The following is a 121,896-nucleotide window of genomic DNA, read 5'->3' as shown; positions in this document are numbered from 1 at the left end:
AGAAAACATATACTCTGTAGAGACTGAAAGTACTGGAAGTAGAAGACTGAGGGAAAACAGCAGTTCTCAAGCATGCGAACTGCTACAGCATAAGGAAAGGCATGATCTTTTTTTTTCTGGCATCATAGAAATAGGTAAATAATTTCAGCAAGAGTATTCAGGTTAGACTGAAAGTTCTTTTTCATGTTGAAGATAGTCAAGGGCTGGATTAGTTTTCCACAGGAGACTTTAACTGAAGGTTTTTAAGAAAAGTATAGACAGTATTTTGCCAGAAAATACACACGTGTTGTTAATTACCCCTTGAGAGGGAAATTCAATTATAGACTCCTCAAGGTCCTTTTCAACTCTATTCTTGTGTGACTTTTGGAATTACAAAAAATATCACATCAGCTTCATAAGAAATATTAACTTAAAAGTTTTCCTATAGGAGGTAAAAACTTCCGCTTTTGCAATCTTCCCCAGTCTTACGAAAGGTTTTGTCATTTCATGGAAGTTCATCAATTCATGAGACAGATACTTTCTTCCACTGTATTTGCCGCTACTTCACCATCTTTTCCACCTTTCAAATTCAGTACTGCTGGAAGCAACATTTCTTAACATTCAGATACTGGAAATGCTCTTCCCAATAGAGCACTAGGGAAGTGGTTTAATGACAGCAGCATCAGTGCTATTAAATATTCCAGAAATTTGTACAGCTTTTAAAGATAAGGGTAATGAAGAAGTGGGGAAGAAATGAAGGATGAGAAAAGGAGAAACTCATACTAACATAAAGAAACAGGGTGGAAAATGCTGAACAGCAACAGAGAAAGCTTATGAATGATGAAATAAAGTGAAATGGAAAGTGGTAAGAGAGCAGTTATTTAGGAGTGAAGGTCAGACTGAGAAAACGCAAGTCAGTGGGAAACAGAAAAAGAGCAAGTCCACATTTTGCCTGTAGCCTTTTTTCTATTTTTCCCTCCTTTTCTACTCAGAGAAAACCTGCTATTGACATCTGAAAAAGAATGGAGTGTTCTAAGCATTGTTCATCTGTTTTATTTGTAAATATTTTCAGTTATTTTGAGAAAAGGCCAAATGAAAGATTTACTAATTCAGCAATAAAAAGGAAGACACAAGTATGGATGAACAGCAACAAGAGTGTGTAAAGTGGGCCTCGGATGGTTTTTTTTTTCCCCTTGTAGACTTGCAACAGATAGAAAGTTTCATTGCCTGAATCAACTTACTATTTTTAGTGCTTAAATCCACTGGCTTTATGTGTAGCAAAAAAAAATGGAAACACACAATTCCTATTTTAAATGTGCTGCCCATTTGCAGTCTTTGGTAAATAAATCTAAGATAAGCTGAACTTCATAATACCTGTGGTTTGTTGGTTTATTCCCAGTTGTGGGTGGTCTTCTGCAGCTTTTTCATTATGAGTTGTCTCAGGCAGCGCCTTGTGTTCTTATCTTTAATGCAGCCTGTGGTCTTTGCATTGTCAAGACAACCTAAATTCTTGATGTGATGGGTAGAAAGACATTGTTTTGATCCAGTGGTTGAAGTGGTCCTCTGCAAGGCTCAGCATAGCCCTTGTCACAGGAGGACAAGCACATGATTTGTATAGTGGCAGCATCTTTGTGGCTCTTCCAGTCCCTGTTAGAGGTACACCACAGTATGCCTGTGCTCTGCAGAGCCCAGCTTCACAGGATACATAGCATGTAGGACATGGACTTTTGCAGGCTCTTCCCCCAAACCCCTCTTACAAATGGAATATCCTCTTCAGGAATGAATGAAGAGTCAAAGTTTGCCTCTAAGATTGCAGAAATAAAAGGAAAATTTAATCCCAGAAGTATGGGACCATAATATAAAATCACCAGTCAACAGTAACTTCTTTAAAAAAGAAAACAGCTCATCTCTAATCTAAGTGCTGCTTAAGCAACTATGGGACCATTACCTCAGGGGAGAAGGAAATCCAGGACCATGTAAGTCTATGTAAGATTTTTGTTTTGGTCTACAATCTGCTTCCAAATTAACAGGCAAACAATACAAAGTGTGCTTTTGTAAAGAAATACTGTTTAATAAACAAAGTAATTGTCTCTTAGTTGAAACAGACTTTGCTTTTGATGTGGCCAGCAAGTGTTCAGCCTCCCAAATGACATTGTGACAAATAGTTCCAGAACTAGTAGACAACAAAACTGACTACTGAAAACAGCAGCGTGGATTACCCAGGAAATTATGAAACATAAACTAGTTTGTTTGGCAGCTACCCATACAAGTAAGGCAAAAGTCCTTCAGGGTTCCTAAGCCGGCACAAGGCTTCTTATGTGTCATAAAGGGAAAGCAAAAATATATCAGGTAGATGATTCTTTCTCTTTATGGATTTTTTTTTTTGTTCATTTGTTTTGCTTTGTGTTTCCAAACACAGCTGTCCTTTCAGCCACGGATTTAGTTGGGTGGAAGGAGGAGGTCAGCTACTCTTTTTTCAGTCCTTACTGTTTTTTGGTTACTCTTCTGCAAAGCTCAGAGGCTAGTTAATTTTGAGGAAAGTAATTTAATTTCTTAGAATCAAATTTGTGTTTCTGCTTTTGTTTTACATATACTCCAAAACAAGAATGTATACAGCATGAAACATTAAAATATAATATTTTTCAAAGAAAAGTACCATAAGCGGTTGTATCCATAAAAATCTGCCTGCGTACATGGTAACAGTCACTTTCATATTAAGGTCCTGCTCATGCTAGTATTATTTTGAGTTTAATAAGCGTGTGGGATTTTGCCTTTAGCAATTAAGTCCTCTGCAGAAGCAGCTTAGCATCCTGAACCCTCTAGGGTAATTAATCGAAGAGGAACCTTCTCAGGGACTACACCAGTAGTAGGTCCAGGATTTGAAGTGAAAGCCCACTTAGTGCTGCCTTTTACAAAAAGGATTCTGTAACATACAGAGATTTGAGAATACTGTGGCCAGTATTTCTTATGCCTGCTGTTGTACTTTTTAATGTTTTTTGCAGGCTACTGAGAGCGATTTTTTCTTTCATCAATCATTGAACATCATTTAATGTTCAATACAGAAAATAATACCATACTAAGCTGAGAGAGATTTTTACCTCAACTATCTGGCTGGGCATTAAATGCCAACTTTTTTTTCTTGAGCCTTTGTAAAAAATGCTCCCATAAGGATGATTTATGATTGTTTTAACTTAGATAGCTTGTGAATTGAAAATAATAGATGCACAAAAGTGTCCTTTACAATTGTGTGTATCTAGAATAGCTGCAAAAATAAATTAAATTGATCCAGCTTTTTTGCGATAAAGGACAGATGGACTAAGTCCCCCTGTTGGGTTTATTTTAAGGACAAGGTGAATTGTATCTTCCTCAATCTCTAGTTCATGGTAAATGATACATAAAAGTGGCACTTGTCTAAAATTTACAGTTATTTATGTTAACTTTAAAAAATTACATTCTGAACTTGTGTTTAGGAAACTATTAATTTGATTTTGGCGTTGGATATTCTGGAAGAATATGTACAACAAATGCAGTTTCCCAGGTTTCCTCTGCAATGCATACAACAGATTTACTTTGGAACCATTATGTCACAGCACAGTCAAAAAATATATTTGAATAGAACAGTATAAAAATTGAGTTAACAGGCTGGATACCTTTGCTACTATAAACAAATTAACCTAAACTACACAGGTTATATCAAAGCAGCCAACGACATATCTGCAAAACGTAAAGCAGAAGGAGCAGAGCTTATCAGTTTACGATACAAATGAAGTGTCAGACTTGCACAGAATATCCATGAAGTAGATCTGATACTAGTTGGCCATGACAATGATTATAAAATAAAAAAGATTAATGGAACCTGCATTATGGAAAAAGTCTGATTTTAGAAGTTTCTCAAGAAAAAAAAAAGCTTTGGTTTATTCTTTCAGTATGATTTTCAAAGTGCTGACCTGGGAAATGCAGAACAATATTTATGTATAAATTGAGTGATCAGTGAGTACAGTCAGAACCTTTAGGTGGGTGTGATTTTCTTAATGATTAATTTAAAAAATAAATAGCTAATAAGAATTAGCTATTCAAATTTACTGAAAAACAGCAACTGCTTTCAATGGGCCAGGAAGCATCCCCATATTCCTTGATGTAAAGCTTTACCATGGCTGTAGTATCTGAGTGTGAATTTAGAGGGTTGGAAGCTGTAAGTGCTCTGTGTCCTATATTCTGTATAATTCTAGAAGCAATTAACTATACTGTGATTTTATTGCCACCATAGGATTTTCCTGCTTTTATAAATACAGATTAGATTTATTTTTAACAGGAATTTGTGAATTAGTTTGCCCTTACATCTTGAAATGAGATCCATGTTTCCTCCTGATACAACTCAACTGACTTCAGTAAACTTAGACCACAGAGGAATGTGGCCTATTTTTTTAATCGTTTCAGTTTAATTTTTAATGGAGGACTACTCTAGTGCATCCATGAGTTGATTACTATTAAAAGACATCACTTTATCAAATTTAGTTTTAAGCTCACTTTTGAAAATGGCATTTAGAAATCTTGTCACTTATCCAGTTGGATCCTAAAATATTAATGTATCTGCAGAATATAGGAAAGCTCATAGTAAAAAGCACTACCCCTGACATCCCTCTGTGTGTTACTTCCTGAATTCTTGAGAGAATTAGTTGGTAACAGTATATGAATTATGTGGCATATGAATTATATGAATGGTATATGGATTAATGTAGCACTTTTTAACGGTATATTTTACCATTTAATAATTTGTCCTTGACATAGCTACTCATTCAACAGTTAGAAGCAATAGCAGAGTGAAAGACTGCAGCGTTCAATAACATTCTGTTTTACTGATGCTGGGAATGTCTAATTTATTGAAAGATCAGCTTCCATAAGAACTTCCTTTATTATAGATATTTATTAGTAATACTACTATAGCACCCCAATTCCTAGACTTTCATACTTAAGTCCCTTATGTGGTTATTGCTGTTGAGCTGCATAGTGCCTTCCTACTGTGAATAAAACATTTCTGACAAAATACTAAATTTAAATAAACTATTTTCTCTCATATGCAGCACTGATACCATTTACTGTCAACCACAGCTACATTCCTATAAAGTATTAGCATGGCATCTGCTATTTCTTCTGCTCCTGAGGGGACTCTGGAGATCATGAGACATCTTTAATTAGATTGTTGGTATTCACAAGAGGTGCTAAAAACTAGCACACATTACAGTACAACCTTGAGGCTGTTAAAGTTAGGTTGACTGTGAAGTTGACTGCAATCCCTGATCTTAACTGTCTTTAAACTGCAGAAACATTTCTGTTGCTGACAGAGGTGAATTTGTTTTGAACATTTCACTGGGAGAATAGTTAAGAAAATTGCTTGGGAAATGCACGTGGGTGACGATGGTTCCAACAATGGATTTAAGTAACAAGCTACAGCCTGTTAATTTGATGTACACAGTTCTCAGCTGTTATCATGTATTCTCAAATTCTGGATAAATTCTTCTTAGTCTTCTTATAGGATTTAGTACAATCATTTGAATCCTTTTACCTTCCCCTTTGCAAAGGCAACATGAAACAAAAAAGGGTAATTTTGACTTTTCAAATCTCACAAATAAAATCCCAGATATCCTTTGCATCTGAGAAATGATACCCTGCATGAGAACAAACTCCCCTAATTCAGTCACCTGCAGAGTCATCTCTTGCAGTCCAGTCAAGCTTTCCTCCCAAGGACAACGATGGGTAGTATAATTCTTGTGGGAATGTCTCAGGTTTATCATCTTACAGGAGGTCTTGATCACTTCTGCTGTCCACTATTGTTATCTGCAAATCATTTATATTGGATATAGTATGAAGAAATGTTAGACTGGAATTCCCCCTGCTTAGATAACTTGAGAGATGTATTTTGTAGCCTTGTTGATATTGTTAAAATGCTCATAAGCGTGGATGTGGAGTGGGAGCTAGATGGCTTTAGAAGCGTTATTGTATTAATTAAGGCCAAAACAAATGGTGTTTTATGTGTCTATTCAGATTTATGGGACTGAAGGGACAATACACATTTTTCATGCGTGGTTTTTTTTTTCTCCTGAAAATTATAAAACAAATCCGGTTTTTGAAACAGATTTCTAAAATGAAGGAATATTTGTTGCAAATAATTGTATTGGGAATCTTATTATTCAGCATCTTTTAGATGTAGTTCTTTGTCCAGCTGATAAAGAAGTAGATGGTTGTACAAATACTGTGGTAGGAGCAGAAAGCAGTCTAGGAAATCACATAGCCAATGCAATACTAGAAGCTGCTTATGCTGATGTAGGACTAGATACTTCAGGTCATAATTTAAAATGTTTTCAGTAACTCAAAATGTTTTGAGTATGTTAATATTTAACCTTGGTTATGTGTCTTAATTATTTAGTTTGGAGTAGCCCTTCCAAAATATCTGAGGAAGAACAAATACAGAAGTCAGGGATTTGTAACACAAAAGAAAGCATTCAAAGAGAGTTATATTAGAGGAAAAGAAACCTCTGAAGAAATTAGGAATTTGAAATTAGCAGAAAATTGTAAAAGTTAATCTTAATGCTTTATATATCAATAGATATACTGAAAATATCAGCATGTTAACATGTGAACTATCACGTAAGCTAACTGCTTTAGGTTACGATTGAAGTTCAATAACATACACAGTAGTGCCTATATGAACACACAGTCTTATGAGAAGTAATTTTAAAATTGGTATATATAGGTTAGATGTATTGGTAATTCCCATTACTTAAAAAATCTACTTTTCTGTACACTCTCTGTCTCTCTGGGTTTTTTTTTTTCTCTTTTGAAGTATATGGTATCCAAGGCAGGAATCAAACATATTGTGTTTGTAGAGCAAATCTGGTAAGAGTGAAGGATGATGCTTAGTTAAAGTACAGCAGTACTGTAATGAGACAAAATAGCTTGGGTGAAATCCTAGTTGTAGTCTCAAAAGCAACATATTTTTGCAATTATTTCCACTCCTCAGTCAAATAAGAAGCAATCTGAGAACACATTTCACACATATAAACCCTTGATCTTACTAAATCTGCAGAGCAATTGGTTTTTCCAAATATGCTTTAAATCAAAATGCTACTGTATTATTTAAAAAACTAAAGCTCTACAAGTCTTTATATAAAATGTATTTTGGTGGTGTTGCCATCTCCTTTTCCCTGTTCTTCCTAGCTAATAATTACTCTCTCTATACTGTTTTTGGCATTGGTTTTGTTATTTTGTGTGTGTGTGTGTGATTTGGGCTTTTATTTTCTTTTAATCACTATTTTACCTGATGCCCAGATGGCTTTGGTTTTAAGTTGGCTTTATCATTATTTTATGATGCAAGGGATTACGACTGAGATTTGGCTTATCCATCTACCCATGTATGCAATATTTTTTAAAAAAAACAACACACCTCTAACTACAGAAGTCATTAAATCAACATGTTTGCTTAATTTTCTAAGACTGTTCACTGCACATAAAGATAAGTATGTGTATACATCTTTTCAGTATCGGCTCCTACATCATTGTTATTTGAACATCTTTTTAACACACATTCTGTCTTATTTAGCATAAGCTCAAACCACAGGTAACTTCAAATCTTTCAACAAGAAAATGTATTATTGAGCCAAATCTTTAGGGGAGAAAGATCCTACAAGAAAAGTCATTATTTTCTGTTATGATTTTGTATATACCCTTTGTTTAAACAGAGTATACCCAGCAGAGGATTTTACTATGGATGGTCTTTTTGCTGTCTTCCCTGTTGTAGATCCACAGCTAGTAGTCAGAATTACAGGGAGACCATTATTGGAAACTTTTTAAAAGGAGTTTTACAGAAACCCAGGTCTGGATGGAAAGTCTGTTCTGCCTGTGTATGAAAATATTAGTTGTCTTAGACTCTTAAAATGTTTCACAGAGTTTCACTTAATTCTGATAATGGCATCAGAAACCGTGTGTCATACTTGTACAAAGTATGATGATTACTTCTCTACAATAAACCTTTCTAATATTACTATATTATGCAAATGCAAAAACTGGGGAAAAAACTTAGATACCATTCATTTGTTGTGTCTTAACACAGATGATCAGTTCTGGACTGATGTCAAGAAAAGTAACAGCTGCTGCCTCAAATAGCATTGTAACTATAGGATATTTGGTGCAAGTATGATCTTATTAATCTTGTTATTTAAGACCAATGTCTTTTTTGCTCTGAGTCTGGCTCTTACTGCATTGTTCTGAATGGTTCATTAATTTGATTTATTCCTTTTTCTTATCCAGTATTTGTCTTCTAAACTTCCAGATTTCCTCAGGTAGCAGGAATAGAATTTGGAGTTCATCCAGATGCAGAACCAGGTCATAGAACTGTAGGAAACTCAGTAAAAATCAAGTACTGTACCTGAAGGAAAGCAAGGTCTACTAACTTGCCATTAAGAAATACTTGGCTAATATAAACTGTGATATGTTTATTGTTATTATTCATCCTTGTGAAGCTTTATTTCCATAAAGTACAATCTGATTGATTGCTGAATTATAACAGTATTCTGGATTATAATTTGATTCCCTTCCCTTTTTTCCGTGTCTAAAGACACTATGTGTCTTTAGTTTGATAAATATTCCTGCCATCCTGCAGAAGATTAAAAACACAGATCTCAAGCCTGTTTTTTAAACTCTCTTACTTGTCTTCTAGTAAAATTCACACATGCAAATACTATTTTTGCATATTCAAAATAAGTACAGCTATTTGTAGCCACAATCTCTCAGTCTTATTTGCATGCAAAATGTACATGTTCAATATGGAAGTTACGTAAGAAGGTAGCTCCAAGCAATTTCAACTCACTTTTCCAATGAATAAAAAATTCGTACTAAACCAAAAATTGAGTAGTTTTATTCCTAATCCTTTTGCATCCTTAGATTTCAAAGTAATTTTGAAATAGGCATTTAAATGTGTACATTTACAGAACTGTATATATGAGAATATGACTATTTATTTCTCTTAGAGACTTTTTTTACAGTCATGTTTTAATCATCCAGTTTACTGAGAATTTGAACAATGCAAATAAAGCTATAGAATAAACAAAATACAAAATATGGCATTAGTCTATGGGAACTTTACCAGAATGCAGATGAGAAAAGGCAGGAAAGATCTGTGACAGTTTCCAAGTACTCAACCCTGTAAGTCCACAGAGCTGGTACTTCATGAATATGGCGATACTTCCTCAGATACAAGCTGCTTCACAGATTATTCACAGTGGATCCTTTTGGGGCAATCACTCCTGCAGGCATGTAGAGATGGGTTTCTGAAAGGACATGAAAATGGAAGAGGTAGAAAAGATTCTTAAGGAGGTCAAACCTTGTTTTGAAATTCTAGTCCCCTTGTAGGGAAGTGGATTTAACATACAGAGGCTTTGGATTTAGCACATAAGGCTTTCGAGGGACAAAAGCCTTTCTGATAAAGTCCCCTCTTTACCCTCACAAAAAGTATGTGACAAAATTATTTTTGCAGGGCGTAGGTCTACTGATACATCCTGGTGCTGTCACCATCGATCTCCTCTTCTTTCGTAGCCTCTCTTAAACATCTCATAAACATCCATAAACATCTGGAGACAGCAAAGATATTGTTGCTAGATCTCCTCCAGGCACCAGTGGCAGAAGTTTTGTTGTACGGGGTTTTCCATGGTTACAGGAGTTGGAATGAGTTTACAATAACCTCAATACCAAAAAGAATGCTTTAAAAGCCGCTAAGACCATATTGTTATTGGAGGACCCCCTTCAGCTTTGATATACCTGACATTAAAGCAGGATATGTGGATTTTAACTCCTGATTTACTTGGGCAGGTCTGAAAAATCCCACCTAAGATTTTATTCTTTACAGCCATGAACACCTTCCGGGGTTTTCTATGTTCTTCTCAGTGATGCCTGAATAAAGCTGTTTCTTTCAGAGCACTGTTTACTTACCAGAAGGGACGGATGCTGATCTAAGGAATCCTTTAGATGAGAGCAATACTAACTTAAAGGTCTTCTCTGAAAGAGACTTTTGCCATCTATTCATAAACCTTACAGGCTGAAATACATTCTTCTTATTTGCATATCAATAAAGTATGCCCCTGTCCCAAGTTCAAAATGCAGAAGAAAAACCTAAAAAATGAAATTTACTTACAGGCAGATTAGGACAATGAGTAAAATCCTTTCAACAGTCCACAAAGCAGTTCTCCTTTAGTCAAAGACACACAAAACACTCAAGAAGTCAGGAACTATTCTTTGTCATCGACATTTTTGCATTTAAATGAACAGTTCAATCTTGCATCTTGTTCAATTTTTCCTACACCCATAAGACTATGAAGAAAATGCAGTATTTTATTTGTATCATAAGTGTCACCTTGCAAACTTGCAATGATGTCTCTCATTTAGAATATTTATTGCTTCATATCAGGTTTTTAAAACACTAAGGGACAGAGAAGTCACTGAGTACTAGGTGCAATACCAAATATGTTTTAATGGGAAGTCTACCTGACATTCTGGAGTAAGCAACTGTTACAAACACACTTTTGATCCTAAGAATGGTGTGAAAAGTGAAAGTAGTTGAAACCATTTTCATAGATCTAAATTACATAAGCTAGACCAAGGGCTCCTATGCTCCTATGAATGATACTGCAAAGCACAAAAAAGTCTGTCTCAAAGCATTCACATTAGCTAAGACCTTCAGTTTGTAATTTTGCTAAAGTTATTTATAACCCCATGACTATAAAGGTTTCAAAAATTCTATTGGGAATAGATGGCTTTGTTTTGAGAAAGGATGAAGGAAATCAGGCCAAAGCCACGGAACAAAACCTAGAAACACCATTAGCATTTCACAGTGGTGTGCTTGAGATAATGCAATGATGATCTAATTTCTGATGAAAGTAGATGTCTCAAAGTTCAGTGAGAAACAGAAGTTCCTCATTTTTGTCCTAAATCTTTTCTTTCACTATCCTCCCTCAAGTTCACCGGCTGTGCCTCTTTACCTCTGTACAGCTGTGTGAATTGCTTTACTCTTAATTTTTTTCTCTCTTTGAAAAGACAATGAAAAAATATAACCTTTTTTCTGTTGGAGCTACGCCTAGCACAAGCACATTTTGATTGATAATAAAAGTGGACTAAGTGGACCGCTCCTTATTGATTCTGCTGCAGCAGAGATGTTGGGTACAGGAAAGAGGCAGCCTGTCCACAGTTACTACAGCTCCCACATTACTTTAAATGGCTCATGAGAACAGGGCGCTGGGGCTCTCTCATGGGCTCCCTAATACGTGCATACAGGTCAAGCCAGGTTATTCTCCCTCTTTGAATCCCATACTGGCTCCCTCCTTATCACCACTTCAGATTTAAACTCTGTTTCCTCAGAAAGAAAACTAAAAATAAATTACTCTTTTTCAAGATTCTCCCTCTCTCCTCTCATTGTCATACTATTCCAACTCACTAAGGACTTTCTTCTGTTATAATAATTGATCATTATATTCACTTTGCACAATATGTGTGCTATTCTTCTGTCTGTGGATCAGGAGAAGTTTTTATTCTTTGATGCACTGCATGCTTGCATATACCTTGTGCATTACACTGGGCACATATGTAGCTCCCTAGTGCACTCACTGCATGGTGTGTTAATGGTATTTCTGAAGGAAGAGACAGGAGATGTAGGACTACTGTTAAGATCTTTTAAACTGTGGATTTGAGGGCCAAAGTCTTAAAACAGCACTGTGTGTAACTGGCATGTAAGAAATCTCTAGCAAAAAGCAGCAATAGTTAAGTTGAAACTTAACTTTTAGCTTCAACTCATCTGCATGAGATTAAAAGTATAGATCTAGTAATGAATAGTTCATCCTACAAAAACTTGCACGACTAGTAATTCCATGGGTCTTTGTCATAATGAAGTTTGGATTATTGATGAAAATTATAGGTTATAATAAAACACTGGGGTTTAAAGTGTTTATTAAATATACCAGAGTTACCATACAATCAGATTAATATTTAAGGCATCAGTAGTTAATATAATTATTATTCTATTTTTAATTTTATATGTATTACTTTATTATAATTTTTTTTTAATTTGCTACAAGCCTCTGAAGAAAGCGCAGTTAAAAAAAAAAAAATCAATAAATGCAGTGCCTGCTATAGAAGGAAGGATTTGACACGTTTTCCAGAAAATGAACACTCATGACAACTCGGAATGGCAAGACAGGAGGTTATGCACATGTTCCCTGTGGCTCTCAGTAAGGACTGCAGCAACTCTGAATGAATGTGATGAACAGAATCAAGGCTAATACAGTACATAAAAACTGCATCTCCTATAAACTGGTAATGGCAAACACAAATTTCTTAATGAATGCTCAACATAATTACATTGTTTTGCTTTTTTCTTTCCATTAAAGTTGAAAAGTTTAATTGTTATAATCATTTATTTGAAATAAATACTGAACACTTTTTACACTCGTGCATTATCTGGCAAGATAAACATATTTTCTTGTTTTTTGAAAAGGTTTTTCAACACTTGAGAAACAAATGTTCAGATATTTAGTAACTGGCTTCTGCTGGTGGCTTTACTAAACCATTTTTTTCTATTCTTGCTTAAATGTTATTGAAGAAAATATCAATAAGTCCACTACTAGAAAGTGATAGAATGTATAAATTTGTTTATAATATGAAATTAGAAATATATTTACGAATCTAAAAATAAATGAGAAATCTGCTGGTTTCCAATATAAAAATAACTAGTACAATCATAATAATGCTTTTTTAGGTTACAGTAATGATTGCAGAAGGATACTTAGACAACTGGTATACATTGACATAGAAAGGGAAAACATTCCAATAGGTCATAAAATGGTTTAGGTTGGACGGGACCTTTAAAGGTCATCTAGTCCAACCCCCTGCAGTGAGCAGGGACATCTTCAACTAGATCAGGTTGCTCAGAGCCCCATCCAGCCTGACATTGAATGTTTCCAGGGATGGGGCATCCACCACCTCTCTAGGAGACCTGTGCCAGTGTTTCACCACTGTCATCATCCTAAAAAACTTCTTCTCTATATCTAGTCTGAATCTATCTTCTTTCAGTTTAAAACCACTACTGTTTGTCCTATCGCTACAGGCCCTGCTAAAGAGTCCATCCCCATCTTTCTTATAAGCCCCCTTTAAGTACGAGAAGGCTGCAAGAAGGTCTCCCCACAGCCTTCTCTTCTCCAGGCTGAACAACCCCAACTCTCTCAGCCTGTCCTCACAGGAGAGGGGCTCCAGCCCTTGGATCATTTTTGTGGCCTCCTCTGGACCCGCTCCAACAGGTCCATGTCTTTCCTGTGCTGGGGACTCCAGAGATGGACGCAGCACTGCAGGTGGGGTCTCACCAGAGTGGAGTAGAGGGGCAGAACCACCTCCCTCGACCTGCTGGCCACGCTGCTTTTGATGCAGGTCTGGATACGGTTGGCCTTCTGGGCTGTGAGCGCACATTGTTGGTTCACGTCCAGCTTTATATCCACCAGCATCCCCAAGTCATTCTCTGCAGGGCTGCTCTCAATCCACTCATGACCCCAATATTTTTCCTTATGACTATTTAAGGGAAGTATCTCCAGAGTTTAATTAGATATTTACTTTGATATACTATGGTTTTAATACACTTAGTACTATAATTATACCTTCTCCCTATATATAGCAACATATAAAAAGACCTAATAAGCACACTCATAGATACTGTTACATTAATTAAATATTAAGAGGTTTTAAATAGACAATATTTTAAAGCTGCATTTAACTCAACTTCATTTTTACAGGACCTCAAAGAATGTACTGAAAGTAGCCTTATCAAGTTGTTGCTGCTTTTAGAACATTGAAATGTGTTTGGGTTTTTTGTTTTGTTTTGTTTTGTTTTTGTTTTTTTTTTCAGAGTACAAAACTCAGATGTTTTCTAGGAGCTGTATTCATGAAGGAACACAATTTAAAAGGGCTCAAGGTACCAACATGCTCAGATATTCAAGTTAGGCATTTACCAAGGGAACTAAAGTTCAGCATAGGATTTAGACAGAATTACCTCTATCTAGAAGAGAGAAGATTAGATGCAGGAGAATGGGATTCACAATTGTCATGTGGTGACTGTGTGAAACTGTCCCTAAAACGTGAAATGTGTATCCAAGACTAGCATTTGCCTCTTTTCCCCTTCTCCCATATACCTCTGACTAAAGTATGTAACTTAAAGACTAAATTTCTGTGAAATAGGAACTTAGAAACTCCATCTTCTGCACTTAATACTGCACTTAAAATCAGATGGAATCACAGAATTATTTAGGTTGAAAAAGACCATTAAGATCGAGTCCAACTACCGTAATACAGTACCTTTCACTTGACAGTACAGTGTTGCTGCCCCCTCATATGCCTGCAAAATCACCTACTGCTTATGGCATTTGCTGTGGACAAGGGAAGTTTTGGTTCTAGAAGGATATGTTTAAACCCTTTTCCTGGAAGCTCTCTGGCCACTAACCTGTAGAAAAAGATTACTGTTATCAGTGATAAGTATATGTATCATTATATGTAACAGATACTGCTATTCTAAGGGGAGTTAGGTGTCCAGGACCTTTTGTGAGTATAAGTCTAATTCATTCTACATTACAGTTTGTTCCTAGGAATATAGGAGAAATATTTGGAGAGCTGCAGCCACTCAATTTGAACTTTTTTAAGTCACCTAGAGCTTGTTCTGGCAGTGCATGGGCAATTTGCAGTATCATCTGACCATGCTCCCTGCCATCTGTATGATTTCCTAATGCCAAGCAGTACTGCATACAGCCAGCTATGCTGGCTCTAGTCCATGAGAGGATTCCTGCACTAAAAGGGGAGTAGCGCACAGCAATTTCAGGTGTAGTATGGGTGTTGCGGCAGTACAGAAAAAGGACTAGTGAGAGACTAGATTTGTCCATCATAGTAGGTTAAAAACAAGGGGCGGGTGAACAACTTTCATTGCTCAATCAGTACTTCATCCTTACCTGTTTGGAAGATTCTCTTTTCTAGGACTTCACATATTCTCCTTCAAGTCCTTGATTGGACATGCATTGTGACGCAGTTACTGTGCAGTGGTTGGACCCACTGTTTTACCTTTCAGGAAGAAACATAAATGAATCACAGTTGTTGTTGCATTTGAAGATTCTTTTAAAATATAATACAATTATGTTTGAGATAATTTGTTACCCCTGCTTTTGAAATCTACCCATTATTAATGTCTAAAAAGTGAGTCATTCCAGTATATTAGATTTTTTTATTCACCATATATCACAATTTTGCTGTTTTTCTAATATAATGCTGAATTTTGCATATATTGTTTTTCAAAGAGGAAGCTCAACAGTCTTTATGAGCATCCTTTTGTACAGAAAAAATTGTATGACTGCAGTGATCACATTGCTGATCACGGATGATGCTGACAATGGAAAGGTTTCTTGACTCTTGTGTTTGCACAATAAATACTGGATTGCTTTGCTTGTATTTGTTAAAAAGCTTAGATGTGAAATAAGCTCATCTTTCTTGTGAGTAAAAAAAAAAGAAAAATGTTTAATAACTCACACTGTGATTTATATTTTGTTGCCTGAAGCAACTTGTTATCTGTACTGCTTGAAGGTATAAAGATTTTCTCCTTTTCCTGCTGAGGGTACTTAGCTAAGCAGTAGTTTAGAGGCTAGTGGAAGTCTTCCAGAAATCTCCTTCTTACCAGCGGGGCACCAACAAATTCTGAAGAACTTTTAATGGTAAATTTCCTGTAAAGCAGTACATGCTAAATCAGCTTTCTTTTTAAAACTCAGTATAGACTTTAGTTCTACATGCACAAGTCGTGCATGTATAATTTGGCTATCCTTTGATTTAAATTATGATAACAATGATAATTTAGTTACTGTTGCCAAAAATATGTGTTCATCTGTTGGATTAACACTGTAATACTTGCATTTAGGTGTCATTTTCTGCTTGTAGAAGTGGCTTTCACTTGAGAAGCTCTAAGTGCTTTGCACATTGACTGCTGTTGCTACCAGACTCTGCACGGAAAATGGAAGTTCTGAAGAACTTGTTTTTAGAGGTTAAAAATAATGTGAATTTGACCTGTAAATCACTGTGAAAATAAGGCACTTTAGTAATAATAGATAAGGAGAGAGAAGGGTATCTCGACTTATGCTATTGTTATTGTTACACTATATTCCTGTCTAAAGCAGAATTAAAGAAAAATACCAGTACAGCTTGGTAATTTAATGCCATTATGTCACTTTTTTCTAGTTTAGAATTTAAGTAACATTCTAGAAGACAAATAAAAAATGAGTTTGGGAGCCTTAACTCCTAGGTGAGTATAATACAAAGCTATCAGACAATTTTGTACAAAATGCAATTGCTGTTCATGTAAAATTGCACTATATGCATTGGAAAAATCTGTGACCATACAGCTAATTATTAACTTCTATGTTCATTTAATTCACAAGCCTTTAAAAACACAAAAAGTGGGGTCCAGTTCATTAAGATAGAATCAGACAGGGCTATAAATTGCCTGTAAAATTTAATTTCTTGCAAACATTCTCTGCTTGATAAGATATAAAAAAATTAGCATATTCTTCCTCCCCTGAAGTCGAATTCAAATTATTTTAGAACTAGTTTAACTTCTGACAGCTGAAATGCATACATTAGCTAGCTAGAGCCATCTGCAAGGCAAACACATTCTTACCTCATATGTTTCTAATTGGAACATGTTGTCTTTCAGGCACCGTCAGCTGCCATGCTATGACTGGTAATGAATTCTGGAATGATGTACATCCCCAAGGATTTATAATCTGCATGGATTAAGGACAGGCTTTTGTGACTTTCAGTTATTTTTGCACTTTGATTGTAAGTCTACATATTTCTTGGGTAGCAACCTAATTATATGAAAAGTTAATACCCCCAAACCAGGGATTATTTTAGGGAGACTGGGATTACATAGGATTCTTTAGAGTATTATTTTTCACTTTTTGTTGAACAGGATGGTCATCTAGATTTTTATGTCAATATCTAATATCCTTTATTTTATGCAGGTAATACAGAGAAGCTACATGAGATTTCTCTTCTGCTCAGTCTGAATATAATTCTCCAGCTCAGAAACAGTGGAATACATTACGTGATTACCATTTTAATACTAATATTTTTTAATGACAAGAGTAAAAGGATTCTAAAGAATTTATTTTTAATGCTTGTATCAATATCAAATGACTTACCATGATCTTTTTACTGGCGGCATTTACTTTTTCTGCTTCATTCTCTTGTTTGAGGGTAAAAGATTACATGTGGAGTATATTTTAAGTGATTGCCTTATTACATTTTAATGCCTTGCTGGAAATGTCGAAATATTTCAAATGAATGTTGAAAATGTTTGATGGCAAATGTTTGATGGAAAATTAAATAATTATTAAGTTAAAATGGTATCTAGTGAAAAGTCAGAATATAATTACTGCAGTTTTCTCATCCTAAAACCAAACTGCAAATTTAAATAAGTCATCACTAATACAGTATCATAGTGATATGTATCACTTTCATAACATCAATTTAGAAATCATGGGAACGTGTCAAGGGCATGAAGCTGAAGAAGACTTTCCAAATTTTATAAAATATAATGGACATTAGAAAATGTGGCTGAGCAAAGGCAGCATTGCTGACGGGTGCCAGAGGAGTACCTGGTTACGATATGCTGTGGTACTGAGGTCTAGAAGATTTTTCAAACTCAAAATCTACTTAGTTAAGTAGACACAGGATACTGACTGCTACTATAATATTAAAGGAAGTGCTAACAGATATATTTGAAATTTCAAACAGACCTGCAGGGCATTTTTCAGTAGCAACATTTTTCATGTATCATGAGCAATCCTGAATGAAGGAGCATGCTTTTCTGCCCAAGGATTAATGTGTAGAGGCCTTATGCCTCTGAGAGCCCTTAGGAAACCAGGTCCAGGCAGGCTGAGCCAGGACCTTGAGGGCTTTCATCTTCACAGCCATCATGAGCAAATAGGTTCATAAGCCACTCTTCTGCTCCTTTTCTCATTTCCTACCAGCCTCGAACAAAGCTGAGGGAATAGTCAGCTGTTTTCTAGGCAGTGGTCAGCAAAAAACCTTTGTGCTGTTAACACTGACCTTTTTTTTTTTTCTAGGCCAGGCTGAAAGGCATCCAGTACCTGACACTGCTACCCAGAACTGCTACCCAGTACCTCCCTGGCAGCAGCTGCCTACCTGTACTTTGCTTATCTGCTACTTTACAACTTCATGGTTGGTTTCTTGCAATAACCAACCATGTTCTGGCTCCTAGAATCCTTTGTAGAGAACCTGTATAGGGGGACCCAGAAGTCTCTCTGAAAAGCTCTTTGGGTTTTGTTTGTATCTAATGCTACAAAGTGTTTTGTGCACTTCTTTGGCAGGGTATATATTTACCTTCTGTTTACGTTTGCCATGATTTTAATTAAAGGCTGTAAAGTAAATTAGGTCACAGATTCTTAGCAGGGTATAAGTTCAGAGTTTCAGGGGGTTATGCCATGCCCCAGCATGAAATGGAAGAGCAGCCCCAATGGGCAAAAAGCAATGAAAAATAATAGCACATCATCTTGTCTCCTTTGGCTAGAGTTCAGCAGTCACAGGTCAAGCAAAAGACCTTAAGAAAACTGGCAATATTCAAGAATGTTTTGTTGAAGAAGAAAAGGAGAATCAATGTCTGCCATCAGATGCCCTGCATAACTCCCAAGGACTTGCATGGGACACCTGTGCATTAAAGGACAAAACCTGACCCTAAAGTGCCAGTGGAGACTGCACCTCTGAATATGTAGAGAGTGCCCTGTGCTGCATTCAAAGGGCAAGGAAAGTAATTTTGTCTCCCATGCAAGTCTGTCCTGCTGAGACCCTTTCCTTGAAAAGAAAACCCTGAGCTTTTTGTTCTACAGTATCAGTCTGCTGACTTGCCCAGAAGCATTCCTCATATCAACTTTGTCAGCCTATTCATCACATTTTCGCCAATGTGTTTCAGAGGTGAAGTTTGTCCTGTAGGATCTGTCTGTAATAAGATAATTTTAGTAAAATCACAATATCGGATTACACATACCTTCAGTCTTCTTTTAGGAACATTTTTTTTTAAATAAAAAATCACTTTGTAAAAATATAATCAAGCAAAAAGTGAAACGTCCTAAATTAGAGATTACATTTTACGGTTAAACTTCCACAGCATAACACTGGAAAGTTCTTTCAAATAGGATTACATTTTAATGCCTTAATGGAAATGTAGAAATATGTCAACCGAAGAAAATGTTTGATGGAAAGTCAAATAGATTAAGTTATTTTTAACTTATTTTTAACTGTTATTTTATTAAGTCCATTTTGACAGGAAGTATTTTTCAGGATTACATCACAGCAACAAAGAAATCCTAACATGTCTTAGACACTGGAGGTTAGTTTACTTTCAGTCATAGAGTAACTGAATGCAAGTAAATATAAACTTTAAATTTGCTTGTGCCCCAAGAAATTCTGAAAACTCATTTCAGAAATTCCATCAGAATATCTTTTACAGTAACAATTTTGTCTGTAGGACAAAAATCCAGTTGCAGATATATATGAGAAACTAGATCTTAAAAATGATGGCTCCCATTGATTCTGCTGGGATCTGGATCACTGCTGAACTCCGTCATAAATAGGAGTATTTAAGGTTTATCAGGTTTTGGCTCCCAACATAAGAAATCCTAAAGAACCTATTTTGGAGAAATGTGATCTTCAGTTCTGCATCAGATCCCTTTAGAAGGAAGACCTCATGCTGGGAATGCCGAACTCAGGCACCCAAAATTAGGAGGTGCTTTTGGAAGTTTGAATTCAAACTTTTACCTGTAAAAAAAAAGGTTTTAAGACTTTAAAATTTAAATAATAATAATAATAAAAAGTTTAAATAATAAATTTTGAATATCTATTTCTGATGTTAAGATGACTCATACCAGAAAAATACAATGAGATTTAATGCGGTTCTTTCCTTGGTACTCTTCTGAACCTTACCATTAAAGAACTGCAACAACCACAGATTTCAATTAGTAGGAGGAAAGACAACCCCTTAAAGTTGTCTAGTCCTCAACCTGGTAAGTCTTGTGTGATGACTCTACAGAATCACTCATATGAGGGATGCTCCAGTCCCTGAACAATCTTAGTGGCCCTTTGCTGGACTTTCTCTAGTAGCTCTCTATGTCTGTTGTGCAGGGCAGCCCACAACTGGACATGGCACTCCAGGTGTGGCCTCACCAGCGCTGAGTAGAGAGGAAGGATCACCTCCCTTGACCTGCTGGCCACACTCTGCCTAATGCAGCCCAGGATACCATTAGCCTTCTTGACACAAAGGTGCATTGCTGGCTTATATTCAACTTGGTGTCCACCAGAACCCCCAGGTTCTTTTCTGCAGAGCTGCTTTCCAGCTGGGTGACACCCAGCATGTGCTGGGGTGTGAGACTGTTCCCAGGTGCAAGACTTTGCACTTCTCCTCGTTGAACTGCATGAGGTTCCTTCCAGCCCATTTCTCCAGCCTGTCGAGGTCCCAGTGGACAGCAGCACAACCCTCTGGTGTATTTGCCACTCCTCCCAGTTTTGTCCTCTGCAACTTGCTGAGGGTATGCTCTACCGCATTATTCGTATCATTACTGGAGTTTAACAGGACAGGACCCAGTTTCACTCCTGGGGTACACCACCAGTTACTTGCCTCCAGGTATACTTTGTGACACTGATCAAAATCCTCTGAGCTTGGCTGTTCAGCCAGTTTTAAATGCACCTGTCTGCTATTACTGTCTGTTTTAGCACTTTCTGCTAAATAAACAGTATCTCTACGGAGAGCTTGTTGTCTTGCTCCACATCTAGCCCAGAGCTATCTACAGCCTATCGCCTCCTTTTTCTCAGCATCTGCCTGGGTACAGGGCTGAACACCAGCAGAATGGTCTTGATGTCCTACCTTTGCCTTTTCCATCTGCCTGCAATTGCCCTTGTACAGACCTGGAATTCCCCAAAAGAGCCTGTGCATCCCACAGTAATGAAGTGGTCAGGATTGCCAAGGACAAGAGATGCTGAAAACACATCCACACACTATCAGGACAGTTACTTGTCACATGATAGCTACAATAGCTACTCTTCCTCCCAGAGGTTCATATTATCAGCATTACCTTTCTCTTAAAATGACAAAATAAACCTAAACTCTGCTTCTTCATCATCTTTTTCTATCTCAGTAGCAGTAATTGTGGTAATGCTGTTGACATACAGTAAATATTTCAGGTCTGTTTGTAGTGTACTGGTAAAGGCTTAACTTGATCTCAGCTTCTTGGGCAGGTACGCTGCTGGAAAAGAATCCGTTGTGCTTCACAGCAGCTACTCCCTGTGCAGCTATTGCTTGCAAATATGTTTTTTAATTGTGTGAGGGAAGCAAGATGACTGGATCTTTGGCAGGTAGGCAAGCTACAAATATACCCACTGCTAGGCAAGAAACTCATTCACTTCTGAGTGTGCACAAAGTCTGTTTGCCTGTCAAAGCCAAACTTAGCCTTGTCCAGGATTTCTGCTGCCTTCAACAGTTAATTGGTCTGGACACAGCACCAGCACATGAGATTATTCATTGCCAGAATGTGTTAAGATCCACACCTTGCCCCAAGGTGATTTCTGACAAAAGCTGACCATTTCCCGGAAAGTACTGAAACAAATAAAAGGCTGCTAATATGAAAAGAGTTAACTGCAGTAGTAAGAAGTTCAATAAACCCTAGCTGGACCCCAAGCAGACACAGAACAGACGGGATAACCAAGACATTGATTGAAATAAATATTAAAATTTAATTCTACCAAGCAAAATCTAGTGAAATGACTGCAAAAATATTACAAACAACTCAAATTTTATTGCAAACATTTTAATACTATTGTAGATAACAAAGACAAGCTTGCAGAGCAGGATCAGATTAACCAGACAATTGCTTACAAAGGACCTGGCTGCTCTTGCTCCCACAGATATCAACAGCATTTTACAGGCAGACTTCAAGGAAAACCATATTTAAGCCTTCAAATTGTTATTGTATTTTTACAAAAGTATGTCTCTCAAAAAAACAATAAAGGATGAAAAAGAAAATACCTCCACTCTATTCCTTTTAGGTGTTTTCCTATGGAGGGTATTTCTCACAGTTGCAACAGTCTTCATTATGTACATTTTCAATCTTTTAAAACTAATTATCCCCTGTCATTAGTAACAACAATACAACATAAAACAATATAGCCCAAGAAACAGTTTTTTGTTTAGGCCTCGAAGAAAGGCAGAGTTACACAGTTAGAAATGCCATACAAAATTGTCACTCCTACTTTTAGGAAAATGCAGCCACCCTCAGCCATCAATTCTCACTGGAAATACAAAAGGGGCCAATACTACCCAGGATTTTTTACTCTCCTTTGTTGCCTTTTTCAGAATAAAACCATGGTAACATGCTATTAAAAATGATGTAAGTAACTCTTATATAATTAGCTAGTACCTATTTTCTTATGTCTCAGTATATTTTGGAATATTTACTTAAGGATGTTGCCTCATCAGATATCCTGGTTAATTAGTTTTACACTACATTATTACTGGAATTTTAAACTAGGTCAGCTAAGTTAAAGTAAGTTTTCATTACGTCTTTTCATTTTAGTATTTTCTGAGATCAAAAGAGCAATTTTGGCTTAACAGGTGAATCAGTCCCTCTCTTTGCTGGGATAGGAGCAGTAAATTCCTAAGGTTAGAGAGACAAACAAAAATTGCAGTTAGAATCCCAGTCCTGGCATAGATGAGAAAGATGTTTGAAATTATTGATTATATTTGAGTACACAGACCTACACAATTCCATGTAGCAAAATATGAACCTATGACCCAAACCCTCTAGCTTTTAAAAGACCTGCTTGTACCAATATAAAGAGGGAAATTCACCAAGTGCTTTACTACAACCTTAAAGCTTTTAAAACTTTATGCCTAATACCACCAGTACTAGAACCAACTGCCTTCAGGTAGAGACAAGATAACTAGATATACTGTAATTAAAGAAAATGCATTTCTGTCACAACCATAACTATGTGGTGATGGTGAATTTCAATTGTTATATCTCCTTAAATTTGCATATATTTAAAAAAGATGGCAAATGTTTATTTAGTCCCATCAGTGTAGTTAGACCTGTAATTTTTAATTCTACACATATATTCTCAAAGAGTTTAGTTTATGCAGCCTGTAAGAAAACTAAATATTAGTAGCTGATTTACTGCTGTTTTTCAGATTAAGTGAAAATTTCTGGTCCTGATCACTTTGTAGCGTATAAGAGACTGACCATGCTGGCCCTGCTCTAGGAAAGAAACATAAGCACACGCTTAATAAAACCCCTGAATTCATTCCATTCCATCACATTTGGCAGATGGTACCTTCCACAACACATTTCTCCTTGTTCTCTGCTAGAACAGGGGAGTACACCACCTACTGAAAAACCACAGGTCTCCCACACAAATCCTGGTATCAGAGGAGCTACATACATATACTCACATGCTTTTCTAGATGAAACCACAGCATACTTTGCAGGTCATGCCTAAGAAATAAAAATTTCCTTGTACCTTCCTGAAAAGTAAACCCCTGAACTACCGTGTATCATCCTTCAACACCTGATTCTGCAATATCTTCTAATATCCTTTTAATAATTTAATGGATACTCTTTCACTTTCATTTGAAAATACTGTGTAAATCAGCAAGTATGGAATGATTGCTGAACTGGCTGCAGTTTGGTACTGTAACTCAGCAATCTTTATATAGAATAACTATAAAGTGCTTTAAAACTGTTTCACAGGAAAGGTGCAAATAAATAGTGTTCTTTCATGTGATCTCCCTGGAGACACATAGTCCTCGAAAGCCTACACTCGAGAGTATCATCAAATTGTTACAGCAATTTAATAATGACACTGACTTCTAACACTGGAGAATGCTTCTTTCTCCAATATTTACTGGGATTAGTGTCTCATGGCATCATAGCCAACAGGCCTGCTGCTTGCCCTCCATCAGCCGTCTTGCTGAATCCAAACACACTCATCTGGATGGGTAAAAAAGGTACAGTGCTAGTCTGCGAATCTGCACAAAAATAGTCCCTTTAATGTGCAGAACTTGGGGTTGTTAGTTGATTCATTCTGATTGCCATTTGCTGAAAAGATGAACTGTCAGCGCACTGTGCAGTACAATTTCTTTTTGGTTAATAGGCTCAAAATTTCAGGCATCAAGTATGGCACATCTCCACAGTTGAATGCTGACAGGTCTATCATCAAAATTTTCCAGGATTTGAATTATACCATTGAAATAGCTGAGATGAATGTCTAAATAATGCATGGTGCAGCACTGCCGTGCTTATAATCTCTTGTTCCCAAAAGATCTGACTATAAATGGGAAGCATCTTTATTGCTTTTATGTATGAGGAATTGAAGGACCAATGCGTGAGAAAAGTGGGTCACCACAGAGTTGATCTATGGATCATATTCTGTCATAGTACACAGAACTCCCCTCAGAACATGCAGTATTCTATATTTCTACATACTAATTATTTTATATGTTAGGGGTAAATCCTATTCCCACCAAAATCAAGGCAAAACTGCCAATGAATGAAGTACGATCTGGATTTCACATTATATTTGGAACCAAACTCAAGTACTTTGTCACATATAGCAGAAGTATCAAATAGCCTCACAGCATGCTTGATGAGGTCTATTACAATTCTGAATGATAAAAATGCAATATCAAACAAATGTTTTGCCTTCATCAAGTTTTTTTCTATTCATGTTATTGTGGTTCACATGACTGCCATTCTCCTTAACTGTGATTACTACAGACTAAAAAGGGAAAAAGAAATAACAAAGAAAGCAGAACACAATAAATCCTATTACCCAGTTGATTGAATAAATGTAGATTATCACCATGTCCATATCAAACCGCCATCCACGGCTGTCATCCTCAAAGTCCATGTAGTCCATCCTGTGAGCAGCATGTGGGAAATGCCTCCTTGTTACAGTATCTGAGCGTCTTTGAAAACCTGCTGAAAAACAGACTAGGTGATAAAAATCTTTATAAAAGCAACTGAGTAAAAAAAAAGTTAACCCGCGTTCTCCCAGGAAGGAATCCTGCTTGCTTTAATATTATGTCTTGGTATGATATGTATGTCTCTGAGGTTAAATTTTCCAATTACTGTTTGTATGCTGGTAACACCTTAAAAATATATAGGCAGATGCAAACACATCCTTTCAAGTGGAAATAACAATCCTGTGACTCCAAGAATGGCCTGAGTGTGGGGCCCTGCCAAAGGGTCCTTCTTCATTCCTTTCCTGACTTCTTTATGTAGTAAGTAGTATGGTAGCATAGCTCTTGTGTATGTCAAAATACGAGGTTAGAGAATTGTCTGTGCAGCTGTGTTAGACAACAGGTTGTGGCACAGGAAATAGGCTGGGACCTCACTGCAAAGGCTGAAGATCTGTCCCATTGTGATGAAGGACAAGGAGGGAATGCAGTCATACCGGTCTGGATTTTCGTTCTGTTTTCAGGTAACTCTCAATCTTTATGATGCATTCTTTGATTTTGGAAAACAGGTCTTTGCTGAGCTGCCCAGACTTTTCTCTTCCACAAGGACATAATGGCTTTTGGAGTCTCAAGGTGGGTAGGAAGAGTCCCCTTCAGTGTGCACCACAGTACACCAGTGTGCCTCAGCTTGCATTCCTCAGTTTTAATCTATACCCGTGCTGCTGTCTAGTCCGGCTTAATTAAACCTCCTTGAAGTTCCTTGGTCCTTTGGTTTTGACTAATATAAATAATTGTGTATAATTGGTGTTCCCCTGCCAGTAATTTTCATTTTAACATCCCCAGACTGTATTCAGGATAATTAAGAAATATATTTTTTAAAAGTTTCCTAAAGCAGAACTTTGCTGGAATTTCAATCCTTTTCAGTAGTGGATCCTTTTCAGTAGTTCCTCAGTCAATACTGTTTCTTTGTATTTTTTTCCCTGAATTAATATTGTGTCCAGAACTTTTATAGCACAATTGTTTCCACGCCTTCCAAAGAAAAGTATTTTCGCTCTTTGGTATCCTTTTTAAGGTAGTTCATCAGAGACCTTTTGATTTCAAGTAGCATAGGTAAAGTGGCCCTCCTATATGCATTTAATGATTGCTTTATTTAGGAATTTGACTACACTACAGAGACACAGAAATTCTTCCTTTGGAGAATCATTCATGGTTAGACATCATTATATCATTGCACTTTTTTTATTTTTTATTTTTAATGACAAGTTGGATCAAGTTGGTCAGACACTAAGTTTCTAGATCTGTATACATCAGAATCTCTCTAATATTATTTGTCTTATTTTGGAGACTATACATGAAATCTTCATGCTAGTCAAAAGAGTGATGGTGTTCTATAATGTTTTTCAGTGACTCCAAGTGGGCTAAGATTTGCCCCACAGCTAAATATGCTATAGTGACTCTAGAAAAAAAAAGGTAAAAAAACTCCAGGGATTTACTTTTAACGAGTTTTATATTATAATACCACAAAATTTTATGCAAATGCATGAGCTACACATCGGCTTAAAGATGCTGAAGGTCTGTTTAAGGTGTGGCACAGATGTCCTTGTGCTTTATATTATCCTATAGATTACGTTAATTTAAAAATATGTTAATTTAAACCAGTATCTTTGATTACTGAAAAATAACATTGGCAATTCAGTAAAAAAATTCTGAAAATTGTTAGTCGTCTTTAAATATCTTTCTGCCAAGTTGTAATTTACTTGAAAAATGCTCATTTAAAAAGTCTCAATTTCAAACCTGTACTTTTTCTTAATTTATTTTCTAACACTTTTTAAACATTATTTTCAAATAGAAACCTAGATTTCTGTTGTTACGTGCTACTTATTAAATTTAACTTGCAAATGACATTAACATTTTGTCACTAATGCTGTATCATTCACTTTGCCTTTCACTGATGAATTTTAGTGTATATTATCCTCTCTGGAGGGCCTTAGTCAAGATTGCTACCCATGCTTTCTTTTTGTTTATTTCTATACTTAATGTAACACAAAATGCTAGAGGCTGTTTTTAGATCAGTAGGGATAATCAGGGAACTATGCAAACATGTCGCCACATTAGTTTTGACTTGGTAGCCCTTGACTTCTACAAGATTTGGACAAATGCTATTCCTGGTATGTATGTCTGTGCAACTCACCTTAAGCAAACCTGCACTGGGTTTATCACAGATTAGACTTTGTAATGTAATCATTCGGCGTTCAAGAACAGCAATTTCAGTGTAGGAAACTGGCTATTCTCTAATTGCTCTTCCTATAGAAAGCCACAGAAAAAAATTTTGGTGCTGTATTAAAAGTAAATACACAACCAGGTACTGCTTACTATACACCATGTGTAATCCTTGTAGCTTCCCTCAGTGTGAGTAAAGCTATTGAATGTTCATCATCAGTTATGTGGAGCAGATTTCAGTTCTGTTGCTGAAACAGTCTCTTTTTTACCATCTGTAAATTGATTACGCTTCAGCTGAAAATGTCAATAGTACAACTGTTATGTAAACTGAATTCTAGGACTTAGCAGAGGCTAACAAAGAACGAGAACTGTTTATTTTCCCTGAAGTATATTACCAAGTAAACTTGCGTACAGTACTGAAACCAAGGATCAGATTTAGAAACCCTGTACGATCATGCACAAAGGTTACTGCAGACTCTACGATCCACACTGTGACTACTGTCTTTAATAAATTCTGACATGAAAAATACCTTCAGATGTCTGTCTCTCCAACTAGAGAGGAAATAAGCCATGTCTCTGTGTCTGAATCTAGCCATCTGCAGATAAAAACTTGAGAGCTGGAGAGTTCCTCAAAAACTGTAGAGCAACATGGATTAGGGGTTTGAATTATGAAACAGAAGAGCTGAGGGAGCTTCAAATCACTTCTAATGTATGTGATCCTTTCTCTAAAAAGAAACCCTATCTTATTTGATGAATACAGTCTGTAAATTATTCCTACACAGGCATGTATTTGTTAAAACACATATTTTACATAACTTTTTTGTGCATTGCTATGTTGCTATACTCTGAACAAGAACTTCCACTCAAATCACATGAATATGCATGCACAGTGCCAGTGGAGTCTGGCAGACTGTTAGTGGAAACCTGTTACTAGATAACAAAAACAACGTTGTGTGCAAGTCACACTTTTATACCCACCAAAGCGTGCAAATCAAAAGGATTTTCACCACAGCATCAATAGGCACATCTGTTGCATGTGTCCCTGCCAAAGTTTTTGCAACCTCCTGCTGAAGTACAAGCAATACTTAAAATAAGACTGCAAACAACTTAAAATATTCTCCCAGTTTTATAAATTTACTGACCTCATTTTGCTATGACTAAAGAATATAAAATACCAAGATGGAAAATTTTACTCTAAAAATGTGCTCAAATGAATAATATGCAAACTATAATAACTGTTTACATTGTAAGTGCTCATGTAAAATTAAATTACCTAAGAACAAGAGTCCTTAGGTAATCAGAGGTACCAAGGTCATTTTGATGCAATCACTTCTTTCTGATTAGGAGCTGCAGCAGATAGATAGAGCTACTGAGAGACTGTAAGGAAAAAGACAAGTACAGACTGACACCTTCCCATACGTGCCCTTGCAGCAACCAGCAGCTTAGGACCTCAGCGGTTTGGAAGCTGTGGTCAGAACAATGTGTTAAAACGGCATTGACAGGATTTTCTTTCCTTACATGTGTCTGTTCATACTTTTGAACCGGATCTCATATTGCCTCCACTTACTGCGCTTAATGTCCCTTGATGGAGTAGTCTTAGAGCAAACAAACTGATTTATTTTCAGGTTGAACTAAACCAGAAGATGAGCTCCAGGAGCTCTGATGTATTCCAGTAATATGCTTCAACCACTAATGGGCATTCAGCCCTTGGGACTGGAAGTAAGTTGCTCCTGTTCCCTAAAATGCAAATGTGGATATCTGGCCCTCAGCGCCAATTGTTTTACCTTATCTATTACGGCTGCTATAATTGCTAATGCAAGAATGCCTCTGAGAGACAGTGAACAATCTTTCCTAAAACATCCTTATGCCATTCATAATTTTACAAACCTCTTGTATCTGTCTCCTGTAATGTCCTTTCCAAACAAAAAACTTGTAAACTTCCTGTGTATGGAAAAGTTTCCATACTTCAGATCATCCTTTCCGCATTATGCTTCACCCTACTCTACCCTTTTTTAAGATGACATAATCTAAACTTATATGCAAAATTGGAGATGTGGGATCACCACAAATCTAGACAATTACAATGTTTTCCATTTTGTTACAATCCTAATAATTCTTGCTTACCTTTTGACTATGGCTATACATTGAATGTGTTCAGAAAACTAATCACAATATTACCCAGATCTCTTTTCTTAAGTGGCAATAGCTAATTTACAGCTCATCAAAGTAAATATTACGTATTATGGAGATTGCATAGCCTCTGTGGGCAACTGCTCCACCACTTGACTGTTGTCACAGTGAAAGTGTTTTTCTTACTTGCAGTCTGAACCTCCCATATCCATTATTGCTCATCCTCCTGCCATATACCACTGTGAACAGCTGGTCTGTCCTCTTGGTGGTCTTCTTATAGGTACAGTAAGGCTGCCCAGAGATCCTCCCCATAGCCTGCCCTTCTCCAGACTGAACAAGACAGTTCCCTCAGCCTTTCCTCACAGGTCAGGTGCTCCAGACCTCTGAGCATCCCGATGTCCCTCCGCTAAACCTGCTCCAATTTACTGCTGTCTTCCCTGCATTAGGGGCAGGGGAGCAAAATCGCAGTATTTTAGATGTGGTCTGCTGAGTAGCAGGGGATGGAAACTTCTCTCATCTACTGCTGTTCATACATGTACTGGTTTTAGCTGAGAAGGGTTTAATTCTCTTCACTGTGGTGCCTGTGGTGGTCAGGGACCTTTCCAGCTTCCCGCACTCTGCCGCATGGCGGGGGGCTGGGCGGGGCGGGGCCACGGTGGGGGCTGCTGACCCCGACTGGCCAATGGCAGGTTCATTCCCTACCATGTGACACCATGGCCAGTGTATTAAGGGGGGCAGTTGGCGGCTCAGGGAGGGGCAGCGTCGGGTCGGCGGGCGGTGAGCGGCTGCGTCACAGGCAGTTTGTTTTGGTGGTTCATTCCCTCCCTCCCCCCTCTCCCCCCAGGTTTTGCCCCGCTCATTGTTTTCCTTTCCATTGCATTTTTGTTATTGTTGTTTTAATTATTAAACTGTTCTTATCCCAACCCAAGAGCGTTACCTTTTTGATTCTCTCCCCCATCTGCTGGTGGGGGATCGAGTAAGTGGCTGTGTGGGGCTGAGTTGCCGGCTAAACCACAACAATACATCATGCTCCTGTTCATTAAGCGCCGGAATCTGTTGGCCTTCTTTGCTACCAGGGCACCGTGCCAGCTCAGGCACAGCTTGCTCTCCACCAGGACGCCCAGGTCCTTTCCAGAGAGCTTCTCCCCAGGCTGTCAGTGCCCAACCTGTCTCATTGCCAGGGGCTCTTCCTTCCCAGCTGCAGGAATCAGCATTTGTCCTTGCTGAATTTCACAAGGTTCTTTTCAGCACATTTCTCCAGCCTGTCTAGGTCTCTTTGAATGGCAGCCCTGCTGCTGAGTCTACCAGCCTTTCCTGCAATTAGTTGTCCTCTGCAGGCTGGTGAGAATGCATTCCATTGCCTCCTCAAGGTTGCTGATCAAGAGAACTGTTAGCCATCAAGTTCATACTTACTATCATCAGTGCCACTAATAAACTTTAACAGCTTTATTTGTATTGCTTTTCCAACTCACATATGAACATTCCGAACTGCACAGACTGCTGTGGGATTCCAGCAACAATCCAATGTAGTTTGCTAGATGATCTTTTACATCATATTTTCCATATTCTACTGTGGTGTACTTTTCTTCTTACATGCCCTGCTGAAAGGGACTTTATCTGCTGAAGCACCTGCTTTACTGTTTCAGCCCATTTCTCCAGCCTGTCTTGGTCTCTCTGAATAGCAGCCTTGCCACTGAGTCTATCAGCAGTTCCTCCAATTTGTAGTCATCTGCAGACCTGATGATAGCATGGAGAAATGGGCCAACATTTCCCACCATTCTGTACTTTTCTCAAGGATGCAGTGTTTTTATACTGCTGTCACAAACGAGGTATCATCCTAAGTTTCTTGCATAACCACCAGCCTTTTCCTATATGCACATCATGCAGCATCATATTGTGGTTATGCTAACGTAATAGCTACACTGCAAGATTTGCTAGTTAATATGAGCTGTGAGATCTGTATTTCCAACAAAGGAAAAAAGCATATATTACTAGAGAGGTTTATGAGAGTATGGCACTTACCCTGTGTGAATGCCTGCAAGCACGTCTCACTGACTCCAGATCTCATGTCTCAAGCCCTCCACCACACTCAAATGCCCAATGCATCCAGTTCCTTACCCAAACCAAGGCCACTCAAACCAATCACCAAACTTCCTAGATCCAGAGTTTTAGCTTTTCTCCTTCTCCTACATGAAGCGCTTGAACCTCCCTACTCTCCTGCCTCAGATATTTCAGCTCCACCCACCTATTGTGTCAGAAGTAAAAATCTCATTTTTTTCTAGACAGCCTTCAAATTCCAAATTCCTCTTGCCCCAGGATGCACACCAGAACCTCCTACCTTCCTCTCACTTTCTCTCTGCTCTCTTTGAATATTTCTCTGCTTTTGCCCTTCTGATATTACCTGTGGGCTGTCACTGGCTGCCAGCACCTTATATCCACGTGTGACTAAATTTACACAATGGCCTAATGCACTCCTTTTCCATCCCCAGAATCCACTCCTACTTTCTGCTACCAGTTGGACTTTAGAAAACCTGGGTGTAGATTGTACTTACGCTGGACATAAGCCTTATGTGAAACCATTGTTATATTCACTGCAACGTCTGTCTTTAGCTATAGGACTTTTGCAAGGCTTTTGGTTTAAATGTTGACATCTGCGACAGTCCCAAAGAGATAAATTGTGTGTAAGCAGTTATTTGCACATGTATAAAATGCAATTTATCAAACTTACTGTGCATATGATACAGAGTCCTTTGGTACGTGAACAAATAAGCAGCATGCAGGCAATTTAGCGGGGAATACACAGTAACTGCTTTTCAAGTTGTCAAAGAACATTGTCTGCAAAGGGTCTAGAAAAACAACTGATCATTGTGAAAATGTGAAAAAGCCATGTCCTGAAGCCTTTCATATGGGACACAAGATTTGGTTGCATAAGGGGCACTCCTTTTTATAAGACAGACTGGTTAGGAACCACTGTTCTCCACTGTTACAATTAGCTTTTTATTTTGTGACTTTCATAAGGCATTTGATGTAAGAACATCATGCTACAGACAAAACTATGCAGAAATCTCAAAATGTGGTAATGCCACTAACTGACATACATTTCATCTGTCGAAGCAAAAAGCTTATAAAAACTGCAGTCCTACAGAATCAACCACCAGGCAAATAATGCTGCTTGCTAATCAGTATCTGCATAAATATTGGGACTTTAATTAAGAAACACCTCTACTCTCTTAAAACATTATAAATCCTAAATGGATCCAGGAAGAGGTAATACACAAATGAACCAGAAATCACTTAGGAATTAAAAGGAAAAAAAAAAAAATTCATAGAAGTTCTTGTAGCAGTTACAGTTCTTAAAAATATTTATTTCATGCTGCTCTAACTTTCCATATTATTTCAAGATTATAAATATGATAATCTATGCCTTTTTTGTAGCTATTCTCTGACATTTTCTACAGAGTTATGTAACCAAAATAAGCCTGGGGTTTAAGGTGATATACTACCCATCAATACATAAAAGCCATACTTTAATTCAGCATTTCGTTGGACCATTTATTGTTAATCACTGCAGTTAACACCTCCTAGGCCTTCAGGACAGAGAGAAGGCAACTTTTCAATTAAAGTATTTTTCCTCTGTGAAATACTGTACATTTCGTTCATTCAAAATTACAAATATTTACACTTGACAAAGAGATCTGACAGTTTTACTCTGGATATGAAATGAAGACAAGTTTTTTTCCCATTCAAATACAGCTCATTGGATTTCAGTGAGGACTGTTTACAAATGAAGTTTTTTGCATGTTCCTACCATTAGTTCGCATTCTAAGACATAATAAATATAGTGCCTCTGCCATAGATTAACAGTGACACTCTGAATATTAAGTAAATAACCAAATAAAATGTGTGAAGGCAGTTACTTCCTGCTATTACAGACTAATAATTCAGCTTTTACTGATTAAAACACAAATCATAAAACTAGCTAGTATATCTTACCAAAGAATCAGGTTATTGGAGAAGAAAAGAGAAAGCTTTAAAAACAAATGACAAAACCCATAAAGCCACATTAAATGCATGCATACACATTTTACATTGAGTATTTTGCAAAATTTTTCTATCTTGGGCTGTTTATTTCCCTGGAAGTAAATGAATCAATAAGCAACAGGACTGTGGGAGGGCAGAATGAGCTTAGAAAACATACTCTGTCCAAATATTTGTGATTATTCTATAATTATCAATATTCACAATTGCAAGCTAATTGGCTAGTTTAAGTGCTGGGATGCATACTAAACCAGGAGTAATTAATCTAATGTTTCACAATGTAAAAGTCATTTGACTGTGCAAGCCATGAAGGAATTTTGATAGCCAGTCTGCAAGCAGATATTTTTAAGTAACCAAGTGAATTATTTGTTTGCCTTTTCTTTCTTCCCCTAAACCATAACACACTAAGTACAAAACACATAGGACATCTTGTAATAGCTTTTAAAAATGATTTGTAGCAAAACCTACTCTCCTACTTTAAAACCACTTTATTTCAAAATTCAATTAAGGCTGATGAAATAATATGCAGATGAAACAAAAATAATATACAGTAACTGAAATGTGTGTCCTTGTTTTTTTAGGGTGCAAACCAGCTCTGTGAATAAATGAAACATTGGCTTCTTTAGCTGCCCTCCCCTTCACAATACTGATTCTGACTGCAATCCTTATAGTCTTGAAGACTGATACCAAGAAACAAAGCTGCATGGTCTCCCTGTGAGATCACATCGTGGATGTCAATGCACAGTTTGCGTACATTGTAGACCACAAAAAGTCTTCCTTTAATTTTAAAGGTAAGTTTTCTACATTTATATTGATGACATACATATTATAGTTATGGTAATTTTCACACATTTGCCTTTAAGATGGGGATTTGTAATCACATTTGCATGTAGATAAACTGTATCTTAACAGTGAATTTAACTTGTGGACAACTTCTCTTCTTGCCATGACAGTGCAAAGACTGAAACAATGAAAACCAGGGAATCTCAAACAGCAACCTGAAGTATTTAACTTTCCATGATATGTGCACCAAAATCCATATGAAAAATTAAGTTTTAAAAGTATTTAGAATATTGTGACTCTATGAATGTTCGTATTAATTTATCTATTTTCCATTTCTCTTCCACTGCCTTTTCACTAAATCTCTTATTCATCATGGTCTCGAACACTGTTCATCATGAATACCCTCTTCTGCTGTTCCTATTTTTATCACTGAACATTTCTAAAAATCATGTTGCAAATTTATCTTTTCTTTACATTTGTCATGTCCCAAGCTGACCAAATACTCTATTTCAGCTGTCAGCAACTCTTGCTAAATTATCACCATAAGAGCTTTCACCATTTTTGTATCATATTACTGTAATGGCATCATCTTCCTCTACTTTCATTCTTCCGTACAACTCCTCCCTAACTACTAACATCACTTCAGGCTTCATTTGTTCAGACTGCTACCAAACAAAATATGTAGAGGCAAAAGCTACTGATACGTATAGGTAGGCTTAGTATAATAGCTCAAGATGACTGAATAAGAATAAAATTGCATTAAAAAGGATCTCATACCAATGCTTGTCTCTAGTGTAAATCTGCTTGGCATACTGCTCAATTCTCTTTAGATGCCTATTTCTTGACTTGTGTGATTGCTATATTAAAAAAATATTAATTTAATACTGTAGATAATTTAACAAAACCTTTGCAGAGTTATACACTGTGGTCCACAAGCTTTTCAGTGCTTAAGGCTTTAATATTTTAAGCCAATTTTAGTGGAACGCTGTAAGATAATAGTAACGCAAATACTGTCTTAAAAATAAATTAATGAATTGGCTCTATTTGTCTTAAGACAGGGTCAGTCTAACAGCAAAGGTCAGAGGGAATACACAAGATAGGCATGCCAGGGCCTCACCACACCCCTCTGTAAGACAAGGCTGTGTATATCTACATGAAGCATCTAGTTATTTGCAAATCTATCTGTCTGGCAACATGCCTCCCTTAATTCCTCCAGAGAAACTGGTGAATGACCTATCTTGGAACCATGCCATTATCTTCAAACAAATTCATATTCAGCTTTAGCTAATGTCAACTCCAAAAATTCCTACTTCCCATCTGAGCAAACAAAAGAAATATTAATCCCTCCAGAGAATGAAAAATACAAAGCACAAGGCCATTTGAGAAAGCTGGCATTTTTTCTGAACTGAAAGTTTTCTGATGCTGACAGTACTTAACCAATTTTTAGGAAGCTGACCAAGGTTTTAAGGGAACAGCTGTCTGAAAAGCCTTCATATCCTTGAAACATCCATCTTTATCTACTCAGCTAAGATATTCACCAAAAGTCACCTGACTTTACTCTGCTTTTTGCTCATCTCTTGCTTCTTTGAGAATGTATGCTTAATCTGCTCTGATATCATAAAAATATGATCACCTTTTCTTGCTTATTATTCTCACACATCACCTTGAGTGCTTTCATGCCTCTTTTTTCCTTCACCAAATTCAAATGTCAGCTTTTGTTTTCACTTTTAGGGGACTTCAGAAATCTGCCTTGCACAAAAAATATTGCCTCACTTTTTATAATTATGCTATGCAAGTACCATATTGCTCTGGAAATCTTAGCAGTTTTCTACCCAGTAAGTGCTCTAGGATCAAACTGAACTTGTGTTCACGTCCAAATTTTGGAACGGCATGGACCTATCTGTGTCACTGGCACAGAAGAATGAAACATGCATATTAGGTATGTTAGCTAGCAGAAACAATGTAGATGTCCTTCCTGCTTTATTAACTCATTGATAGCTATGAAGCCAACTGATACCTCTACAATCTATTCTCAGACAAAAATTCTTGCTTATTCTTATAGTAAATGGATTTCTATGAGGCATCAAATCAAAGGACTTAACACCAGGCAAACTAAACTTTCAAGGTAAGATTTGTTTACACCGGCAGAGTTGAGATTCTCTAGGGGCTGCTTCAGTACAAACTGCTCTCCTATGCAAGTGCATTTCAGTCCTAAGTGGATTGGGGGAGCGTGCTAGGGAAGGATGTCTGAAATAACCTTTACTAAACATGATCATAGCTAATTAGGAATTCATAGGTAATTAGGAATATAGCCAATTTTACTTGTCATTGCTCAGTGGCCACAATCTATCTTTTTTGCCATTCTGTTTGGTATAGCTGGCAAGGATCATTCCCCACATCCACTAAAATGCACAGAAAGATACTTGCTAATTCCTGCCAGTGATGAAGACAGAAGGCACCTTTGCTTCCACTGGTTCACAGAGACCCATCATAATGTGAACTAGTCTCAGCAGAATCTAACGCAAAACAGAAAAAATTAAGGCCAAGAGATATTTTATGCTCTACGCAGATTCTGTGATGAAAGACTACCACTTCATAAAGCTAGTAATTCAAAGTTTACCTAAGGTGGTTTAACTAGGATTATGTAAAGTTCTCAATTGTCTGTAGAAGGCAAATAAGAAGTATTTATGGAATCTTATTTGATAAATACCTAAAATCCTTTTATGATGCCTAAGTTAAAATTGTAACAGAAGACACTGTTGTCATCAAATTGTAGGATATCTCATAAGAACAGGCATCCTAAGGGTAGACTAAAGGTCTTCCTACCCTATCATTCTTTCTCTGACAAGGTCAAAGAATGAGGAATTCATGAATGGCAAGGAAAGAACAAAAGTAAAGGGCAAGCATATTGCAATATTTTCCTGGTATTCTATCTCAGCTCCCAGGGACCATCAGTTCAAGGATCTCCACAGGCAAATGTGGTATCTTTAATACACTTTACTCCACTTTTCTTCCAAGAATTTGCCATTATTTGAACCCATGCTCTAGGGTCATGATAATTTTATTTAATCTTCTCTAGTTCTTTTATTATGAGACAGTGAATAACAGCAGCTCATTCACTTCTGCTATGGCTCTGATGATTTTAATTACCTCTATCATCCTCCCTCTTCAATCATCTCTTGTTTTAGCTGAAGCATTCTAGTCTATTTACACATTCCTCATCAGGAAGTAATTTAAAACTGGCATTCTTATTTATCTTCTCTGTACTCTTTCAGTTTACTACCTCCTTTTGCAATGAAAGGAAAACAATGTAAACATTGCTGAATATAACTCAGTATCACAAGAGTCTTCTGCCACTGTTTGCACATGGCTTTCATTTTTATTATCCTGAATATTGCAGTATTGTAAGCAAAGGGTATCACCTCCACTTCTAGTAACAAATATGCGGGATAGTATGAACTGTACCATATACCCACCTAGGACCAGACTGCTAATGTCCCTGCAGTGAAAAAAATGAATCGTTTATTTCCATCCTTTGTTTGGCATCTTCTAACCAGCTATTAATGGATGAGAGGACTTTCCATCTTATCCTGAACGCAGCCATGTGTTTTCAAGCATCTTCAGAAACAAACCTTCTTAAAAGGCTTTTGGAATTTGTAAGCTGCAGGGTAAAAAGCACGATACATCTAACTCCCCTACAAGTTCAGTTGGATCCTTCTGGTACAGCTATGGGACCACGACTGCGTAAGAAGTCTAAAATGTTCAGTTTGTCTTACCAGCCAGTATGAACACTTGGTTCCCTAAGCAGAACTAAAGATGCCAATCTAACATCCATTCAGGAACATGTCAAGATATATGTGGGGAAAGGCTACAGTATGCTTTTTTTTTTTGCCATGGCCATTCTATCACAATCCTTGGTGTTGCATAATTATAGCAATTAATATTCCTGGTACAGCAGTCTTATAATATCACTGTTAAATGGAAATAAGCAATCTTCATGACACATATAGATAAGCTAGAATTTGATTCCCTTCAATGCACTGATGAACTAATAGAGATAACTGAGCTGCTGTAATTTCTGAGAGGTATATCACTCTCCTACACAGGGTAGCTCTGGATGCAGACTTCAGAACTGGGAAAAGGCCACAAAGCATCTTTTCTAATGGGACTGTGTCTCTGAAGAAGTCTCTAAAGAAGAGCCTACGCAAAACAGCTTAAAAGATAAGACAGGCTATTGATACTTACCTAATGCTTTGTACTAACACTGTTGGCAAAACAGCAGGAAGTGGCGGTGCTAATAGGGCTGGAGCTTAGGACATCTCTGTGGCACTGACTTTTGTACCTTAAAGTTCCCCTTCCTTTTTATTTTGTTTTTCTTTCAGATTCACTTCTGCTCAGTGAGGTGCAGAAGTGAAGGCTTAAAGGCTAGTTGGAGCACAGCTGCTCCATGGGACCCAAGTGGGACCTTGGAATCAAGAAATCAGGTTTGTGTTTCTTACCAGTGACCTGTTCGAGCTGAAAGGACTTGTGGGCAAGGAAAACGGGTGCAAATATTAGGGTCTAAGTGCTGACAAACCAGCAAAATGACAAAGTTGCCGTCAGTGCAGCTGACCTAAGAAACACTTAACCAGCAGTGCTTGGATTCTGTGTTTTCTGGCTTAGTGTACTATAGGCACAACAGATGCTCAAGGACAACGCTTCCCAGTAATGTGTCTCCTTGAGGCAGAAAATTCACTTACTGTGAAGGCTGTAGACTGTAAATGCATCTTGTGAGAAATGCATGTGTGCAGATCAGCTTTTTGTTATTCCACAAGCTATATTGAAGAATCTGATGGATCCTGGCTAAAAATGGAAAGCCTTCTGGTGAAGAAGCATTGCACCGTCCCACAACTGCAGTCTTGAGTAGTATGACAAAGGAACAAACAATTTAAAGCAAAGAAATACAAAAGTAAGGAAATTAACTGAAAGAAAAGAGTGCAATAAGGAAGGATGGAATAGCAGGACTTGGGAAAAATAGCTCAATATAAGGATTATTCTGAGAGACTTCTTACACTCTAGCATTACGCTTTTGTTATGGTTTAGCCGGCAGCTCAGCCCCACAGAGTCGCTCGCTCACTCCCCCACCAGCGGGATGGGGGAGAGAATCAGAAGGGTAAAGCTCGTGGGTTGAGATAAAACCAGTTTAATAATTAAAATAAAACAACAACAACAACAACGCAATGAAAGGAAAATAACGAGAGCGAGGCGGAACCCGGGGCGGGTGGGGGCGACGGGGAATGAACAACCCAAACCAACAGCACGTGTCACAGCCGCTCACCGCCCGCCGAACCAACGCCGCCAGTGCCTGACCCACAACCGCCCCGCCGCGCGCCAACTGCCCCGTTAATGTACTGGCCGTGGCGTCACATGGTATGGGGTGAACATCCCATTGGCCAGTTGGGGTCAGCTGACCTGGCCGTGGCCCCGCCCCTCCCGGCCTCCTGCCCACGTGGCAGAGCGTGGGAAGCTGGAAAGGTCCCTGACCACCACAGGCACTACAGTGAAGAGAATTAACCCCTTCTCAGCCAAAACCAGCACAAATTTATAGCTAAAATCAATGCTGCACCCTGTATTTTCAGAAACAGCTATCTTGTTTTCCTTCTCAGTAAATCACAGCATCAGAAACTTGAAAACCAGTACTGCTTTTTCCTTCTTTTTAAACAGAGAACTATGAAGATAAAATCTAGTTGAGGTAATTTTATTGCTGGAAACTTTCACAGCTGTTAACATTCTTCCTTTATTGCCTATCTAACTAAAATCATTATAACAAGAATCATGAATCAAGAAAGTAGATTTTCAAGTGTTGTACCCCAATTTTAAAAACAGGATACACAAATATATCAACAGGTATTATTAAAAGCTTTCACTTTCACAACATTTCTTTCAAAATATGTAGGAAATTGCATACCTTTTTCTCTACCGAATGATTACATAAAAGGGCATGGCAGATGTGACCTACTGGGGCAGTGGGAATTTCTACTGGTATTAGCAGGCATTGAAAACACTGTATCTTGCAATCCCTGACTGATACAGGGGTCAATAGCTTTTTATTAAGTCACTAAACAGATTAGATCAGTAAAGAACTAGCACTGATTTTATTGTATCCAACACGGAATTTTTTCTAGATTAAGCATTTAAAAAAAACCCATAAAAATAATTACTCTATTTCTAAATAGACTTTCCTACTTTCAATTTAATAATCATACTTTAAATAAATATGTTAGCGTAAAAACAGTTGAAGGGAATTTCCTGTTAGCCTAGGAATAATTATATCTTGAAAGTTACCAAGAGCTGTAACTCAAGAGGTTTCATAATACCCTTCTCTCATTCTGAACACCTAGCTATGTACTTATCTTCAGGCATGTCTACAATCTTTCTCTACGTGCAGACAGCCAGCACCCTTTTACAAGATTGCCACCACTATCTTGACTACTCTATCCTGTATGTCTGGTCTCGTCAATGTATTTCCATCTCATTTATTTATGCAAAAGCTACTGAAAGTGCCCTCTTCAGTCCAGTACCCTAACTGTCTCAGTCTGTTTTTTTAATTCTGTGCTTGACTACAACAAAGTCACTGTCAAATTAAGTGTCGTATTTTCAATTTAAATGATACTTAACACTTCTTTTAGTCCACATTTCTGGTATCAAATTACTTTTGGAGACTTACCCTTAATTTGTGAACCTCTGTGACTGTACAGTGTTTATAGAATGCAACTCCAATGTAATGGCATGCAAAGGCTACACTTATGATGTTATTAAACTATAAATATATTATAACAGGATCCAGTTGAGCATATTTCCTATTTAGCTATCCTATTCAGACCACACCATTTATTTATTTTTAAATCTATTTAAGGAAACCATTATTTGAGATGTTATTTCTATTGTGCAATTACATTTTTTAAAAGTTCCAATACTCAAAACAATAACTAAATGTAATATCTTTGTTTATCTCACATAAAACAGAACATTTTAGAGGAATATTTAAAATTAGCTTCTTAACTTTCACATCTACTAAAAATCTGAATGGCAAAAAGAAAATCTGCTTTCAATCTTGAATAGCATTTCTATTTTATCATTAATCTATCCTTGACCAAATACAGTATACCATATACAGAGCAATGCCATATGCAATGTTTATTAAAAAAATGGGAATTCTGTTAATAATTTTAATTAAAAAAAAATACAGTGCAGAATAAGGACAAAGTGCTCTGGAGCATTATTCATCAGCTTGAAAGCACAAAAGTGCTCCAGTTCTGAGGTTTCTTACTTTTTGTATAAAATCTCAAAAGTTATGGATGTTTGGGGTTTTTTTCAGTTAGAAGATAATTTTACATTCCTTGTGGAAATTCTCATATGAAAGAAGACTCACATATTGATTACAAAATCTGTTTGGCTCAGTGAATCAGTTCAGGGCAAAAGGTAAGGAAAAAGATAAGATGCTTGATTTTATCTAGCAGTCCTGCAATGTTCAGAAAGTCTAAACTAGTTCAAACTAATAAATCTTCTATGTAATCCAAGATTCTCAACAGCCATCCTTCTCTCCCTGCATCCCAATCTAATTAGGTCTAGGTCTAGCATCTCTGATGAGCAGTTTACTGTTCAAAGTTTACCATCTTTTATGTGAGAAGTATTACAATAATAATGTGGAAGAGGTTTGGTCATATGGACAACTGGAATCATACGAAGTTTGGAAAGAGATGCTAGATTCCCTGTGACCACTGAGCCTGCTGGATATGAACTAGACAAAAGCGCATATGCATTTCTAACAGGGCTACAGAATTTCTTCTTTGACAATGCAGTATTGTCTTATAAAGAGGCAGTTATTCTCTCATGCAAACCCGCAATTTTTTTTTCACTTTCTAAGCACTGTAATCATATACCTTTTCACTCCAGTCACTCTACTCATGTAGCCAGCCTGTTCTTCTTCCCATTCTTTGTATTTTGCCTTCTGGAACTCTAACATCTTATTAGGCTGTTACCTTCCTAATCAAACACAACTTAATCTAAGTAGCCTTTTTTTCCCCCACCACTCTCAATGATATTATGGTTTGCATCTGGGAGGGCATCTAATATGGTGTCAGAATTCTTTTGCTGCCAGTATGCTCAGTCTTCTATGCCTGTAAAGTCCCTGGGAGCCTCCTGAGGCAGGGAACATAAGCAAATTTAAGAAAATCAAATACAGAACTTTAGGAGCTGCCAAGCACAGTTTAGATGTAAGCCCAAAAAAGCAGCCTAGGAAGAAAATATTATACACTTGCATTTTGAGCTGACACAAACCCTGAAGTAGCTTTTATTTAAATCAAAAGTCAGAAGACAGAGACGTGGCAGCAACACTTGCATTTAGTAAGGCAAAGACAAAGTTTCACACAGCTATGTGGTTCAGGTTTCCTAATAACTAGATCTAATCATGTTCCTATTTGGTGTGGGACTTTTAGGCTATCATTTGGAGACACACAGATCCAGCATTCTGAATTACCTTTCTGGAATGACATGTCCATTTTCAAGTAGCACAATACTGAACCTGTACGACCTCTCCAGAGCTTCCTTTTATTTTTAATTATTTATGTTTTGTACAAAGGTCAGCATGGTAGCTTTTCATATTTATAAAAGACATAATTCATATGGCACTATGGGACAAATATGAACTATGTCATATACATAATGTATTACAATAAACCAATAAGCTCAGTATCAAATCTACACTACATTATCTGCTGTTAAAGAAATACTCATCATTGTTTCTCCTGCCAACAGCTTCCCCTCTGCACAATACCAAAGATGATCTACCAGTCCTCAAACTTCTCAAGTTTGCTCATTTTTGATAGCTAGGAGTGTTTCTTGTTATTTTCAGTATCAAATCATGACCTTGTGTGACACAGTTTTGTAAGTGGAGGATCAGTATTTATCAAATTTGACCTGTAGAAAGGCCTGGGTAGAATCACAAAAGCAATATGCCCTGTTTTATTTTTTCCACATATTTTTAGAAGCAATCTATATTGTTCTTATAAACAGGAAAAACATATCTGCTGGCAAGACTCAGCACTACAGAAAATAACTATGTAAGTAAATGTATATGAGGCCTGGTGAAAAAAGGCCATTAGACTGAAAACACGGAAACATGGGTAAACAGTGAATTCCACATTTCAGTAGTCCAACTTAAATGTTTTTCAGTTAACAACCAGTTAATAATGATGAGAATGTTTAAGTGTTAAAGAAGGAACAAGACTAAGCTTTCTTCATATAATATGCAGAAAACAAAGCTAAACCATCCAGAGCCTTTACTCTATTTTGTATGTCTAAAACAAGCCATACAGAATAGTATATATGATATTATTCCAACTTTTTTCTATTACTTCTTTCATAAAAGACTGATTCTGATTATTTTTTGGGACGTCTTTATTGATCACACTCAGAACTCGTCACTTTCCCCCAGAGTAATTTTCTTTATTCCACTATGCAGACACAAATTTTTCTGAACAGGAAACTACATGCAATTATCCCGATAATGTGCACAAAATTAAAGATTTAAGAATACATAAGAAGTACACACACAAATTGTCTTTTTACAATTTCCAGTTTATCTTTAGATTCAGAGTACTGTGTGTGGGTCAATCAGGATAATTTAACTCATCTCTACTTTAATAATAATCCATCTCTGATTTCCAATGGCATATCTTAGCTAGAGACTTATTTCAAATATTATAGCCACAACTGACTGAATTTTAGGCAAAATTTTAAAAACTTACCTTCAAAAACTCTGAAAGCTTTCTTGCAGCTTGGTAGAGGCCATTTTGCAGAATTTGATTTTTGAAAATTTTCTTTTAACTTCAAATATTCCGTAGGGAAAAAAGATTTGGTAGAGTTGTTCAGTTCTACAATAATTAATGGGAAAGAATGTGTACATCAGTGCTGCAAATATAGCAATAATGTACTGTGTTTCTACTATGAAATAAAAATGCCTTATCTACTGTGTAATCCTTTTTCTGATTATAACATCTCTTAAATTGTTTTAAAATCACATAAACCCAAGCAAAAATAAGTCAATCATGCTGTTTTGATTCTGTTGCTCAGAAAAAAAGCACTTAGGAAAGATGATGTCAAATTCTAGCACAATGAAGTACATAATAAATCAGGCTACTTAATTTACAAAACTATCATAACCTCTAAGAATGAAAATGATGTCTATCAAGCTGACTGTGGTATTAATTCTCAGTTCATATTGTTTTTTGTTTAACACCATCACTCAGTAACAGTCAGTACTATAAGGAAAGGTGAAAAGTCTGAAAAATTTTTTTTTTTAATCTTTTAAATGTTGTGGATTAAAAGGAATTACAAACACATTTGTAGAATGATTAATGACACATTGCAAGAGTTAACAATTTATTAATCTCAAGAAATCATCAGCTCCTTTGAATATAATTTGCGGAAATATCTACCTGGACTGCAACTCAAAACTGTCAAAACTAACCTCTCCATAGCAATACAACACTGGAAAGAATTTTAAAATAACATGTTTTCCTACAAGAGGAAAGAAGGGATCTGCTGATAACAGGCAGAGTTGCCAAGATAGTAGTTAACAGGGAAAACTTCAAAACCCCTTTGGCTCCAGATAAATAGTTGCAGTAGCTTCTTCTATGTAAGAGGAAAGCATTAGCAGATTTGAAGCAGAAAAAAAATGCTGGTCTTATTCTAAAAATTATTCTGTATTTCACCATGTCAGAATACAGGTGGAAAGAGGCCACCAAAGACTTGCAGAGTACAGAAATCTCCAAATCTTTCTATATCATTATGTGAGAACAGTGCTACTGCAGCCATAAAACTCTGTCAGTGAAGGAAAAGAGGTAAAGAGGTAATTTTCTCTCCTAAATGTAAAAGGAACAAGTTGTATATTTTTAATTTTTATATAAGAGCTTTATATGCTACTGAATATTTGGATTAAGTACTATTCGGATTCAGAGAAATAGCCTCTGATGTGCTTGCCTCTCACAGCATGAACAGAGAATATTCTAGTTTCCTTCTACAGGCCATAAAAATCGACTCAGTTATTTCAACTTTGTTGTCCAAATTTAAACACCGAAACCTCTGGTGAGGCACCTAATCCCTGTTTTTCAGAAAAGGCAGTGGTTGCAACTCTTACTGGCTTTTAGACAGTTTCTTTGTTAGGCTTTTAATGCAAAATCCTTTCAGGCTGACCAGGCCACCTGTCTTTCTGCATGTATGTGACCCTTTCCCTGCCATTTGCCTGGACTTCCCATGCACAACCACTACACTGAAACTGCGTTTCTCCAAAGTGGTGGATTTACTGTACGTGAGTGCCAGATCTGCCCTTCTTGGAAACAGTTAACACCAATGAAAGTTTGTATAAATGGAAGCCAGTCCCTGGCTCGCTCTTTCCCCTGATAGGAGAGGCATTTAGACGACAGTTACTTAAACTGGGTTGGTGCAATCAGATCAAAAACTGTTGTCTGCGGTGTACCCTGGGCACCTTATCATCTGACCAGATGTGTGTTTATCCTCATGGAAGAAGGGCTTTTAAGAAAGATGGGAATGCATGGCGGACATCATCAGAGCAACCTGTCTGGACTGGAACTCACTCTCAAGGGAACCAGTGGAAAAGGCTCCTTTGATGAAGGCAACAGGCCAGAGGAAGTATCCTCGCGGGTCACATCCAGCTTTGTAGCTCTGGCTTAAGCACTCTTTTTCTTCATAAATGGTGAATAATTGACCTGTTAGCTTTCATCTTTTTTTGACATTGCACACATCCTTCTGTTGAAGTTATGTTGTTTGCAAAACTGTACACTCTAAGAAGTGAACTTCTGAATATATCCTTAAATATTTTCTTTTTGAGATATTCTTGTAAAATAAAATCCAGTTATACAAAAGGAAAGCTGCAGAAAGTAACCAGAATAAATCAGTGAGTGAAATAAGACATCCCAGCTGTAGCATTGGAGAAATATGTAAAGAATGCTGGCAACTTTGCTTTGCTGGCTGCACACACCTCTAAAAGCAGTGACTTTAGCATAACTTTTAAAAGGCCTAATAAATCTCCTGAGCAAGAAAAATATTTGCTACCCTTTATATTGGTCTGGCACCATCCATCTTCCTTAATGTGTTGATTTTACCAATTTCTCTATGGATACAATATTATCATCAGTATTTCTTGGTTGATTTAAATGCTGCTCAATATGTTATGCACTGGGAAATTACAAAATATTTTTCTTAATATATGCATAGTAATACAAAGTAAATTTAGTGTATCTACTTTCAAATATATTGCTAAGTCAAGCATATATTGCTATATACTGAATAGCAATATACAAATAGGTGCTGTAAGGCCATCTGGATTTCTCTTATCTGAAGCTGTTAATACTAAACACATCTCATATACTGTTATGGCTCTCTATTTACAGTAGAGTCTGTACTTATATATTTATGACACTGTATTTACACTTCAACCACACAAATCCTTTTCCTAAAAAAACCTACATACCTTTTTAATATTTTCACAGAATGGGTTACGTTGGAAGGAGTGTCTTGAGATCAACTAGTCCAACCCACTCTGCTCAAGCATGCTCAGGTACAGCAGGTTGCCCAGGAGTGCATCTGGTTTTGAGTGACTCAACAGATGCAGACGCCACAGCCTCTCTGGGCAACCTCGTTGACCATCCTCACAGGAAAAAAGTGTTTTCTTATGTTCAGATGGAATTTCATGTGTTTCAACTCATGCCCACTGCCTCCTGCCCTGTTAGTGGGCACTACTGAGAAGAGTCTGGCTCACTCTTCTTCATTGCCTCCCATCAGGTATTTTTACACATTGTATATTAAGTACTCAAAGGTTACTAATAGTCCTGGTAATATTTCACTTAAATGACAGTACTTTAAATGTGTTGAAAATTTTTGCAAATACATTTTAGCAAGCATCTCTCTTTGTGCTCCCCCAGCAGTATGTTACTGCCCCAAATCTGTTAAATAGCTTTTTAAAATTTAAAGAGTCCTAAAACAAATGAAAGTAATTCTCTACTGCTGAAACACACTTCATCTGTGCATCAAATCCAAATGGGCATGAAACATTAAGTAAATAAAATGAGAACAGCTTGAAACCTCTATACACCAGCCAGGCAGGGTGCTGAGAGTGCTCAAGCTGCATCTTTCCATCAATTTTCCCTGCTGCAGTGCTGACACACTCAGTCCCTGTCCCTGTCCACCATCAGCTCCCCAGTGAACCATGCTGGGGCAATTAGTTTGTCTGAAAAATGTCTCCTGCCCACCCAAATGAGTTCTTATTTAGCCCAGTCAGATCCTCGAACTGGTCTCCCTTCAAATTATACAAAGTTGTGCCTGTGCAGGGGAAGAGCCTGTGCACAACCAGAAACAGAAGCTGGGGACCTCTGCTGATCAATGTGAAATCATACTGTAACGTGCAACTCCCAACCTGTCATCAACACAGCACTCTCCCAGTTTAAAGAGGATCACTGCAAGATCTCTGCAGCATGCAAAAATAAACAAACAGTCCTGCATGGCTGAGTCATTTCCATCACTTTGTGACCTGTCTATGCACAGTTTTAAGTGCTGTAAAGGGCCAAGCTCCATATATCATCGTTCAATTTTATCCGTGGTGCATGAATTTACCTTTTTAAGCTCCAGGCATAAAAGACTAACTCATGCTGTTCCAGGCATCCTGTCTACAGCATTACTTTACCTCTTCTGTCCCTGTACCCATTCTGACATCAAACACACCCTACCCACCATGTATTCCTACTGCTAAAAGTCAAGAACACTAGAGATGAAGGTTTAAGAGGCCCGGAAGGGAGAATTCAAAAACAAAATTAGTTAGGAGGATTTGATAGTTCTGCCAACCTTTATTTTTGCTTGTAGCTAAACTGAAGTAATAAAACCAATAAAAGAACATTTTTTTTTGTGTGTGTCATTAAGTTAGTAATTTTAAAAATGCATTTCTGGTAGGATGTTTTGAGAAAATGTTTATAATGTTTGGAGTTTGTTATTTCTTAGCAAAAGGCAACCAAAGAAATGTAAAATACCAGAACCTCAATTCAAAAATCAAAATGTTTTAAAATACGCATCTAGAATAGTTTCTTCCCACCGAAGAAAGCCTGCATAGAATAGTCCTAGGAAGAGTTAAATGCAAAGAAAACCTCAGAGTGGATTAACATCACCAAATTTTGCTCTGCATGCATTTTGGATGTGGCCCATTGCATATTATTTTTTTTTCTTTCTTCTTTTTATTACTATATTTGGCTAACAGGTTTTTACTATACTTTTAACTACATATTTGTTGAGGCCAGAAATACAGGAAGAAAAGTTACAAATATTTTTCTGTATTGTAAAAACTTTCAGTTTTATACCTGTTTGGAAAAAGACTCTGGCAATTGTAGTGCGACACAGTGGACATGGAGTGCTGGCTGGATTGTCTTTGGCAAGCATCCTTAAGCAAGGTTCACAAAAGATGTGGTGGCATGGATAGCACATGTAAGGATTGAAATAAATGTCCAGGCACACTGCACAGAGATAGCTTTCTTTATCTCTTCTGAGTTCATGCTCATCGTCTGTATGCAGGTTATCATTTGCAGTCTGCAAGAAAAGAAAAAGAAAACATCTTTTCATGGCTCAGCTTATAACTGTTTTGGATAAAGCAGGCGGCAGGAAGGACTTCAAATAATGCTTAAGAAGCTGGTATAGACTGGTGATATTCTTAATTTTTAATACAGGTTGCTTTTAATGAGATGATGAAAGATACTGGTAAGACAGGAATGTCACAACAAGCGCTCTCTGGGAAAACAGAACAAAAATCATACAAGACAGTAAAAGAAGCAAATAAAAAAACCCAAAAGGCTAAGTAAAACTGTACTATGATCAAATTTCTTCTTTTAAAACAAATGTTAAAAATTTATTTCTAACTTTATTACCAAAATACCTGGTTACTTTGCCAAGAAAGGCAAAACAAAACAAAAACCTCTAAAAATAACCTGTGGATTGTTCTGACATTGAAAGGTAATTTGTGAAGGGCATGTTTCAGGAAGAATAATGACTCACAGTTTGACACAAGCCACAGCTTCATTGCTACAATGCAGAATCTAAATCGTAGAGTAGGAAGTCTAGGAATCCCTAACACATCCCTACCCCTTTGGTAACTGCTTGTTTTTGCCAGCATGTATGTTCTGAATTTCCTTGCATTGATATCTTTGTAGGGGCCCATAGCTGGACTTCCCAAATGGTGTACACGCCATATGAGTGTAACAACTTGTGTACATTGCTAGGTTCCTGCTTTGCTCTTGTAAGATGACTAAACCTTTCCACGTAATCCATGTATACTAATGGAATCCAGGGTTTTTGGCTTAAAAAAAAAAATCTTTTTTTTTCATCTGTATGGGAGCCACACAAGAGACACTGACTTTGCTCTAGCTCCTTTATCCATCCTCTCTGTTTCACAGCTAATGGAACCCAACATAGCCTAATATCCAAGAGATGAACCAGGAAAAAAACAGTTCAGAGGAAGGTGTCAGACACTGCTGAATATCAACTCTTTTCTCACGGCTCTTGTTCCAAACTCCCTATCCTTGCCTAATGATCTCAGTTTAAGTGTCTTAATTTGCAGCTGCTCTGTAGTATCAGTAACTTCTTGCAACCTCCGCTACCTATACTTAATACTCTCGTGTCCCTTGCTCAACCACTGCTCTGTACCTACCTCTTTCCTAATCCTGCAACGCTAGTCCTACTAGTCCTTCCAGACACCTATTATTGACATTAAGCACACCTGTTGATGCATTTCTACCCAATAAATACTAGTCTGTGCCAGAGCAGCTGCTTGACTGGCATCTAAATTGCATACCTGCTACCTGTGTATTACACAGGCCACTTTTGACAATCATAGGCCATGGCAGACAACCACTGCCTGATACTGATGCACCAAATATTAATGACAATTGTTATTTTGTGCCTAGTGTAGAGATGGGATTCTCTAGACCTGTTTCAGAGATGATTACATGTATGGCTTACTGGTTTGGATTTCTGTTATGTCTCATTACAGACAGTCCTCTTCTGCCTAGGATACTGAACACTGCAAATAATGAATAAGCCCTAACAGTATGGGTACTGTGGAGTGCATTTAAAAATAAAGAGCAGAAGTATTTAGCCAGAATTTATCAGTTCTAGATAAGCACTTGTCCTGCCAGTCCAGCTGAGCCTTCACATTGCACTTTCCAGAGTACCAGGTGCCAAGAGTGCTTATAAATTCTGGCCTGCTGTGACATAAATGCATGGAGACTGTTTGGGTTTACCACTGTGTCCAAACATAAGCTCTTGTGCAACCCTAAGCATCAATAACTGTGTGGCTCTTGTAGCACTTACCTCAGCATTTATTACTCCAGCTTGATTTTCTCCATGCCAGACTTGAGATGGGCCCAGAAAACTTCAATGTGTACTGAAATTTACTGCAGAGGCAAGTAGGTTGTACTGACAAGTAGCCGTTGCAGGTCTGTCTGTGACTAGTTTCTAGCTTCTCTAGCATCTGTAGAAGCTAGTCCCAGACAGTAACAACTGGGACTAATACTTCTACCTCCATGCTGTAGGAAAGTGTTAGAGCAGCACTTCGTTACAACTAATCAATAACGCTGTTTAACCCAGATTTTTACAGCACAGACAACAACACCAGAACAGAATGGCAAAAGGTAATTGAGAATTGATTACAGCTAGGTAACTCTAGAAGGAAGGATGCTTCATAACACCATTTCTTTGTCAAAAAGTGGAAAATAATTTGGCACAGAAAGTGAGGAAAGTAGTCTGAGCTTAATACATGACAGAGATGACTTCAGCAAAAATTATGAAACACTAATATATTGTGACAATAACAACCCCCTCCAACCCAGCCATGTGGACTTGGCAGTGCTAGGTTAATGGTTGGACTCAATGATCTGAAAGGTCTTTTCCAACCTAAATGATTCTATGTAAGGACAAAATCATAATTAAAACCTCGCACAAAATGAAATTATTGGACAGGGGGCGTTTGCTGAGTGGTTTTGATGAGCACTGATTGGAAAGGAAATACACAATGTGTATAGAGGAACTGCCTGTCTCATTGGCTGTAGGTTAAACACCTTGCATGAGCCAGTTAAGTAAATGAGGGAACTAGAGGTAAAATGGCTGAGGACTCAAGGGTAGTGGTTGCTTCTGAGGTAGGTTTGTAATCATGGTAAGATGCACAGACAGGAGAATCTCAGACCCAACTGCAAAAAAAAGCTCTGGCTCTAGTTGAGAGTAATTTTAGTGGATCAGAGGAAGAGCTGTCTTTTCTACAGCTTTGCATCCCTTCTTAAAAGACCTATCTAGGCACACAGCATCATTTAGTGCTGCAAAGCTAAAATTAGGTGAACTTCATTACGCAAGTAGCTACTGTATAATAATTTAAACAGGCATGATTTTCCATTTGCAATTAAGCATTGCCTGTATATTCCAACTAGAGCCAGAGCTTTGGTGTTTGAAAGCTTTACAAGCATAAACCTGAATGTTGTTCTTGCAGGATTATAGTACATACAAAATTAAGGAAGGCCATGTAGACATCAAGGACAGTGATGGGAGTAAAAGATTTCTAAATACTAACAGGAAAACCTTGAAAGCTAAACTATTACCTCTAAGAAATAAAAGAAAGGTAAGAGCCTTCAAAAATTTCCATCTTCCCAGCCACACGGGAACTGCTAATACTTACCATCGCCTGATGGTAACCCCTGATATACCACTAGGTGGACGGAAGAAGGATTCTAACAAAAAATAAAAAAAAAAAGGGAGAGGAACAGCAGTTTGGCTGGACTCCATGACAGTGTTTGATTCAGTCCTACATTCAGAAAGAACACATGCATCAATGAATAACATGATATTTAATGTAAGATTTACCTGTAATCATGTCAAAGACCTAGAACTAATGGATATAGACACTAACAGGAAAAGTTTCTATATGTATGCTACCAGTAAAAGGAGATTCAGAGTAAAATATAGGAATATGACCAGAACAGCGACAAAACTAAATAAAGAACATGTAACATTTGCTCCAAAATGCCAAACTATGAAAAAAACCTTGTGAGACCTTTCATTTTAAACCAACCAATTTAGAATGCTTTGTAAGCTCAAAAGTGTCCACAGTTAAATGGAATGATGACCAAGAAAAACATCAGTTCTATCTTCACATGATTGTCTTGCAAAGATAACTGCCTGAAATAAAACTTGGAACAAATGCATAAAACTGTATTTCATATAAATATTAATCCCGCAAAGATTAATGAACAAAGGTGGAATATTTTAAAAGGCCTTGAAGTTAAGTAAACATTAGAGGAAGTTTTCCATATATTTCACTTTTTAAACAGAAGAATGAAAGCCTAAAGATACCTGTGGATGCTTTGTCAATGCAAACACAACTCCACATTAATTAGTAGCTGACTTACTATTAGTGCATAACAATTGTGCCAATAAATTGCCCTGAAATGACAGCAGCAGAAGATTTATGTTTTACAGGGCTACATTCTTCTACTAAACAAGAGTTAAAATAGAAGAATGCCATAGAATCTCTTTCCCCATCTAAATTAAATTAGTGTGAAAGCACGGTCAGGGATAAGCTATTCCGCATGGACATGCCATTTTCAGGGGAGTGCTTTGCAGCATTGTGGTACTAAGAATGAGGAATAATCTGTATAGTCTGGGATGGACTATGCTAAGTAGCACAGTGCTGTGCAGTAGGGGGGACTAGAGAAACACCTAGCACTGTGAGATGCTGGCCTGAGTAGTAATGTGCACTGTGAAATGGCTGGGCAGCAAAAGACAGTGCAGACAATTGTGTAAGAGTGATGGGGAGCCCTGTGAACCGGAGACTTGGGAAACAAGACAGATGCATTATTAGTGTGTAGCCCACCAAATCCATTCAAAAGTTCTCTTCAAATAAGAAAGGTTTTTCACCCTTGCCATAAAACTGTGGAGATCCTATTCCAGACTGCACTTGTAACAGTGACCACATGCTCCAATGGACAATGATAAACTTTTTCAATAATTCCTTACTAAAGATATCGACATATGTGGTGATCATAATATATATTCTGTTAAATGTTACGTAAACTGGTTAGGACAGGAAAAAAATTCTTTCTGTAATTATATGCTTAATGTAAAGGTGGATGAAACTAGTCTCTCTGCAGTGGCAACTGCTTCACTGTTCTCTTACATGAACAGTAACTTAAACAGTACCTCAAAGGCGAACAGTGGTGTAGGAGGCTCAAGAAGCCACATTTCACAAACCAGGAGGAAGACCTAATTTGCTGCACATTTGCATATCTCACATTTTGAAAGAGCACAGTATGCGTACTTTCCTTTGTTCTCTTGGAAACTGCCTCTCAGTAATCTGCTCCACGCTATTCATAAACTGTACATAAATAAATCTACAACGATTTGTAGCTCTAAAATAGACTTTAAGCCTTCATTTATACTCTATAAACAGAATCATACACTCCAGGTCTCAAAAAGTTTGAAAGAATGAATGTAGATCCTGTTTAGTACAGATATGGATCAAAAAGAAATAAATACTTCTCGGTTGCTGCTGGGAAAAAAAATCAGTGGGTTTAGCCTTATTTCCAACAGAAATGCAGCTTATGGGAGTGCAATGTCTATCCATCTGTCAGGTTGTCCCACAACAGGTTTTGACCCACTAGTCAGTTGTAACCAAATCTGACACAATTGTGACCTCAGGTATACTGGCTTCCTGAAAATTTCATAAAAATTGACAGCTAGATTGAGTAGGGAGACTGAAATGAGTGCCATCCCTATGGGAAAGCCTGCATGTGCTTTGTTGCTTTGAATAGAATTTATCTAGCCTAATTTCTGCAGACTGAACTGGTGACTTTTTATGGAGTTTCAAAAGCAAACTCAAAAAACAAATTGAAGTCCAATTTTAAAATGTGGAAAAAACCCTACCAAAAATATTTACTAGCTAAACTACTGTAAGTTCTTCCACATCAGGCCACAAGGTCCACCAGGGTTTGTATGCCTTTCAGCACTCTGTTTTGGCTGACTGGTATAATGAGTGCAAAAGGGCGTCTTTTCAGGTGACTGGCAAATAAGCTTGAAACTTATAAATCAAAATAGGGCAGAGATGCCAATGCTCATGGCTTAAATATCTGTACAAATCAATAATTCAGTCTGAACTCCCTGCACTCTAAATTTCTCCCCATACAACATTCCAGAAAAATCCAAAGGTAAGCCAAAAACTTTGAAACACAGCAAAACAGCACAAGCAGACCTCTGGAGCTACCTACTGCCACGTCCTCCATTCAGACCATCTCTGCTGCATTTGGGTTGGTTAAATTGCTCAAGGGGAAACAACTAAAGAACATTTTCTTCATTCTTCTAGAGCACTTCTGTTTAAAGCTAACAGTGTATATTTTTTTTTATTCTATATCATTTAGAAGTAGCTTTAGGCAGTGGAGTTGTTCGTCGTGTGTGATTAAGCACTTTGCAGACCAAGGCAACTACTAATAGAACACCTATGCTTTTTGTTTATGGGGCTCTAAAGAGACAACAATAAATGGATAAAATAAAAAATGAAAGTGAAAATCAGAATCTTCTCAACAGATATTTGCATTCTAACCTCTAGTTAGCCTCTTCCATGTTCCAGAGAAAATAAATTACCTATCTTTCTGCTTCTTAGAGAAGATCCTTAACACTGTAATTCCTTTTCCATCTCTATTTGAATTATCAAAAGTTGTTCTGAGGTCATGCTTATTCATAAGGGCTACTGCTTTTCAGAGTTGTTTTCAAGTCTTTGTTTTCAGACTTTTTGACCCCCCAAACTTTGATTTTTCCACAGTCTAGCAGTTTGCCTAATCAAATTTGCTTTATTTGATTTGTTTAATCAAATATATGTATACATACTAACTTCTCTCAATCTCAAAATGTTTTTGTCTTTAGGTAACGATGGCTACAACAGTACTACAGTCTTTTCTTAATCCTGAATGATCTTATAGCAAACAACAAAGGCAAGTTAAATTTCTTAGCTAGTTAAAGGTTACTGAATTATTATGTATAGGCCATATTTGAGAAAATTAAGTATCAGATTTTTGATGTTTACTGTATTCAAACATTATACATGCTACAACCAGAGCCATGTCAATAACTCTATGAATTTATCAGACTCCTGCCTAAGCTAATTATCCATGCTACTGTTTTAGAATCTGAGCACTTCCAATTCAGATTGAGTGCAACTCATCACATCTTGTCTGGTTAGCTGAATTTATTTTCTCTAATATGCATTAAAATTTCTTGTACTTGCCAACTGTGACTTTCTACTATTGCCAATCTACTCAGCTATGATAAACTCGTGGACTTGACTAGGTGACTGCCTTTGCACACATCACTGGTGAGTCATTAGAAAGCCCAAGTCTGTTAGCCACAAATTAAAATGCATGGGGAAGAATTGGACAGCATACAGAAAAGATACTAGAGATTAAAACAGTGAGCCAATAGCCTGCAAATGAGATGCTCATAGAGAGCAAATGATGCTTGTTACTTATGAAAACCCTAATGTGTGAGCTGGCACTGCTACTGTTCTCTTTTGTTCAGGTGCAATAAGAAGCAGTTCCAAAGAAGGTGCTAACAAGGTTCCGTGTAGTGAACAAATCTTTCAGAATTGCTCTGAGTTCACTACTCCTCTCAAGAGTTAAAAGATGTGTTCTGCACCCTGAAACAGAAATAAGTCTTCTCATATGCTGGCCTGAAAAAGTTACCTTGAAGATATTGTTGAAGCATAATGAAGGAGATAGGAAAGGAGACAATTTTTGTGGTGCCAGATGGAAACCCTTGGAAAGAATGGGAGCTAGGAGCTGCGCAACTGATATGCATGGACACAGAACCTTGCTTCAGTGCTTGCAAACACTGTCTGGAACAGCTGTACTAGAAACTATTCCTTTTGACTAGTAAGCTAGAAGTCAAGGGTTCACAGCGAAGGAATTTTGCATTTCATTTAACCTGTGTGATGTTGCCCCTTTGATGAGGCCATTGACATCCTCAATAGAGCAGAGGCCTCACCAATGGAAGACGTAGGGAAATGAAAATCCTACCAATTCTATGGAGCCTTGTAAGGCCAAAAAATTATTCAGGTACTGAATACCAGGACACCTTGATAACAACAGGGTAAATGTGGATATGGAAAACCATTGGTAGAATATAGCTTGCACTTGCCCCAAAGGAATTTCTTCTCTTGCTCCCTAAATAGATTGCTTTTAAAGGCTATCCTGAAGTTCTGTACAGGTTGTTACTTAGACCTCTTCTAGAATAATATACACAAGTTTGAACATCTACAATTTAAAACTGACATTGAAAACCAGAGAGGAGACAACAAAAATATAAAAAAGCCTAAAATACACTCTACAATAGAAGGCAAAGGAATTCAGTCAGCTTGATTTTTTTAAAATCTACCATAAAAAGGAATAATAATATGCCACATCTTATGTGCAATTAGCACTTCAAAGTAAAAATAAGCCACAAATCTGAAGTAAGAATAACAATTTAAATGGATTATCAATATTATAAACTCCCCACCACTTACAGGCTACATATGCAGACTACTTTTTTCCAGAATAGCTAATCTCATGGCCTATGAGTTAGAAGAGTAGGTGTAAGACACTGAGTGCAAAGCCTATGGGAGTCTATTTATCAGTGTATAACTATTACAGCCCAGCTGCAGACAGAGGTTAACTAGAGACCATACTAGTACTGAAATGGCTGGATTAATTCAGCACTCTATGCAACATAAAGACCACCCTCGTACATGGGTACTTCACTGGAGTCTAAGTAGTTTCAGCCTGTATTTTTCTTCTCTGGAGAAGCAGTTACATTCAAAAAATATCAAGGGAATCTGACAATATCTGACTTTCATAGACCTAAAACTATTATAAAAAACAATAAAAAGAATGACTTAGAATTAATTTAAAGTTTAACAAGGTATATTTATTTAATCTGATTGTTCAAGGAACCATGTCCTTTTTAAACACCTCATTAGTTACTGAAATAATTAAAGAACATTATTTAGCACATATTTTAAACTTATGGTTAGAGATTCGTCAAGAGTTACAGAACTGAAATAACCTCAGTAGACTGCTAATGACAAACATTACTTCATATTAGTTAAATGCATTGTTAATTTGACTTCTTTTAGGTAAAAGGACAATTTGAGGGCATAACTAGAGTACCTTAAGAAAAATAAATGTAAAAAGTGCCTTGAGGCATGGCAAGTTAACCAATTTATCTTAGTGAAATACTTTTACTTCAGCAGAACTTTAATCTTATTTATATCACGAGATAAAGGCTTACTTTGTGGAAGAAGTGAAAAACAAACTTAGAAAAACAGATAAAGGAGAAGAAAATTATCTAATATCTTTTCTTTTTATTCCTGTATACACTTCACAGAACTAGAATAATGACTAATTTATTATGTTACTGATTCATACTGTTTTAATCAGGTTGAAACAGGCCACACAGAACTGAATATCCCTTTTGCTAGATGTACATGAGTATTATGCACATACCCCCTTTCTTTCTAAGCATCTTATATATTTCAGTTTCTTGTTATGACGGATTTGAAATTATTTAAGCTATTTTTATTATGCAATTTGGTTAATCTCTGCAGTTCCTTCCATGGAGTAATTGAGCCTTTAAGCTTTTGGAAGATACATCTAAGCTGGCAGCTCTAGATATTATTACTCTTGGAAATTTCTCCTAGGAGAATCATATTTATTGTTTAAGGAACATCTGTAAACACAGCTTTTATGAAGATCTCTTGAAGATCTTCGTAACTCCTACGTGACTGTCTTATCATAAAGTATTATTCCTACTAAAATAATTTAATTATGAAGATGAATTCAGAGACAGGCCACTGGAATAAGTATTACTCAAAGTACTTGAACCACAATAATCTTAATATTTAAATATTTATACTCACCCCTAAATTAGTATATAAGAAATAAGAGTGATGTTACAAGCCTATCATCATTTTTATTTTGACTTTGATTTTAATAAAACACACACATTATTTATCCAGGCATTTAAGAGAATGATGTGAGCATTACAGCAAAGTTGGAAAATGAAGCTTCACGTCAAAAATAAATATGTAGAATAGAGCATCTAGGCACAGCTATTAGTGTCACTACACCTAACAATAAATCAAATATTAATAATAATTGATCTTTATTGTAACTAGTATTTCAAACAAACAGGAGAAAAGTTCATTTGCAGAGGCCTGAAAAAACTTCTGTGAATCCTCTAGAGTCCCAGTGCAATGCCTAAATAACAGATAACGGGTTGTGTTGGCCCTTCTGGTGTGAATTCCATGCAGATACAACATTTTCTTTTTTTACAACTTCCTTTTTTTACAGATGTTGTACCGAAAAAAAAGGAGACCATTGTTCCTCATTTTGGTATTACAGATCTCCCTTGCATTTTGGAAACTGAAATGATGTGAAGCTGGCAGTAATGTGTGTGCTAAACATACTGCTGAGGTTTACAGACATATTTGGACTGGAAGGTTAAATTTTAGCCCTGAAGAAGTAAACAGGCTGCAAGCACGAAGATTTCCTTCTCTTAGTTAGATCAAAGGAGTTGCTATCTACATCTGAAGAGTCCTCCTCTCAAGTACAACTGCTCTCTAGTACTACCTAGCAGTTGTTCTGGTGCATGGTAAAATGATAGTCCTGTCAATTCACATTCATAAAGAGCTAGAGAATCAATAAAATATTTCTATTGAAATATTAATGTTATACCTATAAAAAGAGCATATCTCTTAATTTTACCAAATTGATTTGCAGCACTGAAATAACAGACAATTGTATGCATTTATTTTTCCACTCTATTTCTAGGCTTCTCATGAATGTATGTACAATTACTCTGTTAGGGAAAATACTCATAACAAAACATCTGTAAAATAATGTCTGGAACAGTGCTACTAAATTTTGGCAGCTTTGCATAAATATAGTAAATCAAACAATGCATCTGAAATTCTGCTTGTCATTCAGCATAAATCTAAAGCAAATTACAGTAATGCATGACACAAGCTGAGTTAACAGCATACAAAAGGCCCTTTTGTGCTTAACACCTACTCTTATCATTAACATGTCTTCCCCAGCACAATAAAGCAGAAAGTACAATAGATGACATGGGAAGAGTGCTGGTCAGCAATGGAGTTCCACTTCTGAACAGCATTTACAAACTCTTTCTAACTCAACGTATCCCCACTTCTGGAACACAGCTTTATAAATAACAGCATCAATCTACAGATTTTAAATTTCCTACTGAAGCCTTGCTGTTCCTGGCATTTGCCAGCTCCAAGTTACAGTTCTCTCTGCTTGTACAGTCTGCAGCATCTGCATTGACTGGTCTGCTAACAGTTATCAAAAGATCAACACAATGATTTACACAGAGTTTCTGGCTGCTAAATATGGTTATAGAAGACTTACTCCTGTTTTAGACAGAACAATGGGTTTGCTGAACCTAACTCTCATCACAGGCTTTTTCAAAAATGTCTTTAAATAAAATTTACACAACTTCATTAACAGTATTACGTTAGCATGAGCTTCCTTTCAGTCCTTAATTGTGGTGGCTACATGATCACTCAAATTTTATTAATACAATCATAACACAGATTTTCAACTCAGGCTGGGGCAAAAGTGAGAAAGTTCTTGCCTTTTATTCATCAGATAGACGAGAATTTAGGTAAGAACCATCACAACTATGACGCAAAAGAGGTATTTAACCCAGATAAATTAACTGTGCCTCTACCTGTATTCACCTGGCTGCACATTATGGTATGCCCAACCCTGACCCTTCAGCTGGGCACCTGCTGAAAGTGACATCCTCCAGTCTGGGCTGGATGCCCACAGTGTCCTTTTCATCTGGCTACGACGTGCCAAAATCTAGATACAAACAGGACACCCTAGATTTACAAATCTGCAAGTACCTCTGGTTCCACAGTCAAGGCATGGTTTGTGACATATTACAGTAAAAGAAGGATTCACCTAGTGAGATTAATTGCTTTAAAATAGATCACCCTAAAATTAGGAAGCAAAAACTATATTTAGACAATTAAATGATTGGCCCAGTTTTCAAAAGTTTCTTTACATGGATGGAGCAACTGGGTGATCATCTTGCTCAGCTCAATCAGGCCACCTACTTAAAGCCTCATGGCCGAGTTTCTTAAACTCAATTTAATTGATTATGTAAATAGACTCCACTTCTAAAGAGTGTTTAAAGTACAATATTCACTTACACTGAAGGAAAATAACAACAAGGAAAGGGTTCCAAAGAAGAACGTATCTGAGAAGCTTAAGGGAAAGGTAATCAGATTTCATCACTGTTGCTTGACTTTTTATACCTAGTAAGATCACTACTGAATAGTCCTAACTTCTTCAGAAATGAATTTTTGAATTCACTTCTTATGCAGTTCCAGGATGACTTGAAAAAATCATATACTATTTTTCCTTAAAATGCAAGCAAACAAATCACTTAAATACATAAATATATGTTTTTATTTAAAAAAAAATCCTGAAAATGATGGTAGAATTTTTGCTACTACAAATTTGCAAGAAATCCAAATTTGTTTGATTTCCTACAGAACTCGTACTGCCATTCTGGAGATCTTCTCTAAGTTGCAAATGACACTTTGAAAAGAAAAAATGGTTTAAGGTTAAGATGCTAGGAGTCATCAACAACAACAAGAAGCAAGATCTTTTTCTCGTTTTTGTTACATAGTTATTTTGACTCAATAAAACTTGCAGTTTGTAGTCCATCTGTAGTAGATATTGTAATGCAAAATTAAAACAATAAACCACCAAAATACAAAAGTGTTTCAGATGTCTTCATGTAGCAATAGAAAAAAAAAAGTCCCTGACATGAATTTTCTGTGTTGTGTAAGCAGCATATTGCATCCTACTTCACTTTCCCTAGAAGTTATTTATGAAGATGGTACGGCCATTTTAAATTTTAGGGTGGCAACACTTCTTGTGAGCCTTCCTACAAAAGCCTTGAGGGGTCTGAATAACGACCTCTGATGATTTCAATCTTTTCCCTCTGCTATAGTTTAACACAGCAGACTTTCCTTCTAGTGAATTCTTTTATGAAGCTTCTCAGAAACTGCATATGAAAATCTACCCCTCAAAAAGAATCAGTTTGAAGCTTTTCTTGGGAATGACAGGATGCTGAAATAGAAAAATTGAGCTGAACATCTGCTATTTCACATTTCTCTGCCTGAATTAAAAAAGTAGGATGCAACTATTAATGTTACTATTAGTCACCAACAGAAAGATTTAAGAATTACTGTGCTAAAGTCTATAACTGACTATAAATAGGATTAGTAGCAAAAAGAAAGCAATCTCAAAGCAATTGGTAACTGTGTGAGAGAGAGCATATTGATAAGGGTAGACCATCTACCCTTGACCATCACTTCTAAACATAATTTCCTTTGCAATAACTTTTTTAAAAGATAAACCTTATAAAGGGTCTAGATGGCCTACAGATTGAAGCTTTCTGAATTTTAAGCAGCAGAATGATGACAGGATCTTTTTGCAAGCTCTGCCAGCTGTCCTCTTCTCTTGTACAGAAATCTCTTCACCTGTTAGCAGTGAGTTAGCCACAGTATGCGGCTGACATCAAGTTGTTATACACAGTTTCATCTACACTACATAAGCTACTCTGCCAATTATTATGCCATAAGTTTCTGTTTAAACAACACATTGCTACAAGACTAGACTTTTGGATTAAAAAAGAAATCAAAAGAACAGCTAAAATTCTAGAAGATTTTATTTTCTACTTGAATTGGTGTTAGCAAAGGAAACAAGTACTTGAATACATTTGCACAGGAATTTAATCAAAATTTTCTCTTGTCTGTGTGTAAAGGGAATATAGACCTGTGGATGACATAGAAGTGGCAGAAAAAGTTTTGCAACGAATGACCTGGATGAGAAAATAATAAAACTTGTTTTCTGCTCAATATTTCAGGGTACTCTGATACAGGTGATATTTAGGAGGTAGAATTAGACTTCTCCTTGCTTAGAACATCTTGGGCAACAGTCTTCCAGAGGAAGCCTCCCTGTCAGTTACTAAGCTGTGATCCATTGCCTGTAACATAACAGTTTCACTCTCAACAAGATCCACTGTTACAACCGAACATAATTTGACTTCTGTGACTCAAAGGGCATGGGACAAGGGACCTGCCTCAAGACAGGCTCCCACATCTATCTTTTCAGAGGGGATGTGAGATACAAAGACAAGTCAGGGGAAGGGCCACCATGGAGCACTGCTGTTGCAATGCAAAAAAAGATGGTTTTGGTGGGAGGGTTCACCTGAATTGGTCTTCTTGCTCTAACAAAATGAATCCACATTCATTAGCTGTGTAGGGTGGTGGAAACAAATGGTTCTTTATTTTTGAGAAAATGTATTGTGCTTGTTTTGGTTGGGATAGAGATAGTTTTCTTCACAGTAACTAGTATGGGGCTATGTTTTGGATTTGTGCTGAAAACAGTGTTGATAATACAGGGATGGTTTAGTTACTGCTGAGCAGGGCTTACACAGAGTCAAGGCCTTTTCTGCTCCTCACCCCACCCCACCAGAGAGGAGACTGGGAGTGCACAAAAAACTGGGAGGGGACACAGCCAGGACAGCTGACCCCAGCTGAACAATAGGATATTCCCTACCATATGATGTCATGCTCAGCATAAAAAGCTGGGGGAAGGAGAATGAAGGGGGGAACATTTGAAGTGATGGTGTTTGTCTTTCCAAGTAATGGTTACACTTTCCTGGAGATGGCTGAACACCTGCCTGCCAATGGGATGTAGTGAAGGAATTCCTTCTTTTGCTTTGCTTGTGCACATGGCTTTTGCTTTACCTATTAAACTGTCTTTATCTCAGCCCTGAGTTTTTTCACTTCTACTCTTCCAATTCTCTCCCCCATCCTACCTGGGGGGAGTGAGCAAGCGGCTGCGTGGGGCTTAGTTGCTGGCTGGTGTTAAACCACAACATGAGCCTAGCAACAAGTTATGATTCTGCTGCCTCGGGTATTCTTTCATTCAGGTGTATTTTGTGTCTTTCTTGTAACATTTACATTCATACTGCACACTAACCTGGAATTTATCTTTCCATTATTAGCAAAATATAAGCAAGCAATATATTTCATTAATGAAGGGCTCTTTGTGTTCTCATTTTCACCTGTAAATTATTCTTTTGATAAAATGTCTTTGTAGGAAGAAAATTTGCTTCAAACCTTGTGAAGTGATTACACTGTAACAGAAACTTTGTTACAGTGTTTAAATCACATCATGTCCAGAAACTGAAGCAACTCCAACACATTCTGTTACAACTGAAGAATTCCAATTTCTTGGTAATTTTATGTGGCAAATACATTTCGTCTATGTTCATCTCCAAACAGAGCTCCAACTATGTTTCATCCTTCCCATTTGCTTGCACGCACAAATAATTAAAATCATAAAGCTTTCTAACAAAATGAACAAAAATACTTTGGTAAATGATGATGAGTGATAAAAGATCACCTATGAAAAGGTTAGAAAAACATCCATGGACAAATTCAGTCCTAAAATAGTGACAATCTCTATAGCTAATTGCCATAGAAATCTTCATCAGCTTTTGCTGAAGCTATCATTCAGATTGGTTAGATCAGTCTTCTAAAAGGTCCTTTACCACGGGTGTTCAGGGCATCCCATTTCACTTACTGATCTCCCTAAGAGTTACAGAAAATGATGGTCAACTAGAACATACAAGGAACACCATTTTCCAATTAAGAATAAAGAAAGCAACAAATTGTCAAGCACAGCTGTAGTCGTGGATATCTGAAACTGCTAAAAAAAGAATAAGAAGGAAATGCTCAAACACAATTCTAGCACTCCAAGAAAATACAGCTGATACAAAATAATAATAAATGGAATTTGAAACAATGTTCATACTTCTGGCACATTGAACACATAGAGACAGAGGATTAAAGCAAATAATTTTTATATTCAATTAACCAGTTAGACAGTATCTGGAGAATTCACTAGTCAAACAGAACCAGCAGCCAAATAAAGACTAATTTAAAAGAAAAAAGTATACTTGGAAAAATGGGATAAGCTTTGGTTTTTCTATATACTGAATTTACTGGGAGTATACTGCTTCAAACTGTACTTTTTAGGGTCAATCAAAAAAATCAGATGTAAGACAACCTCTAACAGGAAGAACCCACTTCAAAGCGATGTTGCATATGAACATTCTCACTGTTAAGAAGCAGAGACAATGTCCACTGGGATTCTTTACTAATTCCAAAACCTTGATGGGCCCTGTCTTTCAAGACCCAAGAGGATATGAAGGACATAAGTTAACAGGACAGAACTAATTTCTTTTATTGAAAAACTGAAATACCATATCGGATGAGACTACAGGAAATAAAGCAATTTAACTCCACCAAACAGCAAGTATAAATTTATAAAATGCACAAGATCTTCTGTAATTATAACAAGGCATTTTAAAGCCATAGTACTTTTGGCACTTTGGTAAACAATAGGGTGAAACCGATGTCCCATTACAGTCACCTGGACAGGTCTAGGATTTTGTTCTGCTGCACTAGGTAAGATGACTAGGAAGGCTAGAAGAAGTTTATTACAGCTCTATAGCATGCATTAATTTAGAATTAAATTAATTACACACACACAAAAAATAAGTGTACAGGTTGTAGCTACTAATTTGGGGATATAAATGGAGGCACAGAGTAAGCCTTCGCAGTTATTTATCTTTCAACAAAAGTAATATTACCATAAAATATTATTTGTGATCCTTAGATGCAGGCAAGATTCTTGCTTGAAGGGTTAAAATTTTTCAAAAAGTAGTCCAGAAAAAAGCCCCTTAAACATAATCATCTTCTCATACCTAAGATAGATCTCAAAGCTTCTTAATTTATCTTAGCACTGGTATAGCTTATCTAAAAAGCTTAACTGCTCATGCAGCAAAACACCATATACATTCATTAGAAGTCTCAAGACACCTGGATTTACAGAAGTTAATATATTGCCCCATACTTAAATATATGACAAAATGAATACCCAGATCTGACTATAGTAGCCAACACACAAACCAATTCATCATTAGTAGATAAGGGACCTCAAAAATTTCACTGCTGACAGCCTGAAAGTCTTTGCAAGACTGACACTAAGAAGGTATAAAAGAGTTTGGAAATTTGTAGAGATAAAAACAAAACTGCAGCACACAGCTTAAAATGTTTTCCTGTGAAGAACAGTCAAAATATACACAAGGGAAAAAGGAACATCAGAAAGGGTTATTTCCAACTCATAGCTCTAAATGATGCAAAATGATTTGCGAATTATTTTTGTGGCAAATCACTGTGTTCTAGTTTGATATCAGAATATATACCCCCTTTTCAAAAAATTCAATAGATTTCTAAATCTGTCCACTACTATCAACATGTTAGTTAAACATTATTTTATTTTTAATTATTTATGCTGACAGTAAGAAAGGACACTACTCCCTACTTTGCATCTAGTAAAACAGTAGGGGGAAAAAAGGATAAACTATCAAAATAATCTTACTAGACTTCAGCAGAGGATGCATCTCACACAAGAGTAACCTGCATAATTCAGGACTCTCAAGTGAGGCCTTGGGAACTTTCCAATGTTAGCTACTAATTTTAATTTCCTTAATATGGGCAGCATCCTATGTCCTAGTTTAGCAGATTGGAAAAAATCTTTTCTAATGAGGAAGCATAACAGGCAAAGACAAAGATCCAATACAGTGAGGCATGCAAAGCGAACCAATGCCATTTAGTTTGATTGTGCTGGGTAGGTTGCCTCCTTAATGTAAGTCTGAAACTCACAAACTGTCATCATTTTTAGATGTATTATTTATGTCAGTTCTTCAAGCAAAACCAGGTCATATTTGGAGCAACAAAGCTCACTTCTGTATTGTTCAAAGACCTGCCTAGCTTTAAAAAAAAGAAAACCACACACACAAAAAAACTTGTTAGGCTACATACTTTTCATTTTACAGCTTTCACAGTGCATTCAGTGGGAGGCTAGGACTTTATTTAGGGTCTAAAGGACACAAGCTAAAGCCGTCAAGCAGAAGATTCAACATAAAGCCTTTGTGAAGGGTACAACCAGCAATAATAATTAGAGTGCACATGACAAACTCAAATCCTCTAGCACCCAACATTTTGTTCTAAAAAGAAGTTCTTAGCCCTCACTCTGCAGATAAACCTTCAAAAGTAATAAAATTTAACTGGTGGAGACAACCTGAAAGAAAAACTCAGTGATGCGAATTCTGCCCTTCTTAAGCCTGAGTGCAGTCTTAGCTCTGAAGTCCATCACTGTCAACTTCAGTCACTTAACTACAGATCATTTTGTGGATACATGGGGTATGAAATGGCAATGAAAGACTCAGCTGGGAACTGGAGATGCTGCTGGGAAAATGCAGAGAAAAGCATGAAGGTGTGTCAAAAAACAACCACCAATGCGAGAAAACAGAGAACTTCTTCATAGTATTCCACACACGACTGTGCTTTGTATTTGTGGCCAAAACAGTGCTGATACACACTAGTGTTTTGGCTGTTGTTGAACAGTGTTTGCACAGAGTCAATGTTTCTTCCCTCCCTGCCACTGCAAGTAGGCTGGAGTGGGCTTGAGGTTGGGAGTGGATATAGCCAAGCCGGCTGGCCCATACCACAGTAAGTCACACTTGTTAATAAATCCTCAGGGAGATGAGGAGGAAGGCGGGAATTTTGTGGTTATGACATTTCTCTGTGCACGCACCCATTACGTGTGCTGGTGCCCTGCTCCCCAGGAAGCAGCTGGACATCTGCATGCTGATAGGAAGGAATGAATAAATTCCTTTTTCCTTTGCTTGCACACACAGCTTTTACTTTCCCTATTAAACTGTCACTACCTCAATCCATGAGTCTGCTCACCTTCCTTCCATTTCCCCTCCGCCCTGCAGGAGAGAGGAGTGAGCGAGAGGCTGGGTGGGTGTTTGGCTGCTGGCTGGGATCAGTCCACCACAGCACTGAAGGTACTGAGCAGGTATTTCTAAATAAGTGTTTAATTATTCTTCCAAAGACTGTATCTTGTCAGGAGTAAAGATGCATACAGATCACAAAATAATCTTGTTTAAGAAAGAAAGCGGGGGCGGGGGGGGGGATGTGTGTCAAACAAAACCCAAGTCACCTGTTGCATAATTGTGGAGGATAATTACACAATTAAAGAATATAAGAAAGCATTATAAATTTTGCCTTGTGTACTAAAGCAAATTATGTACACAAGTTTTTAATAGTTCTTCAGCCTGTAATTGCAGTGCCATCACAGTGCTCCTTTCTGTATGTAAACCTTGAGTTTCAGCAGCTATTTTTTAAATGCTAGAAGAGATTGCTTCCTATTAAGCACTTTAAAATATTATTTAAACAGATCTTGTAAGAAGTACAAACCAATACTAAAATGTAATAAAATCCAGTTAGATCTTACTCCTATAATTTTTATATGAAACGTCATCATAAGCCCCCCCCAATGCTGTTCTTAATTCAGTATCTCGTAAGCATAACCATCCACCTTTAAAAACAACAAGAAATTGTGAAAACCATTCTTTTGGATCATATTTGCATGGCTCCACCAGAAAACTACAGAGTTAAACTGTACTTTCACATTCATGGAAAGGCAGACTGAAATGACATACTATACACTACAAATGTCATTTTCCTAAGTTAGAAAGCAGCATGTGTTAGCTCCCGAGTATAAAGAATGCTTTATTATTTCCAAGTATTTCTAAAGTAATATTCAGAGTAGTTTAAACTATACATCAACCAAGTATTAGTTTGCTAAACAAAAATGAAGTCCATATAACATCTCAGTTTATACAATCTGCGCTCCCATTTCAAACTGTACAAGCTTACTAGATAAGACATTATATAATCAATATAAAATGCCAGCATAAAGATGCCAAGAATGACACATCTTTCTTTATACACCTTCAGGTTTTGCATCCCAAATATTACCCCTATGCTCAGGCCCTACTCTTAGACATGCAATATCTACTCATAGTTTCATGCTGTAAAAATCACCATGCTGGTACGCTGTAGCATATATAGCCACTTTGACCTGACAAAGGAGACATCCCAGACCTGATTACATCTTCAGACTGCAAGGCACCATCTGGGGTTCTGACCCTGAGCCAAGTGATTTGCAGGACGGACACAACTCGTATGCTCTGGGGGGAGTGAGCTCTAAACAGAGTCACAGGACCAGGGCCACCAGGCTTCAGGTCACAGGATGACTCCTTGGTCCTCTTTCAGCAATCACAAATGTACCCCATATGTCTAACTGTCTGATCTAGATCTATTGGTACTAGTGCAGGGTGGAAGTTCAATCTGCAGTTGCTACAGTGTCTCAGAATTACACAAAATAGGACCAAAGGACTCTCCAGATCACTGAGCTCAGTATTCTAAAATTGTGAGACAGGAGGTCCACAGCCACAGATGCTAAACCCCATGCCAACATTCTGAAACAAGTATTAGATTTACACTGAAAGGCAGAAGCAAAAAAAAACAACCTAGCAAACTAAGAGGAAGGGAATCAATGACAGATAATATCAGTAAGGAAACTATGAACTTGTCCAGAGGTCTGTACTACATACCTGCTTTCATCAGTTCAACCTGTGTGGAAAATTTCTTCCTGACATGAAATCTAGTCAGTAGGTTACTCCTCAGAGTGCAAAGATGACCCATCAACCCAGAATCTGAGATATTAATGCCAAAACACTCTGTCTACCTTATCTCTAGTGGTGATAGATTTCCAATGCTTGGTGACTTTCTAGGTGAATAAGCACAGTAAAAACAAAAACTCAAATCCAGTGGTACAGAAAAACAAATGTTTCCTACCTCTGCCATGGTAGAAAAGATACTTTGAAAAGAAAGGACCGCAGACATTGCCTTTGACAAAAGGATTCTTTAGACTATGAAGTTCCTCTTATTTTTCACAAAAAGAACATTTAGTTTTCTGCATTTACAAGCAAAGCACATAATCTGACAATCTGAATGATACACTTTTCTACGTCTGTATTTCAAAAGGACAATCTTCCAGAAATTTAAAAGGTACACACGTCAACTTGAAACAGACGCTGGTGTCTCATTTTTTGCCGTACATTCATTTACAGAACAGATACCACCACTTAGCTCTTCACTTGTATCAAATGAGATTAGAGGCCAAGATCCTTTATAATGGAAATGGAACTTTATAATGGAAAAAAACCCTCAACTATTGATTTCACAAAACATGTAGCTGTACACGTAATTGCCACATTACAATCTAATACAGTTCCTTGTAAAAGAGCTAGAATTCTTTTCAGAATCCAAAGGCTAACATGATTCTTAAACCAACTATAATCTAACTTATTTCAGTTAAAAATTGGAACAATTTTTACAAGGCATCAAGATATTCTGGTCAAAAATCTGGGAAAATTCTCCAGAGAGCACAATAATTACCTCTACTCTTCCAGGTTTGAGCGCACTGGTTTTAACCTCAGTTTTCAGTATGGCAAGGCAAATGTATGTTACCAAGGGAAAGTGTGTTTCTAGACAGATACTGTAAAGTGTGAATCCATTTCACCCACCTTGCCAAAGGTTATTTGCCTACTACTTAAAGCTTCAGAGAAAACTACTTATTCCAAAGCAATATGCAACAGCCAGCCAGCAAACAGCTTCTCTCTTAAAACTTGAAATCTATTACCTGAACTAGACCCTCTTAAGTACTTCTGATTTTTATAAAAGATTGTCTTCACAGAACTGTACTTTTGTCAAGTATGTATTTTTGGTTTCAGAATATGCTTTGGTTTTGAGCATACTAATTTATGCATACTCAACATTAAATATTCATTAATATCTTTATAATGCAGATAACAGCTCTGTGAAAGCATATATCATCTTTTATAACATAATAAATTAAAAACTATATTACCTGCCAAATGAAACTAAATTAATAATTCAGGCTGCTTCATAATACCACAATCAATGCAGCAGCTTTTAACCCAACAGAGAAAAATACTTCGTAAGATTATGATCTTTCAAATCAGAGATGATCTGTGGTTTGCACCAGGCATATATTTACATATATACACACATATTTATATATAAAAGAAAATTCTTGGAATTGGGTAAGATGGTAATGTACGAAAACAAGAATGCCCCAAATGCCCTGCAAATCAAAGATCGAATTGCTTCTTGAAATTTAACCTTTTGTAACACTGTAACACTGCAAATACATTGTGCAAAATCGCTAGCCATTGTCTGGTGCCATTCTGACACAGACTAATCTTGCATTCTGCATGGGCAACTACCTGTTTCTGGGACATCTGTTTCTGTTGTGATTAACTGCCATCAGTGAAAAGACAACCGGCTCTTTATACAGTCATTTATATCTAGCAGGTCTCATAGCACAGATTGAGAATCACATGAAAGCTGATCTTAAGCTTTCAGCACCAGTCAGATAAACGAGCAGTCTAGCCACTTTCATACAGTGTGAAGAAATAGATTTAGTGCATCAGAGACACTTCTGTGTAATGTTAGCTCAAACACTTCTGCATGATGAACGCAGAAATAGGAATGCATGGTGAAGACACCTGAGTGACCCTTCCTGGATTCAGGCTGATTCATACAGAAGCTCTCAGGTGATCTTGCATCATGCTCTTTCTTGACAGTGCAAACCATGTAATCAACTTGTATGTAGACCTCAGTGCATTCACACTAATCATCCTGTGACGCTGGATTGTACAGCAAACAAACTTAGAGGCAACTGCAGAATTCAGCTTGCTCCCCAGGACAGGCTATCAGACATGAGTTCAGCACTAACCAGGACAGATCCAGAATGATTGTATGTGCAACAATCAAACTGCCATTTCAGCACAGCTGGAGAATCCATTTTACTTGGGTTTTTCATCATTACCATCCCTTGAAATACCCCAGGATTTCTAGTGCTCCAGATGACGTACCTATGCTGTGCTCAGTGTTCTCAAAGAAAAACCACTACCTGGAAAACATGACATGCTTAGTTTTGCATCAGATCAAATTTATGTTTGAATTAGCATACCTAATCTATCTTATCTCACAGCCCCTGGTCTGTCGGTGTTTGTAGCCTCACCACAGCATGTCTTTTTTCTCCCACAAGTCTCTAAATTTTCTCCCACTGTAACCTCCCTGAACTGTGTAATGGTTAGTCTCCATAGCACCTATTTCAGCCACTGTGAGTAAAGAACACACTATTTATTTCTGATTTTGTTAACTAATTTCCGTTGGTCATGTGCTGCTTCATACGCAAGGTGTTGTTGAGTGTTTAGTTTTATTTCCCCAATTTTTTTTATTTCAGCTGATCTTCACCCTTCTAGTTGGCTGTTCTCTTCCACTGAATCATTACGGAAAGTAAACTGCATGGCCAGGGGATTACTGCCCAGGGCAGGGATTATTGAGTTTACCTACACTGAAGTGCATCTAACACTTCTGAAGTTCTCTGAAACCAAGAAAGATGCTAGGATACTCTACCTCCTAAAGCTTTCATTGAAAATGCTACAAATCACTTCTACCGAAAAGCTACACGCTAAACAAAATGTTGCTTACAAATCAAATGGTTTAGTATGAATTTAGCATTATTTAGAACAAATGGTATAGCAGTTTTTATGGGGACCTCTTACAGTTCTTTTGCTCTTAGGCACCATCACTGTGTGTTTAGTGTGACTACACACTGCACACTGGTACATGTCTACATTTAACATAATTTCTGTCCTTCCAGAATGCCATGTCCTTTCTTCCAATTTGTGACTAGCATAAGCAAGCTTATGTACCTCAAGAAGTAATATAATTTGTGGGCTACAAATCATCTGTGATGATGGATTGTTTAGATATAGAGCAGTCTTTTCCAAAACAACACTATCAGAGAATAGAATATGAAATAATTTTTATAGGCTTTGGAAGGAATCTCTAATGCAGTATGATGAAACTAAGCTAAACTGAGCCCTCCTCATGGAGAGAATGAATCAAGCACAAGAATTAGCCTTAATATACTGGCAAACCTTTTACTTTCAATCTAGTAATTGTTGGTATCCACATATTTGGCATCATTATAATTTGGCATTATTGCTAGAGCAATATTCTATGGCAACTCTGCAGCGTTGAAATAAGTTTGCTCTTTTGCTAATTTGTCAGTGTCCTTACTGCAGTGGACCATGTTTCAGAAATCTTTTATTCCTGAGGAAAAAAAACAACAGCAGGAAAAACACTCTCATTGCTTTATAGAATACAAGAGTACAGAATGTTACTATGTAATATAATTGTTATTAATGAGGCAGTGCAATGGCTAAAGCTATGCTACTATTCCCAGAACACATTCTCTTTTTCAGAGCATATTCTTAATTTTCAGAAATTCTGACACGGCATTACAAATTTTCTACAGAGATAAAATTAAAATGCCATTCACTGACGCTCTCTAAAGCATGGCTGGACATTTTTTGTGCTATCAAATTATAAAAATATAACAACTTCTGTAATTTCAGGTTCATTTTAAAAATACATGTACAGAGTAATTAATTGTAACTATGTTTATGATGTACTGCCACATGCACTCAGGCCACATTTGGCACAAAAATAAGGAGCCAAACACGAGAGTGAAAATCTGTCTTTCCTAGAATCAACTGAGGACTAAGTTCAACGTCAGGGAACATCTTCAGATTTTGGTTATCCAATGCTATCAGCACACAGGTCACCCAGGCAGAATTACTATGTAGGATGCTCCTGTTCATTGTTCTCACATTACTGGGTGCAGATTAAAATGCACTCCACAAAATTATATGTTAGTTTCTTAGGAAACACTGGAATCACCAGATACATAGTTTGCATTGTACTTTTGTTATTTGTTACCATGCCCATTTTTTAACTAAAGAATATGCTTAGCGCCTTGTGGAAAGAGGGTCATACATAACTAGATAGGCAGTCTGGTCTTAGTGCCTAAGAAGTTGTCTGTAAAATGATCAATGTCAATTGCTTTTCATTACAGAAATGGAACAGACACTTGGAATGGGGGTCTCAGATCTGCCCATTCACAATTAAACTAATAAATATTTGTATTAGTATAATTTAGAAATCACCCCCCAAAATGGTACTGCATAGTTACTGAAGCTGATCTTAACCCAATAAGAATCAATACATGCTTTTTTACATGGTACTGGTCCTCCCCTATCCCAGCACCCCCAAATATTTTATGATTTCATATATTACATAGAAAAACATTTACTTTAGAGTTCTTAATTTTTTTAATAATGTTTTAGATTCTGCTAGTGAAAAATTAGTCCTTCTCAAAAAAACCCCCCTAAACCCAGCAATTTCTATAGCAGTATAAAAATGCTATAGAGCCAAAATACAAACTCTCTGACCATACTGCAAAGCAATATATCAGTGAACATGCTAGTCAGACTAATTCATGATTTAAGTATGGATTATTAAATGCATTAAATATGTAAGGCTACAAAAGCTTCAGCAAAGATATGGAATTCCATCTTAAAAATTTATGAAGAGAAAAGATGGATCTGTTTTTATATTCACGTTATAGAGTCAGGGTATCAATACACTGTGATTATGCCCTAGCTGTCAACTTAATTCCATTCACAGCAAATAAGTTCTGGATAATGTCTCATACATTTCCACTGAGCATAATTACATTGTTATAGCCACCGAAAGAAACATCCATCAAGTGAAGATGATTTGCTGATAGGAAACAGTATGACTGCAAATGACCAAAATGAACACCAGCACATTGTCTAGCAGGACTGTTAAAATATGAAACAAATTAATAGTTAGCAAAAATAGTAAGTATAAAGCCATGCTTTCATGTTATAGCTCAGCTGGCCTATCACCACTATACTCCAGCTATACTCCAACTATACCCTTACCCTGGGTGCAACAATGTACTGAACCCAGCATGAGATTATGTGGCAGAAAAATCAATAAAGAACTCTTCAGTTTTTGCCTTTTTCTCCCTCTGAATCAGGGCACTGTGGAGTCAGGTGAGATAAGAGAAGTAGACAGTTGAGGCCAGAATTGTATGGGGATTCCTTTTCATCCACTGTAACATGAAACCACTGCCTATGTTGCCTACTCTGTCATTTACACTAAAAAGATGGCTAGTTACTGGCATATTTTGCCACTGCCGTGTGGTTGTGACTATGCTGGTATTTTGAACAAAGAACTGTGCAAACTGCGTAGAAAGTAATTCATAAAACTATGTTGCAATAGCATACCACTGACATGGTAAGTCATATACCTTCTTTGCTGCTCATGCTTGGCAAATGCAAAACACAATTCCTGAAAAGTTTTGGATCAGTCACAAATCCACTGTGCCAGTCCACCATTCTGACAGGCTGGCATTCTTGAGACAGCCTAAGCAAAGTTGCTAGTAGGAACCCTGCAGAAGAGCAGAAGATTCAGGATAGTACAAGTATCATACCTTTTGCTCCGTCTTGTGCCAAAAATCGAGCTTGGTTGGTATGGTTGTCAAACGGAGCATCCTGTAATGTAGAAGGTACCTTGAACTCCTAGTGACCTTCCAGAAGAATGTCCCACAGGAGATGCATCTTACACCAACAGGCTTTAAATCAGGAAAGGTGAACTATTGGCATTGATAAGAAGTTTGCACTTGATAAAAAAATTTCTGTTGAAACAAAACTTTGACAAAGCAACAGGACTCCTGATACTAAACACAAAAATTGCATAAACACAAAAAAGTTTAGCATTATTGCTCTACACTAAACTAGGGGGGGTACCTTAGAGAAATTCCTAGGATCATAGGAAAATACAGAGGATGTTCTTGGATAAACCATGGAAATGGCTGCAATTTGCTTTTTACTACTATGCCTTAACTTATGTCTTTCTTAAAAGTAGAAACAGAGCCAAGTGAATGAAACATGCTCTCCATTCTGTGTGTTCCACATCCCCCCACAAGTTCCTGGCCTCCTTCTACATCAAAATATAAGTACAAGTTGACAGGCACCACTCTTTGTCTCTATTTTCTACTTCTTACATTTCACTTGTGTGTATGTAAAAAGACATAGCCTCTGAAGAGCCTGCTCCTCTTCACCCCACTCCTCTTCTTTATAATCCAGCTTCATATAAAAAGCACAGTCGAAGCAGGGAAGGTACATGGCATTTGCACTCCAACTCCACTATCTTTTGTTCTTCTGACACCTCCAGCTACAGTCCTATCCAACACAGCAGGAGCAGAACAAGACATCTGAAGAAAAAAACCTGTATTTCCTCTACTTTCTTAGGCTCAGCAGTCTCACTCTTGGGCTCAGGATCCAGTTTGTCAATGAACTTCCAGCTAGCTCTGTCTGTGCTAGGTCTCCTCCCTCTCCACACACAGAGGACCCGATACGAACTAGTATCTGGGGCACAAAGCAGTGCAGAAGGTGACATGTGATTGACATTTGGGCCACAGTTTAGTAGTTGAGGGGTCTTGCTGCAGAGGTTTCAACACCTATGGCACTAAAATGTACCATTTTAGTACACATTCTGTACATCATCTATATGGCTAGGAAAATACCAACAAACATTTTTTTACAGTATCCATTTTAAGGTGTAAGAATTGCTTTCTTCCACTGTCCTCAAAATCCCACTTTCTGCCCACTTTTCATGAAGAATTACCTGAACAATTGAACTCTACCTGCAATAAATGATGATAAAAAGCATACTGTATGCAAAAATACAGTCAGTCTGTTCCCACAAAACATGTACACCGATATTTGAAAAATGACACAAGACTGACGGAAGACAAGTAGGAGAAAAACCTTTTCTTAAAGCACAAATAAGAAATTGAAGGTAAGATGATGAGAAAATGCATGAGACTTCAGAAAAGCAACTGAAGTGGTCCAAAGCCTTTTGATACGATACCATGCATAGCGCATGGAAGGGCAAAAAGAGACAAACTGCTGCCAAGAGCACACGGAAAAGACTAGGTAGAGTAACTTAGGACAGACAAACAGGTCCTCTGAATCTTATCTAATCATACCACTGGATTTATAGAGATTCAAAATGCTGAAAAAAAGCTGTGTTAGATGCAAGAGAAAAATGCATTTTTGTAGCTGAAGGTGATGAAACAGTGGTACAAAGTGAAACACAGAATTCATGTAACACGTTCCTAGATTCAGTAAGATGTTCCACTGCTATTGCCCAAGACAGATTTTACAGAAGTTCCATCTAGACAACATTTAGAGAACAACTGGGAGCCCATGGGAGCACTCTGGCTGAGCAACCACCTCCTACTGCGGCTCTCCGTTAAGAAGTGAGATTATATTTTACTATATATATTTTTTTATATATTATATATATAAAATTATAAAATATATATATATATATATATAAAATATATATATAAAAAAGTATATATATTACTATATATATATATTTACTATATATTTTACTAATAGTGGATCAAATTAATCCCAGGAGATCCTTATCACATTCTGTCCCCATTGTGGTGGGTCATATGTTGTACTTTTCATCATATGTCTCTAAAATTCAGTACTGCTCACATATTTGTATAAAAACAGTTTTAGTGCACTAGTCAATGCTATATTTATACTTAAGCTAAAGGGAATTGGGATACCTTTATAACAAAAGAAATCCAAAAGACAGACATCCACACAGTGGTTAACCCATTCTAAATGGTATATATTCCATAGATTAAGAGATTTCAGTCCAGAGAGATTAATCTAGTAGTAATTCTAATGCATTACTTATATCCTCCTAAACCAGCTTACTTTTAGAAACCAGATTGGTCTGTTGTGTTGTGCTGCCAAGGCAAACAACAACATATTGTCACAGCAACTACAAAAATGGTGTTCTGCTTTTCAGTTTAGTAGTTCCTTGTAGAAGAGATCTGATCATCCAGAAGAAATCTGTTTCTGTTCAGCATTTTTACTAATGCATAAAACCAAAATGTGGTTTGCTAGTATACCAAAATCAGAATTCCTCTTTACGGTAACATAAACAACATTCTCATTTCAGTCTGCATTTTGGACCCACCTCAGAAGCAGTACTACTTAACAGTACAAGCTGTGTCATTATGCAGCCAAGGGGAACTACCAGGTCAGCCTGTATCTAATCTTCAGTCTCTTTGAATATCTTTTCATACAACCTTGCCTGTTTTGTAGGAAGTGAGATTTAGCATTGAACTCACTGGACACCTGGAAAAAATGCAAATAATAAAAACCATATACACTTGTCCATATGTAATGTTACATTTTTCTCTTTGCTATTCTAGAATCCTACTTTTCCAAGGTAGTCAGTAAAACTAGTTCCCTAAACCACAGAAAATCTGCCAACTCTGCTGCTAACAGGGAAGAATATACCTAATAGTATCTGCTTCTGTAAGGTGCAAGATTAAGTCTGTGTGATCTTAACAGGTATAGTTAGTTAAGTATATTTGCTCTGCATCAGACTTGAGGAATGTAAGCAAATCAGTCTTTCTGAAGAACAGCAGGACCTATCTAGGATATGTTGATTATGGATGTGCCAGTGCTGGCAGGTCTGCTACCATGGGTTTTGATTTCTACAGATTTTTGGTTTAAGAATGGTATTTTTTCCTTTTGCAAAATTCATATATTGCATTTCCCACATTACAGCACTTAAGAGTCTCCTATGCTTACCTACCTTCCTAGAAGTTTCTAAATATGAGCAGTTATCTGATGATAAAACCTACCACACCATAAACTGTGGCTGAAATTAACCAAGAGGGTAAAAACTATTGGGAAAACACACAAAAAGGAAAAATATAAGTTTGTTTTCATATGAATGACTGGCACCCAGTTTTTACCTTTTTCCAGAATCTCAGGTGCAACGTTTCATTCTAAGCATATACACCTTTTTTAATTAAAAAAAAAAAACAAACCAACAAAAAACTCAAAAATAAAACCCCCCACACAAAAAACCACAAACAAACAAACAAACAAACCAACCCAAACCATCTGCTATATCCAACTGGAAAACATTCAGAATACTCCCAAATCATCTACTCTTTCCAACTCAGGGAGCCCACTGAATATAACACTCCACATTGCATGGTTTCTTTCAGTATTTAATGTTTTTTCTTTCTTAACCATGTCTGCAGTCAAGCCCTTTTTCATGTTTTAATGAATGTTCTTTGCTGTGTTTCTTTTTTCTATGATGTATTTTCTTAACCTGTAGATTGCTTGGCATGAAAACCTTTATGACAACAAGAACAGTGAAGTAAAGCATATAGTTGGAGTTCTGTTTTTCCAGTAAAGTGTATTTCAGAGTTGCACAGTAATTCTAGCTCTCCTCTTCCTGAGACATATGAATTTTAATCTGCAAATGGAAGCCGAGATATTCTGAATTAAATCTACGTGGATCCTCAAATTTTACTTTTTAAAAAAGTCCATGGAATAGTTTTTAATTAGCCCAATTTTTTTTTGTCAGACACGTCTTCATTTTCATACAGCTTTTATCAAAATATGAATTAAGATTTTTCCATTTATGGAAAAATTAGAATCATTTTTCTACACCAGCTGCTTCCTCTCAGTCTGCCTTAGCTAAGACCACATTTTAGTTCTAAACCTGCTAGCTAATTATTAGCAATTTGCTTCAGAATCTGTATTAGCACTGCACTTCAGCAAAAAGTCTAAATCACAATCAACATGGCTTTTAAAAGCTATTGAACAAAATATAACTGAAATAGATGATGCCATTAAAAGTTGAGAGAAGCATCAAATGACTTATTTCTCTAAGTGTTCATAATGTCAAATATTTATTTTATTCTACGCATTTTTACAAATCATGCAAAATTGGTTAGTAGAAGTAGTGCAAGATCTCACTCTGTACATAGAAGAAAATGAGCTAGCCAGAATGTGAAAATAAGATCTCTTAAAATTTTTCAACTTTTTGAGCTACAAAAGATTAAGATTTGATTAACCTTTTGTCAAACAGTTGGATTTCTTTTATAATGACTATGGGGAGGAAGCGTTACTTAATGAAGACGAAAATGTTTCTTTCCGACTGATGGCATTTTCAAAAATGTGAGATCATTACTGAATCAGAAAGTTTCATTTCTTCATGTTCACTATGTCCAAACGTTTTCTTGTTCATACTCCAGTCTTCAGAAACAACACATCAGATCTCCTAATGCTCAAATGGAAGGTGAAATAATTTTAACTAGAAACTTGACTGCAAATTACTAATGATGGGAACTGACAGATTTCTAGCATCTTCACAAAAAGCAGAAATATTCTTGAAAAAAATTAAAAAGAAAAAAATCCCACACATTCTACCCCCCATAATTCTAAACCGTATTAAACATGATGCATGTTTTTAGCTAAGACATCACTAAAGGAAACCTTTCTCTTCTGATGTGTAATCATTTTAATTTAGGTGTTGATATAAAGCATTAGGGAAGCAGATGATAGCAGAAAAAGCACTGTACCAAATAAAATTTTGGCAATAGCTAGCTTTAAAAAATATACGTTGTCATAGCTTTACAGCCATAAGGGTGTTAGATCATAACACAGGGAACTTTTGTTTTATTTAACTTACTGGTATAAGCTTGTACTTTGGATGCGAAAAAGATGTTCATATACCCAAAAGACTGCCAGCTTCTTCAGCTGTAACAATAGATGCTATCTCTCCTTACCTTTAATTCTGAAATCCAGCTACCACACATCTGTTCAGTATTTTGCAGTACTATACATAAGAATTCATTTCACTATTTTGCCACTTAATTTTTGCATTTCCTACTAGAATCACTGATTGCTTATCAACCTCAGAAAAGACTAAATTTGTAGGAAATGTATTCGGTTCTATTCTCTTTGTGTGACATCTTTTTGGTGCGTACAGTGACTTCTAGTTCTGAGTGACTGCCTGTAATTTTACCTCAAATAGCTGAAGAAATGTAAAAAAACCCTCTTCTTTTCAGATAGCATTATTTTCTCCCAAATACAGCCATGAGAAAAATAAAATGCTCAGAAGTTGGACACCATAAAATTTAAAGGGTGGTCATGGATGAGAAACAATCAGAGATACACTGACCACTACAAAGCATGAAGAAATAATTCTTTTTAAAAAATGTGGGGAGCTTTAATTCTCCCAGATGATAGGAACTTCTTTTTTCCTGAAAAAAACCTAATTTTTTAATTTGAAGACCCAACCCCTGCATTCTACTTAAATCTCTGTGTAGGCAGCATTTATTTTACCTCTGTTTACATGTAATCAGAGAATTTTATACCATGAAAACCAATCAGAAATATAAAACTAACTCAAATTCATAATCACTGGGTCAGTAACAATTTGTAGAAGTAAAGGACTACAGGCCTGGGGCACAAAATTCTATGAAATTTATAACAATACATTCTTTTCTTATGTAAAGTCTCATCTTAAATTCTCTCCTCAGTGGGTATTTGATGTGGCCCTTCTGGTAACACACAGTAAATCTCATAATTATAAAAGTCCTCTTGTATTCTTGTGACACCATTGTTGAACTTTGATTTTTATCTGCCACAAGTCATCTTATATAACTGCAATCTAGCCTGCTCTTCACTCTATCTGTGTAATAAGAATCCATGCTGAAACTATGGGATGCACCTAACTGCACACCATTGCAACCTACCTCCATGAATGGGTCATGCCTTTCTTAGCTCAGGGACAGCAAGTCTCATAAATTTTTACGATCTAAGTTGCCTGTGGGCTTCTAGAAAAAACTAAAATAATAGTGTCTAATACTTACAGTTTATACAAGAAAAAAAGCATACAGTATTTCTATAGTTCTAGGATGTTCATCAATATTTTCTTGGAATACCAATCCATATAATCTTGGAACAGCAGCAATGAGCTGTATGTTATTTATTTTAAAAAACCCACTTTTTTGGCAGTCAATAATAAAATACATAACTTACTTCATTGGACTTAGTATCTGTCCTGTGTTGCTTTTGTCCAGCAAGATGCAATGTCTGTGAGGATGGATCAGGATCTTATCTGTGGCATGGGACATCACACCAGCTGTTGATTCTTAGGGTTGTAGCACTACCAGTACAGCATTACTATTCAGGTACAAGTGTCTGCATTTGAAAACTTCATGTGTCTCTCTTCATAAAAACTACACATTAGCAAGGATGCTGGAAAAGCACAAAAAGTCAGTGAAAACTGTTGCCTCTTCTTAGCATACTAACCGCCAAAGGTGGCCTGACACATGAAGTAGCAGAAGATGCCCTTCTTTTGGAAGATGGGCACTTAATTCAGAACAGCTCATGGACTTCTGCTATGCTGAGATTATTCTATAGTATCTGTACATTCTGAGAGTTTCTTATATATAAGCAGCTTATTCATATATATTTCACTTAAATGAAGGAATATATTCACAGCACAACCAGCTATTTTTGACCTTCAATTAAGCTGTATTATGACAGTGTAGCTACACTATATTGTAGTCTATATATTCTAGCTTCAAGATGATCATAAAAGATTCAGAGTATATACAGATACACTGAGACAATCCTGATACATTGTATTTATCCAGTAGCTCCCTGAGTAATTTTGCCTCCTTTCCAACACATAAGTGAAGTGTTAAGTAGTTTACGATACGATCCATGACAGAAGGCAAGCAGAGCTTCTTCCTGACAAATCCCTGGCAAATTTGCAAGGCTTTTATCCCACTGGTTATTATTTACACCAAATTGTGTAGAAGAGGTCAGTTCAGACAACACCCTCAAAAGCTGTAATCACAAGTATCAGCATGAAAAGACTGCAGCTAGAAGGAATTAAACTCTAAAGGGTTGGGGTTTAAAGGCTTGCAACAGGAGCTGCAGATGCACCTCAGAAACCAGCAGCTTTCACATATTATTTCCCTCAGCTACAACTTCCACGGAAGCCACAACTGCAATTTAGCAAAGGTTAAGTCGTGCATTTGGGCATGAATTCATCATTCTTAATACCTTCTTGTCAATCCAGTTTATAATCAGTGACAGAATTCATCTCATAATTACAAAAGTCACGTGTAGTAACAATAGTTACAACCAAAGCAAAAGCAAAAATAGACACGCTTTGGCTCAGAAGATCCTCATGCCTGAAATTTCTCCCCTCCTTGTATCAGCTAGTTAAAAAAAGATACTGCTTCTTGTAATCACATAGCCCTGCAATGCAGTATTGCCACTGCTACGAACAGCCACAAGCTTTGTACTGAACTTGCAAGGCCTCAGGGCTGAGGATGGCCACGCTTGCTCTGCCTGAACTTCCCTTGCCCTGACTATCACTTGGTTTTACTTGGTTTAGCAAGCAAATTGCTGCTGTAACAGCAATTTCTCTAACTGTCCACATACCTGTAGCTATTTTCTTTTACTTCTGTCATCTTTGTATGGTACAACCACTGAAAGCAGCTATTCCATGTAGAAAGAGATATGTAGCATAAGAAATACACGCCTGCTAAAGATAGCAGAGGCCTTGAGAAACAGAGACCCAGGATGCAAGATGGAGCAGTACCAGGCATGGGATCACATGAGATGGGGCACTGGGTTGGCATTGGAGACCACAACAGCTATAAGCAACTTCCCAGGGGTCTGTTAAAGAAATGCAAACTTGGACCTAGACAGAATTGGTTTTAAGGGTAACAAACAGAACAAAGAAACTGTACCTTACATACATAAAAGACACCACATAAGATAATTTGGATGTAGCACGAAGCTGCAGAGCAGTGAACAAAGAACAAAGGTATAAAAGTGTGTTACCAAACATGCAAGAATGACATCAAGTGGATTCTGGAGTAAAGAAAAGGAAACCATCAACATGCACATCATATTGGTCCCAGTGAAGGACCTCAGATACTGACAAGCGACAATAACAACCCACCACCACCAGATCCCAAGGTCTGCTGCCAGCCTGCAGACCCTGAGGTGCAGTGCCATGAGCAGAACCACAGGAACCAGGGAGGAACAATAATAGTAATAACTCTCTTAATATTTCAGTTAATATTTCAGTTATATGAAGAATAAATTCTTGGCTCTATATACACAACACGTGTTTCTTCTTTGCCCATATACAAGATGTGAGTGTAACACCCTGCAGCCTTGCTGCTCAATGGCTCTTAAACCATTAATGCTATAGCACCATCAGTGTAATATTACTATTTCAGAAAGAGTAAACCATAAATGTATCAGGCCAGGGACTCTGAACTCTGCAACTGCATGTTAACACAGAAGCACCTAATCTTCTTATCTCAGTTTATTGTGCTTTAAATATGATTTCAACCAGCTGAGAACTTCAAAATTGCTATGTTATTTTGAGAACTTACCCAGAGCAGGAGTGGTTCTGAACACAGAAATTAGAGTTTTCACCTCTCCCAAGTTGGAAAGGTTTATATAAATAGTTGCTCTTCATTTCTCTTACAGTCACTTGAGGAAGTGAATGAGAAAGCTGGTGTGGATACAGTATGAGCTGCACAGTCAAAATGCTCTCCCACTACTACATCCCTCAATCTTAATTGTGGGGATTCACAGCGAGTCAGTCACTGCAACTGAATATTACTTCATATTAAATCCACTACCTTTTGGTACAGATCTCAGGGTATGGGATTAGGACTGCCCTCTTTTCCCCTGTGACTCCTCTTTCCTTACTTTAAGCAACTTCGGCAGGGCCTCGTATTTCCCTAACAAAAGTCACAGTTGAGACCTTGTAGTTACTGCTTGCCTCCTCCAGCTGTGATTTCATTTCCGCCCTTCTCTTCCTACTTTACTTTGGTACCAACACTAAATTATGCTTTTAGCCCTCCAACAGCCACTTGAGGAATCCATTAGCAGTCTGAGGATAATTCAAGTTATGAGTATGGTCAAAGAAAGGGTGACTGAAATCCAAGTACATAAATGAAAAGACACCTGAAGGATTTACAGTTTAAATATAAACAACGCAGTGCAAGGAAAAGAATTCTAAACCAACATACACACGCAAAACACGCAAGCATAGATTAAGTGAACTAGTCACAGGTTAAACCTTTGAAGCCTAGCACCTTCACTACAAGACTGTCAGTTGCTAGAGAACATCAGTATGGACTTGAAAACTCAAGGCTGCAGGGCACGATAAACAATGCAGTATCTCACCCACCTGTTTATCCTGAATTCAGATTAACACTGGGAGCATGAAAGCAAACTCACTTCATAGAAACTGACCACTAGTCACCTTTGTAAGACAAAACTTTAATGTTTTAAAAAAGATAAAAAAGAACTAGTGACATGTCAAGTTATAAAATGAAGCAAAAAGGCCTGTAGTATTTTTTCCGATGGATCAGGATCATTTCCAAGAGGATACTGCAGTTTTGAAGCCAGCTACATAGTCCTCCTCTATGTAAAATGATTGTGAAGAGAAATTAAATAAAACTGGAGGAGCCACAGATGGGTTTTATGTCTGAGACCTTCCAGAAAATTATTACAAGCTTCAGACATTAGCAAACAATGAAAACATATAGCAATATACACACAAAAAGGAATTTATAACAGAAATACTTCATCATCTTAGCTAAAGCAACAATAAGGAGAACCATTATTAATATTGGCAATTCCTAGACTTAAGTAGTTGTTATCATACCCTAACAATATACCAGAAACCTAAAAATCCCCCAACGACACAAAGGTGTGCATGCACACAGGCAAAATGCAAGTATCCCCCTCACAGGCATTAAGAGTTTTCCCCTGTACAGCAGACAGAGGAAGCTTGGGTCCCTCTGCTGTTAGCAGGCTAGCTCAGTCCCACACCTACAGCGCAGAGCTTGCACCAGTGCAGGCCTCTGAGGGCAAGGGGGCAGGTCAGGAGCTCACAGAGTTGCTCCTATTTACAATCCAAAGTGTATATACTTCAACTTAATAACAGAGTGCATTCTGCCACAACAGTGTTTACGAGCGCATTTTGGCTTACTGCAAGACAGAAAAAAAGTTTGACAGATAAAGTTATCATGTTACAAAATGAACTTTTTGTTCATTTTGAGAAGCAGCCTATGCATTTACAAAGAAACTCCAAAGTCTGAACAGGTCTGTTCTCTTGGACTGCTCTCCAGAAAAGCCTTAATTAAAGATAAAAATGAGATGCACAGTACCTTTAACAGACAGAGCTTAGAAGAGATTCACCTTACATCAGGGTTCTGCTGCACTGAAGTACTTCTTAAAAGACCACTTAAATGAAATCCTTCCCACTGTCCTTTATCAAAACTCTTTCACTCCATCCTCTCAGAGGTTTATGGTTTTTTTCTATTTGTGAAGTTTTACTATCTGATTGCTTAAGCATACGCGGTAAGGATGCTGGAAATCATGGTTAAAAAGTACCACAGATCAGCTTCCTATTTTAAGTACTGCTGTAACAAAATGCACATTTTTACAAGGAGGGGTGTCAGAACGTTGAATAAAAAGGGCGGCAAGTGGAACCTGCAACAAAAGGGAGTATGCCTAGTCTGGCACACAAGAGGGGGGCAGCCATGAAAAGGAGCAGAGGAGCATCCCCTTTTGCAACTTACCAGACTGTACAGAGGACGCGCTTTTCTAGATCCACATTTTCCTGGGAAGACACCACAGTGATCAGAAACACAGCTGCACTAGTGACACGTGCTGCTTAATGCAAAGTCTAAGAATCAAGCCCATTTAAACATTCCATGCCACAATCACAGACTTTCACCAAGGTTAAAGAAATCAATGCAAAACCAAAATATCCTCCCCTCAAAACTACTATTCAAAACCAGATTATTTATTTTACTTATTTTTTAATTTTTTGTACTTTGTAAACTGTATGCTTACTGATTAGGCATACAGACTTAACAACTGTATATCACTAGCTATATGAAACTTAAAAATAATGTAGGAATTGGTTAAGCATGGCTTAACAAGAAAAAGATCTGAAAGTATACTTTTTTCCTTAGATATCACAACTTTAGAAAATTTGTACAATATTTATTCTTGAAAGTATCATCTAACAAAGATTAAAGTGATTGGGGAGACTGCAGATGACATGACTGTGCAAATGCTCATACATACTGTACTCTTGCATCATCATTTCATTTAACAGAAACAGCAAGACCTATAATTTTTAAAGCCATTTTAGGGACTCAGACACCTAAGAATCTTTAGACTTATTAGAAAACAAGTAGTCAATATTAAGACATTGGGATCTTGGAAAAGTTTTCGGTTTCAGAGAAGCGTTTCACAAAATAAGAACAAGTTATCAAAATGCCAATTTAAATCTTTCTTGCAAATCAAAAAACACCTTCCTGAAGAAGAAAGAATATATGCACACCATACTGAAAAGTCTCTTAATATGTCCCAGACCCATCACATGTTCAAGCTGGTTCTTACACTTAACTGAGACAGAGAGCCAGCCTCTATGTATCTCTCTCTCAATTCTGAATTAACTGCTCTGCTTAGATTCTGTACTGCATTCTAAAGGCTCTGTTGACTGTTTGTAGGAAAGACCTCAAAGTCACTTGGTGCCTGAGTGCAGTGGAACCGTATAAGGACAGCAGAATGTTAAGGGTGAATGTCATTTAAGTACAAATGACTAATGAAAGATCCATACATGAACTATTGTCCTATATATCCTGTTGCATTAAATGCAAACCAATGAAAACAATTTAATATCTAACCTAAGCATAGTCCCTTCAAATAAGCTTAGTATTTCTCAGTAAGGCATAAATATTAAATTAGACTTGACTTCTATAAAATATAAAGCAATCACATCAAAAAAAAGATCCGTGAAATAAGGTTTGCATGACCTTTACATGTCACTATTCTTCATCTATGGAATATTCTATGATTATCACGATTACATACCTACCCAAAGCAGGAATGATTTCTTGAGTAGATACTACTTCTCTGATTAGAGTTAGTATGTTTGCTCTTGCGTGCCACACAGTATTTTGTAGCAGGAATTTTATGATGGGAGATTTTCTTTTAAAGGCATACATATCATTAGTCTTTCTAGTGAACTTCAGAGTAAACAAAATCTGTGTTATTCATTTCAGCATATATTCCTGGTCCTTCTCCCCTCACCACCACCACTCCCCCGCCCGAAACTGCATGACCATCTATGGTCTTTAATTCTCTTCTGCTTTAGATGGTTTGAAGAAAGAAACCATGGTTCTATAATTCATCAGAAAATGTAACACTTTTGTCAGATTTGTAGGCAAAATATTTATGTACTAAAGACTAATATTTTAAATAGCAACACTCAGATCTTTGGTCAAAGGAAAAATATTTGTGTTACAATAAACAATACATGCAAACATCTTTTAAAACATGGATTTTTCTTAAAGTTAACTCAAAATGCCATTACTTAAAAGCTAGGGGATCCTGAAACTCTAGGGCTTCTTATTTAGAAGATTTGAACATTTAGTTTTCATTTAATCACACTGATTGAATTTTACTGCATTTTTTCCACTTCAAATTTATTATGACATCACAAAGCAATAAGAAGGCCAACAGAAACTAGTTAGATATACCCACCAAGGTTGATTTTACACAGAAAAAACCTGAGTGGGCTGAATTAGAAAAACTACCTGTAGGAAGAGGTCATAAATCCTTGTTTGCAGGATACCTGGAAACCTAGACGGTACCTCAATAAACCAGTATTAAGAGACAGCATAAAAAAAAAGAGTCAGAATTATTTATAAAAGCAAGCCAAACTTTACCAAATAAAGGGGCATAATTGATTTTAAACACCTACTTGCTTCTGTAGCCACCGTTCTAGCCTTCTTTGTTTTCTCCTCAGGCTTTTCAACTTGTTTCTTTCCCTCTTGTTCAGCTTTTGGTTGAAGGAAATACTCGTAGGCTGCACAAGACCAACAGGTGTGATGTACTGTTCCTCTTCTACAGCACTTGTAGGTGAAGAAAGGTTCATCACGAAGGGTGACTCATTAGCAATGGCACTCCCAGAAGATTGTCCAGTAGCTTCAAAATCACACTCACTTTCTGCTTCTCTATGTAGTAATGTGGTAAAGGAAGTAACTCGAAACCTTTTTTGTAGTTTGTCAGCACTGGAACTATATAGGTCCTGGTAAGAACTACCACCTTTCATATTGGATCCTAATTGCAAGCCACTTCGTGTGTAAACAGGTGGATTTTCATTTTGACCATGGTAAATTTTTCCTGTACTGCAAGTTTCATATAACATGGGTGACAAAACAAGTCTCTCTCTGATATTTAAATCCAAACTATGTGATCTTTTGTGAAAAGGTTTTACAGTGCATGCATCATTCAAAGGATCGGAAGCAGAATTATTTCTTTTTTGATTTAATGCCTTGAAAGGAAGTTTTTTACTTTTCATCTCAAATCTTGGAGCTCTTACTTCTAGACAAAGTGCTTCTGTTAATGTCCCAGTACCATTATTATTTCTGGCCATGTACGAAAGCCCTTGATTTTTCATTTCCAAAGTTGCGGTTACCACTTCATGGCAGGTATCCTTGCTGAAACCAGACTGAATTTTGAGGAGAGGTAAGTGTTTTCCTGACGATTTTGCCAATTTAACACAGAACGCTGGCTGGTATTCAGTCTGACTTTTGCAGAAATGTATATTTACTAACTGTCCACAGGAACATTTTGTGTTGCAAACAAAGTTAAAGCCTCCTAAGCAGGCATCACAGAACGGACAGTGCAGTTTTCCAATTGTCCACTGTGCCTATTGACAAGGAAAGAAAAAAAAACCCAACACATACATAGTAAACAAATTCTTAAGAAATCATTACTAGAGTTACTCTTCCCTTTAATAAAAGGGTTTACTTTTTGTTTCAGACACAAGAGAGACTTCACAGCAGAAAAAAAATCCACCATAAACAATGTTCTGGTTAAAACTCTGCTTTCTGCAGTGGTAACTCATTCTAAGAAATCTAGAACACACATTTCAAAATGTAGATGCTTTGAAATATATTTAAAATTTATCCATAGATAGAATAATGCTGCAATACTCATGAAAACATTAGATCCTTTAAAGCAGTGAAATCAATTTGCCATGTTACTCTGGAATTGGCAAGCACAGTTTCTCAGCTGAGCCTTCTGAGTGCTGATACATTTCTTGCATACTAAGTACACCGGAGGGGGATTTCTTACAAAGAAAATATAGGTTTTTGCTTTGGTTACCCCACAAAAGCTTGAAATGGTACTTGTATTTTAGTGCATGTAGTATTACAACATAAGTTGTGTGCAGATACCTTGACAAATCCTTAATACTCTATCTATAAGGAGACAGTTATTTTCATTATTTGTAATTCTATTAATTTAATTTCAATCCTAAATGCACTTTCTTGAAAGAAAATACGTATCAAAGATTTAAACACTCCTACACATTTGCACAACTATTAGTATCTTTAGGAAATACATTACTCTGTCAGCAGAAAAATTGTTGAGGATTGAAGTTATGCAAGTATTTGTAGGATCAAAGCCTAGATGAGAAACAACATCATCAACTCCAGTCACACATTACTCACAAGTGTGCCTAAAGTGAGGTTGAGCCATGAATACAGAAGCAGCCCGACATTTCCAGTTAAAGCATTGCTTTCAGTTGCAAATGTCTTTCAAGGAAGTTTGGGAAGATGATTCCGTGACTGATGTTTGTCTGATTGAAAGCTTCAGAAAGTTTCAGTAAAACCAATTTTGCATTTTCAGGAAAAAAAAACCCAAACCCAAACCAAAACAACAACAAAAAACCAAACCAACAAACAAACAAAAAAAAAGAAAAAAAAAACTTGTGCAGAAAAAAGATTATTTTTCACATGCAATGCTACAAAAAGTTCTGGAAACACTTTGAGAAACTTACTCCTGCCTTGTGGGTTAAAACCTCAAAATTTCACAGTGTCAGCGATGGGCCTTTCATCGTACCTATAAGAATCTGTTTAAATATGGACATGTTTTTAACTTAAGAGAAAAAAAAAATCTCAGTTTACATATGCCCAAAGGCTTTCAAATCCCTGAAAAAGCCACGAATGTGCACAGTATCCCTCTCAGTTTACAAGGCTGACCAATGTGTGCATATGCCATTCCCAAAGAAGAATTAAGCTGGTTCAGGGATTTACTATAACTCTCCCATGCTCTATTTCCCAGATGCAATGGGGTAGGCGCTAAAATTCAGGGAAAAAGCACTTTCTAGCGCTTTTAGCCTTTAGTGAGTCTTTCTGGCACTCAGGCTCTGTGGAATAGTAACCTGGATCTCCAAATGGAGAGGATGAGTGATTCATGAAGATTAGCAAAGAAGGCTAGGAGCCTGGCAAAAAGGGAATGCAAGAGACTGTAGGGAAGAAAAAGGACAACTCTGTGTCCTTTATGCACAGAGACTGAGAGATGAGGTGCCGTACGAGAGAGTCCAGGACTGATTTAGCATGAGTTTGGCAATGGCCTGTGGAACCATTGACTCAGTAAGAGAAGTAACAGCCTACTAGTGGAGGAGGTGGTAGGGGGAAAATCAGCAAGATCTGAAAAGGAGCTGAGGGTACACAGCTTAATGATGGACTGCATAAAGAGGAAAAATTAGGAAGGGTCAGCCAAAGAAGCCAAAACAAGTGATGAGTGATGAGGAAAAGAAAATGCAGGTCAATAAAGGTCACTAGCAGCACTAGCAGGATATTTATTGAAGATTATCTATACACTAATGTATTCATGAAACTCAATGAGATTGGTTAAGAACAGGGACAGATGGCAAAAAAGAACTGGCTGGGAAGCAGTGGGTTTTTACAGCCTGCAAATAGACTTTGCACTTATGTAAAACGATTTAGCCTTTGATTCAGGAGTCATACAGGAGAAAATAACACATGATCACAAAATTATTCAGAGCTCAGGAGGATCTGGGGATAAGTCAGAATTGTTTAAAAAACCCACACATTTATCTGTAAACCCACAGGATCTTTCCAGAGAAGTCAGAATTGAATGAGGCAAGAGTTCCCAGGATATTAAAGGTAAAATATTGAAGGTGTTCAAAGAAAATTGCATTCTCTGCCTCTGCCACCAGAGGAGCATTGCTCCTCTGTAATCTTCAGCAAGTATTTTAAGCCTTTTCTGAGCAGTCTATGGGTTTTGTATTTTCCAAGTCTCCAACCTGACCACCTAGGCTTTCAAATGCAGAAGGCTGGCCATTTACAGCTAAAGGTGAAAAGAATAATATTAGTATCAATACTGAATCAAATTTTACTGAAACATGCAAAGTACTGTAAAAACTGCATCCTTATGATCAGGCATTCAAGATTAGGCAATTCTGTAAAGTGGGGAAATCACCCATAATTTTCACACACGCCCCCAAGATCAACGTTTCTGAAACAGATACACTATTCTGTCAATTTACTATTGAAGTAAAAGAGATAATTAATTTTTAAAAGAGCTTAATTAATGTTTAACAAAATAAAACATAGAGCAAAACGATGAAGGAAGATGAAACAAATTGCCTTAACTTTGAATGCTTGGTTTTACAGCCGTAACGATTTTTTTCTTTGTGTATCATTTACGGGGTGGATCTGCTTAGATCAGAAGTTACTTGCAATATACTAAAATTTAAGACACTGAAGTCTAAGCAGAAAGGAATGTAGATACCATTTGCTTCTCAAAATCAAAGACTTACCAGAGAAAAACTGTAGGGCAAAAGAAAAGGACTGTTTCTGCTTACCATATCTATGCAACAATGTTAACATCTAGACCTAAAATAACCAACAGAAAACACTCACCTGAAGTAATCAGTACAATAGAAAAGTTATGAGATGCCTTTTAATTTTAAATGGGCAGTTAAAACTCAAAAGCAGTGACACTGGCTTGTCATTAGACCTTGGAATTTGCAGGAGGGTAACTACTTTCCATTCGTATGACATAATAGCACATTAGATATGAAAGACAAAACATCATATTACAACAGCTGACCTCTTAACAAACCCTCAGCCCAGTTTTATGGAGAAACATGCTTCTTACTGTCACAGCCAACATATGTGTTAGTACTGCAAGATACAACAATCAAGACAAACCAAAACCCAAAGCGTAGATAGTTAATATAATTTTAAGCATTGATGAAATACGCAGGGGTACCTATGCATTCATAAGTAAATGAGCAAGAACAGAATTTATCACTTGTAGGTTTTGTGCATACATAAAAAAGAACATTTAAGAGGGAAAAAGCCTCTATAATGATAGAAGTTACTGAGAAAAATTCCCTTGGTTAGAAGGTCTTTGTAATATACATGGACCTTGGCAGAAGAGTGCCCTTGAAATTTTTTCCCCTTATTTCACTTTTTGAATGATAAAGATGCAAGCAAAAAAAGATTTACCTTTTCAATGACACATTTCACCCACTCTGGAATGGCTTCTAAGTTCACATGCCATACATTGCAAGAATCCTGAGCAGCAGCCGGAGACTGTGATGTCTGTTAAAAAAAATTATTGTATTGATATCCAACATTCATTTAAGTTTTTGGTCTGAATATAACCAGACATCAGCTGCCCAAATTCAGTAAATATTTTATTAACAAATGATAAAACTCAAAGATGTTGATGCATTCTTTAAGCTATCAATAATTCTCTATGTCTGAATCTGAGGACATGGGATAGACTCCACTGTGGGGATGGAGGCGTTCGGAACTGGTTTGGTTTTGTTTACAAGAACAGAAAGTTTGCAATTGCTGATATTGCAAGTATATTCAGAAATTTATTTCAGAAGTACTATCAGATGGCACAATCTTCCAGTATAGACACATAAATTTAAGTTCCAGTTTATATGAAGACTGCACAGTCAGTACTGCACAACTATACCACAAACAGTTTTAAATTCACTTTCTAATGCTTGTTAGAATAACTAGCAGAGAAACCAGGGACTCTTAGCAACTTTGAGTTTTTACTGCAATGACGTGACCAACTGAAGAGAAAACAAAATCTGAAAAACTGTAGCATTTCACTAACTGATACTAAAATAAAAACAATTACCTAACTACCTTTTAGCACAGAAGTGATACAAGTATAATTAAATCTTTTAATATGGTTTAGAATGTCAATAAAGTTACAAAGATGGTTAAAAATATAAGGAAAATCAGTTGTTAAAATTTATTAATATGGAAAATCACTGACTCCTATGTCATGAAACTCATGGGAATAAAAGTTTCATTATGCTGGAAATTGAAAGTGGAGCTACACACAGAAGATGGAAGCTTTTAGAAATTCTCCAAGTAATGACAGCAGACAGATAGATCGATTCGCCATGTCTATGCTACTGCCTTCCTCCTATCTGTGCAGAGTACCTGTAGTTCAGCTTGGATGAAACTCTGATTTAAAGTCTTTACACTGCAGTCGTAACTTCAACATTTGGTTTTAAGATTCATTCTAAGGTTTTCCTCTTTTACTCATATTTCAGCTCTGTCTTTGACTGAAGGTCTAAAATTCATCAGGTAAAGCCAACATACTGAAAACATTACTCTTCTCATCATAGCAAAATCTTTGTCTCCCAATGTCTCAGGAAGTAGCATTAAATCACTTTTTTTTTAAAATCTGCTATCTACATAATTAGAGAAGGAGCTACTTCAGTCTTATGCACAATGATGGTGGATCTTCACTAGCAATTAAAAGCTCCACCATGGGGCACGGACAAAGATACCTCCTTTTCACTACATTTTTTCCGTGAAAGGAGTTGAAATTTCCTCACCCCCTGCAAAAAACACCTCAAACCATGCACAAAATAAAAGATCCTGAAGTATAAAACATGAAAAATATTCCAGAATCTCAAGCTCTGTAAGTGGAGTGATTAAAATTGGGTTTATTAGTAATACTAATTATATCAAGATCTTAAAAAAATAACAACTTTGTTTCTTCCTCTATGCTTCTCCAGTATTCATCCAAAAAGAATGTTGTTGCATTTCTAGTGATTAATAAAAAAGATCAACACCTTCTATTTGCTTTTTCCTTTTGATTCAAGATCATAAGATGAAAGCACAGTCTTCTCGGCATATTTGGAAAGACTCGAACTCTATGATTACTAACTGCCATTATAAAGCAGCAGGAAATACTCTGACATTGTTTTATTCCGTTAATAAAGATGATGTAAATTACTAAGTGGTATTTTAGCCTGGCAGGCATCCCCCCCTCAGGGCAGGCTAATCTTCTGAACTATTTTTGTGCAGAGACTACTTCCCACTTTTTCAAAACGAAGAGCAAAAGTTTCTGATGTAGGAATACTTGACAAACAGTTAACTACTGCAGTGGAAATTATTATCAGTATCTAAAACACACCTTGGAAACAGAGAGTCCTCTGTTAAGAGATATTAAAACATAAAATGAACACATTAAAACTGTCAAAAACAGAACCCTTTTTTATATGAAAAATGTTACACTATATACTCTATACAAGCTAGTAGACAAATTTATCATAAATTCCAGCCTTCACATTGCAGAACATAAAAGTGATTACTGCCTACTCGGCTTCACTAGGTATTATGGCTTACATTATTCTCAGTGGAATTGTCCATATTTTAGTACTTATCTCCACAGGATATTAATTACTAAGACAGGGCAAGTCTAATACTTCTCCTTTATTTAAAACCAACGACACTGGAAAAAGTTACAAACCCCCTCCAGATGCTTTACTTACTTCGGATGTTTCCTTTCCATTACTTTTTGCAAGGCAAACAGAATTTGCTATATATTTTCTACATCTCCAGCAACGTAGAACATCAGCATCCTCGCTACTCATTTCAACTTGTGATTCTTCAGCTCTGTATGTCTATCTGTAAAGTCCACAAAACATACAATACATTTACTTGTTGAAACCACATAAGTTTACTCTTGTGACCCAGAAGTCTATCAGTAGTCTCTTCACTATAGAGGAGACTAATACTTTATTTACAACATCCTCTGATCTAACATAGCATGCCACCTAGACATTTTAAATAGCGAAGTGAAACGGTTGGCTTTATTTCCAGGTTGCACAAAGAACTAGAAAGCAACAACAACAACAAAACAAATTAAAAAATTAAATGAACTTCCATAATATTTAGACAAAAGACAAGAGAGTTACAGTTTTCCCAAAATAATTCAGTCCACAGAAGTCACAGCTATCCTACACATTAAATACAAACACACAAATATTTGTAATGCCACATAACAAAAATGAATGCTGACATAAAACCACACAAGACAATGACTGCCTTCTCCATGTGGCCTGGAGACTTGCTCCCTTAAATTATTTTGTGTGGGACGATCAGTACTCCTGGTGCAACAGAGCTCTTCACAGACCTGAACTGACCTCCTTGTAAAACAGAGACCTAAATTAAGACAACCAGAGGGACAAGATAAATATTTTTCTCTCTTCATGTCTTGCTGTGTTCTGATGTCTCTCTGGTCTTCTCTAATCTGTTTCCAAAGCCTCCCCTTTTCCTCATGCTTTCTCCAAAGGTCCTCCAACTCTTCATTCTACCTGCTTCTATTTTTACTCCCTTGTGCCAGCTACACTAAAAAAATAGGAAAACCTTTTACATCTACACACTCAACTCAAGCACTACGTAGGGTTCTGCCTACTCCCAGTGATGAAGTTCACAGTGCTTACTTACAGGAATGCTGGGGCATAAAACTTAAACCAGTATTAAAAGAGCCTCTGTTCTTCCACAGCCCAAATACCTGCTTTTGCACTTATTTCAACAATTTAATTTTTATTTAGTTTCTTCTAATTAAAGAAACTCTGAGGTCCTCAGTATAGGCTGTCCAAAGAGCAGTGTGGCTTATTGAGCCAGACTTTTGCATTTTCCCCATTTTCCCCAGTTCTACCTTTTCTTGATTTCTGAATTAATCAGAGACTATAAAACACACATACAGAGGTTATTATTATTTTTCAATTATATTTGAGGTCTTCCTACAGCAGATTTCCTACTTCTTCTACATATGTAGAGAGTCCGAAATACAGTTTGAAAAGGAAGAAAAGAAACAATGTGTGCATACATTAGACTCCTAGCCCAACTGTACATGCAGTTTTTAATAACCATGCTAAGGTTAAAGAGTGAAATTAAGACAAACATTAAATATTTTCTTGCAATGTCACAATAAGTTAAAATTAATTTTTATTAAGAGTCCATTAACGTATTTTAACGTAAGTTAAGATTGCCAAGCAAAAGATCATGGAAAAAACACTTAAAGAAAAAGGCAGAATTTACACTGGGAACTTGTTCATGACAGAAATGTGGTTTTTTAAATGCCTTAAGCAGAATCTCAAGTTTTTATTAACCTCGCTATGTCAGTACTGCTACTTTCTGTACGAGACACATTTCAAAAGTGGAAGGTATAAAAATACTGGGTCTCTCTATGAATTCCTTTTTTTTTTTTTTTTTTTAAGTAAATTCAGGCTCTGAAAGATTTTTGCAAGCAGTGTGTATCACTTTGCTGCGATAAATGCAGCATTGGACTCCACAGGATACTGAAAGAGTGATTACCAGTTATGAAATTGTTTGTATCACTCAAGCACCTTAAAGCTGTTCTAATTAATTTATTCTTCACAATTTCATAACACACTTCTAGAATAAATTTAGCTTACAACAGCTCAGTCAGAACCCCGAATCCAAGACCAACCAGGAAGGACTGAAAGACTTTTTGTATAAGGCTAGCTCAGATGTGCTTTTCAGGTACAGCCACATCCCCATCTACTAAAATACATTCTTGGAATGTGCTACAGTTATTCATATACATCTTGCACACATTATATGCTGCATCTGTTTATTCAAATGGTATATATTTAAGTCTCTGTATACATTCTGTTTCCCTTATGCTAATTGTTATAGAAAAAAGCTATTTTGCCTTCTGTTGAACAGCTGCTTCATTTGAGGCTGACGATGCTTACTAGAGCAGGGCGTAAAACAACTGGTGATAGACCTAAAGGATGGATAGATAAATGCATTTGCTATATTTAAAAGACAAGATTCAAGTCATGCAAACAAACGCTAAGGATCACTGTCATTTGAAGTGATGTAAATGCTCCCCGCACCTGAACAATAACTGTTCTATCATCTATGTATCTAAAGTACTGCTTTACTGCAAAATAAACTCTTTTTTTCTTTATTTATACACTTTAAAAGTTTCTTCTTACCTCTGCATATAACTTTCATTTAAAAATACATTTTTCTAAGATAAATTATTACACATATATAATATATATACACATATATATTATATATTAAATATATAAATAACCCACACAGGTTGCATTTTGTGTAACCAAGATTGCTGATAGTGAACTACATGGAAAAAACCACCTCAAAGAGCAAATACTTTTTTAGACTATATTACAGCAGTCTGAAGTGTTTTTTCTGGCCTAGCAGAATTAAAAAGCAAAATTACTGTAGGCCTATTAACATTCCATATGTATATGCCTTTTGCATTTCTTACAGAGGACAGAAGAAATGCTACAAATGCACACTAACACACTGCAGAGGCTTCTACATCTATCATGCTAGAAAACAGCATATGAGACATTTCTGATTTGTCACAGAAACATTCATTTTTATTTTGATTTGCACATAACTTCAATTGGAACTCAAATAAAAGCATACAGGATTTTGAAGTCTTTTAATAGTTAAATGCAGTTTAACAATAGTGTTCTGGATATATTTTAATACATTTTTTCTTGTCTTGTTTTGCATCTAAATCTATTAAAGGCATCTTGTTCCCACCTTGCTTTGTCTTTCAGCAAAAAATGCCAACATAAAGATAAAATATTACAATTTGTCACTCAGAAACTAGAAAGTGTCACACTCAGTGGGCCTTTTCAGCTTGGCACTGGGCCATGTTTGTTGTGGTTGAACTGCTTTCAGATCAGTTGCTTTCTGTGAGCTCATGTTTGCCTCCACAATAGCATGTAGACATATCTGAGCAATCAAAAGCCTATGGTCTTCCATAGTTCTTGTTTTATGTCCTTCAAATGTTTTTCTGTGATTCAGTCCCAGAAAAGCCAGGAGTAGAGGGTCCTAAGACTTCCTTCCCAAGTCAGAGTCTCAGCTCCCTTTCTTGAAAATCATTTTTCTAACCTTCTCCCACAGACCTTTAACTGAGATTTCACAGCCTTCCCAAACTATTTAGTTACCTTGTTATCTTCTATTATTTTAACTTTTCCCCTAACATCTAACCTAATTGATTTTTTTTCCCAATTTTCCTTATTTGCTGTGAATACAGAGAACAAACTGTCCCCTTTTCTTCCATGCAAGAACATTTTACAATTTAAACACTTATTATCTATTAGCTCCCCTTCAAACTTGTCTTTGGGCTAAATAAATCCAGTTCTTTCCTTCTCTCCTCACAGACCATGCTTTCTTGGTCTCCAGCTGTCACTGCTATTTTGTGAACTCTTTCAAATGGGTCAGCTGTCTTTGCATCACAGTGTTCAAATCTGGATGCAGAACCCAAAATGAAGTTTTACGAGCACTGAGTAGACTAGACTGATTATGTACATGTTCAAGGGAAAATAAGAATGGAGAATGCCTTGCTAGGGTGGAAACTAACACAAAATTCACTAGGTCCACTTCAAAATGTTGTTTCTTACATTTAGAAGGGCAGGAAACACTGGAAGATAAAATAACAACTCCCCAGCAGCAAACAATTTTTAACTAATTTGAGCATGAGATCCTTAAGATTTTCATATTGTATTTTTTCCCCCCCTCCCACTCCATCTGGAAAACCTTTGAGGAACACCACAGAAAGCTAGTGAACTATTCACAAAGAAAACAACAAAAAAAAGAGATGAAGGATCAAGCAGCAGACATAGCAGCCAAAGAAATGGTACAGAGCTGGTCAGCTTCCTGTTTATTCATCACTCCTTGAAGGGAACACTTTCCCTTCCGGCATCCTCTCACTAGGAGGAAGTCCGCTTTTGTATTTCTATCTAAGTTTCTTACACAATCCGAACCGTATAATGTATTAAGCTCTGGCCATTGCTTCTTCAAAAAGATTGCTAGAAAACATGAAGTAAAACCCCAAGAAAAAATTCTAAAATGTTCAAAGTGATTTCTGCTGAAAACCTGGTCTAGAATTTCTTTTGAACTAGCTTGCCCCTCATCCCCAAATTCATAAAAATAAGAAAACGGCTAAAAGGACAAGTGGTTCTCAATGTCTTTTTGTTCAAAAGTCACCTGTGATCCCTTCAGAACACTGCAGCCATGCAGACTGCAATAATAATTTGGTTGCAGCAAGAAATTAGGGCACAGAAACTTGAGCACTAGTTACTGGGAGTCTTGAAAAAATATTAGATGAGCGGCAGCTTTGAGGGAGGATGACAGAGGGAAGCTACATGAGCTGTCCTAGCCAACAAGTGCCCAGACCAGAAGTTCCTGCTCCTAGAAAGTGAGGAACTGACACTTTGCTGGACAGAGAAACAATCATGGCAGTCATTCAGGTACACATAAAAACTTGCTTCTAGCTTCTGATCTCCGAAGTATTTCTGCTTAGAGAGACACTTTTAAAAGCATACTTAACCAGTGTTTCTTAGATGGGAACTTAGATGGGAAGACAGAAAAGTTTAAAGAACCGCCTCCAGGTCACCAGAGAAGCAAAGCAGCAAGATGCATGAAGAGCTGTGCCACCTGCTCCTGTGCCAGCTCCTGCTCGATTATGTACTGTTGTACCAGTTCAGCTGTTGTGATCACCTTCCGTATCATGGAGCACTGGTTGATGAGAGAGGGTGTCCAGTGTGTGATACCCTTTCTCGTGTAGCAAGAGTAGCCAATGTAATTAAAAGCCAGCTAACATTAAAATGTGAAAGAATGTCACTTGCAATGTATTACTCCGCTTGCTAAAAAATCCTACTGCATGCTGTTGAAGACAACAGGTCTACCAGATGTAGTAAGAACACGTGGAGTATTTAAATCGTTTTGACAGGGAACAAACCTAACACGTCAATGGGAAACCACGGACGGGCACATAATCTTTCTTGCATGAGATCCCACAGACCAGTACTGCCTGTTTCACGCTCTTGTACGTACGAACTTTAGGTGTTGCACAAAATAAAGGACTAAACAAATCTGAATATGGTGCCCTCGTCCCAGCGCAACACGAGCTCCTGACCCCAAGCCACCAGGTAGCGCAGCCGCCGCGCTGCCCCCGGCTGCCCCGGCCGGTGCCCGGACGCCTCCTGCGCCCGCCCAGGCCCCACCACCGGGCAGCGGCGCCGGCCCGGGCAGCGCCCGGACACCGACCGCCTCCGCGCTTGACAGGAGGGGGCCGGGCCGGGCCCGGCAGCCGCGCCGCGAGCGGCGCCGGAGGGGAGGGCTGGGCTGGGCTGGCAGCGCCGCGCCAGCGGGCTCCCGGGGCGTCTCGGGAGCTGACAGCCGACGACGACACCGCAAAGTTAACTCTGAGAAGTCGGGGCGGTCGCCGCCGCGCTTCGGCGCCTCCTCAGGCGGGCGCCGCGCTCGCCCCGGGACGGGCGGCCCCGCCGCCCCCCGAGCTACAGGCAGGTGTCTGCACCTCACCGCTCACGCCGCGCCTCCTGCGCCCCGCCAGCCCAGGGCCCGGCTCGGCCCAAGGGGCGGCGGCGGCGCCTCCCTCCGCGCCCCCCGGCCCCGCTCAGCTTACCGGGCCGCGCTGCGCGAGGCTGAGAGAAGGAGGCGACGCCGGTGGGGCGAGCGAGCGAGCGGACGGGGAAGAGGTTGCGCAGCAGCAGCTGCGAACGGGAAGAGACGGGAGACAAACGGAGGCGAAAAGCGCTCCGCTAGCGCGGCGCCTGCCCAGCCGGGCGGCCGCGGAAGTAACCCCGCGGCAGGCCAGTCCCCTCGGGCGGCTGCTACCTCCCTCCTCCCCGCGGAGGGCTGGCCCCGTCGCCGGCTGCGGGGCCAGCCCCGCCGCCGCCGGGTAAGAGGGCAGCGGCCCCGCCAGCCGGCGCCGTGCCGAGGCCTGAGGGTGGCACGTCCTCGCGTCGGCTGACTGGCAGAGATGGAGCCGGGGTGGGGTCGGCCCCGGCGGCAAGCGGTGGCAAGGCGCCGTGGTGGAGTACGGGGGGCAGAATGAAAATTTTTCAATAAAGGTTGGGACAAGAAACATGTTGCTCCAGGCCCGAGGAAGAAGCCGAGACCCAGAACGGTGCCAGGGAGATCAGAAGGACCGGCAAGTGCCAGCAAGCAATCACACACTGGGCAGGGTATCATCAGTAGCCCCTGCCTATTTTATAGGCAGCAAAAGCAAAGAGGAAGCTTTAATTAAATATGCGAGGAGGAAAATGAAGTAAACTTGTGAACCTTTGTAGGGAATTGCTGCAAATCGTGCGGAGCTGCATGGGAGAAAAAGCAGGCATACCGCACCGAAGACCGGGCCCCTCGCTAGTGAGCGTCTGTACCTCGGTTCAGGGTAAAAACTGGTCAACTACATGGGCTGTGTTTCCACCTCAGTAGTGTTTTGGCCTTTTGTGATGATACTCTGACTTGATCAGGAGCTAACGTGCTTGTAGCTGACAATCTGCTAATAATAGTTGCTCTGCTTCAAACACAAGAGACCAGAGTTATCAGAGTAGTGTGAATGTAAGAAAGACTAGAAGATTCTTGATGGAAAAAAAATGTCTGCCCATTTTTTGGTCTGTAGAGGTGGTTTGAAATACTGAAACCTCCGTTTCACTTTCTCCTACATTTATGATACCTAATTTCTGTGATTTTTCTTGCATTTCAATATACATTCCCTGGATGCAGAAATCCACTAGCACAATTTTTTTTCAGTGCTTTGATCTACCTGATTATTTTGCTAATTTTTGCCCTTCGCTACCCTATTTTTATTCTAACAGACTGCCTTGTAATGGTAAAATTATTTAGTCTGTTTTTTCTTGGCAGAGAGTATAGGATTATTCAGTTCTTGCTATTTAGAGTCCTATTCATGTGAAAAGTTTTCAAACAACAGTGTGATACAGATATTTTAAATAACAATATAACAGCATTTATTCAGAAAGCCGTATGTTTTTCAGTAAAACGGCTAACTAGATTACTTTGTTTGTTCTGTTGCTTAGGGGAATAGGTTAATATCTCAGAATTCCCTTTAACAGTATTTAGTTTTCACAGAATCACAGAATCACAGAATGGCAGGGGTTGGAAGGGACCTCTGGAGATCATCTTGTCCAACCCCCCTGCTTGAGCAGGCACACCCAGAGCAGGGGGCACAGGAACGCATCCAGGCGGGTTTTGAATGTCTCCAGGGAAGGAGACTCCACAGCCTCCCTGGGCAGCCTGTGCCACTGCTCTGTCACCCTCACAGGAAAGGAGATTTTTCTCATGTTTAGGTGGAACTGCCTGTGTTCCAACCTGTGCCCGTTGCCCCTTGTCCTGTCACTGGGCACTATTGAAAAGAGCCTAGTCCCATCGTCCTGACACCCACCCTTTAGATATTTATAGGTATTTATGAAATCCCCCCTCAGACTGCTCCAGGCTAAACAAACCCAGGTCTCTCAGCCTTTCCTCATAAGGGAGATGCTCCAGTTCCCTGATCATCTTCGTAGCTCTCTGCTGCACTTGCTCAAGCAGTTCCACATCCTTCTTGAACTGGGCATCCAGGAACTGGCTGAAGTACTCCTGACGTGGCCTCACTAGGGCAGAGTAGGGGGGAGGATACCCTCCCTCGACCTGCTGGCCACACTCCTTTTAATGCACCACAGGAGACCGTTGGCTTTCTTGGCCATAAGGGCACACTGCTGGCTCACAGTCAACTTGCTGCCCACCAGCACTCCCAGGACCTTCTCAACAGAGCCGCTTTCCAGTAGGTCAGCCCCCAGCCTGTACTGGTGCATGGGCTTGTTCCTCCCCAGGTGCAGGACCTTGCACTTGCTCTTGTTGAATTTCATCAGGTTCCCCTCAGCCTGGCTCTCCAGCATGTCCAGGCCTTGTTGGATGGCAGCACAGCCTTCTGGTGTATCAGCCACTGCTCCCAGCTTGGTATCATCAGCATACTTGCTGAGGGTACACTCTGTCCCATCATTCAGGTCACTGGTGAATATGTTGAACAGGACTGGACCCAGCACAGACCCCCGGGAAACGCCACTAGTGACAGGCCTCCATGCAGACTCTGCTCCATTGATCATGACCCTCTGAGTTCTGTTGTTGAGCCAGTTCTCTGTCCACCTCACTGCCCACTCATCCAAACCACTTTGTACTTGTTTGTGCTTAAACACTATAACTGGATGTGGTGTGGTTTTTTTTTTTTTAAAAAAACAACAAACCAACAAATTATTATAACCTATGCTATGATGAACCATTTTCCTGTCATACCATTTTCCTGCTACATGGTTAGTTTTGCTAATTGCTCCTTTTCTTGCTTAATGTAGACCCAGTAAAGAAGGTCTATGTAAAGAAGTTCACAAGTAGAATGCTCACAATGATTAAATTCTGTTTTGCTCTGCCATGACTGTACAGCAATTTTATGTAGAAGGGACAGACTGTTATTTTGAAGTAATTTCTAGTGTAGTACAATATGCTCAAATTTAAGCTGAAAGGACTGTTTAGAAAAAGTGCTATTTATCAGTCATAAAGAGTTGCAGGTTATAAGGTATTTGCTGGCAAGCTTAATTGGTAAAGGCATGTAGAAACAAGTTAAATAGGGAGATGGAGGAAATAAAATACAGGTTCAAATGGCAAGCTGCTTATTTAAGGCCTCACCTTCTGACATAAAAGAATAGTGAAACTATTAGGGGAGAAAGCTTTTACTGTTTTAGAATTTTGTTATCTCATTTGCTTCTGCTTAAGGAAGATGTAGGGTTGGACTACTTGAATTTAATTGCATCCCATGCGTGAGGAGAAATAGCTGTGAAGATGGCACTTTCATTTCTTTCATGGCACTTTCATTTCTTTTCACCCAGTGCCATCTTCACTGTAAGATTATATTTTGACAGTTTTGTTTGGCATATTTGGTTTTATTAAGCAAGGGGAGTGGGCCATTCAGCTGTGTGGTTAGTCGTATTTATTGACTTACAGAGAGTGTTTGTCTGTTACAGGATGAGGACAGGGCAGTTGGTCTGTGCAAGGCTGAGAGTGGGTAAAGTGATCACTAAGAAGGTTAATGGGTATTGCTTATTCTGTGGCTTTGGGGTACAGGATCGCCTGGTGCAGAAGTTATTTCCAAGGCAGAATATATGTGAAGTGCTTTTTACTGGGATAGCCCTTGTCTATGGTGAGTAGTCCATGGATCAGTGCCAAAATGATGCACAGGAAGTCAGAAACCGGAGAGTATTTTTGACTTGCTGTTCTGAGACAAGGTTGGTGTAGCAGAAAGGCTGTACTGAAGGCTGTATGCAGTGTACCAGCAAACACTGAAACACACTGCAGTGGTGTAGTGTTTTATGCACAGGCAGTGGCACATGCTGTTTTCATGTCCATGGCACATAGATAGTATATCCAGTTCACAGGTGGTCTATGAACACTTCTAACAAGTGGGGGTGTTTCCAATAGCCACAGCAAAGACATGTCATTTTCCTTGCCAATACTGTTGATGAAGGTGGAAAAAATAATCCTTAGGAAATAATCCTTAGGAAAATGAATGACCTTACTTTCACTCGTGTAGAGTTCCTTTCTTTACCAAAACACATCTTCTCCAATAGAAGGAATTCTGTTTTCCTGATATTCAATAATACACTGATGACTACCCTGGGTATTAACCCAGTCTGTAGTCCCTGGTCCTCTGACCCATAAGGCTGTCCCTGTCAGCTGGGGTCACCTCCAAGACCTGCATATCTATTACTTGATCATATGTGCTGGAGGAAAGTATCTTAGGAAAAGGCCAGAAAGGGAGCATTAGGAGAAAAGAAAGAATGGAAGCTGTTGGGTGGAGCTTTCTGGACTTGATACTGAGCACAGAAGGAAATATATTGTTGCCATTATCGTTTTTTTTTTTTTCTAAGCAGCTTTCATACTTGAACAGCATTGTATTAGGAGAAGCCCAATGAGCAATACTGGCCTGTTCCACTCTTCACTATAGAATTCATTGCTGGAAAACCTTTGGTAACGCTAGGCATTACAGTAAACACAAAGCATAACATTTCACTGTATGGAGATTATAATCTTTCTGCATTTTATTGTCCTTTCAAAAATACACCCTGATTTTCAAATTAACTTATAATTGAAGAGCTTTTCCTGTTTCTTGTGGTTTAACCCAGCAGGCAGCTAAACACCATACAGCCGTTCGCTCACTCCCACCTGCCCACAATGGGATAGGGGAGAGAATCTTTCCCTTGAAGATAATGTTTTATATTTGCAGTTACAAATATACATTACAAATATACATTACAAATATAAATTACAAATCTGATTTGTAAAGCTTGTCATACTCCTATAAGAAATCTCAAGCCTATACAGAATATCCATCAGCTAACAAATAATTTGCTTTCCTTTTGTCTCTTTTTGAAAAACAATTAGATCAGTCTAAAATTGCTGTGTATGGTCATAGGCTGTATTGGAGCTAGGGAAAACAATTTTTAAGTCCCTTATGACTAGATCCGATGAAGTAATTCTTAATACCATTTTCTTAGCTTGTGGTCACTCGTTTCCTGGAATGGAATCCAGAACTGTTTTAAATGCAGGGATCCTCTGTCTGCTTCAGAATCCTACTGATGAAAGGATCCTGCTGTCTTGCGGTAGGATAAGAGAAAACACCATAAAGAAGATATTTTCTGCAAATGAGTAAGGTCAGTGAAGTTTACTGATGTGTCCTGTTTATCACCTGTTGGGAACTAGTTCCTAGAATTGAAAGCAATCATACAGAAAACAGACCTAAGGTCACTTCTCTCTACAACTTGCTTATTCAGCCCACATTTCCCATAACTTGGGAGAACATAGTAGTTACCCAGGTAAAGATAAAAGCATATTTTCTTTTTCTTCACAATGGCACAGTTTCAAAGAATGTATGATCTGGGGGACTATAAGGGATGGAAGAGAACATGCCTGTGCCCAAAGAGCTGTAGAACTTACATGGGAAAGGGAATTTCAGGGATCTTCAAAGACCAACTGAAGTGTTTTACTCTAAGCAGACATGTAAAAATACATTAACAATGCTCTGAAGAGGGTTTTGTACTATTTTATATTCAGTTTGGGTAAATAATAAGGACATTGGTTAAGCCGGTCATTGTAAATTTTGATGAGGGCTTTTGATTAAGTCAATTCAGTTCAAATTAAATAGAAAGACAAACAGAAGTATGTCTTCATGTAAAGTGCTTGACTTGAAGAGTGAACGTAAATAAGCTAAAAAAACTGCAGTGATAACGCAGCCAGTCTGAACTGCTCAGAAATTTTAATGGAAAGGATACTTGAAACTGAAGTGAAATTTATTTAAAATACAAAGAAAAGTAAAATTCATTTAAAATACCAACAATTTATACCTGAGCAAGGAAAAGACTTTCATAAATAATGCCAGACATAAATGGATAGTTACTTAAAGAAGGATTTTAGAAATACAGGAATAGAAAAGAACAGAAAATAATTAAAAAATACTGATCAGCAAATAAAGTTATTTCTTAGAATGTAGAGCAGGAATAGAAACTGTTTAAATTGAAGCTGAATTAGAAGTTGCAAAGAATATTCAGGAAGAGCTTTACAACCTTGGCTATTAGAGAAGTGGAAAACAAATGTGATTCAGTTGAATAATGTGCAAGATTATGCACTTGGAGACTTCTGCCAAGAAGTTCTGCTGTCAGCTGAGGACTCATCAAATGGAAGCAATAAAGAGAACTGTTGGGGTATACTAATTAGTCACAGAATGCCTGCATTGGCCACTGCCAATATAGGTCTGAAAAGGCAAGTTGTGACCTGGACTATGGGTGTATTTTCAGTACATACAGGGGAGTATCAATGCTCTGATAATTCTTTATTTGAAATGATAGTGATAGTTGTAATAGTCCATTTTTTGAAAAAGAAACTTGGGCTAGAGTAGGCATAAAGAAGTTATACTAAGATGATCAAAGTGGATAGAACCTGCCTTATGGGAAGACAGAAAGAGCTTTGTTTACTCAGTTCAGTGGAACAAGCGCTGAGAAAAGTTTTCCTTGATAGGTCATCAGTGAGGAAATAGAAGACCATGACAGCTCTATATAGCCTAGAAGATGTGTGTAAAAAAAGTAGGTATGAATTTGCCATTAAGAAATTTAGGTTGAGAATTGAAAAGTTGTAGTTGTACCACTGGGGAGATTACTGGAAGAGCTTCTTAAGAAAAGTATTGGAGAAAAACACCAACTAACTTGAAGATGAAGTGCGTGATATAAAGCTTATGGCAGTTGGTGGTGGGACTTGAATATCTGGAAGGTTCTTTCCAGTCCTTTCTAACTACACTCCCAGCTGTTTTTTTCTTGTTTTATTTTAGTTTGTTTGTTTTAATCTTACACTTTCTGGGAAAAGGAAATTATCCTTGGTAATTTGTTGCCTTGTGAATGAGTGTGTATCTGTGTGCTTAGTCCTGGTTTTCCTGTCCCATGAGAGGCACTGCCTTGTCAGTGCTTAATATGTACATAAAAATAAAATTTCCTAGGAAGTGTAAAATATCTTTTATATCCTTCAGAAGAGATACAAAGGAGTTTGGTTGTTTTTCAGTGCTGCTGTCATTCAAACATTCTGAACAACTGTAAACAGTAATTTCTATTTGGTGACGTTTTAGCTTTCATGAGACTCCAGCATCATGTGTTTTACCATTGTCTAAATTAAATCTTTGAAATTTTTTTTTTATTCCAGTGTTATATAGTTTATGAGAACAGTGTGAAATTAATTACCTTTCTAGAATTATCAATTTCACTTTTTCAGTAGGAATTGGTTGAAAGCAGTGAAAGTTTCTTTCACTTGTTAATACTAAGGCCTGCATGTAAGAGGCTTGTTCTCAGGCTGAGATACAAATAAATTAATTAGCCTGTTAAACTCAAAATTGTTTTTAGTGTATAGGATCATTAAAACAGTTTAGCTTTTAAGCAGTGTTTTTCTTTTATCTAAATGTATGTATGCCTGATATATTTAAACTTCTATCTTACAAATATTAAAGGGAGAGGAATTAGAAGGAATCAGAAACTTGTCTGACTGCTAGAGAAAACAATGTAAACTGGTTTTTATTTTAGAAGACACCCTAGGTTAAGGTATCTAATTTTCCTTGAGAACAGATCAAAATATTAATTTTGTAAGACCTGCTTAAGTGGACATACAGTGTGAACAAGGTATTTTTGCATAAATAATGATTTAAACAGATTTTGCAGTTGTATTAAATTCTTTTTTATTTTCCATTAATGACATTCTGAACACTTTTTAACCTGTTAATTTGCTGGAATTTAGCAACTAAAACCCTTGGTATATAATAAATCAATGGGTGATAAATTAATCTCTAAATTACTTTGGAGTTAGCTTGTTTATGTATGTGTTCCAGTTTAAGTTATATAATTAAAATGCTCAATTATTAAAAGCTTACTTCTCTTATGCTGAGAGGATAATATCCTCATTCAGATATCAGTTTCAGTTGAGGATGTAAATAATTTTGAGGTAATTTCTAGCTCTACTTTTTGGAAAATTATATTAATTATTTATATTTCACAGTTTCTGACTTGAGAATTGTGGTCTGACAAATGCTGTGTTGTGCCTGGTTTTTGTAATTTGATGGCATACAAAAGCAAAACAGAGGACTTGGAAGCTTTATTTTTCTAACATGATACTGTGCTCAAATACTCTTTTGTTGTAGTCAGAAGAACCTCCTACACTTATGCCTGATTATACATAATATTTTTACTATTACTGAAATATGATGCCTATGAATTCTCCTGCCAGATCTCACAAAGCTCCAAAATTCTCTTCTTGTCAGTCATCTAAAATGTGTAATATAGTAAGACACTACAGTAAACAAGTTTTTTCACTTCAGTGCTTTATCTGTTATCAGATGCTGTACAAATTGAGTGTAACCTCACTGCTTTTGCCCTGGAAGCCCTTTTGTAATCCTTAAATGTAAACTTTGGCTTATCCCAACAAAAGAACCTGTTAAAGTGACCGTTTCAGTTGCCAAAACTATGTACTCATTGGTACTGGATAGATGGATACTGAAAGGAAACAACCTAATGTAGTGAGGTGATTTAGGACAGCTATGTGCCTTGCTGAGTCAGTGAAAAGTGAGCTTTCATAGAGTATGGTTTTCTATTCCAGCGCTGAGCAGGATGCCACCAGAGCTAGTAAGCAAGAACATACACCCATGTAATCATGATGCTGAACTCTCTTTAGGTAGAAGCACTGATGCTGCAAACTAACAGACCAGTCACTTTCATGGCCTTTGACTTGGCTTAGTCACATCCCCACTTCAGGCTTAAGCCACAGCAGACTTAAGGACAAACCAATGTGCCCGCTGTTTCCACTAGGCTTTAACATGTAGAAAATTTTGTAGTTCATAATGTGGACATTATAAACTGAAGACACTTTAAGAGCTGCTTGGCTGTGGAAAGCTCTTATTCTTAGACTTTTGTATGATTTTGATACACAACTTGATTGAGATACCCACATTATATGTGTTCAATACTCATGTATTTATGATACTGGTAGATATGACATGGGTGTCTGGAGCAGCAGCTGGAGGCTGGGTTCAGTACTTGAGGGCATCTCAAATGGCTCTAGGAGCTTATTTACTGGCAGCTGAATAGAGTCCTAATATTCCATTGAAGTGTATCTGAGAGGCCCAAAAAGTAGCTGTTCTTGTTTGCCCAGGTATTTCAGTTTTTAAGGATGATGAGTAGGAAAAGAAAGTCAGAGAAAACCTTTTTGGGCATCAGTTTCCTGTAGTGAACAACTCTCTGCAAATCTCTGAAAGTGAAATTTATGCTTCTGCCATATCCAGGTCATTTTGTGTCTAGATTGTGCCTTTGCTTTTGAGCTTCCTAACATGGTTTCACGCAATACAGATTACTGATCAAATCTCCTCATCTGTCATGCTTTGGCTATCTCATCTCTAGACAACTTCTGCTTGCAATCAAACATATTCAAGCCATAGAAGGGTGGATAGTTTCTAAATTCAAGGAATATGGGTATGTTTACATTTTTCATCAGCCTCCAGGTACCTTATGGTGTTTGTTGTCTAGTCTTATGCATGAATTGAAAAATACAGTAACATCACATTGTACTTGATGCTCTTGACAGCCACTTATCTGTAGTTCTGTAGGATCTCTACTAGGTAGGTAGTGCAGGAGCTAGACATAAACTTGGCATTTTAGATTTTCCTTAATACAAAGAATATTCCATCAAGAAAGCCCACTTTATGCTTCACTTTTTAAATACTGGAAAAAATTGTGAAATAGTTATTTTGAGATTTCCTATAGTAGTTTCTGGGACTTGTCTTATCCTTTCACATTATGAGGAAATACTTCACTGTAATTTAGGTACCTTAGAATTCTCCACCTCTCTGTAATTGGTGTGATGGTCTTGCCCATCATGGTGAGAAAGTCCTATATTCCTGCAGAGTATAGCTCCAGGCAGGGCCTGAAGGCATAAGAACAACCAGAAATGAAAGTACCTTCATTCCTACATATGCTTCATCAGACTTTCTGCGAAGGATTAGCTTGAGATTTATCAGAAATTTTTATCCCTTTGGAAACTATCTGCTTAGGTCAGTATAATTTAGAACATCCTTGCTGATTAAAATGCACAGTCAACCGTAGGTACAGTTCTGAACAGGGAGTGGGGTGCAAGGTGCAGTGCTCCAAGAGGGCTTTTGAAGGTGGTTCTCTCACACTGGGATTTCTCCTGGTGTCATCACCAGTGCCCTGCTGAGTAAGGCATTGGTGGCATTATTAGTGCCTTTTGATGATCATGCCAAAGCTTTCCTTCTGTGGAGTCTCCATTTCACTCACCAAGTGTGAACAGAAAGCTTCAACTAGAAACAAACCTTTCAAATTCTTTCATTTTCATAAGACCTGACATGTTTCAGGGGCAATGGATAAAAACCAAGTTGTCTTTTATATGTTGTGGGATATACCACTTTCTGGAAATAGTTACTGTGGGGCTGTTCAGGTTAGTGAGACCTTTTAGACTTAAATAACCTTGTGACTCAGCTCTGCCAGAGATGAGTGTCATGGCCAGAGCAACCTGATGGGACTCTGGGAGGACACAGCCAAGGCCTTGGTGACTAGCATGCAACACTGATAGCAAGCAGAAGGCACAAGGTGAGGGGAGGGAGTGGAAAGTGGCATTGCAGTAGCCCCAGATGTGTGTGCAGAGACATGAGTGCGCTTCCAGCAGAAGTGAGCTGTGCGGAGAAACATCTCTCCAGGGTGGCCATGAAGTGGGCAATGAGACTTAGGGGCAGGTCCTGGCACCACAGGCGGAGCCTGGCTCTAGCTGGGTCAGGCGTGCTTGGGAAATGCCTGAGCTGTGTTGGGGGCAAGAGGGTGTCTTTCCTGAGGGACCTGAGCATTTCTTCCTCCTCAGCCCTCCCCAGAACAGTGAAAGACCATGGCCTCTCTCAATTTTGCAGCATGTGATGGCCACCACTGTGGCACCAACATGAGGGAGCAGCTCCTTGTCCTCAGCTAGTCCTAGCCTGCTGCAACAAGCAAACATGGCCACAGAGACAGAATGAGGCTGCCCCAGCTGCTGTGATGCTCAAGGTGGTGTTGCTTATGTGGCCCCCTGTCTCTACAACTTCTGCCTGGGATGCATTGTGCCATGGGCAAAGAAGAAACTGAAGTGCCCCTTTCCAGGCAGGCTGTCAACATCATCATTTACTCCGTGTGTCAGAGGACATTTTTTTGGAGATGGTTGTTCAACACTTCTCAGATCCATCGGTTGCTGGCCAGCAGTAGGAGCAGGGAGCTGTGGGGCCAGTGCCCAGGACTTAGGTGGCTGGCTTCCAGCCCAAGGTCTGGGTGGGCCTTTTCTGGGACTGCTCAGAGATACTTGAGCCCCTGCAGCCCTGTCTGAACCAGATGCTGTACTGGGCCTGCTTGCTAGGAGGTGGCTGTGGCCCATGGGCTGGATGAGAAGGCCTTGGTCTGGGAGCTGCAGCCCTTCCTGCAAAACCAGATGTTGACATCAGTGTGCCAGCTTATCAGTGTTGCTGGAGACCAGAGCAGCAAGATCCTCAACCAGCTGGACCTCCTCAACTCCTGTGCTGCTGCTGCTGAGGAAGACGGCCCCATGGCCACTTCTGGCCCTACTGCCTCCCTGTCCCCACCCCCAGGGAGAAGGAGGAGCTGGTGCAGGTGGTAGCAGATCCCTGCACTGCTGACCAGGGCAGGGACAGGTCACCTGCGTAGCCCTGACACCCCCCAAAGAGGAGGGCCTGTGGCTCCCAGGCCTCTTCAGCCCACAAGAGGCCATGCTTCTGGCAACACTAGGGTGCCCCAGAAGCCAGCAAAACTAGGGCTGGGTCAGGAGCTGGGGCATGCAATGGCCCCCAAGGGGACTTGGAAGCACTTTTTAGTAATCTAGTTATAAAAGAAAAAAATAAAACTATGAAAACTGCAGAAAAAATCTTAGTCTCTCATTACAAACAGTGCAGCTGGTATTGCTATCTGCACCCATGATGCTTTCTCCCACTTCTGGTGCTGTGCACACCTTCCCCCTCTTGTCTCTGCTGCAACTTGAGGTCACAGGGGCCTGTCTGTTGGGAGGGGTACAGCTGTGCAGCCCTTTGCCATGGTGGGGAGGTCTCCAGGTCCAGCCTGTACCCTATCACTTCTTAGGCCAGACCTGGCATCCTCCTTGCCTCACTCTCTACCCTAACATCTTGAGGCTCCGCTCTCCTGCCAGCCTTCACTGCTCACTGCGACCTCGGTATAGTTGCACCCAGTACCTCCTTCTGTGCAGATACACATCTTCATGCTTATCTCTGTGTAAAAACTATGACTGTACCCTACTGAGGTGAGGAAGAGCACAATGAAGGCACCGTGGCTGCCTGGTCAGCAGAGAAAGTGCTGTGGCAGCTCAGCCCAGTGAAAGCCCAGCTCCATGATGGCCAGAGCAAGCTTGAGCAGCCTCATCTGGGAAGCCTTGTGTACTCCATGCGGCTGGCAATGGTTGTATGCTGTTCCTGGGCTATGGAGCTCAAGGGTTGGGATGCAGGAGCATCCCTCTGGGCATGTGGACAGAAGGCAGGGTGGGCCTCAGGTCATGAAAGGAGCAATCCCCTCTGCTTTGATCTCCCTGGCAAAAGGTGGGAATGCCTTGAACCAAACTCTTCCTCAGGGATGCTCAGGCTTTAGCAAAGATGTTCTTCACTGGAAACATCTTCCTGCTGTGATCTGGGTGTGTTACAAGAAGTTTGGGGAGGTCTGTGTGGAACCCTGGTGTGGATGCACTTTGCAGTGCACGAAGAAAGAGCATTGCTAGCCAGACACTTGGCAAGAGCTTCTGAACACATGGGAACCCACAGTAACTGCAATCAGTCTGTGCTGTCTTCTCATCTCCCCAGTCTTTCCAAGTCTGTCTGTGGCCTTTTCTGGGGAGAGATCTGTTTCCATCTTGGTTTTCAAAACTGATGCCTGCAGCCAGAAATGACATGCCTAGGGGCTTGTTCTGACCTGACAGCGGAAAAACTGCACAGTTCACAAAAACGATGGAAGTTGAACTGTACCACTGTCTGGTGTGTCCCTTGTGCTGTGTTCCAAAGGCCTGACGTCTCCCCTGCCTGCCTTCTTGTTCAAGGACACTGTCCTCCCCACTTTGGATCTATTGACTGTTACATCATTTCTGGAAGAAGGTGTCAAAAATCCACCTTTAGATCAATAAATCAGTAAGAACTGCTGTTTTGAAACCGAAGTTGTCAAGTGGCCAGGTATGTCACGATATAGTTGGGAACTATGTGAGCTCTCTTCTGGGATTCTTATACCCAGAGACAACTTCCAGCAGTTGCAAAGGTGATGCAGAACTTGTAATGCAGTTTCATATAACATGTAATTCTCCTCTTTTGTGTATATAATAAAAAAATAAGTCCATTAATTAAATCATGAAACCTAAATTATGCTGAGGCTATGAACCTGTCTTAGTGTCATAATTTCTAATGAGTAAAAAGACACTAAAAAATAAGTGCTGTTAATAGTGGGGAAAAAATCTGCAGATAAAAATCATTCCACAGAAGATAATGAGTATGTGATCATGCAGCACACTGTTCTTCTGTAAGATAACAGTTGTCTGCAGTTAAGTTTTATTTCCATCGGCTGTTACTCCCCCGAATGCTGGTTGCTTTGCCAAACCCAGACTTAAAATGTATTCAGCATCCTGATGTTAAACAGCTTTCATTAGCCCAGCAGAGTTGACTCATATGCATAATTTATGTTCCACACTGTGATAAATGTGCTTTCCTGTCAGCCTCTCAGGACACAGGTGCTGTTGAATGAGCCCAAAATAAATAGTACTCAGTCATAATGGTTTAAACACAAGATTTGTGACATATGAAAAAATGTCAGGATTTATAGCAAGTTGATTCTGCAATCTCTATATGTGGTAGCAAGGCATATTCTCACATCCTGACATATAAAATCTTTTTGTATGTGTTTTGTATGGGGCCAAAACCCAACTTTTTGAATTTTGAAATATGGAAACTGCTTCAAAGAGATGAACTTTGGTACAAAACAAGCATCCAGGCACTCTAGCTTCCCTAACAAATTACTGTATTTCTCGGGCCTTAAAAACAGAAATGCTAGTTATTTAAAAAATAGTCTTCGCTTTTACATTTCTATTTTCTACTGGAAAAAGTGGATTTAAACTCAGAGCCTTGTTTGTGACAAATCTGTATTTCTAAAAAAGATTTTTATTTTCACAAAAATCAGCTAAAGGCCTTACTGAATTCTGCCATCGGAAAACAAATACATCAGGGAAATACAGGAAATACATCAGGACTGGGGGAACAAAGTCCCTCCCACTGTAAGAGAAGATCAGGTTTGACAACACCTGAGGAACCTGAACATACAGACATCTATGGGACCTCACAAGACGCATCCCAGAGTCCTGAGGGAATGGGCTGATGTCATTGCCAAGTCACTCTCCATCATATTTAAAAAGTCATGGCAGTCAGGTGAAGTCCCTGGGGACTGGAAAAAGGGGAAACATTGCACCCATTTTTAAAAGGGGTAGAAAGGAGGACCTGGGAAACTACTGACCTGTGCCTGGGAAGGTCATGGAACGGATCCTCCTAGAAGCTATGCTAAGGCACATGGAGGACAGGGAGGTGACTGAGACAGCCAGCATGGCTTCACCAAGGGCAAGTCCTGCCTGACCAACGTAATGGCCTTCTGAGATGGAGTGACTACATGAGTAGACAAGGGAAGAGCTATGGATGTCATCTGTCTGAACTTCTGTAAGGCCTTTGACACAGTCACTCACAACATCCTTCTCTCTAAATTGGAGAGATAGATGTGATGGGTAGACTGTTTGGTGGATGAGGAATTGGCTGGATGGTTGCACTCAAAGAGTTGCGGTCAGTGGCTCAATGTCCAGATGGAGATCTGTGATAAGTGGTGTCCTTCAGGGGTCCCTATTGGGACAAATACTGTTTAATATCTTCATCAATGACAAATGACAGTGAATGCACTCTCATCAAATTTGCAGATGACACCAAGCTGAGTGCTGGGATTGACACACCTGAGGGATGGGATGCCATCCAGAGGGCCCATTTGAACCTCATAAGGCTCAACAAGGCCAAGTGCAAGGTCATGCGCCTGGGTCAGGGCAACCCCAGCTATCAACAGAGACTGGGGGATGAAGGGATTGAGGCCAGGCCTGCGGAGAAGGACTTGGGGGTGCTGGTGGATGAAAAGCTGGAGATGTACCAGCAATATGCACTTGCAGCCCAGAAAGGCAAACATATCCTGGGCTGCATCAAAAGCAGCGTGGCCAGCAGGTTGAGGGAGGTGATTCTGCCCCTCTACTCTGCTCTGGTGAGACCCCACCTGCAGGGCTGTGTTCAACTCTGGAGTCCTCAGCACAGGAAAGACATGGACCCATTGGAGCGGGTCCAGAGGAGGCCACAAAAATGATTCGAGGGCTGGAGCACCTCTGCTATGAGGACAGGCTGAGAGAGCTGGGGTTGTTCAGCCTGGAGAAGAGAAGGCTCTGGGGAGACCTTCTTGCAACCTTTCAGTACTTAGAGGGGGCTTATAAGAAAGATGGGGACAGACTTCAATAGAGCTTGTAGCAATAGGACAAGAGGTAAAGGTTTTAAACTGAAAGAGGGTAGATTCAGACTAGATATGAGGAAGAATTTTTTTATGATGAGGGTAGTGAAATACTGGCACATGTTGCCTGGGGAGGCTGTAGATGCCCCATCCCTGGAAACGTTCAAGGTCAGGTTGGACAAGGCACTGAGCAACCTGATCTAGTTGAAGATGTCCCTGCTCATTGCAGGGGAGTTGGACTAGTTGATCTTTAAAGGTCCCTTCCAACCCATTCTATGATCTCAGACAGATTAAATGCCTCCAAAAATATTCCAGTTCATAAATACCAGGTACAAATAAAATGTGGGAAAACAAGTCTTCTCTCATTAAGAATTTGAATTTATAAAAATTATCAGGCTTAAAATAAGAATTTTTCAATCACACATAAAGCACTGGAGGTTAGCCAGTTGATTAAAAGGAGATTTTCTTCCTTTCAATTTATCCAGTATTTTTTCCCTCTTAATAAATTCGCAGTTGAGTTGACTTATTTTAACCTGGCTAAAAAATGGTGGAAGAATTTCTTTTATCACAGTAGATGTCCAGTCAGTCAGGACACAGCAAAAATAGCATGAAATGGAAGACCTCCGTAACATAATCTTTACAATCAACATGATCTCTACACTTTTATAACATAATAGTACATGCAGCTCCCACTTCCCACACCCACTCAGATGGTCCACTGACATTGCTCAAACTGAAAATCCTCAGAGCAGGTTCAGTGATATTTTTGTGATGTATCTTCAGGGAAGAGCATGACAGAGGCTGGATCTGTGATTGGAACTCTTAAATGATGCTATATAACAGTGGCAATGCAATATACATTTGGCATGTTGTCTTGGTTTTGGCTGGGGTAGAGTTATTTTTTTTCCTAGTAGCTGGTATAGTGCTGTGTTTTGGATTTAGTATGGGAATAATGTTGAGAACACACTGATGTTTTAGTTGTTGCTAAGCAGAGTGTTTATGCTAAGTCAAGGACTTTTTAGCTTCCCATACTCTGCCAGTGAGGAGGTACACAAGAAGATGCAGGGACTATAGCCAGGACAGCTGACCCATACTGGCCAAAAAGCTAATCCATACCATATGACATCATGCTCAGAAGAGAAGCTGGGGTGATTTGGCTGGGGGGCAGTGATCACTGCTTGGGAACTGGGTGGGCATTGATCAGCGGGTGGTGAGTGGTTGCATCACTTGTTTTTCCTGAGTTTTATTTCTTTCTCTTTTTGTTATTTTCTTTTTCATTACAATTTTTTTCCAATTATTAAACTGTTCTTGTGTCAACCCATAAGTTTTCTCACTTCTACTCTTCCAGTTCTCTCCCCTTTCCCACTGTGAAGGAGTGAGCAAGAAGCTGTGTGGTGTTTAGTTGCTGGCTGGCGTTAAACCACAACACATGTAATAATAATTTTATATTAAATGGCAGTCTTCAGTCAGTGCTTTATCCTTTGGTCCATAATACCACTGTTTCAGAATGTGCCAAATACTTGCTACAGCACCTCTTTGTCTCTGCTGCGGGAATCTAAGATCTGTGATTGTGTATGCTTCAGGTTTCCATTTTGATGCACTTTTTTTTTCCAGTTGGTTCAGTTATTAATATTAATGACATATGAGAAACCATATTTGTTGATTTCTGTATTGAGTGTTAAACTTTACAAGGGAGCCTCATGCTAAGTGCAGCACAGCAAAATAATTTTAAATTAATATGCAATGTAAATAAGGATTATAAGAAGCTGTTCTTTAATTTTAACAATAAGTAGTAAAATCCTTCTATTCTTCCACAAAAATATTTCATTCTTCTTACCCATTGTAAAATGAGGTGAAGGAATAAGAGCTATTAGTACTTTGCAAGCAAAGTTAGTTTGCTACAACAGTCTCTGTCCAGTTAGTGGGGCTATAGAAATGCACATAGTAACATTTTACTGTCCTTTAAAGCTGAATTCTTAAAAGTGTAATCCTGCATTAATAAAAAGGAGAAAGAAATTTGGTTTTTTGTGTTATATTGAAAACAAGGATTAATTTAAAACATTGAGGGAAATTATGTCTTTAAAGCATCTAAACAGATTACTAGAAGAATCTAAATAATGTCAGAAAGTCCTTTGTGCTCTGCATGTTCTCGCAGCCAGGCAATGTCCCAGGGAGAAGCTAAATGAGGGGTCAGAGAATCACATTCTCCACCTGGAGTATTGCCTGTGTCAGGTTGGCAGTGAGAGCCTGCTTGGGCTGGTACTTGGAAAGCTCCAGGAGAACAGCTGGAGACATTTGTGGACTGGAGTTCTCCCTCCTAGGGACATACTTGCCCTTCAGTTTTCTGTTCCTGCTCAGTCACTGTGTGTAGGCAGCACATATGTCACCTCTCTGGGTGCTTCTGAATGATCCTGGAACACAGGCATCTCCTGAAGCAACCCACCTGTGGTGTGGCATTAAAGTGGCACACCACTGACCGAAAGAGCTAAAGATACTATTTCTGCATCTGAGGGAGGGAACAAATAGGTGTCATTAGCAGACTTACACCCATAACCATGTTCCCACGTCTTTTAACCTGAGAAGTCAGATGTGTGTTTTGGCCTTTTTTAACATAATATTTTTTAAATAAAGTAGAAATGTCAGGAAAATTGTATTTTTAGCTACCCATTATCCTCCAAGAGGTTGAATTGGCAATGATGAGGAGCAGTACTGCCCTGATCTAAACTGATGGTCCTGCACAGTTACGATCCTACTCTACCTAGGATACATACATTTCTCACCCTGCCTTGCAGAAAGCACATGCTCAGGGTAACCACAGAATCCAGCCCTAGGTATCTGGTTTTGCTTTTTTGTATTTTCCATGTTTCTCCTAACTGTATTTTTTTAATGCACTTTTTGATACTTGCTTAGCCTGTGTATTTTTTTTTCTGTATTAATACTTTTAAAATGTTTTCTTTCTCTCTTTTGCAATCTTCTGTATCACTTTTCTTCTCAAGGCACTAATAGTCTTGTGTTCTGGTTTTTATCTACCCTTTGCTTATTTGTTTTCAGTATTTTTTTTATCTGTCACTGCTTTTCTTCTTTATTCCTTTACAAAGTATCTCTTCTTTCCATTAAATGTCTCTCTCTCTTAATTTTGTAAGCTCAAGAGAAACATGTGGACACTATCTGTTGCTCACTATAAAAATACGTATGAGATTGCTTTATGTAAATCAAAAGTACTGACTGTGCTTCCAGACAGTGGTCCGCTGGAAAAGATAAAACCAAAGATTAGATCCATCTGGTAAGTGCTGGGTCGAAATTGCAAACTGTAAAAGCGAGAGGGTGGAATGACCAGCAGAGGGAGTGATTTCCACGGTCAATACCCCTCTATAAGGGGTGCACTGACTCTAGCCCCATGAGCGAGAGTCGTGATGAGTGCCGGCAGCATAAAGCTTGTGAGGAGACGTGTAACAAAAAGAGATGGCTAAAGCAAAATATGTAAACTACCTAAATAGAAAGCACTGTCTTGAAAAGGCTGCAATTCTTATTTAACTAGTAAAAGGTTTGAGGAATTTAGGAGGTAAGAACACAGAAATAATGGTTAGCTGACTAGGAGTATCGGCTATTACTGAGGAAATAATTTTAGTTAATGGTGGTGATATTTATCTTCATGACTGGTACAAATCAGGTATTGATGAAGTGAGACTAAGTCTTCAATAAGGAAATTTATTTAATTACTGGAACATGTAATTTTTCATATCAGTTCATTGGAGTGTAAACTGAAATGATACATCTTCTTGCTGAAATGCTTTTTGGCTAACAAATATTTCACCACTAACTATGGAAATGAAGTAAACAAATGGTAGAAACAAACAACTCATAAAAGCCGACCTATGTAATGAGTAATTAATTCACTGGTAGTGCCTGGAACATTATGAATCTCATTCTGATCAGTATGTTCTGAGCAAGTATCAATCTCTAGATGTTTTTGCAGAATGTTTTTTCCTAATGATTCTAAAGACTTTCCTGAAGTACATTCCTGGGAATGAATGGGAAAGACAGGTTGATTTACCCATGAGCCATCAGCATTTTGCAAGCAGTCATTGATCTCTCAGTGTAATGAGCTCTAAGAAAGGTGTGGACTGTGCTGAAGTATTTAGCTGTTGGCTTCTTTCAGTTTTTACTGGAAACAGAGAAGGGTGAATAGAGATGAGATACAGACAAAGTTGACTGACCAGAAAAAAAAGCCCAGTATTTAAACTTACACAAAATATGTTTGGTATTCTGCCTTTCTTCCATAATTTCCTGAAATTATTTTTCAGTTCTATTAAAAATAGGGCTGCTGGGCAACATCCCTCTTGTGCCTCTAGATTACAAACAAAACTAATGGGCTTGGTTATTATGAGCTAAAGAATAATCACTCAAACTAATTGTGGGGAGGTAAGTGTCAGGATTCAACAAAAAGACTATACCAGGAACAATACCACTCAATATGCCTTATTAATGATTCAAATAATAATTTATGGATTGGAAATGTTCTAGGATACCATTTTAGATCAAAGCAGAAGGTAAAAGAAAATTATAGAGTAGTGTGTAGTTTTCAGATAGCATACTGTAGCGAAGTTTATTAACAACAGACAATACTAAATCACAACCTAAAGCACACCCAGTGGAGTTCTGGGTAAGTAATCCCCAATCTGTGATATGTACAGATTCATTGAAACTTGGGTGAAGGAAGGAGGCTTACTGTTGCTGATCTTTAGATCATGACAGATGCCGAAGTAATATTTACCTAGACTGTTGTCAATGGGATGGGTAGCAAAAGGACATTTTCCTTTGTTGGGGGCAGGTTTACTTTGTTTGGTAGCATTTTTTCAATATATCAAATCCATATTATAAACTGTGCACATAAATTACTCATTTAGTACATGGAAATGCTTCTAGAATTCAATGCAAAAAAGATGGAACCCCACCCAGAAAATCCATCTGAAAATTATAAACATTGCCTAATTACTTACTACATACTTGTTCAGCACCTGCCATAACAGAACTCAGCATGGCTTTGGTCATTAGGAGCTATTTTAAGGATATCTAGTAATAACATTAAAAGGGAGAATACACAAACATCTTGCTCTCCATAATTAATTGCAAAATATTATAGTAATTTCACAGAAGCAGCAGCTGAGGGAGGGAGACCTGTTGTGCTTTGTACCATATTGAGACAGAATGCTTCTCCTAAAAATGCTGTCTGAAGCTGGGAACCATCAGTGAGCAAAATCTGATGGGTATTGTCATCTAATAAAATAGAAGCATTAAATCAAGTGATTGACACCGGTGACTCTTATTTTACCAGTCTGTTGCAGTCTGAAAATAAGGCTTGGAATTAGCAGTTTGATAACGTCAGCCAAATTTGTGTTCTCCTCAGAAAGGGAGGTGATACTAGGTATTGTTTTCATCCTAATTTCTTTTCTTGACTAATATATATGTAATTCAGATCTTAACAGAAAATGAA

At 38.0% G+C, this 121,896-nt stretch overlaps 1 protein-coding gene and 1 long non-coding RNA gene across 6 annotated transcripts; both read right to left on the bottom strand.

Annotated features, from left to right (window-relative positions):
• Positions 1-2,024: 2,024 nt before the first annotated feature.
• LOC135310557 (uncharacterized) lies at positions 2,025-14,542 on the bottom strand. Its single transcript, XR_010370647.1, has 2 exons — positions 9,119-14,542; positions 2,025-5,814 (listed from the first exon to the last, which is right to left on the bottom strand). It is a non-coding gene; the product is annotated as an uncharacterized LOC135310557 (long non-coding RNA).
• Positions 14,543-21,799: 7,257 nt separating this feature from the next.
• RNF180 (ring finger protein 180) lies at positions 21,800-101,129 on the bottom strand. Of its 5 annotated transcripts, XM_064438306.1 has the most exons (9): positions 100,904-101,129; positions 94,947-95,082; positions 92,641-92,736; positions 88,074-89,024; positions 48,637-48,862; positions 44,020-44,145; positions 24,934-25,082; positions 23,555-23,597; positions 21,800-22,760 (listed from the first exon to the last, which is right to left on the bottom strand). In XM_064438306.1, the coding sequence occupies exons 2-8, from the start codon at positions 95,046-95,048 to the stop codon at positions 23,592-23,594; spliced, it is 1,656 nt and encodes a 551-aa protein (XP_064294376.1). In that variant the 5' UTR covers positions 95,049-95,082; positions 100,904-101,129; the 3' UTR covers positions 21,800-22,760; positions 23,555-23,591. The 5 variants fall into 5 exon arrangements, 4 of the variants coding, with proteins under 4 accessions (XP_064294376.1, XP_064294375.1, XP_064294374.1 ...); XR_010370582.1 differs by having other exon boundaries at positions 23,555-25,082; positions 100,904-101,127; XM_064438305.1 differs by having other exon boundaries at positions 21,801-23,597.
• Positions 101,130-121,896: the final 20,767 nt, after the last annotated feature.

This window comes from Phalacrocorax carbo, chromosome Z, assembly GCF_963921805.1.
Source record: "Phalacrocorax carbo chromosome Z, bPhaCar2.1, whole genome shotgun sequence".
Classification (NCBI taxonomy): domain Eukaryota; kingdom Metazoa; phylum Chordata; class Aves; order Suliformes; family Phalacrocoracidae; genus Phalacrocorax; species Phalacrocorax carbo.
Note: the sequence above shows the minus strand (reverse complement) of the source record. Positions and strands in the feature narration are given on the sequence as shown.

Excerpts from the sequence above, each read along its gene's own strand:
- RNF180 (XM_064438303.1), bottom strand. The coding sequence starts at position 95,048 with ATGAGTAGCGAGGATGCTGATGTTCTACGTTGCTGGAGATGTAGAAAA. Across the intron at positions 92,737-94,946 it reads ATGGAAAGGAAACATCCGAA|ACATCACAGTCTCCGGCTGC; the intron begins GTAAGTAAAGCA and ends TTTTTTTAACAG. Across the intron at positions 89,025-92,640 it reads TGAAATGTGTCATTGAAAAG|GCACAGTGGACAATTGGAAA; the intron begins GTAAATCTTTTT and ends CCTTGTCAATAG.